Source organism: Anopheles ziemanni, chromosome 3 (assembly GCF_943734765.1).
Source record: "Anopheles ziemanni chromosome 3, idAnoZiCoDA_A2_x.2, whole genome shotgun sequence".
NCBI lineage: Eukaryota > Metazoa > Arthropoda > Insecta > Diptera > Culicidae > Anopheles > Anopheles ziemanni.
Genome location: NC_080706.1, coordinates 82374886 through 82488188, shown reverse-complemented (window position 1 = coordinate 82488188; position 113303 = coordinate 82374886). Strand labels below are relative to the sequence as shown.

Genomic DNA, 113303 nt, shown 5'->3' with positions numbered 1-113303 from the left:
CAACTGGGGAGCCGACTCGGGCTTGCGGGTTCGTCACCTGCGCGTGCGTTTGGCGTGCGAATCACGGATCGTGACCGTTGTGGCCGGTGGTCAATCAAATACTGCCGCGATCGACGGAGCGCGCGGTGTCCGAATGTCGCGCGCGCGCGCTCGATCGCGAGCTTGTTGGTTTTTGGGCAGTACGTATGCACACCGGTTACGGGCCCGTGTCGTCGGTTCCATCGCGACTGTTTTGCGGATAGGTTTATTTGTTTATTTATTTCTCAGCCCTTCGGCACAGGGTTTTTGTTTTGTCAAGGAAGAGAAGTACAGGATACACACACAATCCTTCGAATGTTTAATGTGTGATTGCGCGATGCATCCTCTTGACTCGCGTCGACGCAGCATAAGGATTTCAAGTCATTCATTCATTATTTTATGTTATTTGTGATTGGAGCGGAGTATTAACATGTGTTATGCTCAAAAGCAAAAGCTTACAAGCATAGGCTTCTTTTAATGCTTAGTGTCCATGAAGCGCTAAAGACTGAAAATACACGCAAAAATATCAGTTTTGCTGTCACATTTTTCGTTTCCTGTAGACATTACTATTCGTGAGCCGATGCAAATGAAAGCGCTTTCAATAATCATTTGAGTGTTTGACTCAGTGTTTGAAAAAAAAACAAACAGTAAAGAGGTCATGTGTTCACCAAAATCTTATCAACAAACATTATACATCATAACAAACAACTATTTTCCGTACGCTCGCACTCAATACCAGGTGCACAATTGGTTACAAATTGGTTACAAACACATTTTCACACATTTTGACAGTTGACTGACCGAACTAAGTACTATAAAGCATAAGGGATGAAACACCGGATGTTAGATGTATGTTTAAAACCAATTTCGTTTTAATTTCCATTTGACTAAACCCATCCGACATGATTAGGCAGCGATTTTAACAAGAAAGACTTCAACAGCCAATCAAGTAACGAACCACCACATCAATATTCGTTCTATTTAATTTAGGGAGAATAATGACCAAATTAAGAAGTTGATTCAGCGAAAATTTCTTTAAAAATATATTTTTATTTTGTTGTATATCCAAGGATTCTGTTGCACAGGGAAAATCCGTTCACGGTAAACCCATCCCCACTGGCTCGAGGCACCGGAATATGGGCCAATATTTGCGCGTTGCTCTTTTAGTTTACAGGACGCACACGCCCCTTCAAAGCGAAAGCCATACACCGTGGTTGAAGACAACGTACGTTGTGCAGGACTTGCGCCTCGTGAGCGTGTGCCAGAGAAAAGACGAGGAGTGTGTGAAGTGTCCAGTTTACATCGGGCGAACGGTGAGCTGCGGTGTGATGGTGTGATATTTTATGTTGAATGGAAGCTGAGCTCGATCGATCGGACGGGAGAGCGCGTCGTAAGCGACCGTACGTATATGGGGACACTCGGGGCAGCTGGTACCGGTACCGAGCATAACGCAAGGGGAGCATCAACTGTTGTAGTTGCAGGCATACGACGCAGCCTCGCCAGGTCACGGGCTCAGCTGGACCATACTGGACTTATAATTTTGTTTTCTTATGTCCGCTTCACTCACTTCGCTTAATTTTTTTTCTTCTGAAGACTCTGATTCTCTGCTCACCCCACTTTAGGTCGGTATTCGGTATACCGGAGCCTATAGGCTCTCTCTCTCTCACCCGTGGGTTCATGTGAAGAGGGCACCTGAGGTTACATAATGTTTGTGCTAATGCGCGAACTGGTGCTTGTTGCTGGCGATATCGAGCAATGTTGGTAAGACATCTGCAAAAAAGACGAAGAACATTTTTTTATTGGGTCTTCACCGTTGGACAAAAAACTACCGCAAACTTTGCACAGGAATCACCCATAGAATGTGTTTGTTTCAATATTTCAACAGTTTTTAATTATTCATTTAATTAGTGTTTTTCATTAGTTTTGGGTTGTACTTTCTTTTCATTTTCCATTAGAATTCTATAGTAACGAAATGACTCTTCTTCATAATTGTACATTTCTGTCATCATCAGTAAGCGGTGGAACAAGAAAGCTAAAGTATGCTAAGAATATAAGTATATCTTTTCTATATTAATTTTGTAACATTTTTAAACTTATAATGAAGTAAAATTGGATAACAGTGCGCTTATATTATTTTTTAAACCGAATGATTGATAAAACGAAAATTAAAGTCGTACTTTATTATGCTTACTAAGGTGGAGACTTATACCCCGTATATAGGGTGCATGACGAACTTTTGCAGTAAATTATTTCTTAGTGTTTAGATGAATTCGACAGCACTGGAAAGGTTATTGTGTTAGGTATCAGAAAAAATAACCAAGAATTACTAAACGCAACGATATCGAGCTAAGAGAGCACCGTCATTTTATTTTCCACCGTATATTGAAACATCAGGGATATAGTAATGAACAGTTCGCAAAGCCCCGAAGGAACGTCCAGAATCTTCCTTTCTTTGCAAGCCCTGCACTTCTTTTTATATCGCCTTTTATGTACATCTTGCAATTGCATTTACCCTCACCAGTTCATTTATCCTTTCCGTTTTCGTTCAATTGATACGGCTTGTTCCTCTGAAGTTTTTATTTTGTTGATTACATTGGGCTGTGAGGGGGAAAACATTAACCCCTTAACGTTTACGAAAAAAATCTCTACGGTGTCATACGATCGCAGCATAGCCGTGTATGTTGTGTCATTGGACGGGTAGTTCAAGAATTCTGTCAACGGGAAAAACCCATAAAATGTAAAAAAAGTAGAAATATCCTTTAATGTAAAAATTTTGCACATACATTTTACACCAACAAACGGTTAATTTGCATTAATTCAAGCATACCCAATTGTTTTTCATATCGCAGGAACAGTTCACGTGTAGGAACTTAAGTTTTTTCTAGAAGCTGGGTCCTCTAGAAATCAAACATATTAATTTCAAAAGGTTACAAAACGTACGCGAGTATACGGTCGTATATATTTGGGGTTAAAACCGCACAAAACGGGTTGCATAAAAAACGAAAGCAAGGTCATATAGTGGACAAGTTCCTGATCGCCCAGATTCGGTTCGTTTTGTTTACGGGTACTGAGTACCTCTCACGTGGAAGACGATAAAGGGACCGATTCAAAGTGTTGTTTGAGTCATCGGATTTTCTTGACGGGAATTTCAAATTAAATAATCAAACAGTACGAATATTATTCAGAGCGATCGACAAACAGAAGGAAGTGGGTGGACACTTTTAATCCACCAACGTCTGCAGCTGGATCAATATTGATCGGCGCCAAATATTGGAGTTTGTGAGAATTTTGGGGTTCCCAGAACTGTACTGTTCCCGGGCTGTATTTGATTTCCTGGCGGGGACAATAACCGCGGACGAATCGTACGATCCCCGCCGTTGGACTCCCAATCTGTGCATATTAGCGCAGCTGTGCCAATTCAACTGAACACTTCGTGCGGGAAAGAACCTCACGGGACGTCCGGTACCTCGGAAGCACCGGACCAGCAAAAACCGCCATTGCATGCAACGGAGAAGTCACGGCCGGGTGGGATTACAAATAGAACGCTGCGTGAACGGTTTCAGGAAAAAGCAGACGTTTACAAATCTTTCAATGAATCTACAAGCAAATTGTAAAGGTCACGTGGTGGTATCGTTTAAAAATCAAACCATGTTTTCGTATCCGCGACACGCATTTCCTTGAGTTTGTTTTGCGCTACTGCCGCACTACCGTATCATTAAGCAGCATTCGCACAGCCAACGGTTTTGTAGACAATAGATTTGTAGATTATCTATTGGTTATGGGGGTGGTTGTAGAATGAACTGCACACCGTTTCATTCTTTGTAGCTGGGAATGATCAAATATGATCGCGAAATGCGTCGCTAGCCGTAACATTCAATCAAGCGGGGTGTGAATTAAACGTTAGGTCGTTACAAAATCAATCGATATTCATTGTTTAGCGCAAGTTGTTCCAGTAAAATTTACTTAACTTTATTACAAGAAAAAAATAAGCGGTCTTTGTATAAAATTACGTAATTTCAAGTAGGGTAAGTGCACCTATAGTGATGCTACTAGTACCAATAGTGGATGTAGTGGAATAAAATTCTAAATTGTTCTTTTATGAAATGTTCTTTGATCTTCTGCGCAGTGTTTAAAAGATAAACCTACCCATTCCGTAATCAATTAAGGCTCCAAAATTAATGTTATCCAAACAGATTGTACTAATATACTGGATTTCTTAAGAATTAATCAGGTATGCCATGATTTACTCAAGGGTATAAATAACTGAAAAATGCATTGGTTTGTAAGACGTCTATAAGGCCAATGCATTGGTTTATGACTAAGATAATGGATTGGCCTATGAATATTTTGGCTGGGAAGCATTCTGTTTTGCTTCAAAAATAAGTCACAGTCAAAATATAGTCAGTCATTACCAAGTACTACCACCACTATAGGAACACGATACCACAACTAGAACTACCTTCCACAAGAAAAGTGTTTCGATCATAATTGGTACAAATATGTAAAATATTGTGTTCTTAACACTTTTACATTACATCATATTGTTAGTTACATTACTAAGTGCACCACTATTGGTACCGTAACCCTATCTCTTGTTTACATTAATCTTTTTCGGGATTTTTTTCTTTTTTTCATTGTGTTAAATATTAATCTTTTTCGGGAGTCCAGTAAAAACATTTGGTAATAGTTGGATGGACTGTTCCATATTCTCTAAATAATTTTTTACGTATTGTGTACAAACTGGTATAGTTTTCATATGAAATAATATTAATAAATTTTCTTACAGTTTTTATATCTAACTTGTTTCAAATTCATAAGTTGTTAAATTTTATCTCTGCCCTGCCACATGACGAAAATGATGGAAAGAAACTGTTATTGAAATTCCTGAATTTGAAGCCCAATACCAACATTGGAACGCAACGCAAGCTATCCCAGCCAAAAATTGTCCGCTCGAACGGATGATGTTTGTTTGCCAGAAAATTACTCGAAACGAGCATTTAAAAGTCCACCACCTTCTGCTCCCCTGCAAGCGGCCACAAGAGTGTGCATTGGGTAATATTCAAACGCCATCGAAATCCGTACCGCTCACTGTCCGAGCTGCCTGCCTCGGGTTTCCCTTCCCCACCGCCGGAGAAAAGCGTTTCTTTGCGGTCCCGGGTGTCGCTGGTGCCGGTTTTTGAGCGATCGCAAACAATACGGTATCGAGAGGCGCGCACCAGGCAGGCAGGCGGCGCGTTGTTGGTTTTCGGAAAGACTGGATGGACGCCTGGGCCAGCGCAGGTGGGCGCGGGAACAGTCGGCAGCAACTGAACCGCAGAAGAAGGTCGCCAGTAATTAAAACATTACGGGATAAGTCCTGCACGTGCGGTGCGTGAAGGTTGTGAGGGGACGGATTTCGACGGGAAGGGACGACACACTGTGGGAGAAAATATGGATGCGCATCGGAAGGGAGGGAGGGATGAAATTTTGTACTACACCATTTCAGCTAGAAATCTTTGAAACACAAGTAGGGAACTATGTTAGATGGATGCATACGAAAGTTATATGATAAACAATATGGAAGCATAAGCGTTATTCATTAATTTAAAAATATAAATTATAAAAACTCATAAATAACTTTATACTCGATGTAACAACCTTAACACCACAAAATATTTCGAAAAATATCTATGCTGTCTCTAATTAAATTGTTCTTAAAACAGAACAAATCATAAACAGTAATTATGACATTGAAATCGTAAAAGTTTAAATCATTGGCTATACCTAAAAAGAATAGCATAGGCATAAACATGTGTCCACTGTTTTTCACTCGATGATGGTTGTTGCTCGCGATTGTTTGGGGTAATTTTTGTATTATTATACTTGTTTTTTTTTTTTTTTGTGGACGGACAGATGAATCTTCTCGATCGACGGTTAATTGCATGTGTGAAGCACGCGGGCCATGATCACAGCTCATTGCCTTCGCTGTAGCCATCGCCATCATTTTATCTCGCCCAACAACTCGCGCCACGTGTGAAACCGCCGCACAGACAAGCATCGAGAGGATAACTAGAGAAATGGTGCACACGGTTGAGGGGCGGAAGGGAGGGAGGCCTCGAGGAAAGTGAAGGTTGCAGCCATTGCTCACTCTCACTCACTGCAGAAGCGGAGAAGAAGCAATTCCACTTGATGACTATTGATTGTCGCTTACAATAGAGCACCTTCGCCGGGGGGATGTGTGCGTGTGCGTGCATCGTTTCGCTGGTGTATGCTGCGCCACCAACTGAATGTACGCCTTCGCGGCGCAACTGCCTTCGAGGCGCGCACAAAAGACTCCCGCGAATGTTCAGGAAGGTTTTCAATGCTAGCAACGTACGGTGGATAAGGTAAAGAGAGAAACATTGAAAGTACTTACCAGCTTGTTTGCTTGCTCGCCGTAAGTAAGGATCGAAATCGGTCTGTACCGGACAGAGTAACAGGTTCCATTACGCACTACTATCGCACGCAAAGTTTGCTATCAATGGATTTTTGTTTTGGTGTTTTGTTGGAAGTGCTACCCGTTTTCCCAAGATGCATCCTTTTCATGTATCTTTACGGGGTTCGGGAAAGATTGAATACGTCGTGCTGAACGAACACGCCGAACGGTATTCAAAAGTATTTTGTTCTAAATCTTAAAAGCAATAATTAACTGTTTTCAAATGATTCACCTGTTTTCACGATTATGAAAATTTAATTAAAACAACATTAAAACATCAAACAGTTGCAGTTGATGGTCGAAGGACGTTTTTACCCAAAAACTAAAGTGTGTTTCGTTTAGATGAAAAACACTTTCAGGATGATCCACGGTTGTAATATTACAAGATCAACGCGAATGATACAGTTCCATTTTGTTTTCCGACCTGAATTCGGTGCGATGTTATTTTACCCTGCAGGTATGCAACACGCAGTAAATGAGTTGTGTCTCGGATGGCTCGTTTTAAATATACAGTGTTTCTCATCTCAACGTGTTTCGTGTCTCAACGTTTACGTACATGTAGCAAGAACATGTGTTTTTTTTTAACAAAACTCAACGAAGCACAACATACAATACAATTCACCACACGTATTTATGTCCATATAAATTCTCAATTTCTGCACTGTTTACAATCTACAACGGTGATAAATAGAGTCGATATGCTGGCCAAATAATAGTATATTGGCTCTTGTGTTGAGAGGAGAAATGCTGTAAACAAGCAACGTTGACTGTTGTAGGGTTTTATCGAAGACACAAATACCATGCGCCTCCATCATCAGCGTGTGATACCAAGGTAAGCGTTTTGATTGAGACAAAAACATATAATAACATCATGTGAGAAAAAAGAACTAACTATTTCGAATTCCTAATTGTTTTTGTTTTTATTCAGATGCGCCTGTTTTTTTTTTTTTACAAAATATATAAACGAAATACATTCATCCTCTTCAGCATTGCGATTGCAATCATAATCATCGTCACATGCGCTCCCACTACTATTGATCGCTGTGATTTTGTCCTTTATCCTCAATTACATCGCAGTGTAAGGCACGTGCCTTAAAATAGAGCTGCCTATCAGTTAATTTCTAAATTCTAAATTATTCGCCCACATTCGCTTAGTTTACTCACTAAACACTAAACGTCTGTCGTGGAGGCCTACCCTAACCCTATTTGTCTGCAACGCAGTTTCGAATCAACGATGTCGCTTACAACGCGCTTGCAGCGCAAATCGGAATCAAGAAAAAAAATGAAGCTGCCGTCGGGCATTTACTGCATAACTTAGATCGAATAAATTAAAACTCTACTCAACGGTGCCTTGTGTGTGTGTGGCCCTACTTGGTCAACCCTTATTTTTAAAACCGGGCTTCCGGGTGTTCAACTACCTCTTCTGCTCGTATGCATTTGAGTTTTGTGTGTTTGTTTTGTAATGTTTTGTTTTCGTTCGCTACCTAAATCGTGGGGAATTATTGACTTACTGTTAACGTTTTACATCCAATTCAAGTACTCGTTAACTAACGAGGCAAACTAAGAAAAGAAAAGAAAAAAAAAAACAGAACATTCGCTCAACGATTTGTTTTCATCTGTTTTTTTTGTGTTTGTGTTTTGTTACGATCGCTTCCTAACCGGCATCACGCGAAAGTGACACTAATATAACGGTATGATGTGTACGTCGCGCCTTGCACTAAAACGAATAATAATAAACAGATCCTAGTGCTCTAACTATTTACATTGAACAGACAAGCAGTATTATGTCGTAGGGTATGTGTGTGGCTGTTGCATGAATGTCGGAAGATTGTTTTTGCTTGCTTCTTTTCTTCGCAGTCGCACCCCGCCGGGCTTGCAGTTTAAAGTAGGCTTAGCTAACGATTTTAACAACAGAAATGTCATCGTTGTCCATGCAGTTGATGAAAGATCAAACGATTGCCATGACGCTAAAGAAAGGATTACTATGATGGGCAGTTGTTTGTTGGTGTGATGTCCTAAACGAGCTTCCTTTTGGCAGCACATAAGTAATTTTCTTGAGGGAAATTCTACAATATGAACATATTTTGCGATGGCCAAAATGCTATTCGAACCTGACTGTTTGAAAACGAATTTCGAGTACATTACCCTTCGCAAGGGTTGTCTTTTTTCCGAAAGGAGTCGTTGCGTTGGAAGTGGTTTCGGGACGCACGAGAAAGTATTGCTTATCCTACGCGGCTTGCTCGTATCGCGGTGAGACCTTGTAGTGTAGTGAACTGTTTTGTTTTTCTCGTTGAGTTGACGATGGGTTTCGAACACATGGTAAGTACTAACAAAAATCCTTCCCTTAATGGCTACACAAAAATTGAACACACGCACACATAATAGTAGCGAAGGGTCGCCTTCGAACGGTTGTCCATCTCGGCCTCCTTCTCACCAGCAAAAGCACCGGCCATCATATGGTCTATGCCACTACTACTGCTACTGCTGGTTGGTGATGAGTTCTTGCTGCTGCTGCTGTAGCTGTAGCTGCTCCTTCAGATGTTGTAATCGCTTCCGTTTGATGGCATTCATAAAGTTTTTGTATCGCTTGTCCTCATCATCCAAAGCTGCACGATTGTTGTGCACGACGATTACGTGGCGTAAAATGAAGGAAAACAAAAATACGATTAGTAAAACGGCCCCGTTCGCGTCCGGTGTGTGGTGTTTAAAAGGGGGTGGTGGTGTTTTTTTTTTTAACTTTTCGCTGTCTGTTGGCTTCTTGGTTAGACTTCTAGAAGGCGCAATAATGCGTGTATCAGGCGAGCGTAAAATAATACATGAAATAAAGGCGATACTATGCTACTGCAGGTACATAAAGGGTGTCGAAGGTGTGATGTACAAGTGATGTGTATGAGATGACTGTCGGGTTGGCCGTTTTCAATAATGTTCGGGCGCTCAAAACATAAAACGCTCATTTTATACAGCAGCGTGGTGTATAAAACAGAGTAAAGGGTGAATAACATAATGCAAATGCGAGAAAACCATCACAAAAACGGGATGTACTGCTCGGTGTGTCCTAGAACATGCTCATGAGCATGTAGCTGTGTATGAAGTGTAGGTGATGTTGATATATGTTTGAAAAATGTTTGTATTAATCTTAGAGTTTTGAATTAAATTATGTAAAAAGATAATAAGGGTTTTGTTAAGTTTGTTTATCCCTGGTTGTGAACAGTTGAATAAATATAGCCTATACTACTGGGAACTTAAACATTACATGCTACGAACTATATAACTTTGTTACATTGGAGAAGCAAATCTACAACTTACAGCATATTGCCATTCGTGCTTTACAACGCATGCACTGTTCTTCAACATTTGCTTATCTTTCTAAGCTAAACATAAAAGTTATCTTCATGAATTTATTTTCGTGATAAATTTTGGCAATCGTTCATCATGCAATAGAATTTCTAACACCTGGGGATTCAAATTACGTGTAGTACAAGTGCTCATTGCTACCCGCTTGTCGGTAGTACGGTGCGGTGCAGGTTGTCTGTGCGTAAGGGAGAACACAGTACCTTGTCGGGGTGGCAGTGAGAGGCCATTTGGAATCCATCCGTTGCACCACGGGGGTTGAGAGATAAATATTTCTTTACAGCACTTAAGATATACGGCATAGCATAGGCGTAGCATAGGCGCAATGTGGTACGGGAATATACAGGCTAGGGCATAAATAGGCACTGGCGCCAGTGCGACCAGTAACACCACACCACCGATTAGAGAGCGGTATAATGGGGGCGAATTTTGTTACGTCCAACCATCAGATATAGCGACGGTTGCAGGTGCACCTTGCGGTACGAGGACTTAGGGAATCCGATAGTATCTGAAAGAGAACGGTAAGACGGTTCTTGTGAAGCTGAATATTTTACAGTGTCGGCTGTGGCCGTTTTGCCACCAGTGTGCTTCGAGCAGTAAAGAATGCGAGTGTGCGCTTAGTGCATTTTGTATTTTGTAAATTTTGTTTTCCAATTTTACGATGCATATTTAAAATCATCATATTAACTTTCAGCACTCTAAATTAGAGGTGTTTTTAATTTAATGATTACAAATTCGAATGCAATGCTTGCAATTATTCTATCTTCATGCACAGCTACACTGGGCGATACAAGAAACCTACTAATTTTGTTCTTACATCCTAATAAGCGCCTTTATTTGTACAATTTTGCTAGGCCTACTTTCTATTGTTTATAGCATGCATGTTCGACATTGGCATATTTAAATTTTCTTTTTACATACAACTGAGTGCAATATCGCTCCACAGGCTGTTCAATGCATACATTTCCTTACGTACTACGGGAATAAATATTCACAGCGTGAGCTTACCGTACTTATACTAGCTTATGCTACAACTAATACAACTGGTTAAGTGCAAGCCGGTGGGTAGATTGAATGGCATGCGGCTCCTTCGCTGGAGGAGTGTTTTGTTTTGGATTGGGTTCTAAACACTAGAGATTGATTGCATACGTGGAAAAAGGGTGAAGAAGGAAAGGAGAGCAGGGAGGGGAGGGGCGAGGGGGAGAAGCGCGGCTAAACCATACAGAGATAAAGCTTCCTATCCTAATGGAATGATGCTGATATGAGAGGACGATTGGGTGTCTTTTGGGGTTTGGTAATGGGTTCCAGTTGCACTACGTAGGCAGTAGGATAGTCGAAACAATTCATCAGCCTTAAGTAGTTGTAGTGGTAGTAGTAATAGTAGTAGTAGTAGTAGTATAGGTAGAGAAAGTAGACAGTCGACATCGTTTACATTTGGGTCCGTTGGCGATGTAGAGCAGTTTGTAGTAGACGTGTAAAGGTAGGTAGTGAAAAATAGATGAGTAGAAAAACAAAAACAAATAGTAGTAGAAACGTAAGTGTCCTGGTGTGCGCTATTCAGGGTAAGTTCAAGAAAGGTCAAGAAAGTTCGAAACATTATCAGATGGTGCTTTAGTTGGATAGACCAGAGAACATTGCCATGCCGAAGGTGGTAACAGGTACGCATAGGGGATAGTAGGAAAAGAAGTTGCCATATTGGAACAAAACACTCCGATGGCTACTGGGATTCCAGTAAGTTGGAGCGATCGTCTAGACGTTCAAACTTCCCGTGATCGGGTTCGATTAGGATTGAGGAAAGTTCAGTACCAGCCCAGATCCCAGAACGGGGCAGTATAAACCGGTGGGATTTTACATTGAGAAATTGTTCTGGTAGCCCGGGACGATAAATCACTACGATAAAGTGGAAATGTAATTACTGATAGTGGGTAGTGCTCGAAAGAAAAAACCCCTACGTTCAGAACGGAAAACCATCACAAACGGTGTGTAGAATATACAGTGGAAACTCAACTGGGCCAGGCTGTGTATGTGTGTGTGTGTGCAAATGTTTACATATGTATGACAAACGAGTTGTACAGGTGAAAGAAACCAGAGTAGAAACAGTAGTAGAGTCCCAAACACTATACTCGCTTGGTCCAACCGTTCGGACCGGAAGGACCCCGACGGCCGGAGCTACTCATGCACAATGAGAAGCGACAGGAAAGAGGGCAGGTGGTGGAGGTTTCAGAGTGTGGTACAATAAAAGCATTCTTACCGATTCGAAATTGGGTGCGATTGCAGACGTGTGCAGACACAACGAGAATAGTAATACTTTTTAACTCCTCCTGCTTCCTACAATCAGTGTACTTTTTTCGGTCATTTGTGACGTTCTACGTCCATCAAAACGGTGGTACGTTTTTCTTTAAAGCGGTTGATTTTTTTTCCGACAAAGCGAATTACTTTTTCTTCTGTCTTGTCGTCTTGTGTCAACACGTTGTGACGGGGTGGTTTTGTGGATTGAATAGGAAGTTCTGTGGTACTTCCAGAAGAGCTTGCGCAACGCTACCAAACGGTTAATGTTGTATCAGAGGCTTTGGCCAATTGCAATGGCCACACATTTTTCGAAATCCAGCGAAAAACGAACCTTTTGCAACGGATGTGCTCCGGTGATACTTCTTTTTTCTCTCTCTTTGAATACACTTTTTTTTTAAATTGATGTGTATGTTATTTAAAGAAAACAAACGTCGGCCAAATTTACTCACTTACAAATCTAGCTATCATTAGGTCGTTACTACGCGAAACAGTAGATGATATCAGTGAAAAAATGAACATCAAAATGGAACCACAGTCTAATTTGTGTGCGATTGGGCAGACTTTTGCGTTTACATCCTTAGCTTGTAACGAACTAACTTACCTTATGTATTAAATTTGATTATTAGTGCCTTTTTTTGAGCAAAACAAATACTAAACTATTCTCCTTGAAAGACGTTTAAAAAGTCAGGGGGGAATAAACATTGCTCAGTGCTTTTTTTCATTGATTGTGCTTCAAGAAGATCGGAAGGGAGCAATTGGATGAAGAAGTTGGAAAATTATGATAAAAAAGGGCAAACTATTGAAAGTAGCATCGTATTGTGTGCATACAAAAGGACATACAGTTTAAAATAGACACAAATAAAAATTAAAAAAAGTGGGGAGTTGTGCTGTATATGACAAAAAAATTCACAAGAGTTGTGGCATATTTACCACAAAAGCACAGATATTTATAATAGACATACACGAAAGTAGAAAAAAAAACATAAAGAAATAAAAGAGCAAAACACACGAATAAACAAACACGCACAGACCAAGAGAGAAGAAAAAGAAACACACAAGCTGAGAGGTATCGCATATAGAGGGAATAAACATAGAAAATTCAAACGACACAAAACCCTCCCAACAAGCACACCGAATATACAAGGTGCATACAAGCGTCATACACTCCTAAAACGGATGTTTACGCCCGCGGCGATGCGTTCGTTTGCGGTGAAACTGTTGATCAACTGTGGTGTGCTGTGTGTAGAGATAAAACAATTGCCACCACCGATGATGTGTAGTGGTGTTGTTGTAGTGCATATCCTGATCGGGAACGCCCACACACGGGAAGGCTCACCGAGAACGCATACACAAACCAGCCCAACAACCACAAACGGCACATGCATTCCAAAAAGGGGGGGAACACCATAAAAGAGACAAAAGTGCACCATTACTGTCGGTTTGCACCAAGCGTTCAGTAGTAGCGTCCTGTGCGGGCCGAGCTAGTGCCAGTACTACTACTACTACTGCTGATGCTACTGCTACTGCTAACAGCAGACTGGCTCGCCGGTCGGTTGGCAACATTGGCACTGAGGTGACTGTTCGCCCCGAGATAGTTCCCATTGAGTGCGTAGTTCGGCGGGCTCTTGGTGGTGGTGCGCTTGGCAAAGTAGGAAAAGTTGTACGGATTGCGTGTGGTCGCTTGTGCGATCCGGTTGAAGTACACATCGAACACCGGATGGTAGGTGGCTTTCGGTTTGCGTGTGGTGGTGGTGGTGGTCGGAGCGGCATTGTCATACCCGCCCGAGGGGTCAGCCCCACCGTCACCACCGTCGTACCCGTAACCGTACTGCTGGTGCTGTTGCTGTTGATGCTGCTGGTGCTGGTTGTGTTGGTGGTTGTTGTTGTTGTAGTGCAGTGCGTTACTATTGTCTTCCTCACGGTTGCCATTGTTGTTGCTCCAGGACGGTCGGTGCGTGGTAGTCGTTGGGCTTTTGGTCGTGCTGAAGGTGTATTTACTGAACACGTACGGTGTCTTGGTCGTGGTTTTCGTACTGTACGGTGTCGACTTGGTCGTCGGGTTGTAGTGATTGTAGTTATTGTTGTTGCCGTAGTTGTTGTTGTTGTTGTTGTTGTAGTGATATTGGTTGCCATTACCGTTACCATTATCGCTAGGGCTAGGGCTTTTAGCTGAATGGTATTCATTGGGATATGTACTCGTGGACTTGTGGTGGAAGTACTGGTAGTAGTTCCTCGTCGATGTCGCTGGCGGCGGTGATGGTGTTGTAGTGGTGGTGGTGGTGGTGGTGGTGCTGGCTGTCGTTGTCGTTGTGGTTGATGTCGTTGGCGTGCTAGACGGTTCATAATATTCTTCCTGCTGATCTGACTTGTCGTCGTAGTTATATCTAGAGAACGTTGATCCGTTAAATTTGCGTTTAAAAACTCAGTTTGCTTGGTTGTTTTTTTTTTGGGATTAACATATTGTTTGCTTAATTTGTTGCTTGTTCACATATTTTTGCTATATGTTGTTGTTGTTGTTTTTTACCCTTCGTGCAAATAGGATTAGCATGGAGAGACGGGGTTGTATGGTGAAGGTGAGTTCACTATTTACAATAGAATGGTTGTGGTGGTGGTGGTGGTGGTGGTGGTATTTGTAGTGCTGGACGACGGAATAAGTGTTGACCTCGGATACTTCGGGCTGAGAAGGAGCGCAATAACTGCCGACCTCCAGACTATCTTGTCCGTTCTCATCCATTTTCCACTGGCAACTGGGCGTCCCCATCGGGGTTTATATTCATCAATCCAGGATGAGGATGAGCTTTGACGTGTTCGTGTGTAAGGGATTCGCGTGTATGTGTGTGGTAGTGGTAGACTGACTTCGATGGTAGTAACTGAGTTATAATACTAGTGCACAACAGGGGTCGGGGGGATGTGCTTGTTAGGGAATGGATTGAGGTTATGAGGTGGATGAGGTGTAGATCCTAGTGGAACTGAACTGCATACATCTGTCGGTGATGAACGGTGGGATGTAGCAGACGATCGAGCACGAAAGCTCGCTTCGGACATTTTCTCTCAGTCAGGGGCGATTGGATTTCCGACTTGATCTTGCGTCACAAGACGATGGGCTGTACGCTACTTAGTGGTGTCGTTCCGCGGGGATGTGTTTGTGTTGTGTAAGGTGTACGGTTTGAGTATGAGAGAGACAGTGGTAGGAGAGACGGATGGCAAACGCATGCGAGACGCGATGGTCATTGGTTCATACGTACTTCACAGACTGTTGATTGTAGCGCGTGTACGATGGAGTATGTTGCGAATAGTCCGGAATAATGTTCTCGTGTTCGGCAACACATCTACCATCGAGACAGTGCTACGGAACCGGCAAGGGGGATTGCATGCATTGGGAAGTGTCGTGGGGTTGTTAATTGTTTGGTTTAGTTTGTATTTTTGTTTGTTTTTTTTTTTGTAGGTTCGACAACACAATCGTGATCGCAAGCAAACGAGAGTAACGCAACGTAATTATGAAGCACGGACACACGCAAAACGGACGTTCGGTGAAGGGAGAAGAATGTCAGCAGGAGAATTCGGTGAGAACCACGGAGAAAAAAACAGGGAAGAAAAGAAGAAAAGAAACATTCGATCGTTAGTATCCGCCCGGAACGTCTCGCCGAGGGTCGTTTGCGCCGAACACGGTGCGAGAAAAAGGAACTGCGTTTGTAATACTTGTCCGTCTCCGCAGGATGATCCCTCGGCTGCGGGCCGATAGGCGACGCAGTAGCCGCTGGCCGAGTCGAAGCAGAAGAGCTGCGCGCAGACACGCTCGTCCTTGAAGCAGGCGGACGTCCCGCGATCACGCCGACACTGCGCGTCCAGCGACAACAGCGTCCCGGGCAGCGCCCGTCCGAGGGCTTCGTCCTCGTGAGGAGGATTGTGCAGGCAGCTGGCGGTGTCACCGCTGAAAGGCGGAAAAACAAGACCGAATGTAAGAGCAGGACGACGAAAAGGTCAAGTTGACCGTACTCACTTTAGGAAATGATGGAAACTCTGCACACTGCATGGCGACCAGCGGAATCCTCGCTCGGTGTGTCGAAGATCGGACATAATGTAGCCATCCTCCCAGCGGCACTTCTCCGCTCCGGGACCTCCGAGGTAGCTGGGCGGCGGTGATCCGTCGTGCACGGCACCCAAACTGTGGACGTGGAAAAAGCGCATCAACATGACACCTTATTAATTCCCTTCCGGGCGCACGCGGCGAGTTCGACGACCTCCGCGCGATCGAGTACGTACAGATGGCCAACTTCATGGGCGGCCACAATGATGCCGCTGAAACCGCCGGTATCCTCGATGATGGCAACACTGTTGACCTTTTCCAGCCGCTTGTTCACGACGCACGCTCCACCGACGTAGGCGAATCCTGACGGCGTCCGCGAGGCGAGGGGTTGAGAAAAGGAGTAACGTATCAGTATACGGTTTCAGTTTACAAGCAACGACTGACTGCACTGTTTCTGAGCTACGGGTAGCTCCCCCATCGCGTTGGGGCCAACAGACCAAACCAGTTTTAAGAGAATTAAATGAAATGATCGCTACTGCCACCAAATGCGACAACAAATGACACCCAGAAAGCAATCCGGAAAGTTCACCACAGGTCAGGCCGGGGTGCAGAACCCCCCCCCCCCCCCCCCCCCCTTACCCACTTCGAACTACGTTAGTAGTCGCATCAGTAAAGTAAGCGGATTATAACGTATCGCATTGCAACCGGTAAGCCGAGATTAGGTTGATAAGCCTTCGATTTGGTTTTAGTAAGCATGCTTAAACGAAGAATTTTATGATTAGCTTTACACTTATGATACTTAAGTGAATCGGAAGGCACACCTTCCAGCAATATGTGATGCTTTTGAAAGTCTTAGCTAGAAGAAAGATTGGAGAGATAAACTTGAGTAGAGACTGTAACTACGAGATGTCATCGTGGAAACAAAAAAGTACAGAGTGAGATGGTTGGGTCGTTGCTGAGAGAGAAATTGTAGAAGAGTTCGAGCGACGGAAAATGAAATTGATAGAGCCGGATATCATACAGGTCTTGTCCGGGGGAAGAAGATTATGATTTGTGGTGCATCTGTGTACACACAATTGTTTTTAACGGTTGTGCGAAAAGTAATGAATAAAACATGGTTCTTTTTACACAAGAGCTAGCTTGAAATCGCTTTCAAGAAACCGATTACATAGATAGAGATGCGAAGTAAAAGAAGTATCGCACATCTAGGAATAACATTCGACGTGCAAAAATAAATACAGATGCGTGAGAGAATGGGGGAATGTTTTTGCTATCAAATTTACATCCACTTGTCCAACTTCATTGAATGCTGGCAAGTGCGCTATAGCTGCAACCGTGAACTGTACAAAGTGATGGCTGATGGTTCTGATAAACCAGGGAAGAAAATAAAAGCGAGCAACTCAGGAATTGCCTCAGAGAGGAAAGAGGCAAAACTTGATCTTACTAGTGAGTAAAATGTAACATGTGTAGTTTTTAAAATGACCAACAAAATATACATAGAGGGCAAGTAGGGGAAAGAATCACAGAAAAGAGATAGAAAGAAGGCGAAACACAGAATATGTGTGTATATGGATGCATGAAGGCACAAGAAAAATGCGAAAACTATACAAAGTGTGGAAAAATAATGTGTGAGAGAGAGAGAGAGCAGTGAACATCTTCAATGGGCGAAAGACGAAAACAAATGCAGGAAAAATTACAGGCAAAGTTTGTTCGAAAACAGGATACTGTTTAGCGGACAGGGCGGTTTGGTTTGTGTTTTTGCATGGGATTTCAGTAGCGCACCGCGTCGGTGGCTTATAATTACCTGCGGTACCGCGATTACACGCGTCATTTGCATATTGCCTTCTACACATATCTAGTCTGCAATGGTAATATAATTGATTGTTGTGGTTAACAAAACGGTGAAGATAAGTGCAAATATCATTGAGTAATACGGCATCATTGTCTGCAGCTGGAATTCAATTTCTCTCTTAGAGGACTCTTTCCAGTTGTCACGGTAGTCGCTTGTGATCATTTATAAAATCGAAGATGATGTCTTAGTACTCGCTATGCGACGGTTGTTGGTTGTTTGCTTATACGCTACGGTTGGCTACGTCTCAAGTCTAGGTAAAAAAAGTCTGTCGATTCGTTTCACTTCATCCACTACCGAACGACATACTTCCATTTTCGTACGCTGTTCGAAACGCTGCATATAAAATTAAATGGTTAAAACGCTATCAAATTTTAATTACTGTTTAACTCGACAAACCCGATTCCAATCGAAATCCAGAACAAAAGTTTGTGAGTGAAGAATAACTAAGGCGAACGTTACATGGTTCACGAGAAGCGTTATCCGTTTAATTAGCTACTAAATTAAGGTCAGTAGAAAAGTGAAAACTTTAAGAAATACGAAATAAATTGTTAAAAATAAATAAAAACCATACAAAGTAGGGTCAGTAGACGCAAAGTTAAAACTACGGGCAAAAGAGTTAAAGGAAAACAAATCAAGCGAGTGTAGGAAAAAGGAGTAGAGATAGAGAAAGAGAGAAGAAAATTTACCGGCTGTGCCCTTCGTACAGCGGCCTCCTTTTCTTCTTCGGCACATATCATACCTGCGAAAGAGCTCGATTAGTGCAAGGTTGTGTTCCGTTCTACTGTCTTTTTTATTTTGTTTTAGAGGGACTATGTGGGCTTTGAAGCACACAGATATTTGCTTACGATGTTGATTTCATTAACGGATTAGCAAAAAAGGAAAGGAGATTGAAAAGGAGTATGGTTTGGAAGTAATCCATAAAAAGAACAGAGAACAGATATGATATTGAAAATAAACTACGGTAGAGGCTTCTACGGAGTCTTTGCAAATGGGAAGCAGTAAATAGAAATCTGGAAGTACATTTGAAGACCTTAATAGAGAGGCTCATAAAGATCGTTGAGATTGCATCGACAGCTTGATTCCCTCGAGGCCTCTGGGCAGTGTAGGCCGAGAAAGTGTTGTCCAGCTACCCTACGTTCCCCTTTGCGGAGCAGTACAGTTGGTGTAGTCTCTTTCGTGGTCTGACCGAAATCGCCACCGACGCCTGTCGACACGTCTCCTGTCTTCTGTCGTTCTTGCTAGACTTCGGACCATGGTTAGGTCGATAGTGACGGGTTCCACTGTGCGTGTTTGTGGTAGGTGCGCGACATGGGCGCCCTTATACTTACTTCGTGATTGCGACGGCAATGTCGTACACCGGTAGCCTTCGTTCCCGGAACAGGTACTTGCCCATGTCGGTGAGAGCGGCCGCCGAATCGATCGCATCCCGACCGACGCGGTTTCGCTCCAGGTAGGGGGTTGCATCGCGTCCCTGGTGAAGATAGAATTTGAAAGATCATAAGAGAGAGGGTACTTTCAGGTGTAAATGTGTCCAAGAAGATACTGGAAGAACCACGGAAGTTATCACTGTTACGTAACCATGCGTGAAGGGAATCTTCTTCTGTTGCATAAGGTCCTCTCTATTACAAGGTGTGTTGTACAGACTGAAGGCCAAACCTTAGTATCTACCCTAACAACGCGACGTCACGCCATTACTCGTGACGACAATTGCCAATTGCTGAATCCATTACCGCGTCGTTTTCCTCAGCAGCGAGTGGCTATAAGCATTCCGTTCACAACTTTGCACCGGAATCGATGCCGAGCGCTCTGCCAATTGGCATGTATACTATTGGCATACACTAGCCCCATTTGCTCACGATATGCCATGCTCATGGCGCCATGTGATGTTTCGGGGCACCGTGGAGGAAGCGAAGTGAAAGTCATGCCATCCTCGCACTCGCACATTACACCATACCGTGCCGACGAACCCCCGGAGGGGAGTCTCAGGGCAGGGGTCGGGTTGTGTCATTTTCCGCAACGGGCTCGGGAATAGCGTAATCGAACTCGAAACCTCCACATTGGGTCGCCCAATGTCGGAAGCCGTGCACCGGGAAAACTAATGGAGCTCGGATGGTAATTTCTTTGCCCTTGGAAGGTCGTTTGGTTAACCAGTAACAGCAATGGAATTGGTCAAGCTACGGTTTGCTAGGTTCCTGGGAGCTCCGTGTGCCCGTTAATGGCGAGTACCTACTTTGTTGGTACTCTGGCATACACTCCGGATTGAGCAGGTCCAGGAAACCATTCGCCCGGGGTGATGTTGATGATTAAAGCGAGCTGATTATACTCTCGACTCTCGATCCTAACGTGTCGCTGGTTAACTGCGAAATCCGCGTAAGCCTCTCCCGTCCACTACTCGATCCACTTATCGCTTATAGCCTGTTTCCCCGACCTGAAATCGCCCGTCTCGCTCTCCGCCATAGGTTCTTCTTCGTGTCTACCGGCGATATGTGTGTTTCCTCCAACCGACCGGCTGTCGATCTGGCAGTGTTTTATGAATGGACTCATTTGCATACGAAACACCTTCTTTGGCGGGCCGAAAGCTAGCGGAGCTGAGCTAGCGGACCTCGCGAAAGGGTCGCCGCTTGTTCGGCCATCCTGCTAAAGGCGGAACAGGTGTGCACGGTGCGTGCGTGACACACGGCTGTTTTGGCGAGTAGAAGGTACTGGTGGGAAGATATTTTTGGGCCGCCTTGCCTCAGGTGGAATAGATAAAGCGTCACACATGTACGTTCTGAGCGGGTTTCGCGTGTGCGGCAGAATACATCCACTTTATACTCCTACCAATTCCGTATGAATATTGGTTTGTTTAGTGGAAAGTTTAGAAAAAGAAAACAAAACGAGACACACACACACACGCTTGACGTACAGATAAACCGCTTCCGAGCCGTCCCACGACGATCAGCTCTCGCCGGTCATGACCACGATGACGATGGTGATGATGATGGCCGGTTGACCTTCAGGTGATGGTTTCCGAAAGATGGTAATTTTTTATCTACACCAAAAAAAACGGTTAGCCGTTTTGAACGTGTGTATGTGTGTGTTCCCTCTTCCCCATAGGTGATGGTTCCGCCAGGAATGAGCGACGTGAATGAAACGTCCGCTAACAACGGAAATAGCCGCGGCCGACGCCCCAAAATAAAGGCAAAAATTTTTGAAAAAGAGAGAAAGAGAAAGAAGAAAAACCTGCACAAATAAAAAGGGCAATAAAAGTGATACAAAAACCGCACCGCGACCCACGTGTGCGGAGGTGGTCGGAGCTAGGCAAAGGGAGGGAAAATTCCAAACACGATTTCGAGAAATGATGAAAACGTTTGAGAACATTTGGTTCTATTAATCTTCCTATCAGCATCTTATAGAATAGATAAAATAGGTCTTAATCTCTTGTGCAAGTTTATTTTCTCACCCTGTAGTGTTATTTTTCATACAGGATTTGGTTCTATCATTGTTGTTTTACTTTTGAAAAATTCCATATTAAAACACACATTGAGATAAATTATATAATTTACCATGAACAAACTCCTGACTAAAACTGCTCACATAAATGCATAATATAAAATATTTTTCTGCTTTCCATTGTAAGTTAACGTGATACAATTTTTCTTATTTGAATTATGCTTTAATTATCTACAGCATCGCTAGGGGGAAAAGATGATTAAAGAACATCCCTTGTCGTCCTGATTGCGACGACGCACGCCAGAGATTCACGAAGGCATGCCATGTGCCGATGCACAAATTAGTTCCGAGAAAACTTTTACTCAAACTCCTTCCGAGCTGGCCAATTTGGGAATCGGTTCTACATTCGTTAGCGCAAGCAAACGAGAGAGGATGGTTGTTTTTTTCATCTCCATTGAATAATTACGATGCAGACTCTTTCGATGGTTCGCCATATTGTAATGGCCACGGTAAGATGTTCGATAAAGAGTGAAAGAACGAAAGAAAGCGTCGAAGTATAATGGCAAAAACTTTACATATGTAAAAAATTAAACAAAACTCACCCAAAAAGGGACACAAGTGTGTTTTGGGTGACACGCTACCCTGTTCGCGTTGTATACGTCAGCGACGGCTGACTGGCCAGCGCTGCCAGGTGTGTGAATCCGCCGGAAAGGCAGGGTCTTTTGGGTTTGCAGAAAAAATCTCAAACACACAGGCAAAAAACGAAAAAAAAAGTCAGACCAGCGGCAGACAAACGGGCACGGCCATTGACGACCAACGAAGACGACGACGACGACGACGATGAAGGCGATGGCGAAGAACGCGGAAATTTACGACCTATTCTCACGACATTTAGCGCTTATTGATAATTTATAGTTATCCGCTTATTTTGTCCTCCAATCGGGCCCCGGCCACATCGGGGTGGGACACTGGACATTGGCCGTCGGGTTCGTCGCTTATCGACGGGAGAGTTTTTGACTCCCGAGATTGGAAAGGCTGAGGCGACCCGAACGGCTGAGGTTTTCCGAATTCAAAAGTCTGTGTACTGAAGAAATCATAGTTGTTCTATTATTCAAAATTAATTCTGGAGTAAAGAAACTATATCAATACAACAGTCCTGGTTATCTTCCATTCTACATATCGATCGTTTAATCGCTTCCTATTGCTAGTATTCGAGATAACCCAGCAGATAATAGTCATTCACAAATTCTCCGCCTCGGCTCGGATCGAAAAGGCACATAACCTCTCTCTTCCTAACAGTTTGTGCGCGAGCTTCGCAGACCCAGAACGCTCGTTATGCTGCTTACGTGCCGCGACGCGTAGCGGACGTCTCGACTCTGGCCAGGACTGACATCATCAACGTTGTTTGCTGGAACGCTTCGTTTGTTTTCTTTTTTTTTCGATGGCTGGCCGAGTAACACCTGTGTAGCAGGGCCAACATCTTATAGCACGGAATGTTTGGGTCTTTGAAATTTAAGCCATCGAACTCCAGCTGAACCAAACCGCCCTTCCACCAATGAGCTTCTTTTGGTATAAGCTTTATTGATCAGCGAGTGAAATGTTGCGTTGAAAATTTGTCTAATTCCAGATTTTTATCCGTCGCAAGAAAGCATTTTGCAGAAAGAGAAACCAATTTTCTCAATGCTAATATAGTAGCGAAACGAATGCTCGATACCGAAACGAAATGAATCAGAATGAAACATTGCATCTAAGTAAGATGAATCAATGCAAAATGCGGCAAACAAACATCTTTCGCACCGATTGCGTTGCCGGTGCGTCTACGGTTGCGTTTTATTCGCTGAAAGAGATTTCAGGGAGGAAAGCTCCCTCGTTTTCCTTCTCACCACAGATTGTGACTTTTTTCCCTTCCAGTTTGTTGCTTTGTTTTTGCGCCACACAGCAGCCACCATCGGTGGGATGACGAAGTAGAACCTGAGAGCGCGTCAAACGACGGGGTGAATGATGGTGAATCAATTTGCATATTCACATTAATTATACAACTGGAAATCGATTAATGAAGCTGGATCATAAAAACGGATATTTCGTTATCATCATAAGCAGCGGGCGAGGAAGAAAAGCGGGACCTCGGAGAAGGAGCGCACGATGAGAAAGTGGAAAGTGAGGGCGAAAAGTTGCGGGAGAATGTTGGGCAAAGTTAAAAAGACAAAAAACGGGCAAGAATTTGCAAACGATCTCGCTACGCGACTGATTAACGGTCCCGAAAATATACATTTTTCTCATTCCGCGGGCAACTTACTTAAGCCTCTGGAGTTTGTCTCGCGAGCGGTGCACGAAATACAGTAATGTGGCAGTGAAAAAGAGAGGGAAGAAGCACGGCTAAACGAGCTGCATAAACAGATCCCTTTGGCGGCGCGACCAAATGCGCGAGGTGAATCAATGCAAACAAGATACCATAAATTGGTGAACATCAGATCGGGCGGAAACCAACGGCACTTGGGTGTTAAGATCAATTGAGTTCTGATCTAGCGGGCTCATGTCAATGAGCTTTGGGAGGGCTTAAACGAAACAATAATCACTGAACGTTAGCTTCGCCTGTTACAAGGATCATTCAGCGTGCAGGTACCTTTCGAGCGGCAACGCGTGTCGAAAAGACTTCACTTCCTCGCGAATAATCAACTTCCGCGAACTGCTTTTTTATTGGGAAGGGAGAGAAGAAAAAAAAAAACAAGTCCTCTCAAGCCATTCTACCGCACCATACCTTAAAAAGTAGTGTTAAATTGGCAAACATTAACTTTACGATCACATGACTCGCTCGAGGGTGTGAAGAATTATTGTTCCTTTCCGTAATGTACCTTTTTTTTCCTCTAACCCGTGTATGCACTTGATAAAGAGCGCTTGAGATTGTTTGATCTTGTAAAAGCGGTGTGAAACAAGAGGGAAACACATTCACCTGGCTGTGGAGGATCATTTCAGCCCGCCGTGCATTGAGCGTCCACAAAGCCACAAAGGAAGGTTATTGTCTTCTGAAGAAGCTGCTCGATGAGCAAGAATGACAAAATGTTCACCGGGGCCATTATTCTCCCGGCGCAATTACACCTTGAATCTGACAAGTTATTCAAACAGCGCACGTAGCCGTGAAGATTCCCCGGGGAAAAACACGGGAAGTGCTTAAAGCCACCGGTAACGTTGGAAAAGTGCGCGCTTGTTTATTGGTTCGCCGACTACAGGGTCAAACTCACAAGCCGTGGTTCTTTGCGTTCTCCCTTTGCCTAAATGAAGGGGCTGAGTGCTGTGAAACTAAGCGCGCAAGGCGAGCAAACAATAGCTCTTGATTCAATTGTGTCAATCCAACGCTATTAAGATGATTTAACAAATTCTAAAGGCGAGTCACTTTTGTCTAATTATTTCATCAAAACACTACGCAGATGGAGCGGATTGGAAGGGATATGATTTTTCGGGTGCGATTTTGTCACAAATTCTCATTAGCGACGAGTTAACGCGCGGCGAACGCTTGGCGTGAGTAAAACAAAAGACTTGCGCGAGCCCGGAAAAGCGACGAACCTTCAAACCGTGGAGGACAATTTGTTCGTACGCCTGTTTGGTTGCGGGAGGGGAAAAAAAACCGTGCTCGTCTTCGTGCCCGAGATCGTTAAAATAAAACATAACACTTCCGTCCATCAAACAACGCATAACAACAACGCACTCTAATGGGAAATGCCAACGTGAGGAAAAAGGTGATTTGTATCAGAAAACAAACATTTTATTTTTGGGTTGTCTGGTCGGGGATGTATGCCTTCGGTTCGGTGTATTCTTCCCCACGCTTGGTCTATTTTACGAGCGACGGAAGTCGCGGGCATCCATTCCGGCCGCTTCCTTGTTCTGTGCTTTAGTGGTATTTTATCAAAAAATGGTGACTGAAATCGTTTAGTTTCGCGATAACGACCTGCTGAAGCATCCATAACCAAATTCATTAATTTGCAACGCATATACTCAAGGTTCGCTGCTTTAGCAGGTTGCCGCGGATGGATGGGAACGGAGTCGGTTGTCGGTTATCGGGCCGCCAGCAGCTACCAACCGTGCAGTGCGTTGATAGCGATTGGAAGAAGATGCAGATTAGGAAGAAAAGCAGCAAAACGGAACGTTTCGATCGATATCCCCGTGCGATGGGTCAGATTAAATCAGCCTGACTTTTGAACCAGTGCAACGGCCGGTCAACCGTTGCTCGCTCGCGGTTGACAAGTAATCCAAATATGCTAATGCGTTCCGTCGTCGAGCCGCTCATAAAAATGTATCCTGCTTTACGATCGAACACGAAAATTAGTTCCAAATTGGCCACGCTGCACCGCTCGGTCATCGGCAAATCTTGATCGCACACCGAAAAGGATCGGTGCGAAATCGTTTTCGGAGCGTTTCCGATCCTGCGCAGGATATGGTGAGCGATAGGGCGAGAGACCATTTGGTGCACCGATCACGGGCTCCACCACAGCTTGGGTCGAAGTTGTGGCGCTAATTTCTAAATAAATCACACGTCAATAATGCCTTATACGACGCTCGTATCCGACCACTGGTTCTAAGGTCCTAAGAAGTGGTTTGTCAATAGGTAACCCGCAGCGTATACGAAGGAAGTGCATGCATTATTCAGACATTGAGTGGCACCGACTAAAAAAGAACTTTGCGATCGAAAGAAAGAGAGGAGGAGAGAGCTTGTGCTAACATTTATCTGGCGAACTAGATTTTTTCTGACCGTTTCAATCCAACGTTTTTATTTCAGGTATATTTTAAACGCATTCTCGTTCGAGCATAAAATATGACATTGATTGAACCACGTTGAATAGTTATGGTTCATTTGTTAAATGTCAGCTTGTCATCGGTCCAAGATCTCTGATCGGTCGGTGGAGAACCATAAAACCTAAATAAACTTGCTTCCTGACGGGTCAATAATGCTCGTGGTCATGTTCGTTCATATTGTCAAAGAAAGCTTTTTTTTAAATATCAATATAATAAATCAATTCGAACCGTTGTATATCGTTTCGTCTAATTTTCGGTGCAATAAAATGAGACTCGAGCGAAAAGCAAACATTTGTGTTCGTCCCGTGCAATAATTGTGTCGAAAAGACAATGGTAGCTGCTTTGAACTTTGCGAAACTGCTGTCCACATTGCATAAGCGAACCGACACCCATTTTATCATCCTGTCCGCACCGAACTGCAACATCCGCTTGACGACAGGAATGCAACCGGAACTTCAGTGTTGCTTGCTAAACGAACACAGTTTCTTTTGTTATAGATTGATCGGTTTATACTTTCAACAGTCTGCGCGCCGAGTCTTGCGGATGTGATAAAGCTTGCACTCAAGATAATGTTATGATTTTGTCTCGAGAGACTCCTCGAGTACGGATGGGGTGTGTTTTCCATTTCGCAAATGATGCAGCACTCTGTCCTTGCAATCGATCGATCGTGGCCAATCAGCGAACCGATTGTCGAGGTTGCACTTTCGCATGTCGGTGAAAGGGTGTCGTCGTGATTGTCTTCTGTAATAATTGTGTGCATAGAAAGAGGTTTGATGTTTGCATTCAATGAACTGAGAAAAGTTAGTTCACTCGAGGCGACTAATGGTTTCGCTTCCACTGTAAACCCAAACACCCTTCGGGGCCCTTTGAACAGAATACCCTGGAAAAACACTATCAAATATTTAGGCCTTCATCTGGAAAAACGAGTAACATTTAAAACGCATATTGAAATACTGCACAACAAAAGTGAAAAAATATTTAAAATTTTATACTGTTTTTTGAATAAAAATTCAAAATTAAATTTCAAAAACAAAATCTTAGTCTACAAAGCACTAGTTTGCCCAATCCTAACCTACGCCTCACCAGTATGGTCAAATTGCGCTTATTCTCATAAACTAAAATTGCAAAGAGCTCAAAACAAGTTCCTAAAGGCTATACTTAGAGTCCCTCCTTGGTACAGAACGTCTTCACTGCATCAGGACTGTGATATAAATACCCTATTCCAAATCTTAGCTAACCACAAAACCAAATTCTTTGATAGATGTGCAACCAGCACCTATCAAATGATAAGGGAACTTCAATCCATAGGTCATCACATCTAGATTATTAGTCAGTAAGTGTTAATTTAGTATGTAGAAATTATTGTATTATTTAGAAAAGATGTTAGCTTAGGTTTAGTTTTAATTTAACAATTACTCCACTCGAGGGTTTTTCATTCCATCAATTTCTTTTTCCCTCATACACATCAATCTTCTCATAACAGTTTCCCAAAAATGATACACAGCAAATAGCTAGTAAACCTCAACCACAATGCGGAAAGAATACTTCGAACCCATTATCTATAAAAAGCGAAAACCCACAAATGATGTACGAAATGTAAAGAATGGAAATAAATGTATACTACTACTACTACTACTACTCGGGGCCCTTTTCGGTGTGAAATGTTGCAACATTTAGCAGGATTTACAACCGCCACAACCTGTTGTACAACGACGACACGGCGATGAGACATCGAGCGTCCGTTCGAGCGCCTGTTTCGAAAACTCTTAATTGAATCAACAACCGACACCGGTGAGTATGTAGGTCGTCGATCCACCTCGCAGCCACGGCAGGTCCACTAATTAGTGCGCAGCCGGCCCCGGCATGAAAGGTCAACCTTAGTTTTACTAAGGCAACACGTTGACGCGCTTCCATCACGCGCGCGCAAGTGTTGCAATACTTAATGTTGTTCGACTGTTCGGCCGCTCATCGCGACGCGACGCCGGATGCCGTAGGGTCTTCGATCGATGTGCCCTTTTGCTCGGTAGGAGCAGAGGGGACGAGTGTCCGACGAGCCCCCGACGTGCGATGGTCAGATCGATTTTTTGTGCAACTTTGGATTGTTTTTATTTCATTCGAGATTCGCTGCGAAATTGGGTCACAACGATCAACTCGCAAACAATAATTTTCGATTATTTCGAATCAATTCCTCGAGTGAACCAATTCACCATGTTGTCCTTTGCCTGTAAACACCTTCGTCTTGCATCGACCGGAAGCAAGCGTTTATCGTCCCTGCCAATCTTCATCGCCATTCGCGCGGATCATTTGTCAATCAAACTGTTGTCGTCAAACCTTGTTTAACCAGAGCGCCGTTGCAGTAGGGTAAAATAATTGTGATAATTTATGTTAATTGCTGAGAAAACTTCCCATTACCCCACTCGCCTCACGCAGCACTTGATTGGTGTTCTTTTTCCTCCCTTCTGTAAGTCGCTTCATTTCTCACCGTGTTTTGTTGCTCGTTTTAATTGAGATACAAAACGCAAAGGGAACATGATGATGGCGTTTGCGCATGGTGTAGCAGGTTCAAATGCACGCGCTGGTAAGTGCGGTGGAATGTGATTGTTTGTTTGTTTACCTCCGCGACCGGAAGTGGGATTAGCCTGCGCCCTACACACGTGTTGATAATGAAAAAAACAATTCCAGTTGATACTTATTAGTTGGGTCTGTTATCAAATCCAATGAGCCGAATAGAAGAGAGAAGGTTAATTAGAGTCTCCTTAAATAAACCAAAACTTAAAGACTCTTCAAAGGACTGTCAATACCACTATTTAAATAAAATCATGTGCTCGTTATGGGCAATTTGATTTTTTGAACAGATTAAAATTAAATAAATAAAGTTTTTAAGCTTATTAAAGTACATTATAACGACAACTAGCTATAAGGATTGAAGTAATATAAATTAGGTTAAAAAAAATATTTCAAAACTTTTTTATACTTTCGTTGAATGTTAAGTATGCAATGGGTAAATCATTCAAAAATAACAAAATAAAATTAACAATAACAACACCGTGCATTCTCAAAACAGCGGTTGATCTTTAAAAGTAGTTTTTTTGTCGTAAAACCCACCGCCGCATTTCTTTGAACGCATCTCGCAACAACTGTTTGCTCATTTCAATGCCATCCTCGATCCCGAAACCTGCATCCAAGTGCATCGTTGGCCGTGTTGAGTTTGCACTTTAAATCGGCACACGATAAGTGATGGTCTTGCTGGCGTCGAGTTGTGCTTTTGCTTGTTTTCGCTGACCACGATGTCAATCAAACCGTCGCGTTTTCGAGTGACGACGACATCGTTATCCTACAAAACCCGTCGTCACTTCGAGGGAGCCTGTAACGGCATGTAGATCACACACCCATACACATCCTCCGATGCACCTGCCCTTTAGTGCTGCGCCGCGATGCAGCAAAATGTGTACAGTTTTCGTTGCACCTTGACATCGGAATCCACGTTCGGTGCGTTCGACGCTCGAGAGGGTTGGCCAGCGCGATGTTACCTTTTCGGAGCCGATGATGGAGGCTGCGCAAACACGTGCTCCGGACGGTGGTGTGCGTGTCGTTTCTTCGGTCCGGGGCCGGGGGGAGGCTCTCGAGCTCTGTTTGCTCATTACTGGCCGATGTTTGACAAGCTCTAAAGGTTACCATGGAACGCACCCGGTCAGTTTTCCGTTCCGCACACCGTCCCGTTTGGATGCGTCAGCTGACGGTAAACATATGATACTGGGCACTGGCTCACTGTTTAAGTCGAGCCGGACCCCGACACGAGGTACGGCACATCATATGGTGCTCTTCCCATGGTGGCGTGCAAGAAGGCCCCGAACGTGTGAACCCCGGCGATTTTTTGTTTCCATTTCGTTCGTTTGTGTTTGGTCAAATAAGTGGCTGGATTTTGGGGATTCTTTTCTCATTTTTGTGCCTCTGTTTGAAAATTACAAAAAAAAGCGCATGGAAACTGCATCCATGATTATCAATTCTAACAACTGTTTGAAACAAGTTTTTAGTAAGATTAACATAAAAGCTTCAAAACAGGTTGGCAAACAAGAAGAAAACTCTTCTTACACTGCTTCGCAGTCAAACTGCAAGAAATAGGGATGATGACATTCTTGGTGACCATTTTCCGTTGCGACCTGGCAACGGTGGAAGGGGGTTCGAATTTTCGAAATTTTGGCTACCCCAAACGCCACACAGACACCGAAAGGTCCAACGACATCGGCCACAATCCCCCCCGAACCGGTCAGATTTGGCGTGGTTTAGAAGAAGAAGAAAGAAAAAGAAAAACAAGCCAAAGTGCCGCGCGCCGGGTTTCAAATCAAACACACTCGCAATCTTCGCGGTGTTGAAACCTGGCCAAGAACTAGACAAGCGGGTATGCTAATTTGCACTTGGACGCGACCCAGCACCGGGCCCAGCCAACCGGTCGTCTTTGGTGCACGAAAAAAAAGGGAAGCAAGGAGGAACGGGCCGGAGGGTGGCGAAAGGAAAACCAGCCACACTCGAAGTCGAAGACGAAAGCCATAAAACTGTAGTTTATGTCGCGTAGCTTTGCCACCCGCGCGGTATCCTCCGCAGCATCTTCTCCGCTCCCTTCGGCCGTAGGCTTCGGATTTCGCATTCGCGTGAAACTTGGACCGCACCAGCCGTAAGTATGGGTGAAGTGATACGGGGGACAGAGAGAGAAAGAGAGAGAAACGAAGTGACTTAAAAAAGAAGATTGTTTGTGGATCAGGTGGATCATCATCACCGGCTGTTAGACCGGTCGTCGCGCATCACCAAAGAACCACCGAGGAAGGTAAAGAAGAACTAAACGGCACAGGGAAGAAACCAGAATGGAAATGATAATAAAACCACCGGCAAAGCCTCATTTTCTGAATCACAAACCGCACTTTTGGTGGAGCTAGTCGATGTCTCGCAGATGGCAAACACGAACCTCACTTCAGCAACCAAAGAACATCGCGTACCGCAGATGTTCGACGCAGAAAAGCACCACAATGTAACCTACTGCTCAACACCATCGTTGCTTCTGGCCTTGAATAGGATGTGCTGCGTGATCTAGATCATCAAGTCGGTGCAAGGATCGCCGGCGAAAGAGTGAAAGGTATGCAAGCGACACGTGACGCTGCTCGGTAGGACTCCATCGAAAAGGTTACGAACGTGCACAAATCACGAGTACGACCCGAGGATTGATGATGAAATTTCTGATTTTCTCGATGACATTTAGCTCTCACCCAGAGCGCACGATATAGGTCGAGAGGTATTATTTATGATCTCCATGTTTATAATCAAACAATACGTCGTAGCAATGTACACACCAGAGGTTAAAGAATTAAAAGTGCCCTAGGAAACAGTAGTGACCACTCATACTTTAGAGATCTCCATTATGGTTTGGTTGTAATACGAATTAACTTAAGTGAAACAATGGAAGATAACTATGAGATGCTTTGTAATCCAAAATTTGAAATCAAGTAAAAGAAAGTGGGTTACGATGTTTGAAGAAGAACAAACAAACGCCACAAAAGTCAGTAGACAGCAAGTAAAATCAGAAACAAATGCCATTTACAAAAGTAAAAATGAGAGATTGTTCTTTGAACTGTTCTCTAAATATTGTTCTTTCAAGAAAAATTTTCATCATTCTCGCAACAGTTGAGGCACTTATTGTAGGCCAAACCCAGTCTGCTATGACGATAAAATTACTGGTTCTTGATCAATTTTAAATACGGTTCTTGTTTTTTTTATTGTTCAATCGCTGGAGGAATAATTACCTCCCACAAAAATTTAATTCTGTTTTGAGCTGTTGTGCACTGACTTTTAGGGTGTAGTGCATTAAACAAACTATTTTTTCGCAAAAATATATCTTACGTTTGTTGCATTTTACCATGTGTGATTCGTAGTTTTTTTCTGTATATACAATTCAAAAGAGAAAAGAAATTTAAAACAAAAGTAACCATTTCGTAATTAATTTGTCACAGTGGATGCGTTCATCGCCATATGCTGTTTTTATTTAATTAAGAGGAAGGAGAAACATTTATTGTTCAACTTAGCTTTGCTATAAAAATTACACGCTGTTAACCCTTTGACTTATGACTCATTCTATTCTGACACGTGCCTGCGACGGATACGACACGTATGTGACCCTACTGGCGAACTCCACTGGGTAGCAAAGGGCGGTAGCCCTTTTTACATTGCGTAAACTGTGAGGTGAAAAAGAAACTGACCACTGCTGTGTCAATTAACGCGTGTGGTCCGTTGGATGAGGTTGAAGACACTAACCATAGCGCAAAACCTCCTTAACCTTCACATGGGATCACTACCATCACCGTCGTCATCGTCATCATCATCATCGGCCGTACCATCTGACCGGCTTGAATCAGACAACTGTCATCGCATGTCACACGGTGTTTGCGGGTGTTGATTAATTGTAAACGGTTGCCATTAGTGTCAGATTCTGGCCTGGTCCGGTGCCAATGACACAGATATTGTACGCGTTTGCCATCTGCGTGGGCCCAAGCGCAGCCGCCACAAAGTAGAGCGACGTTTTCCATTGCGAAGTGAGTATAGAAATAAATACAAAATTATTCAATTCCGAAGTCCTTCGATGCGTGCGGAATAGGACCTAACGCCACACTCTCACCTCTGCTGGTGGTGACAGGTGGGCACTGCAATAGATCATACTATCCGGTGACCAGTCCACAGTTTGGAGCTAGTTTTTCCATTAGCCGATACATATGCAACGACATGTAAACGGCACACACAGTCAGCTTGCCCCTGAATTGATGAATCTGTGTGTTGCCGATTCCCCGTCCTGGCGGGGGTGCAAGGTTAATGCGATTATGCGAGCCCATGTAGGCCGCCGGGAGCATAAATTCTCCCCCTGGTTAGTTCACGTTCACAACGAGAAGGTGAAGCCAAATATCATCGGTCAGCTGGTGGTTGTGTTGCAAAAAGCAGGGAAGATGGGCCGTAGGGTAATAAGCCTTTCGCTTTTTGCCACTGGGACACTTTTGATCGGAATTGGGCTTGAAAAGGTTAAGGATGGTTTTCAGGGTTACTTATCCGTTCAATAAATTTAAGTTACCGAGGCTGCAATAGTTTGCCAAATTTTTATTTGGAGGTTCAAACGCAAAGGAACTTACGACACAACCGAATTTCCATATCGTTGATCTTACACCGGTTATTGCTGGCACGTCGGTCCATCTCCCCCGACAGCTTCTATGCAGTTTTCAATTCGCCCCGATTGATGCCCATTTTGAGTCAGCCAAACATGGCTTCTCGTCCACTTCACGCATCATCCAACGCCGGCAGCGGGTGTCGTTCCGCTCAGCGCTTGACCCAGTGCCGTCGGCAACGGATCTGCCAGACCGACGGATAGATTAATCGCACCGGTGCGATCTGTCTCCACACGCGCGTCGGGGTCGCTCTCAACGCTTAAATCACAGCTACATTTCGCCTCCTCCATCCCGTGGCGAGCCCATTAGACTGGCCGGGCCGGCTGGAGTTTGATGGATGGATCAACGTCATCTCAACGCTCATCTTCAGTATCGACAGACGGGGTGGGTTGCGCAAGGGTGTTTGCCTTCTGCTAAAATAAAAGCCCCAACTCGTTCCGGCGTTCCCGTGAAATGCTTTGTTTCGGTAACCGTTATTGGAGGCTATTTTTGGAGGAAAGAGAATGATCTCTCCAATCCGTCTGTGGCAAAATGTCGCAAATGGAAGGCAAAACGAGAGGCGGAGGAAAAAAGAATCCTCCGAACTGGCTTCGGTAGAGCGGTTCGTTTGAGGTTTAATTTGCTGAAGTTGGGATTTTTTTTCTACAATTCACTTTGTCAAGCAATTTAATGTTGCGATGTTTCGCGTTTTGTTAATTTGAGCGACGACCGATTGCGCACGTTCGTGGTGTCATCGATGACATAGCCACGTTTCGTGTCATATTCAGTTAATTAGAAACTTGCCCATGAACTGGAATTACCGTGCCGTGATTAGAAAAAACAAATAAAATTCGACACTAATAACAACAACTAAATATTTCGTGATGCGATGTTGAAAACAGAAGAACTAATCTGTCATTTAATGTGGAATAATTTGAACTAATAAGCTGTCGATATTTTTCACATCAGGCTTCTTCACGTTACCGTTAAGGTCAGCCTAGTTGATTCACGTTATTGATGTTTTCCCACGTTTCTGATGCCCTTAAATATTTAGTTTGTGTGCGTCCACAATGAAAGCATAAAACCGTACGTGTAAGGGCAACACGTAAAGCTAATGATGGGCAAATTGCTGTCCCCCCAATAAAGAAACAAAATCTCAATGTCCAATCGGGGGCAATCATTATCCGATCGTAAAATGGAAATTAAATTTAAACTACCTCATTTTCACACGCGCTGTTACAAATGTTTAATGAACATTCAGCGCAGGGCTTCGGGAGCGCTTTCGGTGTAAGTTTAGGGATCGTAAAACGTGTGCATAATTGTGTGTTGCTTCACGAACGGTTTAAACGAACACCCCTCGGAGTAATGATGAAGGACGAGCTCAAAGCAGGGCAATACTCACCCGCGAAATGATGATGCCGGCGATACTGATGCGAATCTTTGGCCCCTTCAGCAGCCGGTACCGCAGGTCGACGCCGTTCCAGAAGGACACGAAGTAGCGCTTGACCTGCACGTTGTCGCCACCGTGCAGCCGGTAGCCGTCGTAGTCGACGATGACCAGGATCTCCGGGTAGATGGTCCGATCGATGGCCCGCGAGCTCTTATAGTAGCCCTGTGGGCTGCGCTTGGCGCGAAACCGTTTCTGCAGCCGGTCCGGTTCCATGAATGCTAAAAATATAAATATTAATAAGTGAAGATGATCGCATGAATGTTCATGTGATTAAATTTTAAGGGAAAGCATAACCTTCTCTTGTCCTAGTACTTGAATATTAACTCACCATAATCACTTAGCTGATCGTTGTGCTCCTCGGGAGTCTTGCGCTTATAAATAACGTGATGAACACTTCCATCCTCCTCCTGGGAGACTTCGGTTGGCACTGGCTTTATCACTAGTTCATGACCTATACTACCCTCCTGCAAGTAGAAAGAAAAGCGGAGAAGAAAACATGTTAACTAAAATCAAACACTTGTCGGCGTCCTTCAACCAATAAACATGGGCTTTTACAGCAAGAGGGAAAACATTCGAAGAAAATCACCCAACGTCGTTTTAAAGCACATCTTCAATACACGAACAAACGCACAACTGTTTCCATCGCTAGTGCTAGTCAATGGGTTTCCAAATAAAAACAGATTTGGAATCGTCCCATTGCTTTGGACGTAAGTATTAACATCACGAGCAGTTGGAGATTTTTGGGGTACCCAAAAGGTTAATGGACGCAAGGGCATTCGTTGCCGAGGCAAGTCGCCTCCTAAAGTGGCTTTTGGCCTTTTGACACCGAAGTCCCACACGTGTTTGGCCAAGGCACAAAACGGTAATGGGTTTATGTGCAACGTAAAATTAAACGAGCGGACTGTTGTTGCTTCGTTTGTCTTATTAAACTGTCAACCTGTCGCAACCAGTGGTTCATCGGAGGGTGCATTGTTTATTGCCTGCTTCGAAGGGATGCAAGAGTAAATGGCTGATGAAGATGCGCTGGTGGTTTTAGGGGGTAGAATGATGGTGTACGTGGTAAGTAACGCTGTTTGTGATTTTCGTTTAAATAATTAAGAGTATAATGAGTCGCCCTCCCTTTTCTTCACGCACACGGTAAGTTTGGTTTTAATTAAAACAATAATGGCAACATACTGATCATCAGTTGAGCATTTTAATTGAGTGTATAAGCGATATACGCCAAAAAATAACCGATTAATGTTAATCAAAGCGCATTAATTTACCTTTTTTAAAGGCCCATCGTTGCTCCCGATACGATCAGGGTTAGTCAATACAAAACCAACCGCATGTTGTGACGCTTGGAAAAAAATTTGAAGGTCGCTCCAGATGCATCTCATCCGGAGGCGTGCGCCTTTCACATGGCTATGTTTGTTTTCAAACCCCCTTTTAAAGGCTTCGATCGAGGATCATAATCCATTCGCCTTGACCGAAATCACCGAAACCGCCATAAAGCACTGGATCGAACTCAAATTCCCAATCCTACCCATCCTCACGCTGACCTTCGGATGAGCATGCGCTTCACCCGGGAGAAGTAGTTTTTCTCGATGGCGATCTCTATCGAACCGGATCGTAGACCGATTTGGTAAGTCCCGGTCGATCGTTCGGGCAATGCCGAACCCGTGGGCAGGGCGCAAGAGTTCGATGGTTCCACAATCCCCCACAATCTCCTTGGTCAGCCACACTCCCGCTCGCAGAGAAGGATTTCGAAAACGTTCGGTCAAATTAAAAATTCGTGCAAGAAACGGCAAGCGCATCCAGAACTTATATAACATCTTGTCGGGCTGGGGCTCGGTCACTGGGTCACCGGAGCGATTGCGGGACCGAACCGGTAGCCGGCAGAGCAACGAGCGAACGCTGTCCTTGTGGGTCCATTTGGGCGACCTGAATTGACCGGACCCGATCGCCAGACCGGACTGGATTGGATCGGGCAATCGATTTATGGAAGATGGAGGTGTGAAAATGTGCACCTCCCTGTGGGACGGATCAAGTCGAGGAGATACGCGGCGTGTCCGCTGGGATTAGCTAACGCGGTCAACAGATGGGAGTAAGCTTTAATGCAGCAACAACGCATGAATGCGCTTTGCCGAAGGTCTGAGCACGATATTTGATGCAATCTATGAGTATTGGCTGGAGAATAGTCGTCCTTAGCCCATCCCTGTGTGCATGAAGGTGCTGTATTGTGAAACAGAGACATATAGGTATATAAAAAGAAAATAAAAAGAAGTTCTCGAAACGAGCAATTTCATGAAATGAGCTTCTCATCTTAGAGTGCAACATTCTACGCTTAGTAAAGAAACCACAAACCATTGAAACCCTCCTGAAACCTTTAGAACAATCTATACATTGGTTTAGGATAAGTGCTTTCGGCTTTACTAAATGTTAAAAGCTACTTAAGATCCTAACTTCTGAATCTCTTCTGAACATAAAAAAACTGATAGATCTGTTAAACAAATGTTCGTATTTGTATTACAAACTCGAATGTGAATGAGGGCCAAATTTGTGAGTGTATATTTTTTATCCTAGTTCCATCGGCTGGACAAAACCAAGACGATGTCGAATATCTGAAGAGCCCATCAAACGGCCATAGACAGATGACAAATGGTTCCACCTGCATTGCAATGGTGAAATGCAATTTTTGCGGTTATGTCCTTATTCGTGCGGCGCTTGTTTTCGGTCCAGCGTTATGTCCCCAAGGCTTTAACGGTCCCGTAGATAGTTATCTGAGGCCCAAGCGAGGTGGGAAAATTGCGCAAAGAGTTTTCATCCAGCTCCAGCCGCAGACCACGCTTGACGCGATTGATTGATGCGTCCGTACGGGCTTGCGTAACATCGGTTCGAGATGTTAGATTCTTCGCTTGACACAGGTTGACCGTTGAAGATTTCTTACCCCCTCTTCGGTAACGCTTCTCGTGGCTGACCCTTAAGCGTTTTCCCGGGGGCATAGCCATGATGATGGATTATTGGTAGCCCATACGGTGGAGTGAAATCAAAAGTTCAAAGGGAAGCACGTCAAAACCCGGCAAAGGGTATCGGAGGTTCACTGGATGTTTTCATTCAAAGAAACAATCCTTTACAAAACGGACGACCCGATACTCTTTGCCAGTTTAATTAATGAGCTTCAATATGGAATCTCCTTAAGCTCATTACGCTGCCACACTCAATCAGGAATGAGGAAGATGTTCTGACGCGATATAAACGCTGACTGATCATTCGATTTAATCATCGATAAAATCTCCCAGACGGCACGGAATCGGATCTTTGCATTTACTTAACGAACTGAAGTAATCGATAGTTCTTGACTCACGCGGAGGTTTGCTCTGCCTACAATCCAAGGGATAGATCTGTAAACCACCTGTTTGCACGTGCTAAATGGCAGACCGCAAACGTTCGTGCGATAGTAAATCGTAAAACGGTACGACACCACTGCCGGCCCAGACGATCGTATCCTGACCAACTCGATGAGACTTCCCACCGTAAAAGGTGCCCAATCAACAGTTGATTAGTGACTTCATCCTGCGGCTCTGTAGCAGATCGACACAACGAAATTGTCCGTGTTCCCACAATGGTTGGATCGTTCTGCACCGATGGGAGCTGGTGAGGCAGGTCAGGTCTCTAGTCTCATCAGACCCCGATGGACTGATGAACACCCCGTCGACGGTGCTTGGTCACGATCGTGGATCCTTCTTTGGATACACATATTTATTATACTGCCGATAGCTTCCTTATGGCAGTGTACAACAGGTGTGTTCCGGAACAAAGAGGATCTTTAGTAAATTGTTAGAAAACATCATCAATTGTAATGGCATACGCTGATGATTCAAAAACGAAACTTCCGAACGATTTTATTACCTTAAAATGATGAAATCCGTAAAATTGTTCGCAAAACTATAATGACCAGCAGCGGAAGGTCGCGGATACGTGCGAAACGATGGAAACGTTTCAAAAATTACCTTTAATCGTTGGAACGTTGCCGAAGTTCCTCTGGGTATCGTTGAAATACTCAGCGCACCGCGGGTCATGTGCATCGTGATCTTCTTCCAAAAATTAACTTCTTTGACTGAAAGTGAAACCCATCAGCAGCACCTCGGGCAATTCACGAGGACGATGCATTATAAACAGAAAAAAAACATCCATACAACGCACGCTGTTGGTAAATCACGAACGAAAAAAAAGGGAGAGAAATGCCATCGGTGCTCTAGCATCTTCCCGGGACCGGTCGCATCCACCGGCGAAACCGCAAACCCGATCGGACGCCGGCGCGCAAGAGAAAGGAAAGTGCTCCGTGTCTGGACAAAACGGGCACAGCATGGTGGCGTCACGACACGAAGACCTTGAACCTTGCGCTCGGGAGCAACCCGTAAAGGTTGCCGTGCCAGTTTGAAGAAGCGCTGCGGCGTGCGTGCGACAAGCCGTTCAGACGACTCCGTTTGGTACGCAAGCGACGAACCTTTCTTTCGCTAGGCGAAAGCAGGATTGATTGTTTCTTGGACATTTCTTGCGAGAGAAACAGGGACTGGACGTGTTGATAGTTTAATGCTGATAACACGTTGCTTCATTGTTTTTATCTAGGGCAGTGAAGCATAAAAGTTTAGGTATTGTTTTTGAGTTTATTAGTTACACAGACGTAGTGGAACCCTATGTTTGTCTGTGACGCTCTAATGCCGCAATCTTCGTTTTCTGACATATTTTTAGAGCCAAACAAAAGGTTGATGGCCGGCTGAGAAGCGACTAACTGGAAACGTCACAGCTCAGACGTGTGTTGGCTTTATTTTGCCTGGGGGCATCCAAAAACGGACTATCGGAGGTCGCTATCACGTCCACGAGTTCGGAACCCTGCGGTGGGGACTCCCAATTCTACAGACGCTCGCAAAGTCATCCACCGTAGCGACAGTTCCAAAAATTTGGAAATTATGTAACACTCGTCGCCGATCAAAACACACCCTCCTTTCCTCCACCAGCCTTAGACACCGCGGGACACTGTGTGGAATGAGTTTTTCAGATATTTAACCGACATGTAGACGCCGACTTCAGTTTGGTGACCGCCGGAATGCACCTCCGCGCCGGTGTCGGTGTGTGGTCCACTGCTACTGTCTCCGTCGTCAAAACGCCACCAGATTGTCCCGCAGCATGGGGGAAATTTCGCTTTGACGAAACGCGAATGATTATGTATCGATTTCTGGGCCCACTCGGTCGAACTCGGAACTGGGTCAAACATTGTTTGGGTGCCTCCGGCTGTGGCGTTCGCCCATGTTATCGGCCCAGAAAAAGCAGCCTGGAATGCAGCTCCCGACCCCTGGGCACGAAAAGCGATTGAAACACATTCGGTGGACGGTGGGGGACTAGGTCAGGTTGAGGTTTTCGACCTTCGGTGCGATCTCCGGAGCGTGGCCAACTTATCGCGGTACGTTACGCAAATTGTCCGATAAAGATAAATGTGTGTAAACAAATTCGCTCGGGGGAACAGTTGCGCACCGAAGCGTAATTGAAAGGAGCATATTAAATCAAAGTAGCCGAATAGATTAATGCCCAGATTACAGCCCGATAGAAACCACACCTTTAATGCATGGTTATCTCACCTTTGAAAGTCAACCGAATGGAACGCTTGTTAAATAATCGTTTTTCACGTATTGTGTAGCTTATTCAATAGTTTAAGAGATATCTGATAATCCGTAGAAGTAAATGAGCCGCCGTGACAGAATTTGATCTCAAATTAATTAATACCAACGTAAACCACGATCGTCGTTTATTAAAAATAACAGACCAACCCCGTTGTTGACAAGTAAATTAAACGGTAACCTTTTTAGCGAAAGCTCCAAAGAGCACAATGTTCAACGGTAGCGAACAGTAGCGAAAGGTTAGACCCGATTAATCATTCATCTATCGGTCGAACGGGTAGCGAGTGTTCCGCGATACTGATCTCTGTTCGACGTATGCAACTTCAATGCACTTTGCACGTTTTTTTTATTCAGTTGCCGCCCACTATCTCTCATCAGGTGTGTTCAAAGCCTTCCCAAAGGCAGCAACCGCTAAGTTCTGACAGCTCAAAAGGCTCTGTTGCCTCCTTGCTTTACGATGTTGATGAATGGAACCGAGATTAAAAAGCAAATCGACGTTAGTTTGACGCATTCAAAGAGGAAGAAGAGTAGCGAAACATGCAATTTGATCAGCGTGTAAACATCGCCAATACAATCTGTTATCCGTTACTCACTCCGCAAGCCTGAGTAGTCCGTTTCGCAAACCATATCCTAGCCGGCAAAGCACCGAAGAATCCTCTGGCGGAACTTTGAGGTTTAGCGACGGGTGTAGAAATAGACTCAGAAACCCACATCCAATCCTCCGCTCGGCGGAATGCAATTGAAAAGCATCGATGATGGGTAATTAATTAAACATTAGGCATCGTGCTAGAGCAAACTGTACACAGGGTAAACATAATCATCATCAGCAACAGCACGGTTCGGTGCGACTTGCTCGTCGTGTGTACTCCAAAGGGCAGACACATCTCGGCGGCATTCCGAGGACCTCGAGGACAACCGGTGTCTGGAATTGGAGTGGACGTGCGAGTCGTGTGATGCAATCGAAATCTTCTTACGATAGATTACAAAAAGGGTTTGATGGAAGCTGACAATTTTCTTTGTTCGGTATCCATTTTCTCGCCTTTTTGTCAGGCTTAAGTGAGCCACTTGTTTGGAAGCTTCTTGAGAAGATGAAAAACATGTGTTATTCTTTGTGTGACAAAATCGACTACTTAAGTTGCTGATCGTGAAGGTTGCAAACAAACTGGATACAAAAATATCTGTTCTTACAATACCGTGGCTTCTATCTCATCTCGCTACATTTAAAATACAAAGAAATGTAATTTGTGCGATTTATAGTGCCTCACCATCTCATAATGCGCCACGAGGGGTTCTCTTACCCATCGCCCGTAGCATCAACCATACCTAACGGCTCGTGTAATTTGCCTGCGTATACGTGGCCGTTGTAGGAGTTGACCTTTCCCACGATGCATCCATAAAGAGGTTCGAGAGCAAACCCTTCGGTTGGTAGCAGGCGCCGCACGCGAGCATCACAAGTGCGTGAGAATCACTTTCGAGCGGATCCTGGCGCCATTTTAACTTCACCGCATGTGAATTTGCAAATCCGTTGCGATTTCGACACTCGCACGATGAAATATGGAGCTTCGCCGTCACGTGGAGTCGATCGTTCTCGCCGGGGTAGATATCGGGGAGGATTAGACCGATGAGATGTGGAGATTTGCAACACAAGACGCTCCATCGAAGTTCACCGAAGCGTGGAGAAAAGAAGACACTTTGCCATGGAGTCCCTTGAAGAGGGGGTAAGGGCAGCCGGGAGAGGTGTCTCGTGACATGATTCATTAGGCGCAATGTGATTGAGTTCAAACCTCGTGATCAGAATATTATAATTGGCACGCTGGGAATAATTTGCACAAGGATAATGCTGAGGAGGCTCGCTGGAGCTCAAGAGTAGCGACACGGGAGTCAACAATCACGGCACATCGGTGTCGCGTTGATGAAGATTACGATCAGCGCCAACTGGTGAGTAAACGTCCACACGGTCCTTTCCCATGCCAATTGGTAGATATCGATCGTGATCAGGATATTACAATCTACTCGAGCAGCATTCGTTTGCCTTTTACTTTGTAATAAATTTCATAAAGCACCATATTAGGTTCAGAAAGTGATGGTTTGCGTGATGAATTAAATCCACAGCATGTTTTAGTGATCAGTTAGGCCAGATTTCATAATCACTCGATGATCACCTTTTTGTAACATAGTTCTTGTGTTGATTACTCAGTAAATAATGGAAGTCTGATGTTTGAAGATCTCTGTATATTGTCGGATCTAACTTGTTTCTTTTTTGACTCAATCGTAGCAGTAGTACGATTTGGTTCCTTGCCGCGACTCCCACGATCTAAGCGCACATTTATCCAATGAAAGCATGCAGAATCTGTGTCAGGTAAAATAATTTACCGATTAAAATAATCAGCATTTCAAGCGTTTTGCGTAACGGTAGAACAAGCCCGCGGCAAGTAGCGCTCTCGCCGACGACGAGTACTCTCGCAAGCCGTAACTGGACCACTTCCTTTCGCCCGCTCGATGAGGTAATATGACCACGGCGACATGGCGTAACGAGTCGCTGCCGGCGACCATTTTACTTTCGCCTCAAAACTCTCCTACACTGCGCCAATGCGTCGCGCACTGTTTCCTTCGCACGAGATTTTGTTTTTGTTGCTTTGTTGTCGTGCCGGAGAAATGGCGATTTACTGCAACATCATTAAAATGCTATTATTGCCGTTGCCCTGTGAAGGTGTATGTGGTATTTTGTTTTTGTTTTTTTTTTGCTCCGTGTTGTACTGTCTCAGTTTACCGCCGCAAGATTGATTCCGAAAGTATGTTAAGGGCTGTCGTCATTTGTCGCACGTACAGACCTACTGACTTTCGTGCATCCTCCCGCGGCGGACATTCTCCACTTAAGGCTCACTTGCCCTGGTTTGTTTTTATCCTCCATGTATTTTTTCCCTTTCATTGCTGTTTTTGCAACAAACTTTCAATGCCCCATTACGGATGACTTTTCTGTTGCGATTCTGCAGACGACGACGACCATCTCCTACGTTACCGAGGGTACCATCTCGACCTGACTTCCTGCTCGCGTCCATTCCATGCGGCCCCATCCAATTCTGTGTGCGTGTGTGTATGTTTGCGTCCAATTAAACGATGACATGCCGGCCAGTGGTCGAAAAAGGGGGTAATGTGACACTCGATTTGCAATACGACATTTCTTCCGAGGCGCAGACACGACAGGCGGTTGCGCAATTTTTGTGACGCGCGCGATTAAAATGGGCAAAACGTGAGTTCTCCCACTGACCCGGAATATGGGTTCGTCGAAGTTCCGCTTCGCAATTCGAAAGGACTTTTCGCAGCGTTTTGTGCTGTTGCGTTTTTTTGGTGACGATTTGTTACTTTATTTTGCGTCGCTTTCGCTCTCCGGCGCAGCCATCGTCTGGCATTCGGTGGATTGTTTTTCGGATTGTTTAATGCCATTTTGCATCAGCTCTGTGTTGCGCCGAACTGTTGACTTGTTCCACACGCAGCTCACTTAGCTGGCGAGTGGTTGCAAGTGTCGTGATCTTGATTTACCTACGCATCTCGCCGGCTCGCGCATGATGATGGTCATGATTGACAGCACCTTTGCAGTGGTGTTTTTTTTTCGGGCCAACCACTTGTGGATTGTGCAATCGGAGGATCAGCGTCATGCACAATTAACCTTTTAAAATGTAGCTAATTATGGACGAAACCATCTCTCGTTGCGAGAGAGTGGCGCTCATTTGCCTGCCGACCAGAAACCCGGGCTGAAACAAGTAAGAAACACCACTCGAGAGAACGCACTAGGGGTCAATGCTAAGGGGTCAGTTTGGGGGGGTACTTTTTATTTCCCCTCGCCGGCGGCCGAGGTTGCTGCATTTCCATTTGTGAAAACGCTCCAAATCGCTCTAACGCTTTGCCCGCTTCCAACGGTTCGGTTAATTGTTTCGAAACTGCCGATGCGTCGATACGCCAACCGATGCCGGGAAACGTGGTTACGGCGCGCGGGATGATCGAATCTAATCATCAACACCAGACGAAGGGGCAGTCCGAGAGGTTAAGGCCAACTGGGGCCGGAGGTCGCTTGCATTCATTAGCGGCCCGGGGATGGTCGGTTCGCAGCACAACAATGCTTCAAACCAGGCTAGAGGTGGTGTTGAGTGCGAGTTAATCTGCCGTCGATAATCAGCACCTCCTGGGCGATACGCACAGGTTGGAGGGTGGATAGCTGTGGGAACTCTCAAGCCGAACCTGGCCACGTTCGACAATCAGCCGCGCCATGAAATGCGTTCGAAAGATGGTTGGAGCAATAGTAAATCTTTGAAAGAAATCGATTTGGCTGATAAGTATTTCATCCATTTTTGTATGTAATTTAACAGCTAACACATTTTTTTAATCCTCTGTAAACGGGGAGTGCACAGGTGATTTTAGTTTTATAAAATTTGATCAATTCCTTTTTTCAAAAACCACTTAAGAAATTTGCTGTGATGCTCTTGCATGTTTTGTTATGTAGTTATACTCGATTGAACTAGTGTTATCCCTTTGCGAAACGGTCTACTCTAGATTCAACCCATTATAGGCCAACACCTAATCAGCCCGCCAAAGGTAGCACAATAAATCTCCGTCGCGTTCCGTAGACTCGTAAATCTTACGAAATCGATCATTACAGCCAATTACAGCTCAATCGATTGGGTTGGAGTTGTGATTTATCTTCCTGGTTCCGTCGCTGCCGATGCCGAGTCGAGCAGCAGGTGAGTTATGTTCAGGTGCACTTCGGGCGGAATCGAGTGAACCAGAAGGCTGTGGTTAACCCGCTTTGGCCAGTGAAAGCTATCGGCGGCAGATCGACGTGCCCGACTGCGGTGAGAAGAAATTGTTGTAAAACAACTTGCTACGGGCGAGCGATATGAGCGTCCGAGAAGTCGGGCGGCGAAACGGTCGGATCGCTATCCATAACCTGTCCGTCGACGGGGCGTTGCGTCATCATTCTACACCCGGGGTAGTCCCGTAACGCCTGAGCTCGAATCGATTCGATTGGCCCAGACCAAGGGGCCCGGGTCAGTTTATCTCCGGTCATGGGGAACGAGTTCCCGTGCCTGCGGTACAGGAGCCTGGTTGCGAAAGCCACCGTTGCTCCAGTTCCAGTTTTTGTTTTCGTTTGCACTCCAGGACCAGTTTATTTTTACCATCATGGTGCGGATTCGTCTCAAGGTGACTCCAGAATGTGCACAACCCGTCAGATAAGGGTCCGATGGTGTGGTGGCTGTTGCCTTTACCTTTCGGGAACTAGGGCGTGTGCTGTAGGTATGGCTTGCGGCATCAAACCCAACATCCTTGTGACCCACCGACTTTGGTCCAATACTCTGTCAGACTGCCGTTGATATCTTGTTTTATTCATCGGCGCTCCCTTTTCCATCTTTTTTTTTCTCTTTCGATTCATACTACATCTTCAAGCGTAATAATCCATTTCACTTCGCTTCACTTTTGCTTTTCACACATCTTTTCTCCTTCACTGCACAGCCACACAACTCCAAAGAAAGTGAAATGCTGCTGAACCACAACAAACAGGTGTTAATTAGCTTCGGACTATTTCTCGCTTTGGCCTGCAAACTCCGAGTGATCTCGGGATGGGAGTGTGCGCTCCAACCATCTTAGATGCTGTTTGCGGAATTCACCGTTTGCCAAAATTATTTTGTAACCTGGGATATGCAGCTTTTTTCACGAAGATAAAAACAGGAGTTATCTAATGGGCCTATGAGATAAGTCTGTTGGGTGCAGCATTGTATCCCGTTGATGCAGCTATTTTTCATCCGTTTTTCTGACTCAGAGAAACTCATTACCAAAAGGTGTTAAGAGTATTTTTGTTTCCTTTTTGCAATATAAATTGGTATACGTAAGGATACTTTTGCAGTAATTTTTAACAGTGCAAGTTGAATTTAAACCAAAACATCATCTAAAATAAGTTGATAGTATGTTTATTGTTAGAACGAATGTTCGTATTAGACTCCAACGGAGCTATCATACGAAAAACATCGTCGTACCGAAGAATGTGCTTTCACAGCCTTTTTGGTAGATAACAATGAGGAAAGTCAGACTATTTTTTTTGACGTTTTAAGTTCGTGGGAAATAAGCTTCATATTACGTGAATAAATATATACGTTTCAGGCAAAAGACACTAACTTTCCACTCAATGGCAAAAGGAGTAAAGTTAGGGGCCATTTATCTCTTAGAGTTATAATATAATTTTATCCGAAACCGTGTATAATGTACTACATAATTTTTAGAAAATTGACACTGACCTTGACCAGCGTGCAATTTCATGTGTTCCATGCTTGTTGTTGGAATATCATGTAACTGCCTTCAAGGATTCAAGATCGATTTGACAAAAGAGAGTTATCACTGCCGATTAGCAATGTGGCGTGAAATGATGTCCCATAACGTTGTCTGGGTTTTTCGAGTCAATCTATACTGCCTCCGCAATGCCATCATTACTTGGCCAACATATTTCATCAACCATTTACACTCCCTGGCTTGCTTGGGGTGTAGTAACACAGAAAGCCACACGCCAGCGAGATCAATCGCCAACGTCTCCTTCAGCAAGCACTCACCTTCGATTAGCACCTCGCGCGGTACGGTTTGCAATTGAGCAGCATGTTCGTGACAGTATGCGGCCTGAACTTGAACTACTTCTGTACGCGCTGCGTGCGGGAGAAAACCGACGAGGGTTTCCCGTGGTGTCAGTCCCGTGATCAACCGGCCGGCCATGCAGACCGAGGGCTCTAGCTTTGGCTCAAATGTTGCATATTTAATAACGACCACGTAGTCAGGTAAAAATGGAAACCAACGTTCGCGATCCGATTATCTTCGAGCTGGCTCGAGTGTCAGTTGATATGGTTTGGTGCGAGATATAAATCGTCATCTGCCAACGTTGTGATAAATTGTATCCACCAAAGCATCTTTCGCGCGCCAAAAGGATCAAGGCTGCAAGGATCGGGTGTAAAATGTCGATTTAGTTGCGCAACGCTGGATATCGATGCATTTGTAATTTACATCCATCGATTATTGCGATAGATACCTCATGAGTGCGCTTGCAATAGTCAGCTTAATAGTCCCTGTCTATCCAACAACTTTTATACTTCGATTATGCAATAAAGGTGTTGTTTCTCATTTATTGCGCTGGTCTTCTCTTTAAAATCCGCTAAACAAAAAGCAAATATCAACTTATACAATGATGAAGAAAACGTGCACCCGAGAAGAGCATCGACGATGCATTTGATTAACGGTACAAACTTGGTCTTTACCGTGATGGTGGTCATTTCGATTCCACTACCACTAGTTATAAATATTTATACACCTCACAAACAGTTGTATCATCTATGTATGGTTATGAGTATGTTTTTATAGCAATACAACGCTTAAAAAAAGCTTCATTCAATATCCCCTGCACAAATTTTCTTGATGGTACGCCCAGGAAATGAAAATAATACATTTGAATTCAATTACATTACATTTGCTAGGGCGTTCGTAAGTGGTTTGTTTTAAAAATCGACCGAATCAGGGTAAATCGTTCGTGCGTCATCCGTTGCTTTTCTTCCTTCGATGGAAAATAAATAAAACTAAGCCCCGAAACGCGCCCAGCAATCACGTAAACGAAATGCCCGCACACTCAACGCGATGCTGGCGCCTGGTCGAAAGTGTGGGTTTTGGAGTGCCATTTGCCGAAGTAGCAACAAACAAATAAAAAAAATAACACTCCTCTTCTGCGCGCCCACATCGTTAATTAGAAACGGCCACCGAGCGGGTGCATAAATATTCATCCGAAAGGCCACCGCGATGTTGCACGCGATGGAGCATTGGTTTGCTTTCGCTTTCGTTGAAAACCCTCAACTTTCAAGTTCAGCTCACGGTCAGCCTCCGTCATGGGGAAAGGGAGGGTAGAGGAGGAAGGTTCGGACCAACGGGACTAAGCCGGACAGCCAGAGATAGGCTCGAAGGCGATTGATATGTTCTATGTTCGGTGAACTTGAAGCGTCCCGGACCAAGGTTCGGTCGCGCCAAAAACCCATTCGGACAACACCGAAAGACAGCCACTCGTCAGAGAATTACCATAAATGCCACACCTTAACCATCCGCAACACGTATCCGTACGGTTTGGATGTGTGTCTTCCTCTTCTTTTGGTATGTCACAGCCAGCCAGCCAGCCAGGGAGGCTAGTCTCAGAGAGCGGATCACCATTCCCATCCATCACACACTTTTGCTTTGGCCGCGGCTTTTCATCGACGAACAGGATGGGTGGGAGTGCTCATTTTTATCTGCACGATTCTCCGATTCTAGCCTATTAGTTATGCGCAACGATTGATGGTGGAAAACGAAAACGCGTAGGAATGCATGTGGTTTAAGTTGGGACAACCCTGTTGAGGACGTTGCCCCTTCCGAATGAATATGCAGTTGGTGACGGAAAGATGATGAAGATGAAGATAGAATATTTGCTTCAGCACAGATCAGAACGTGCCATTAGATAGATTGATTTAGTCCAGGGGTCGACAAAGTGCGATTCGCCAGCAGATTTTATCCGGCCCGATTCCTCGTATACTTTTATTAGACTTTGTTGGTCTCATTTTTTCTAACGATCGTTCTTATATTTCCCAGTTTTGTAATGTCGTCCAGAATCTAGCGCCAAACTATCATGTTTACTTTGCATTAACTATGTGCAAGGTTAACGATTTTCGACATTTTTACGTAATTTTAGTTACAGTTCAAAATGTTCAAAAAAATACTAATCTTATGTGTTATTATAATGATGTACATTTAAATATAAAATTTGAAGTATTTTATGATACTCTCCAGATTAGAAAAGGATACTTCTTTTAAAAATCGATTTAATATAATCGATTAACAATCGGTTCGATATTGCCTTACAAACATTACAAAAAGAGCATCGTAAAACATCGTTTGTGGTATCTGTTCCGCGGTTTTGGGCTCTTTTCCATCAAATAACCCCACACTGGACACATTTGCCGACCCCTGGTTTAGGCTGTACAAATTTAAAACTAAAGATTAAACACAAAGATATGTGAGGGTATTATTTCTGTAATACAATGGTAAACAAAATACTTCAGTTAAAATTTTTTTTTTTGTATTTTGTTTTAATTCGCATGTCAACAAGTCTTCCAGTCTCCCAGACTTGTTGAGGATTGGTTAACACATGGACAAATGAATTATGACATGATCTCTTCAGGTCAAGAATCATCTCGTCAATATGTAAAAGTAGATGATGTAAAACACAACGTTCAAATCATCGGTTTCCGAAATTCTGTGCTAATGAACAGCACCATTGACTCGTTAGGTCGTGACAGTAGTTCACCTGGGAATAATCAGATAGGTCTTGATCTTGAGACAACGCTCCATGAGGGTACTTGAACCTTGTTTTAAATTGCCGTCACGCCGACATACTATTTTCAAAAGGTTATTTAAATTAGCTGCTGTTGAGACTAACTGGTGAGTGCAATCCAATAGTTTCCGTTTGAGAATAAAAGATTGATGATTAAGTATTTCAAAAGCGTTGCTCTCGAAAACAGAACAAACAAAAAGGTGTGAATCTTATGCAAAAGTGATGAATGTGCCTAAGTTATGTTGAAATACCTGTCGATTTATGATAAGGTACGGAGCACACTTATTCTCCCACGCTCGCCAGCAAATTCTTGGCGAAGAATGCAAACAAAGGTGATGTTTTAATTAAGATCTGTGTTGTGTATGGGAAACGATTGTACTGTGAGGCAATGAGTAGGCAGTGCTGTTATATTTGTTTTTTCCACAGGCCTTTCTGTTTTTTTTAAATATCCTCCATCATCACTCGTTAAACGTTTATTGACCTTCGATTTCGTTCGTTTGTGCGAGCGCTTTCGTTGCGTTTGGTGTCAATTCAATTTTCCAACGCCAGTGACTTTGCAAAAAATTTTTGAAAAGCTGCATACCAGATTCACGTCAACGCACAAAATCGTGACGCCGAGCTTCCGAAAATGATTGATTGGCTTTTGGGCATGAATGGAAGGGTGGCCGGCAAAGGACGAAGACGTGTCCATCGGAAGCGGCCCAAAGACCGACTGCCCGACATTGACCTCCATCCGTCGTCGCAAGCCGCGATTTTATGTAGTGTCGCGCGTTTGCGTAGGAATGGAATCGATTTCACTCTCTTTTCGACATTGTCATGCGGACGAACCTGGACAGACCAGTGTGTAAAGGACTGGACCATAGTCCTTCGCACATCAAAAGGTACCGGTCGTCGGATTGGAGGTGAAGAAAGCGAGCATGAATAAAGAAGACCACCGAAACCGGTTGTTCTGGTGGCTAGAGGTGGAAGGCTTGAAGGATGACCCACTCCAGGGCTTCCTTGAAATCGATTATTTTGCGCTGCGCTACTGCCTCCACGGGCAGCACCCTTCCGTTCCTTCGTCGGTTCATTTTATTTTAATGATTTATTAATGGGCTTAAAATAATCTTACATACACGTGTGCGCAGAACACAACCTACCGCAATGCATTTAAAGGGCATAGTGCGGGGAGCAAAAAAAAGGACGAGAAGAAGATGGCGAACCATTAAAGGATCGGATGGCTTTTTATGTGCATGATCACTTTGATTGCACATCGAGTTGACTCCGACGGTCTCGGCAGCGATAGTCGTACACCACGAAGGTTCTCCCCGGAGGTCCTTGAAGGGTGCTTATGTACTTGGCGAGCCACGGGATTGGGTCGGTGGGAAGCAACGCAACCGGATACCCGGTTAATCCCCAGATCTTAAGCGACCTCCACAAGGATTCTGCGCAGGGAATCAAACCGGAGTGTCTTAGTCTCTACAACGAACGCAGTCGAAGGCAAACGTTGCACGCGGCAAAACACAACAATTGATCATAATTGGCACGTCGAAAACGTCCAACCGAAGGTGAACCGGGTGTGGAGATGTTCGTTGCGCACAAGAATATCCCGCCGGCGGCATCCGACTGGTTAAAAAGAATCGTTTCAGCACTTTTTTCGTCTTCGCCTTTTTGCAGCCCGCCGCCGCCGGAGGACACGCGTCGGCTTCCACGGCTCAATGTCGGAGGAAGCGGCTGCTCTTGAAATAGGTTATGGGCCATCCGGCGGGTCAGCAGGTCACGGAAGTGCTTCGGTACGAGCTTCCGCGTTGCTTCTTCGATTTTCGGTTGTTATTATTATTATCGTTAACTATTTCGTTCTTTTGTTCCTTACTGTCGAAAGGGCCAACCCTGCCGGCCCCCTTTGCTGCTTCCTACCCCTTTCTTTCTCCCCTACTTGAGACCACACACTTAACACACTCTCAACCCTGAGAAGAGCTTCGGCAGGGGACGGGGGACTGCCGTACTTGAAGCGGCAGCTAAGAAGCATTATTATTTTTTCTTGATTCGATTTCCATTATTATTTCAGCCACGCACAAAAGGATGATCTTAAGATTGTTTACATGCGCTACTGCCAGCAATTATTCGGCTTCCATTGGTGACCGACGGGCAACACTTCCTACTCAGGACCAGGAGTAGGTTCTTCTGAAGCCCAATGTCCAGCAATGGTGCAGCTCTCGCCCGCCAAAGTGCCCTTCGTTGAATAATTTGTCCAACACGTACAACAATGTAGCAAACACAAAGCGAAGGGTCCTCGCTCGGGGGGTAATTCGATTCAGTTCTATTTTTACGTCCACGTTCGGAAGGTCAGCTATTTTCGGAAAGGGTCATGGCTGCAGCCGAACGACTCCGGGGCGAATGGAGTGACGACGGTAGTTGTTTAACATCGTTGTCGATTTTGGTGAGTGGAGCAAAAACTGATCTCTTGGGGGTAATAATAAGTGTTACTCTTCCGTAATGATGGTGTGCACTCGGCGTGTTTGAGACCCGATTGCAGGATTGAATTCTCTTTAACCGTCTGTTTAACATACAATGATGGATTTCATCAGTTTCTATTCCATTTGCAATCCATCACGGATGATTCACCAGTTTGCGGTTATCGATCGGTTGCATTAAACCGGACCTTCAAGCCCCTCGTTCGGGCCAGGAAATGGGGTCAAAGACTCGCGGATGGCAACACCCTTGCAGGCCGAAAGCCGGAGGGCGTGTACGTCAAGCGATCGATTGTCAAATTTGTTGCCAAATCGGTCCGATACAACGGTACGCAGTTGCAGCAAATTGACCGCCAATCGGTATAACCATACACAAAATACACCACTCGTGCACAATGTCCAACAGCTCTCACCCTCCACCGGGGACCTTGACCACTCCTTTGAATGTTGGGTTTTCTTTTCTTTTGGGGATGGTTTGTTTTGGTGTGGCCCGGTCCGGGGGTTGGGTACCGTCCGTTTTCAGTGGCCGATAATTGCAAGCAATGAACAAATGTGTGTCCGTTGCCCAATTAGCATACCGAAGGCGTCGCTGATGCAGCCAACATGGATGACAACATTCCACCAGCATGAAGCAATTTCGGAGAAAAAATGAAGAAAATGAGCTATGTCTGAAGAACCAGCTTGAGCTGCCTGACGAGTTCGTTTGGTGTTCTTGAATTGAACAACGGAGGAGGAAACGGTACTGCCTGATTGAGCATTAACCTTCAAACGAAAGTGAAGTAACCAGCAAACCGTAGCTTATGGAAGCTTCGAAACGCGTTTGCTACAAACAGTTTGATTATTTACCTCCACAAGCCTACCTTTCATCATATCCAACGACGATCGACGTAAAGGTAATCATCCGTATCCAGTACCGAAGTGATTCACACATGCTCCGATGATGAAGATATTTCCAATCCGAGTGCTTCTACTCGCAGCAATCAAAGTAACCCGCACACTGTTCTTTAAATATTCATCACGTTTCGATGGCGCACGTCGCTGCCTAACGCCGCGCTAAACGCATTTAAAAGCATCAGGAATCGGCATGTAATTTATTGCACATGCGTCGATTGAAGCTAACGATTTAGCCGTGTTAATGCGAATTGTGGCAAACGGTATTTATTTCCTGTTCCACAGGCGAACCGGTGTTACCCTGAGGAACATTACAAAAAGTAAGCGACGTAAAGGGCAACTAGCAAAGATACCTGCTTTGTAATTTTCTTTTGCAATTTATTTTATACGCCTTTGAAAATTAAAAAAAACGGACATTATTGACAAGCCCTTTCTTCTACAAATGTATTTTATGTACCCTATGTTCAGCATTTCAAGGCATATGTTATCATAGAGCACATGAATGAGCCTCTTGAACATGCGTTGTTGTTAGATAAATTCGGTTAACTAGCTTAATATGTATAAGGATCAAACATAACAGATGGTGAAAGTGCACCCAAAGCCACGCGACGGTCACTCGTGCGCATCTATAAATAATTCATTGCGCCACAACTCTTACGTGCCTTTGCCAGATCGACTATCGCTTCGGGCGTAATCATTGCGCACGGTTTGATTTTTAATCTGTTTGTTTTACCGAGCAAGAAATGCTATCTTAGCTACGCTTATCGATCACCTCCAGAAAATCCTCCACGATTGCATCCGATCGCGTGTACGACCCCGAAGTAACCGAGCGTTTCGTGCCGGAGATGTCAAGTGGGAGAGATAAATTAATTTATTATCGACACGCAGAAACGGCCATTGATTGAAGGCGCATGGCGAAGGAGAAAGACGCTTCCCCATTAATCAGCGGCTCCGCAATGAAAGGAAAATGAGCACGAGTGTGGCTACGAGAGACCCTGAGGGGTCACTCGAACTGGGGATGAAGAAAAATCGACGAAGAAAGGCACGACCTCTAGGATGGGGACAATTAATCATCCATTTCGCGAATCCATGCAGAGGATACAGTGTGACGGTGCGAAATGTGAGACATCCCTATTTTTATTATATGCCTCCCAAGTCACGTCATTTTTGCCCGCGACATAATCGAGACGGTTGCAGAGAAATGTGCAGCACCGCCGTGGTGGAGTTACGGTGCAGTCGGAAGGTTCTTAACGCATCGTTCCGCGAGGCCAAAGGTCAGATGCAGTCCGAGGTACCAGGTCCATTAGTCTTCCGTTTCGAAGGTTCACATCAATGCATGCCGACCGCAGAACTTGAAGAAGTGCTAAATGGTTCGCCCCTTGCACTCGGCACGATTAATTGCTTCATCAAAGCACCAACATCCAGTCTCGAGGATCTAGCCTTGAGATCGTAGCTCGAGCCCGCCATTATCGGGCTATTTAGGGAAAGATGAAGATCTTGTAAGATCGATATCCGGCCAAGCAGTCCGAGCGCGCCGGTCCACGCGGGTTAATTTGTAGTTCCGCACGCCTTTAATTTCCATGATGGACTGAAAAGTGATGATAAAGTACGGCCCAAGGGTGCCGCGTCTAAGAAGGGTTGTGTGTTTCCTTCTGCCTTCGCTTTAGGTCAAGGATGCTTTCGGAACTCGGTGAGAGAACAGGGTTTGGGCAAGAGGTTAGACGGGGTTTCACGTAGTTTCACGTCTACTACGGAGGTCGCGGGTCGCTCGGGTTATTTGGGGTACGATTCCCCATGAGTCAGCCGTTCGTTGGCGCCCTCGTTTGATTGCGATCGGACCAGCGCAACCGCACTCTGCGTCGCGGCTGGATGGGATTTTGTTTCACGCCGGATAAACCGAGCCCCGGAGCGAAACCTTTGGCGCTGCATGCTGCGGTTATGATACAACAATGGTACACTCAAACCAGCCGTGAATTATGGTGTGTCTCTCCGACTGGCAAACAGCTCCCTCATCTGACTTGGCAATGAGTTACCTCAAATTGTAGGCTCGTATCTCCGTCCGCCGCCCGCCCGTTTACGATGGCACAATCAGCTGCGCGACAAATATCATAACGCAGTTGGCGTGGTTTGCCTAACGCTGCCCATTGCTTGGCAGTGAGGGTGTTCAACCGAAAATACCCCAAACTTATGGCGGTAAATAAATGCTATTTGTTTGACTCACTCATTGTAAACGGTTTCTCTCAGGCGCAGAAATTACAACACGGTTGTACGATCATGTGTTCAACTTCTGTCGCTGAACTCTGCCAAAGGAGGAGGGACCACTACTTACCATCATAAGATCTCCACTTTCCAAATGCTTTCGCATCAGGACGGCCGCCATATTGTCCTCATCCTGATAGATGTCACCGAACGAGTCGGCTGGTTCTGGATCCTGTAAGACAAGATAAAGAAACAGAAATTTATTATCTTAATCAAACAATATTTCAGCAAAATGCCGACTTAATTGGTAAACCGCAAGAGATCAACGTAATCTCTCAACTTCATTTCCATCTGTCATCAAATTGATTCGGCTGGACGGAGCCAACTTGGATTGGATGTGCTCCCATCTGTGATAGTTAGCTATGAAGACGGTTGTCGAACGTTCTGCAAGCGCAGTCATGGCACACTTTTGTGATTCCTCTGTCGTAACATCTATCGACCTTCGTCGTCACCGCGGCAAACCCTTCAGAGAAAGTCGGTATCTGTGTTCTGGCGTATTGGCCATCTAAATGTCATTCCTGAGCCATCTTTGCGTAACGCCATCGGCGATCCGTCGTGACTTATGCGCCTCGAGGGCATAGATATCCATCTTACATTTATGATGTCCTCGCCACATAAAGAAGCGGGTCTCGGACGAGATCACGTTCCGGCCCAACTCGAATTGCATCGGAAATACTGTATCTTGACCTGGTAGACCAAAGGAAACTCTACCTTGTCGTGTAATTTGAAACGGGTGACTGACTGACTGACTGCCTGACTAACTAACTGACCGTCCTATCGTACGATGAACCAAACGACGACAAGATAGATCGTCAATTCTTACCACCTCGCAAATGTGACTTTGACGGGACGCCGCAGTTTGACGTCAAAGACGGGCAAGTAGCCCGAGCTCTCGTCCGTCCTTCCATCCGTGGCGTGATGTGCAACGGATTAAATGATTTAGTAACATTATGGGTCATTCCGGTGTGAGGCCAACGACACGTTGCGCAAGACGGCACTTCCCATCAAGGAAACATCGTTTCAAAACAGTGGCCTGTCTAGGACGCTTCCTGTGCGCTAAACGGAGCTTAGAACTTAGCTTTGAACCAGTTGACATTATCTTGATGACTCCAGTCCATCACGTGTAATTAAGAACGTTGGTTATAATTTTAGATTCATCAAATGTCTCTGTCCAGCTACCCGATGCCCAGTGACGTCTGCAGACTGGCTTCAGTTTTTCCGGCTGGATGAATGCGCGTCATGAATTTCGGATACACGTCAAGCAAATATGTTCGACGGTTGCTTAACCACTAAGAGTCGCTACATTAAAACCAACTCAACAAGCAGTATTGGAATGGATATTGTACTACAAAACAGTACAACCGAATGAGTCGCCCTTTCCAGCATCACGATCGAAGAAAAATTGACTGACAGCACCAGAAGTCGATTCGATTGTATGGACCCGGATCTGGAGGTAATGCAGAAATTTGCCGGTTCAAGGAACGTTTTGTAGCCGAGGGGCTACCAATTACGAATCCCTTCAAGTGAAGTCCTCTCGTCGTCTCTGATCGAAACATTTCACTTTACTCAAACTCCTGATCGCAAGCTCTTTCACTTCCAATGTTTGACTATGTTTCGCCTATGAATGAAATTTGCTGTTTCACGAACCGTTTCCCTTAAAACCCCACTGATGAAGCTATAGAGTAGTACCCCCAGTGTAAGAAAGCCTCCTAACAACGTAAGACCTCCGCCTTGAGACCTCACAAAGCGCTACGGCCAATCGCTCCACAAAAAGATCTGCCAGCCACATCCGGTACGTCAACGTCACAAAGCAGCTGTGAACTTGACATTTTGCCCCCACGACTCGCGGTCCCTGCCGCCCCTCGCGCTTCATCTGGATCATTTTCCCCAACCCGACGGATTGTGTCGGTGGTCTCTAAAGGCTCGGGTCCGGCCAATATGTCCGCCGTGGAGACTTCCTAGCAAACAATTGCGAGTTGAAGCGAGCCTGGCCCATGGTAATTATCCGCTTCGCTTTTCCGTTAGATGGAGCCGCACCGGGTTCGAGCTACATTCGTCGCCACAATTGAAACACTCTTCCTTCGTCGTGCAACCGGCTGTGGGTCGTGCAATAAATCGTGACCGTAGCGCCGGAGAACGAAGAGTACATCTCGTTAGCCAACGTTCCAATCCGCCCGCCTATCGAGTTGAATTCTCCTTCGTTTATTTTCTTGGTATCCAACTTCCCGTGTTCCCAGCTATTTCCGTCCTGCCAGAAAACGGTTCCGAGCAGAAAAATATCTTAAAAGCAAAACGGTGCATTGCATTGTGCACGCACCGGTCTGGGATGTCTCGCACGAAAAAATGCGATCTGATGCCGTAACACACTCTAGCTGCCACAGATGCCTTCTTCTGAACTGATGGGATTTTTTCTTTGCACCACGCAAAGCTTGCATTTTAAGTTGGCTTTTTCCCCGAAACCGAAAAGTCTATGAGAAAATGTCACGCCAACGTTCGCCGCGGCACCTGATGCGGGCCTCCGAAGGCCCGTTTGCTTTTACTTTCTTTCCCAGCTGAGCCGCCACAAACCAGTAGGGGCACCCACTCCAGGTCACACGCCGGCATCAGCTTCCTTTTCTCACTTCCGCAAATACAACGCCAAGGCCCGCGAAGGGGCACTCCGTGGGACGCAATGGGCACAGAATATGGTTATGGTTATGGTTCACTTTCGTTTTCACGAACCGTTCGCCGAGGCCATGGCGGGAAAATGAAGCCGTAAGGCAGCGGCGTCGGCGGCGGCGGCGGTAGTGGTGCTGCACATTGAAGTCGTCAACATGGTGTCGCTTCCGGTTGCAATGGCGCAGAGCAATCCGCATGGTCTCGATATGGGTCCGGTTTTTCCTTGCCTTCTTCATATCGTCTTCTGCTTCCAACTGCTGCCATTTTCCAGCCCGGAGAAGGAAGCGCTGGCACCTGTTACCGCACACGGCGTGAGAGGTTCCCATCGTGAATGGCCTTTTCCCGCTGGCTGGCTCCATTCACAGCCCCTTTCCCCCCCACCCTTTGTCCTCCCAAACGGCGTCGAGCCGGTGTTGTGTAAAACAAATCCGATAGACCGAGCGACTAATTTGCGGGAAGGCAATCATGGTGGCGCGTGTCGGAACCGGAAAAAAATGTCAAACTTTTCTCAGCCGCACGCTGCAGCTGAGGGTCGGCGTCACGGACGCTGGTGGTTGAGCGTGTCTTTTGGGAGGGCTTCGATGTTTGGTATTGTTTCGTGATGGGACGGTGTGGTGGTATATGGATTGATTTTCTCTTTTTATTCATCCGATGCAACGTGGATCTCGTAGTAAACAATTTCATGACTGTATAGTCTTCTAATTAATTCTGTCTTCTAAATAGTGGCAATCGACTCACTGCATACTGCTTAGATGCTTATCAGCAAACACTTTATCGGGTAACAATTAACACATTCTTATCGGACTGATGATCGCTTTAGTTAAATTGCGCCATTGACACGCGTCTCAAATTACATCTCGATGGAAAACGAGTACCGCGACATTTACATATGATTTTGTTGCAAAACACTGTTTGTCCATTGTGTCCGGCATTCTTCGGTTGCGTGTTTCATTGACACTAGCGTAAGGAAACACTTGTTTAACGAGCCGTCAACAGCTGTTCTTGACGGTTCCACCCAACCCATGGTGACTCTATGGTTCCTTATAATTAACACAAAGCTTCGCAAAAGCCATAAATAGGCCAGCAAGCGTCCGGTTCTTGGCTGCAACCTAATGGAACGCACTAAGAACTGTACGTGGCGTGTGCATTGTCTTTATCCACGGGCATGTAATTGACATTGACCAACTTGACCAGAGTTGGAGAATAAATTGGTTCACTAATAACACAATTCTGCTCAATGTCGACCATATTAAAGTAGTCCACGTCACACTTTGATGTTTAAGTTACACTTACCAGGATGCCGTGGGGTGATGGGGGGGAAGGGAGGGGGGGGGGTTACATTATGTAACAGCAACTGAACGCTGCATATCCTTCACATTCTAATCTCAAGTCAACGTCAAGGTCGAACGTGCCAGACGATCCTCAGGGCAGTTTGTTGGCGAACTTCAGTCGACATACGATGAACGATCAATCATATTTCATGCTAATTCCGGAACGCCCGGGGAAGTAAAAATGTAACAGTTTCCAGTAACCCAAGGTACCCACGCGCCATTCGATAAACTCCAGTTGGTTTCCGATTAAGCAAAAGCGCAAGTGCTGGAACGATTTTGCGACAAAATGCCGGATCGTTAACAAATCTCTAGGCGCCTCGTTTGTTTGGGGGATCACCACGAAAGGGGGCCCGCTGTATGACGGGTAGGTTGTCACCTTGGCCGCTAGTGTTCTATCTAACTTTACTGTTAGCGCCTCTCAAGGACAACTCTGCAAACCTTCTGCTGTCCCTTCTCCGCGCTAAGGTACAGATATCCTTTCGCACCTGCCTGGATGGATGGATGCCGCTTGGCTCCGGGACTGGTTTGGGTGACCACCACGCAAACGATGCAGACGATTGATTTATGAGTAATTCTATTCAATTCTACACGAGCGAGCACTTGACCAACTTGACGAGCCGAAAGCCGGCTGGATGGTCAAGAACGGTGGCGGAAACCCGTTCTAACGGGCGTTTCCTAGTAGAGGGCGAGGTGCCACAGGGCGGGGTAAATCGTACTGGCACATTCTACACCGGAGTATTTCAAGAGTTAAGGTCACCAGCGTGCGGCGGTGGCCGCTTCGTCAGCAACGTCGAGCTACTGAGTCAAGTGTTTTACAATGAGTACTAACGCGCGCGGGCCCGTTTGAGGTTTTGAGGTTGTGTTTCTTGCTGCCGCCGCTGCATCAAGACACCGGACACTGGTCGCAAGGACGCATGTGGGAACCGTGCATTATTTATGGATGCATTCCCCCGCCAGCGTACCACCCACCGATCATTGGATCGGGTCGACATTAAAGAGCTGCACTGACGCTAGGAATGCCGTTCGCTTGCAAGCCGTAATGGGCAGATGGAAGAGTTGGTCGGCAGGGGTTTCTTGTACACCGGACACCGTCATTCGAGACCTTAGGTAGAGGGGGAAAAAATAAACATGCATTCAACCAACACCGGATCCACCCGAGTTCGCGCATGTGACACATGCTTCGCTATCTGAATATATCATTTTTGCCAACGGTTTCAGTTTGTCACACAAAGTAAACTGCACGAGTTGCTTTTCTTTTCTTTAGGCCATCTCTGCCGCAACTGTTCAACAATGAGTTGCGCGAATGCCCAATAGGCGAAGGTACAAACTCACACACACACACACACAACACACATGCCGTCAAGATAAACAGGCGCCAATCGACAACGAAACGAAACGGAACCGTTCCGGTGCTCAATCAACCGCGGAACGTTTGTCGATTTCGCTTCGACGGCTGGTCGCCTTGTGCAACCTTCAGCTGCTGCCTTGCCTAAGAGTCGACGGTGCAGCCTTTCGAGGCCACCGGGAGCAGCGCGCGGCTGCGTTGTCGTTAGCTAGGTAGCTGCATAACCGTCAGCTGAAATTTACAATATGACCAACCGAGCTCGGGCGAGTGGTTTGACATAATGCGTTTCCGTAGAGGAGGTAAGCGGTGGGGCCAACACCATTCCCCACATAGGCGTGTGTGAGGAAAGTAGCGAACGAGAAGTCGATACAGCTATTTGCTTTATAAGCTTTCCGGCGAATGCGCATGAGAAGGGATTTCTTGTCCAATCCACACACGTATAAAACAGATCCATTTTTCGAGTTAATATATTTCTCACCGTTCGGTTTTGACACCTGTAAGATTTAATGGACCATGGAAAGTGTGCCAAAATAGCACTCAGAAGTGTTGACCACTTCCCGCACACCGTGGCGTGTCTCAAAAATATAAATAAACAAACGATCGTTTCTGACCTTAATTTATATTTCGAAGGAAATAAAAAGGAAATGGATTTATGCGGAATATCTCGCGAGCGGAAGAACCCCACAACACACGCGTCATGCGAAACCTTCGCCGGCACGTCACAAACCATCGGGTGGCTTAAAAATAACTCTCGCCAGCGATGACAACGCGTCTCCGCTGATGTCATCGAGATGCAAGGCCGCGACCGGGTCGGCCTCATAATATGATTCGACGACGCAGCGGGAATGCCGGCCGTTCGCAGGTGTCGGTCCGTTGGCGGAAGGTTGCGATCAATCATCGAAAGTTTCGGGGTGTCAGTGTCGGTCCACAACCGTCCATTCATGCGCGTCCATAGTTCCTACTCCATCGAACCCCGGGGGAGGCCCGAGTCCTCGCACTATAAACAAACTCTAATGACATGCGACATGCGTGATGCGTAGACGTCCAAGCTGACCGTGCCAGTCCTTGGCATTAGACCACCTGATCTGATCCGCTGGAACTGATGAAGATTGATGTTGCGCAGATCGTCCCGGAAAGAAAAGCTAAGTTCGCTGGCCAACCTTCCCAAGCTTCCGCCGCCCTCGGTATCTTCATTTCGCTGCCCCATTCCTGGTGTGGGCATGCTTCGGGGGAGGGAATGTCGACAATCTCCCGGCCGAGCCTCGAAACCGGAATCGAGCGACATTCGTCGCCCTTCTTCCTCGTCGGTCGGCGTCCGCAAAGCTTCCGCAGCGAAATTGGACCACTCTTCAGCGCGTTACCGGTTGGACATCGCCGCTCTTTTCCACTTTTGCTTTCCATCGTGGTGGGAAGATGGATGCAACACGATCGCCGTTACGATGGCGCGTTCGGCTGTTATGAAACTGAGCTTCTGGTGCTTGGATTGCCCTTTTCTTTTTGGTTTTTCCTCCATCGACCGGGCGCCGCTTCCTCGTTCCGCTTCCATACGAGATGGTTGAGCCCATAAGGGAAGTGGTCACTAGCTTCCGTCCTTCCTTACTGACATACTAGCGCAAGCGGGTGACTGCTTTCGGTTTCCTAGTTTGAAGCAACCGAGAAGCTGCCATGCTTTGCTACTCTATTTCATCTCTTTGAACAAGAGAACAGGTTCAGTATGTCATGTACGTGGTACATCTAGATATACTGAAGTACATTTAGGCGAATGTTTGGTCGGTTTTTCAGGTGGTCCTCAATAAGAACTTGCTTTTACTTATACCTTCCAAATCGTTCAGTTTAGCATCACCACGGTTTTTGCATCACATCACAAAACCGGCTTTATGTTTCCCAATATCGACCCGTGCACCACCTCGCGCCACAGTCCCTACGCCAGATTATCCATCCATCGAAACCCGCACGGGTTACGTAACGCTGGAACGGGCAAATAATCGCCGGTCCGCTCGGAACCGACACCGAAATTGGTCGGCGTGTTCGGAAACGCTTCCGCAGCGAGCGTGTCAACCGCGTGTTCGATGACGCCGCTCCGTTTTGTTTCTTTCGGTCTTCATCGGGTTTCAATCGACCATAAAACTACTGTAAAATGGTAACAGACATGGTGCCTTTCGGATGCGGTTGAAGCTAATAGCGGTTTGTTTCAACGGTGGACCAATAATTCATTAGCAAAGGAAATGGAAGAAGTAACAAGAGAGGGTTAGTGTTTCGCCCCGTTTGGGAAGGGAAGAAAATAAGCGATGCCGAAGAAAAAACGATATTATACCACCTTATTAACGAGGTACCTCAATATCCACTTGATGGGATGTTCGACCGCCTATTGATTTTCTCCTGCGGGGACGTACCACGCGAAAGAGGAACGGCTTATGCGACGGAAATGGTGCTGCAAGCGCAGAGAAAATCGTTTGCCACGCGGAAAATTCAAGCCTGGGTATCTACAAGGTGCTATACATAAATATATACCAGCCGCGAACGATCAACGTGGGAGTCTTGGAACTCCATGTCAACCTATCGACATTAGCAAGCGCAGGTTGTCGATGGAATTGCTCTTAACATCCTTTACTGGAGGTTTTTGAACAGACTCCCACACCAAACTAACCTGCGCGAAGTTTCGGTAGCGCAGTTAGCAATAGCTATTCTATCTTTTCTCTCCTTGTCAAGATGGCGTAAAAGATAACGGGCTTCAGACGGGTACCAAATCAGGAGAGCCAAGCGCATACCCGAACCCCGTCACGGAACTTCAAGGAGAAAAGTGGCCACGTTGAGCCGTGCTACCGATCGATTGTTTCCGGGGTGGAAAGGGTACGAAATCACACCGTCGCATGACTAACTAGGGTTACGTGTTTGGAAAGCCGCTCCGGTGGCCTACTGCCGTGTGCGCAAGCGCGATCGTTACTGACAAGAGGGCACCCGCTGAGATGTGGTTTCAAAATCTTGTTAACCGGGGTTTGGCTTATCTTGATCAGGAAGCAACAACAAAGCACCGAGTTTGGTTGTGGCAGTGCCGGCAACCGATCTATAACAACTCTCGGTACGGGGGTTTGGTATGAGCCATGATTTATGATACCTTTTATATGAATACACAATGAAAGTACAAAGAGTTTTCACCAAGAATAAAAATTGAAAACGCTAAAAATAGTTTGGATCATAAAATTTCAATGCAAACCGATGTAGCGATGGTGTGCATATACATTGCGTTTCAAAATGATAGCTTCACGTAATTGTTTCACTCATATGCTAATTTAAATAACAACAAGCAAAAATGAACAACAGAAACTTATTTCTTAACAGGATAGAGATGTGTTTCAGTTCTGGTTTTTCAGAAAATTAGTTTATAGTATCATTAGGGTCAAAACTAAAAAAAAACAGGAATATTCCATAATGATAGCCTCACTACAAAATTTATTGAAATTAATACAACAACCCAGTTCCTAGCTATGAAACCAGTTGGTAACAGTAATTAGTGAGTTCGCTAGTAAGATCCGAAATGCTTGGCGTTTCTTATTACTAAAAATGTTGGAAAAATTATATGATAGTATGCCATCAAGAATTTTTCAGGTGTTATATCGTAATGGAGGACTCACTGATTACTAAATCATTACTTTGCAACTCATTTATGCTATTTCCGTTGGTTATTCAAACCCTAAATGAGGCTATCATTTTTGGACACTACTGTTTTCAGTTTATTGGTGCAAAAGGGAATGTTCATTCGTTTTACCTTAAAATATGAATAAAAAGTATTCATATACAAAAGTATAATAACTGTGTATTTTTTGAAAAAAAAAGTCTATGCTCGGTATAAGATCTGCACAGAAAAGAATTAGGTTTTTTATATTAAAACTTTCGATAAAGTAGAGAGATAGATATATAGTCTTGACTGGTATTGGGACTGCTAGTGTTTTAATGCTTGTTGTTTAAAATAATCCTTTCATTTTCACTCGACAACACATCACTATACGTCCCGGGTTCCATTCGGTTAAACCTTCCGGCTGTAATAAATCTTATCACACCCTAGTTCTTCGTCGAATTCTTACCCGAAAGAAAAAAAAAATAGCCAAGTCGCAATAAATATTAAACGACGCTTTGCTCATCAGATGACCGCTCAAAACGGTGCTGAAATCTGCACTCATATGTGCCTCGGCCATTGTCCACGGGTTGATGACGGTTCTCATCTCCATCGATAACTTCCGCATGCATTAGTTTCCCTCTCTATCGTTCCCGCCCCGAAGAGCGATTGCTTTGTAAGTAACTAAGATTGATACCGAGATAAGCCGAAGCCACGCCGAAGGCCATAACGGCCATAAAACAAATATATTTGGACACCCGCGTGCGCGTCATCGATCGGCAGCAGGCAGGCTGTTGGGTGTTGTTATTTTATATTTGCGGGCTGGGTTTTTGATTTGTGATTCATTGGAAATTTTCGCCCCAAAATCGATCAGCCGAACCGAAGTGGCAACCGGTATTAGCATAACACAAATCCCACATCAAGTGTGAAGCGGCCCTAAACCTCCGAACTTAACGACGCTCAAGGTTCGGGTATCGGGTTGAGCTTGTGCCTTCCGAATAGGGGAGGTTTGGTGTCAGGATATGGCCTCGAGAAGCTGCCGTTTTGCCTGGCTTGTGGATCAAAACATGTAATTTATATCTTTCCGCGCCGTGCGACCGGCTGCGGTACGATACGTTGCACGTCCAGTTGCCTCCATATGAGTCAAACTGGATATAAATCTTTGTCCTCCGCCGAACCTGGTCGGGCAGTGTTGAAACAATGCGATCTTAACTAATGAATTAGATTTTTTCTAACTTTGTTCATGCTTCTCTTCATCCGGAGCTGTTGGGAAATCGACGGGCGGACACTTGAATCAACACCTCACCCGGGGTGGCGAACCTTGCCAGAGGTGATGATCACGAGACACCCTCGAGATTGGTCTGTTACTTCATTCACCAGACCACGACCCTGATTCGCGAGACTGGACTGCCTACCTTATGGTGCTACCCTAAATATATTCATTCACCAAAGATAATCTCCCGTCCCTTCAGCCAGGTGCCGATGGTTAGGAGATAAATCTCTCAAGTCCTTAACTGAAATCAGACCTCCGGGGGACCTGCTGAGTTTTAATTCTAGGCTGCAAACGCCTCCATTTGCGTGTTTTTTTTTGCTTTGTTCTTTCATTTCGACTCAGCTGTGTGCAAACAGCGCGCCACGCTGGACATGAGCCTCAAGCCATGATTACCATCATCATGAACCACCCTTGAACACGCGGGATAACCACAGCACCGTGACGTTCTCGACAGGCGCATGCCCAAGTTCTTAAGGGCGCAAGAGTTCTCGTTCTCTCATGTCCTCCTCAGGCAGGTGTTCTTGCCCCAAAGGATATAGTACACCACGTGGTGTTAGACAGAAGTGCATAGGAGTTGCCTTTCTTGGAGGGGAGGCAACATTCTTGTCGGATGGAATAGAACGGTATTTGAACAGCAACTAATGAATGCAAATCAAGAAGAACAAGCTTTAATAAATCGTCCGGTACGATGTGTTAACTTCAACGTCATCTAATTTTAGCAGCACGAGGTCAACCGGGGTTGCTCCGGATTCTGAACCAGAAGCATCCATTTCATTAAAATCAGCTCGTTTGAGAACTATCATTAGAACAGCGGCCAATGGAACTCGATTTACATCGATCTGGTGGAGCACCAGAAGAGAAAAAAAATAGCAACGGCCACCTTTTTCCAAGCAATCAAAACATTCCACGGACCTCCTGAAGCAGGGAGGCGACAGTTGACCACCCAACGCAGTCGGTTGATCGGTGGACCAGTGCCCAAGTGGTTAGTGTGCTTCTGTTTTTAGTATTGTCAAACGGTTTGGTCAGAAGTTCCACAACCGGCCGGTTTGCGGTCTTGAGAACGAAGAGAACACACACAGCACCGGTAATTTAGAGCACGTTCAAGTTCGAAGAGGAGGCGAGCTGAATTATTTAAATTATAAATTAAATCAAACTCCCGCGCTACCCACACGGTAGCCACCCGTCGCTGGCGCCGAAGTGCACCAGAAGGCGACCGGGCGTTATGTTTTGCATCTCCATTTGCTTGCAAAACCGTCCGTTTTGTCCGGATCGTGTGAAAATGGCATTGCGGGCTCGATATTTAGAGCAAAACCCCCCCCCCCCTTCCTTCCGCCGGTCCGGTTGTCGACGATGGTGTTGTCGTTGACGCGAATGGCCCGGGTTTTTGTTGTCGCTGTTGCCACAAGTGGGGTTGACCTTCAAACTAATTACACATGAGTATGCCACCGACTGGTGCACTTGGGACCTACTTGAGCGATGCCAAGTGTCGGCCAAGTGTGCAATCGATCTCCCTGCCACCGTGGGCTACCGTTGTAACCATACCAGTCTGTCCTCCGAAGAATGGCAGCTGGATTCGTAAATCAATCGGGGACGGCACCTGACCCGGGCGATAGTGCTAAGCGCTGATAGTGACGAAACGCTGCTAATTAGTATGCATGAAAGCCTGAGAGCTCCGCAAACGGCAGCGAGTGGAGCCTTCTAGACTAAGAAAAGGCTTCGGAGCGCGGGGAAAACAATTCACTTCCATCAAGGGAGGGCTTTCGACATCGCCGCAACTCCACGGCCGGAAGCGTTGTGATCTGCGTGTGCCGCAATCGGTTCTTAACGACCTGACCTGACCACCACCTGAGATACGTTGCGAGATGTAAGATGAGAGGAATCACAATGGCGTGCAAGAGGTGTTAGTTTATCGACCGGAGATTCGACCAATCGACTACAAACAATTCCTTCGATGGTGTATCATCACCTCTCGCGAGCGCTAGAGTTGCTTCATTCTATGTAAGATCTGATGAAATATTTCACAGACATTGCAACATTTCGACTACGGGTACGTACCTCATCGTGAATCTCTTCGTAGACCAGCCCCTGCGTGGAGTTGGGATCCGAGCGGACGTTCCACATCCGCAGCGAGTGTGCACCGCCCCGCAGAAGACCTTCCGTCTTCCGTAGCGTTAGGTTGACGTTTTCGCCGAACGCAGCGAACGACACCCGGTGCTCGGCCATGTCGGCTATGCTGATGCCCGCCGACTCCACCAGCGGTTCGATGGTGATCACGTCGTCCTGTTCGCTGTTCACCAGCGGACCAGCCTCCAGCGGGACCTGTTGCCGCACTGCTGGCACCGGTTTCCTCTGCTGGCCCGGTTTGACCGGCAGCTCGCTCACCTTTTCGGTGAAGCGCACCTTGCTGAGGTCCTTCTTGACGTGGTGGCTGTAGCTGTTGCTACCGGCGTCATTGAGACCGTTCGATTTGGAGCCCACTGCTGTGCCCGAGGAGGAAGCGCTTTCTATGCTGCGTTTCCGCCGGGCGCTCGCCAACACCGGCGTGTTTGTGTGATGTGTTAGCTTGACGAGCTCATAGTGCGGGACCAGGTCTGCGTGGTCCACGTGAAACACTTCCTGTAGCTGAGCGGAGGACATATGACGATGAATCTGTGGAAAAAACAACAAACATAATTAGTTTGTCTTGTATAAGAAATAGAACCTAACCTAGTACATATTTGGGAAAAGAAGCTGACTCATATTCTTTTAATTAACCTTTAAAGGTAAATCTTAATGAAAAAGTGGAAAATATAAATAAAAAATCATAATTTGAAGCTTTTCTTTAAATAGTTTATAAGTATTCCTTGAAAATATTGTAGATAGTTTCACAGAGAATGTGCTTTAAATAACAACGTTGTTATAAAATAAACTTCTGTTGTTCCCGAAATAATTATATCTTTTGTAATTATCCAAGGTCTGTAAAAAGAGAGGTTGGTGTGAAATTATTTTCTGCTTCGCCATTTTTTGGACAGTCAGTTCAAAACTTGATTACAAACATACTTGTTTTACGTCGGAGATCTTTGTAAAAATCTCTTAAAGGAAATATAATCACGTTTCAGTTGCGATTGTATTAAAATAATATCCCGAGTAGTCGAAAGTGCTCTTCTGAGCGAAGTTATTTTGTTTGTTGTCATTATATGGCTAAAATCTAGTGTGATGGTCTTCTTCACGTGCAACGTTTCTCCAGAACACATACTGTATCCTTCAGTTGTTTCTTTAGTTAGTAAAACATACTAATTTTTTTGTTGAACACAAACATTTCAGGACGCTCACAAAAGGTAAACAAAATTCAAACTAACTGTCAAAAATATTCCCACGGCTGTTGGCTCGGTTGTGGAGGTTTTCAAAACAACTCCAGAAAGTAGGAATGAAAATATAGAAATAAGATCGCTTAAATAAGCTGCATCATGTCGTTAAGGGTTTAAAACTATCGATTGCCAAGCCTAAGTCAGATCTATTTAGTTCAGCTGCGTGTTAATTCAAACATGTTTGCTTACACGATACATCAGTTTCGTACGCAACCAAGATAGTCTATCTTGAAGGTACTATGCAGCATTCCAGCTGAATGCTGAAAGTAGGTCTGAATCTGAGCTTCGAAATCCCCTTTTGCTGCTCGGATAAACTCCAACGTACATTAGAATTCGAAACAATCTCCCGATTTGTCCGACCTTCAGGTCCAAGTTGTCACTTTGGCCCGCCGGTAGGTACTTGCATAAATTATGCCCTTCGTGCGTCTGGTCAAACCAGATCCGGGGCCGTCGGGCCCTGTCGCTGGCGGCTTTTGTTCGAAGGTGTTGTTCGAATGTAATCGAAAAAATATGTATCCCAACCTATCGGCCACTGTAACGTGCGCTGAAACACCGGTTCCACCAGCGCTGGAGCAATCGTGGAGTGCTAATGGACCATTTGTTACTCATTCAAACGATTCATCTGACAGAGCGCGCGTACCGGCCCTCCCTCCCTCGGAGTATGTGTGATTGATTCCGCCCAGCTATCGTACAATTGTTTCACAGTCCACACCACGCGCAGACTCCGCCGAGGTTCGACCTTGCCGTTCGCTATCGCACAACCTCGCGGTGGCACAACCTGACCACGGTCTAAGGCTGGAACAGGGGGGTTCCGTGGTTTCACTTCACCCTGGACGCATGTTTGCACGCAACGCGATACGCAAAACAAAGGCGAAACGAAACGGCATGTGCTTGAACAACAACGCCACAAAGCATTCCCCACATGTGCATACATCAACGTGTTAGGCGACTTCCCCACAGCGTAATGGTGCTAGTTTGTCAAGGAAGGTTTTCATATGTGGTTTGCTTGCTGGACATGTTTAACAAAAACTCAGCGTAGCGTCGGCAGCAATCGAAGAAAATCCAATCAAAGATACTTTGTCTTTAAAATAGATACAATCGCCAAATTTGTTTCAACCTCAACGAGCTCCGAGCACGTACATTAGGAATATTACAGTTTGTCTTCCTTTTAACCCCGGAAGAATACTTCCATGCATCCCTCTTGGTAGGCAGCAACATGGCAGCAGGTGAAACTGGTGGCGGATGCTTTACTCTGGTGGCAAACAAACAAGCAAACGCAACGCCGTTCCCAGATTGCGCTCGGGCGCGATCGTAGTACAAACTATTTGTCTTTATCAGCGTTGCGTGCACGTAACCTTCGGTGCGCATTATATGCTACACCCCACCTGCGCGTGGCGAGACTCCAATGCAGCTGGAAGCCCCTCAGATGGAGTCGGAAAAACAAAAACAAAACCGAAGCTTCAACGGAACGTCACACCGCCTCCGCGCTTGGCAACGAAGTGTGTGTTATCGATGCAAATTTGCGGATTGCGCGTTTGGGGTGCGGAACACAAAAATGCGGCAGGCGCAAAAATCGGAAAAATCGTAACACGAAAACAGGCCCACAGTGCACGCATCTCTCCCCTCCACATCTCTTCGACGTACGCCTCCACCAAGCGCATCGGGGTCAATTAGCGCCGATCGGTGGATTATGTAAACACGAGAAATACGCGATCTGCTGCTGCTACGATTAAGCGAGAGCGGGCAAGCGAGTTTGCGGCCCGGTTGCCACGGAGACTAGCCGATTTACGTCGATTTACGCACTGAAATGTGGTTCCAACGGGATAAAGGCGGATAACGAAACAAGTGATTTCAACCAGCGTGCAAGCGACGAACCTCTGAGTCTTTTGCTGAGGAAGAAAGCTGTGCATATCTCAACCAGTAGAATGCTAACAAAAAGAAAGAGAAGCATTTAATTTATAAATCTGGTTGTAAACAAGCCTTATAAGTCTGCATCTTCATGTTAAACTCAAAACATCAAACAAATGGTGCAAACCTGCTTGACACAAATCTGTCCATTTGAAATTTGCAACAGTTTGCTACAATGTGAACACCCGATCGATCCCTGCATACGCTGCGATAATGGGACCTCGTTTCGAGACGTGTCTCATGACATAATAACGATCCCAAGTGCGGCTGTGGAACTGATTCTTTGTAATTGAATTCGCTAACGAGAGCATGCGTGCCATCAACGGGACCGTTGCCGTCACCGTTGCCGCTCGTGATGTTTGTCCTTGTACGAAGCCGAAGCAACAAGCGTGGACGGTTTTTCCGTTTGAAGGATAAAGCTGCTCTTCCTTGGTGAGACACCCGGTGCAAAATGCGGCTGTGACTTGGGAGGGCAAAATTGACGTTCCGCTTGGTGGCCCGTTTTCCAGTTGTCGTCGAATGATTTACGTGAATCCTATAACGGGCGCATAATCGGCGCACCGGCTCGCATCGTTATGTGCGCACGAGAGGAGGTCGAAAAAAAGGAGTTCATTAAATATTTCATGTAAGGTAAGGACAACTGCGTATCGAGGTTGATTGCGAACGTTGGGTTACGTGGCGAAAAATTGACATAATTTTCACTCCAAAGGTGATCGAAAAGTACATGTGAGCTAAGGATTACGTCGGATCATTCACTAGAAAATAAAACTGGATCACTAGTTCAGCTTTAATCTTGTGATGCACAGGAAATTGAACATTTGACGAAATGAAACAATTCTCATTGCTTTCTACTTGAACCAATTTGAGGCGGTATTACTTTCGGTTCCTATGCCATCGATGTAATGTTTAAATTGTACTATTTTTAACTTGCCAACCAGTTGGTAGGCAGTCGATTGTCCTTGCATGAATCAAAACTATAACGTCTTAACAAAAAACCTTCTCGAGAGTTGGAATACTCGTTGCAGTAACCTAGACCCAGACCTAGCCACTGACGGAACCATCGTGGTACCGGTTTGTCGATGTCCTTCACTCCGTCCAAGCCCGTCGATATCCTTCAGATAGGCCCAAATTCGGCTCCAGTCTCGTGTGTACCAGTACATGCACTTCCAAGTACACGGTCCACCCAAGGAGTACTTGTTCTAGACGCCATGGAGGTGGCCCACTGTATTGCAATAATATTCACAATGTAAAAATGAAACAGCCAAGCGATGATGGTAAAATGACAAAGGTTGTTTGTGTTAACTTATCAGGATTATTTTGATTCCCAGATAAAATTAATTTACTACCGAATATGGCAGAACTTGGAACTTCTTGATCGATCAATCACTTTTATAGCTTATTCTTTGTCGATTGTTCTCGAAAGGGTTGTTCATCATTTGTTGTCACTATCGTAAACCATCTTATCTGCAAATAAGATGCTAATCTGACTGGAAATGTTTCATTTTGTCACTAATGTCTAGCTGGATAATAACACTTCGGCTGGTAACACACCGTTCGAACATCGCACCACGTCATGGACGCCGTCGTGACTAGCGCATCAACAACATCATCATCGTTTTCGTCGTCCGGAAGGCGAGCTGTGCCATGACGTAAGACTTCCGTCGCAGCGGTGCGTGAAGAGCATGCAGCACCAGCAGCAAGCCGCAGACAAGAAGAAGCAATTAATTACGCACGGAGCACCGGCATCGGCCATAATCCGCTGACTCGGCCCCGGCAAATGAAGGTGTCTGTGTCAGGCCGTGCGCGTCGCGTTGATAACAACTAGCTGGAGTCTTTCGCTCTCCTTCTCTATCTCCCCACCAAATCCATGACAAGAACACGTGACAAACGTCTCAAGAATCGTGTGACATCTTAATCCGCCAGACTCAGGGTTCGGAGAGGGGGAGAGGCGAGACCGGCCGCATCGCTCGGAAGCCGAGAGGATGGGTTGACGTTTTTGGGCAGCGAGAAAACAACCACGACGTCCTCGAGTAGGCGCACCGAAAGGGAAAGGGAACCGGAGACAACGTTGGCCGACATTGGGCAACGATGGGAAAAAAACGGGAAACCCTATCATCAACTCGGTTGCGGTTAGGCTGGCGATGGCCGCGATTCTCACCGGCGACCACCAACGGATTACTCAATCGGAAAGGACGTTTGAAGGGAAACAAAACGAAAACGGGCATGCCTATATAAAAACGAGTAAAACAAAATAAAACCCGGCAATTATTCGTTGCCGCCGGTGGACGGATGACAACGGTGACGTATTTATCGTCGAAATAGAACCATAAATTGGTTACCCCGTTACGAGATGATTGCCACTGCGGTACGCTGTTATTTACGATTTGGTAAGACTTCCGAAAAAGGTCAATAATTTGGGAAAAATGAGTTGGAGGTCCCAAACTATTCGGAATGAGCTACATTTTATCACATAACTATTGAACAAGAAAACACAAGTAAGTTTTCGGGCAGTGAGATTGTCGTTAAGTTGTGCGCTAAGTTCGAAATCGCTATCAAACGGTAAAGTCTAATATTGCTGAACATTTCGCCAAAAGTGCAAAATATGACTTCAATTTCCATTCGAACTATTAAAGCTTGTCTCATACATTATCGAATGAATGAAACGTATGACAGTTAAGAAAATTGACGGTTGTTCACTCGCTTTTTCGTGTGGCGTGCATTTTTTTTTTTTTGCGTTAGGATCCAATTTCAGCATCAAAAATATAAAGTTCTCACATTTTTAGAACTGGTATTAGATCAGACTCTATGCTGTCGAATGTTATGTTCAAAAATGTTTCAAACGGTCCTCAGATCTAGTTCCTAATTTATTGCTTGTTATTTATTATTACTAAACTTTTCCAAAAACTTGCTCCCAACGGTTGACGGACAACTTGAAAACCATAGTCCGCCAATTCGAATCACGGACCACAAAGATCGAAAAACCAGTCTCACTGCTGTTGATGATGACGAATAAGGTGGCGGATTTCATCGCCAACCTGTATGGAATGGCGATAAAAATTCATCGATGACATTTGATCTTCAGTCCAGCGGCGTCCACGGGCTCATTCCGGGCGGTATAGTTCATCTTTTTCTCTATCATTTTTCCCCTCCCCTACCCGCTTGCTCTCCCGCGGACCGATATTTCTGTCCGGTTGATTGTGGACGCGACTGGGGTGTAAAATAATACTTTGTCGGTGATGACAATTATCATAAAATTTAGCATTTGTAATACAGGCGGCTTAAATGGCCAGCTTGCTTACTTCGTCTCGTAGTTCCCAGTTGAACCGGTTGAAGATGGCTGTTATTGGTTACTAGCAGCAGTCCGAGAGAATAAAGAAGAAGTAGCATCCTTCCAGATATAACCTATAGGCATGAATAGTTTATTGCAAAAATTTTTCATTCTTGTAGACATATTTTATTCAATTCCTATTAGTATATGCCATGTATAAATCAGGTTATGAGTCTATGTATTTGTGAACCAATTGCACCGAATCGGTGGAATAGTTTCCACGGCCCATTCCCGGCAGAGCGGATGTGAAAGGGAACCATTTGCGCAAAAACCTTCCTCTCTCGTGTAGGAAGTAGCAATGCCGGGTGAAACGAAACGAAATGGTACAAATCCTCGAGCGCGAAACAATGGGCGAAACGATGGAGTGTGTGTGTTGTAGCCCTTCCACTTGAGAGACGTCCCTAAGAAACGTTGCCGTCGAGGGAAACATGGAAAACTGCACACTAGTGCTAGTGTGCCGTGGCATAGCTGTTCACTAGACTCTATTGACTAAAGAGCTCTCATAGAGGAACCGGTAGGCTGTTGCGAGTGTTTGTGATACTTTGCACAAACCTTCAAACTTCCAGTGGAAACTTAACGTTGTAACAATACCTGCCGGTGCGACTAGCGCAGCCTAGCATTGCGCAATTCAAATTGGTACTAGCTTAAAGTGCACCAAACCCTCGACTTGATTTTCTTTTCGCATAGAAACACATGGCGTTCACAAGAGTTGAAAACTCCATAAAAACGGCTATTTCTCTAGAAATAGTCTGACTATCTCAAAGAACTCTAAATCACACTTCGAGTGCCACAGTTCATCCTTTTTCCGAAAATTAACACGTACGCATAGCCGATCGTGCCTCATACGAACACTTTGCGATGATATTAAAACCGACCACGAACGAACGGCTTCCGTCATGGCGTTAGACTAAACTTCAACTTTTGTTTCCCTCCTGGGAACTTTTATACTTACATCTGGCATTGCTGCACCATAGGTGCATAGTATCGTCCATGACGCTGCAAGGTAGAGCCCTAGCCGTATCATTTTGGAACCTGAACGGCTATCTGCAAAAGAGAGGGACAGGAGAAAGCATTTAGTTAATTTCAGATTTAGAAATCTAGCTACAAACACATAACACTGAAAGACGTGATTGTGATTCCAACGAAATAGCCTGCACTTTAGGCTCCATCGACTGCAACATCTCTGTTTATGTGTTGTATTGTGGCGTTCAATACCCTCTTGTTGGTTTGATCTACTCGTTCCGGTGAAGCTGCCATAGCATTCCATGCTGGTTCAAAAATGTTAATGAATGAAACCGAAGGCCTACAGATGTCTTCCGAGCGATCATTATTTAACATTCAGATCAGCCCACTATGATAAAATCGCAAATTACGGGCGCAGTCGGCCAGCCAGCAAATTCTTCCGGCATTCCTTACCTACCAAAATTCAACAGAAAATAATCGGTAGGCAGTGACTTTGAGAAAAATACCGATACCTCGAAAACGCTCTACACAGCAATAGCCGGAGCAGATCGTAAGCAGACGAATGGAAAAACCTGCCTTTGGATTGAATCATAAATTCCATATGACAGTTTCAAAGCGTCTGCAAAGACCGGTTCCACTCTGAAGGGATTGTCCATTCTGGCCGTACTTTGTTGTCAAGGCGCACTTTTCAGGCCACGATGCAGATCCAGTACCTCAGGGAGACACAGGTTGGCTGGCTCGGGGCCCGTCTTTCGACGCCCAAAATTCAGCGCGTGAGTCATCGTTACTAGACAGGGTGATCGCACGATGAGCAAACCGGTCTTCCCGAGGACCAATCCAATACGAATAGAGGTTACTCCAGTGGATGGTCGGGAGAAGATGGTGTTTTCATTTCACAATCATCCCAAAACCTGCGCGTGGACGTGCCTTCACCCTTGTAGACGGCGGAAGAGGACTATCTGGTCGAGTCAATCGAAATCTGGCAAAGATCCACATTAACTCATTAGGGAATCTTCAGTTTCCCAAACGGACCACCAGTCGATGCAAATGTCGGACGTTGTAGGACCGGTGCGGAAGCGGAGGATGGGAAATTTAACCATGTGGACAACGATCACGGGCGTTCTCCGTGCAACGGATCGGCTGACTCCGAGCAGCTCCGTACAGGCTGTGGAAGTAAACTAACACGCGAAGCGGCTCGGCCATAAAGGAGCCATAAAATTTTGCATATTCTTTCCGCAAAACGTCGCTCCCCTTCCCGTCACCTGGTTCCTGCCCTGGTCCAACTCTTGTCACCTAGTGCCGACGGCTGGAAGAAGCGGTCGGTGCGGCTCCCAACCGGCTACATGATAGGCTTGTGACCAGCTGGACCCGGCTGGACGCCGGGTTGTGGACTTTCGGGGTGCCGAAAAACTTGTTTTAATTTATCCTCTTAGATATCCTCTTGTATATGCAAACTGTCGTACGACGACTTTCGGCTCAACTGGCAGCGCTCCGGAGGATCGGAGGATCGCACATCTCTTTTTTCTCTGTTTCCCATTTGTCTTTCGGTCCACCATCCCCCCACCTTCTGCTCCCTCCCAAAACTGGCTCATTTTCTTTTCTTGTTTTCAATATCTTCTCCGAAGCGTTTTGTTGTTTCCGCCGGGCGGTGGACTCGACCCCCTCGGCCTTTCTATGTTGGCCATCGGTTTTTGCTTAATTTCATTCATTTCGTCCCCTGGGCGGGATCGGTCTACAAACATCGGGACTCCAGGCAACAGGTTTGCCCGAAACCGGGAGGTTGATTGTGAAGAAACCTGTCCCTTGAAAAGGGGATCCACCAAGCCCCACGGGGAGAGTCAAGGGAAGAAGGGAAGATCACAACACCAACCTCCTCTATTCACTTAGTTGTGGTAGTTCGCTGCCCCCCGCGGCGTGTATATTACCAACCGGGTCCGAAGTCACACTGCTTCGGTCAGAAGTTATGATTCTTCAAGTGCCAATTGGCCGCGTGGTTCGGAATGGCATGAGACAGTCGGGCACCCCAAATGAAGCCCAATTAAAGGGGTACCTGGATGGCCGTCCCGGGGAACACCTGTCCATGAAACGCGTATTTATTAGGCCGCGGGAGTGTAAACTGTTAAATATATTGCCGCAGAAGACAATCGCGCAATTTATGGACATCCTTGGATTTTATGTTATTGCTTGATCTTCATTCTTCATTCGGTAGAAATCGGTAACGATGATATTTAATTACACGCTCTGGCGTAAGTTGCTGCTGCAAATACCTGTTTTATTTTACTCTTACCTGTGGCATGAAAAAACACTGAATATAATATGTCCAAGTGTAAGTTCGCTGGTGTATAATTAGAACATCAAGCTTCGACAAATTGACCCATTGTGTCCTGCTACACGCATCGGGTATCGCAGTCTCATTTTTATCGCAATCAGGGATCTACCCCGCGGCAAAATCGATCAATATCAATCTTCCTCCAAAATTATCGAACATAAATGTCCACTACCAGCCATAAAACAGGCTCTACTGATTTTTACATCACTCGTGAGGCTGCTTAAAACCTGTTAATTAATAGCTTTCAACGTGATATAAATGGTGTTGCGCAAAAAACCTAACCAGATTCCTCTTCACATCAATTTTGTCCATCTGCTGCTCGAGTTCACACGAACTCCGCTTTTGAGTACACGACCTTCCCCTAGGGATACACCAGTGCTGCGACTTGCATCACCGTGTCATCGAAGACGAATCACATCATTTTACCATGCGCCTGACGTATGACGTGTGAAGGTTTAAGTGATCCGCCGAAGTCTGAACACGATTGGTAGGAAGAGAACGACCCGCTATAAGACGGTTGGAGACATTGCCCGACCGGAACGCTACATCCTAATTATGTCCAACGCGCGATGTTGATTTGCATTTCGCGGGTTCTTCGGATAGCCTCGGGTCATTCTAACTGGGGCATAAATTAGACTACGACGTTTAATTAAGTCCATCTAGAGAGCTTTTACGGAATTCTTGACTGTTTTCTGGTAGATCAGTTCTTCTACCCCAACTGGATCATGGTTTGGCTTCTATACCGCGAAGAAATACACGCGCCTCCCAAGTGCTGACACCCGACGACAGCAACATCTGGCCACCGCCGAAGGTAATTAATAGTGAGTGATTTTACGACACATCTCGTCGTCGGTGAGCTTCGGTTGTTTGGCATGCATCATTCACATTACCGTGATTCATGGTGGTCACCTTCGAGAACTGGCTCTGCACCACAGGATGGGAAGTACTGTGTGGACTTTGTTTGACTTAAGTAGACGAAAACAAAAACATTTAGTTTCTAAATACAAATGGGTTCTTATAGTTTTTTGATCGATCGTGACGTGTACCGGTAGATATGGTGTATACCACTAAGGCGTGTTGAAGTTCCATTGCCCCTTCGGCGAACCGGTGAACTTCAACGGACTCGTTTTGTGAAGGAGGCTAGAAAAAAGGCGTACCAGACCAGACTCACACGACGACAGCGATGACTTTCCCTTTCGAAATAACTGTACCTCGTAACGTAACGTAAGATCTTGGATATCCGATCGTGGACTCCACACCCAGATCGAGCTTCTAGGGGGCCCTCCCCCAGTGTAGCGGCTGAAAGTGAAGTTGATCTAGTTTATTGACTCTCGTTCAACTTTGTTTCTTGTGTTTCTTGCCGCGTTGTTCTGCCACACACACGCACACATTATTAACCACGTGCGGCCTCACTTGCATGGCTTTGTAGACCGTTTCCGTTGTTTTTTCTTCTGGCACGTACGCGAGCCCGCGACTTTGACGCTACTCAGGTTGGACAACGAGAGAAGAAGAAAATGAAACATGCTGCCAGCTGAACTGCTTGGAAAGGAAGAACCTTGACGTCTGCCGGTCTGACACGTTGACAGGAATGAGCGCGAGTGTCCGGCAACACGATCGCGGAAGGGAAAAAAGCCCGACTCCGCTGGAACGTTAAGTAACGCCGCGTTAAGGGTGAGTAATTACTGTAGAATTTCATTCTTCCCTGAAACCCGTCGGTGATCGTTCGCTGTCCGCACCTTGTTTTTCCATTGGGCTCGGCGACCGTAGAAAGGAGTCTTTATGATTCGCTTCGTCCTACGGAGAACCACCAAACACAGCACGGAAACACAATGTACAGCAAGTAGACCAGGATGGAACTTGCTGTCAGCAATCCGGTTTCAATATTTGGAACCAAAATCTAGCATCAAAAGAACGCAAGAAACAAACATTGTCACACGCGGCCAATTCCGAAGCGGACCAGCTGTGGGAGTGCGGACGATAAAGGTACTGGGCCGATAAAGAAAGACTAATGTACCTCGTAAGCGGATTAGCGTTCTTTTATGGCCATTCGTCGTTAAAATACGGCACCAAACATCGCGTCCCGAATACCGCAGACTTGATACAATCAACTCGCCGTAACGGCTGAGTTGTAGAACGAAAGAAGTGAATTATGCTTTATAACTTCTTTAGGGACAAACGCCCGATATTTTATTTCTTCGCTTTGAAGAGCATGGATTTAAGGCATGAAACCACAAAGGGAAACGAGGTGCCGCGACGCTTGCGGTGGTAGCTTATTTGCGTCTGAATGCGTCGTCCCCGAGGCCGAGGTGAAGACAGCAGCACGAAAGGTGTGGTTCTTTTGTGGTTGTTCCAAAAACAGACAAACCACTTCCGACAACCGCGAGCTGTTCGCGAGGAAAATAGGTTGAGCTTTACGCAACCGCGACCCGCTTGTTATCACCTTACGGGGTTTTCCGTCCACTGACACCTGTCGGGGTGGCCATGAATTTTGATTCGCTTGTTTCGGAGCCTACCGGACGGAGGCACCGAGCGAGGTGGTGGTGGACTCATAAAATTCGCGGATCACTGAGACGCTCCCAACAACTACCGCGGATCTACCGGTCCAAACTGGCGTACATCACGTCGTAAACGTGTTCTAGTTTTTATGATCCCGTCGCCATCGATCCGTCTTCCATACGTTGCATATTCGATGAGCAACAGTCCATGGCGCCATGGTGGTTTTCGGATCGTTTGGCAGGATTAGAACAACCAGGGCACGCAAGCCAGGATGGTGTCCATTAATCGACATTGTAGTGTCGATGGTGATCTGGGCTCAGTCGCGCTCGGTTTCGAGCACCAGCATTGCAGAGTTAAACCAAACATTGGTTTTGAGCTGACGGCAAGTTAAAGCTGCTAAGCTGGTTTTCGGAAGGCTGCTGTTGCGACACGTTTGTTGATCGAATTGTCGAGACCACTCCTGGCCCGCAGTTAATTCAAATCGGCTTCTATCTCTCTGCGCGTTCGGTTTATCTGACGAAAACGCCCCACGCTATAGTGGCAGCACCAATTTCGCCATCACCTAGCACTAGGCGCCATTGCCAATATTTTCCCGTGTCGCTATCGGCCCCCGAAAGAGGGCGCCCACCAGTTGCCTTCCCTCTGCATGGATTTCAGGACGAGATCGACTGACCCGCTTCGGGTGCACGGCACACATCTCTCACTCTCCGGCGCGATGTTGGTGCGGAATTAGGTTAGGCAAAATTTATGAACCTGCAAACCGGGCCCGGTCCTAAACTCCCGGTAGCCACCCGGTGGCGCAATAGAAAGGAGGCGAATAATATCGTACGCATGTGTCAACATTTTGGGCCTGCATGGCATGCCATGCATACGCGACCTGGGATCACTTTTCCTTCTACTTCTTCTTTTTCTTCTTCAACCAGTACTTACGCAACCGTATGCGATCTTGTTCGCGTGCTGGGCTTGTGAAATTGATTGGTGTTTGGGCGTTTGGGACGTTGAAATGCGATATCAGTTACCACGGAGTAAACCACTTTCTATAGGGGCAACAATGTTTCGGGCCACTCCCTCCCGCGATACCTTAGATTCCCGGATTTACGTGGTGGTCCTTGACTATTGTCGGGGTTTTCTGAGACTTGCCAAACCCATTCTAATTAAACCCGTGCAAATGCTCGGACAGATAGGATTAACTGATGACAAGTATATTAAAGCATTTTATATAAGAACTTTTCAAAGCAAATACTTACACCTTACTAGGATTGTTCCTTCTAGTTATAACCTCTATTCCACACCCAATAAGCAAAGAGGAAACTTCTTGAACTCTACCACCGTCCTAGTAGGTGCATCTTCCTCCGTTGGCGTACGCTGACGATGGAAAGCGAGATCGCGTTTTCACCTTCATCTGCAGAGCGCACCGAAACCGGCTAGGAACCAGCTGTTGACCGCTCATCTTCTGCCATCGACCGGATGCAGTGTTGCGCAGTCGAAGCTGATGTTGGACTTACATTTGCACTTGTAAGACGACGCTGGTTATTGCGACGATCCAACATTCGTTGCCCCGTTTCGAAGTTTTCAACCTTTACAGCCCATGAAAGGGATAGTGTTATGTTTTCTTTTTCCACTGAGGAACGTTTATTTTACGTCCACTTCACGACCCGGCGTTGATTTACGAGTATTTTATCGCGTGAGATTTCATCCGTGTTAACAACGTGTGGAAGACATGCGTTCGCAGTGTCGTATGCTACTTTAAGCCTACTTGATGGAAAACTGTGAATGGCTCACCATTCTTTCTGGACTGGTGAAAATGTAAATAATGGAGAACCCCCATTTTGGACCAACTGTTTCAAATTATCGACTCTTTTTTGGCAGATTCTTTGTCCCTCAGAACCATAAAAGATTTTGATAATTTGAATTTTGAAACGGTTTTCAAATAAGGGATCACATAACTACCTAAACAGTTTTAAAACATGATGCAAATTAAAAGTGGCCTAAAGTTCGAACATGTGAAACTAGCAAATATCTTGATCTTTTGTACAACATAAATATACGGATCAAGGATGTGTTGGGGTGAGAAATAAAATAATGCATAACAATAAATAACATCATTATTTGCTCATCAACAAACCAACGTTCATATTTTGAGACCAATTGCTTCAAATTTTAAGCAATTAGTTGTTACTAATGACATCGTATTTTATTGATGATTGTTATCTAAATCGAAAAAAAATCGCTGAAGTGGGATATAAATGACCATCCTTGCTAGGAATATTTTTCATTACCTTGAAGTTAACTAATCTAGTTTGGTTGACCTTTTCAATGTGTATTAAAACATATATATTTTATTCGGAATGAAATATGTTTTCATATTTCTATGCTTTGCGTCAAAAGTTGGTCGAATTATTATGCATACAGTTTAAATGACTGCTCATTCGTCACCGCCGAACGCCGAAACAAATGGTTCTATTCGAAAAGCAATTTTCCTCGCTATAGATAGCAACGAAAAGCCGCTTATAGGTAACTCGTTTCCAAATTGGACGCAGTGGAGCTACTAGGACCGTGAAGCCAATAAATCTCGCCTAGCTGCAATCCGACCTTCATCCGTCGCCGTCATACATCATCGTTTCCCATTTCACCCGCCGGCCGGATGTCGCGAACATAAAACAGCGTGTAATATTCGGCTGGTTTTTGGCAAAGACCCACCATTCGAATTCTGCACGCCAGCGGCGAGGATAATTCTCGTTCACACATCCGTACGGCATCTGGCCGCGCGTTAGCGTCGGCGGCTCGCTATATTAATGGGGTCCGCATTTTTAATGACAAATAACACGAGCTAATGAGCAGGAAAACATTTTGTGAAATTGATTTCCGTTTAGTTTCGCGCGTTGGGGGTGAGCAGACGATTTCATGAATTATTAAAGTGCGGCTAGCTGCGTCCTTAAAAACGAAACCGAAGGAAATTATTTAATTCTATGTCGGTTCTAATGACACCTTAATGAAATAATGGTTATGCGGTGATTTTGATTCAATGCTTCCTTTTAAAAATGTCAACAAATATTGAGCTGTGGCAAGGGTCATAAGAAAAGCAAAAGTAGGACCTTTTCACTTTCCACCGGCGTTCCAAATTCAGTGAGGTGGAAACAAGCCACGCTGTTGATCACCTGATTGTGGCCGAATTTCAACTCTCAGCCCGCCCCGATGACAACAACTGGCCAAATGGTGGACCTTCCTGTCTTCAACTGGCCCTCCGTACCGCAACCCCATTCTCCCTGCACACCCCGTCATCGAAATCAATAAGTTGAAAACTTTATTCGATTTTTATTCATATTTATTCTATCGGTTTCTTCTCACATTTAAATATTTGCCAAGGAACTGGTTTCCCGTGCCTCCATAGCTCACCGATTACCGTTCCACGCTTGAAGTGGAGTGGAAAAGAACAAAACCGGCCGAACTGAAGATCCCCGGAGAAAAGCGGAGATGTGCGCTTGTGAAAGAGAGACAGAAGTCTGGGCTGGGAGCCACACATGGCTCGATCAGCCTTTTTCCCTTCCCGACTGAGCGGTGTCCGATTCCAGAGATTGGATTTTTTTTCTATAACGAATTACTGATTGTTATGTTTTTTTTTCTAGAAATAAAATCTCCTTTACAGATTTTTCCTTTCCCCCCTTCCTCTCCAAACCGGGTCTTTTATGACACCGTCAACATTCTTCAATTTTGTCGCGACTTTGCCACTCGGTGGGTCAATCTCTACGCCGAGCTACCAGGGCTGCACGATCGGTCCCAGCCCCGGGAACGGCCCCCCGCTTCGCCCCCTCCGTCTGGTGTGTTCAGCCCTGCGGGAGGTAGCTCTCCGGAGCCGCGTCGTGAAGATGTTCCCCCTGTCGGTGGACAGATGAACAACCTGTTTCGACTTTAGGCCTTTTGGTCTCTTGCTCTCTTCCACCGCGCGTCTGCGCCCATGTTTCCTCTCGCTCGCACACTAGCCTTTTTTATTTGATCATTTTCTTAAATATTCAAACATATGGTTCTCTATCTGCTGCCCATGGTGGGCGGGCCGTGTGAAGCGGTTCCGGATCGTTTTAGCGGCAGGGTAGCGTGTGGTGCGTGGGGAGAAGTTTGCAGAGATGATTTGTGAATTTAATTTTATTTGATTTGTTGGTTGTTCTTCTTTTTATAGGCCCCCACCGGCGGTGGTTCGGTTGTGTCCGGCGGACTCCGTGGACCAAAGCAAATTTCGCGAACTACACGAATCCGGCGAAGGGATCGCTGTTTTTTCGCTGCGTGTTCCCATGCCTAGTTTCCTCCAGGTCACAACGATCCTTTCAGAGCCGTGCACCATCCGAGTGCGGCTTCCGAGATCGATATCGCTGCATTCGCTGAAGCCATTAGAGTGGCATCATTTGGACGGGATGTTGGAAAATGTGTGTTTTTGTTTGCTCATCTTCCTCCTCCATCGGGGTTGATTGAAAAAAGGAACCCACTAAACACTAAAACACACACTTTCCGAAAGATGGGATATCTTTCGGCATAAGTTCTCCCATTTTATCACAAGCTGTCAGAAGGTAGAGAACACTTGTCGGTTCTTTGTCGATGCCGGTGGCAGGCCACTAAACTGAACAGGTGTAGGTCGATTATCATTGATTGGTTCTACAACGTGTTTGTAAAGTTATCAGAGATCGCGTTTGTAGGCATTTTCAACTTTTATTATGGGATCATTTTTTTTCTTATTTATTCCTGACGATCCGTGAATAGCTGCAAACCAGGAGTGGCAAGCTATTATTAATAGAAACCGACTATTGGGAAGAATTTGTTGAGGAAGAAACTATCATAATTTAAGAACAAAAAGGTTTGCACGGGTTTGATTTGAAAGTTTGATAAAAAAGATTTTTAAATTATGGTAGCTCGATGACGAAAGAAAGCTTATAATTTATTGTGATGAAAATTGTGATTAGCGAAAAAGTAGACAGCAATTCTAGAACTAGCAAAAAATGTACATTTTATTGTAAAGAAAACAAATGTTACTACATTTGTATAACTGTAAAAAACAGTATAAATCATGAACTACCGACAAACATTCAAGGAAAAGAATAAATGAAACAATAATTCAAGTTTTTAGCTGGTACCAGTTGGAAATAATCGGGCAACGTTTTACGAAGGTGGTTTAATACACGCAAAAATACTACCAATTTCAAATTTGAAGTAATATTAATGACTTTCTTTAATTGTGATAACTAGTTCAATTATTTTGATAGTATTTTTGGTCGGGATTATGATAGATTTGATAGAAGAAAACTTTTTGAAACATGAAAAAAATTAAGTTTCCAAATTTCGTTTCATGAAATATGAAATAAGCAGATTGTTATCAAGAATATTTGGTGTTCTACGTAAAAAAATAGATACTCCATTTAAAAATTACCATTTTTAGTTTTATCTATAAAAAGCGATAGTAAATTTAAGATTAATAATGTGTTTTTCTATTTTTTTATTACTTTTCGCTGTCGGAAATGTAGACGCGAGCTAGCTGAAGCCTGCATAAAGTTGTTTTACGATGAATCTATTAACTTGAAAGTAATCATCAACAGCGAATGTCTACGCTTCATTACAAAAGCAATGAAGAAGTATTTCTACAATTGATGAGTAATGTAACATTGCAGTGCGAGACAAGCAGTATTAATCTGCCCAAGATTACCATTAATCATCTTCGCGCTGGAAAACGAGACGCTAGAACTTATTAGTTGCCACATAAATTCCACACATTAGCGAATCGCGTGTGCTCATCGCCGCCCGTCCCCTCCCTTCGGAAGCCGAACCTCCGAAGGACTCTGCCAATTCACCCGATCGCCTGCTCGCCAGCGGAAGACCCTGCACGGGCTGGGTAGGTGCGGGGAGGGTGTAAATATTCAGCTATAAATATTCATCGAATTGCAAATTTCACCAAGCCGATGCCTTTCGTCGTGGCCGGCGGCCGTTCTGAGAAACCGTGAATCTTCGCGCAGTGAAAACTGAGTTCATTTCAATAACCGTCAACCAGAGACCTGCTGTCGGTGTTGCGTGCATTTTAAGCCGCCTCCCAGGCGGCGGGTGAAATAATGTTGGTATGACGACAGCATCACCAACAACAACAATAACAGCCTGCTCATTTCGCCTCGTGGTCGTCAAACAAAGAGTGTAGCCAATTGATCGCGTCCAAGACGCGCCATGACAGGACGGTGTTGGGTAAACAGACTCGCGCGCCTAACGCGCCTCTCTGTCACGTCCTTTTGATACGGCGTGAATGAAGGTGCCTCACAGTGCCCCCTTCGGCAAAACCCTTCCGGTTGGAGCTGACAAATGAAGCGCTCCTTTAATCGATCGTTTGCGCGCGTTGCTCGAGCAACACCTCATATCTCAGCTTCATCGGGACACATCATTTGTCCCGCGCAGTGGCAGCCGAGGAATTTCTTCCCTTTTGTAATGAGAAGAGTTCACAAATTGCCCGAACGTTGGACCCCACCAAAAAGGGCTCCTCTTCGGGTCCTTCCTTCCCCTTAACCCCACGGTAGCGTACATTAGATGTTCAAACACATGACCAATCGACGGCAGCAATCATCACAGTCCGGGGGGATCTATTAATTTTCCTTGTCACAACACCTCCAAAAGATGACAACATTCCAATGGGAGTGTTTTTTTCCCATTGCGTTCCTATGTTGGCTTTATGTGTCCATTTATTTTTCTTCCCCTACTTCTACTAACCACTCTGTTTTTGACAACAAACCTCACCACTCTTGCTGCCCATAATTTGTCCGTCGCTTCGATTGGCGCCATTCTCGCGCGCGCTGTCAAAACGCGCACATTTCATCAGCATTCATCAGGTTCGAAAGACGAGAAAGAAAGAAAGAAAAAACCAAAGAATGGACACACCCCCACGTCCCGCGAAGAAGGCTCGGTCCCGTCGCGCCATCGCGGCGAATCGTACTCGTATTGTGTAGCACATTGCGAGACACCTCCATCGGCATCGCGAGCGTGCCATTCGATTGTTTCGCCAAGCTTCAGGGCCCGGCTTGGTTGTAGTACATCTTCGTAGCGATGTTAACATCAGCCTGAAGGTGTCGAAGTGGGGATGGAAAAAAAGAACGGAGAAAAAACCAACAAGAAAGCCATCCACCAACGATGGTCCGCCGCATTCTTGCCACAATTGATGTGCCGTTTGCTAGCATCGGCGTGTACTGGTTTTTGTCGGTATTGTACAAGGCGATGGTTCTTTCTATTTGCCAACTTTCATTTTCTATCCATTCGTCGTGAAGCAGCATAATTTTCTTCGAGCACGCATGTGGCAAACATGAAAGCCTATTGAAAATGTTACACAGCAACACAAAAAATCTTCAATAAAATGTTAAACTGAAAAATACCAAATTCGTACATTAGTTCTACAATATCGTCGTTATGCAGAATTGTTCGAGTTTATCTTGTACTGCCCCAACTATTCCATGTATTGATTCCATAGTTATTTGATTTAATCTCTACCTCAACCTCAAGTAACAGACATCGTGTCAAAACGGAAAGTCACGGGGAAAAAATTGCAAAATGTTTGAGAATAAAAACACAATGATCCAATAACGACCGGTTTGGACAGAGGTCGACAAATTACAACGATTACGATTAGTTTTATTAATGTTCGGATTATAGCACCAATTTTTATGGTGGACGTGCATTCGCAGGAACAAACCCGCACTCCTTAGCTGCTTGTACTGTGGATTTGCCACTTGGTCGTGTCAAAGAAACAAATCTACAACAAAAAAAATCAGATAAGACGCCAACAAATCCATCGAGATATATGGACTCAAAACGATGGAACTCCGTTTGATGGTTTCGTCGGATTGATTTCCAAGTGCGGCTCATCGCAGGGGATTTCGTCTTATTCGTCTATCCCGCCAGCCATCTTCAATCTTAATCCGACAACTTGAGCCAAAGCGGTTTGGTCCTCTTGACTCACGCGCACCGAAGATTGAGTTGTTGGGCGATTTCGAAGACTAACTACTGGCAAATAAATTTGTTTCCTTCGCTGGTGGATGGTTTATTAAATTAAAACAAAATATTGAAATAAACTTCCATAAACTTCCTCGCATGCACACACTGAAGCATGGATGACTGCGAATATATGAATTCCCCGTGTCCCTCTAACGGGACAGGCTTGCGAAGTGGGAACTACAAGATGAGGCTCACTTTGGTTCGTTTAGGGTCCCGCGCGCCAAAGTGCGATAAATATGTTATCTTTCTTTACGATCCTAATCCGCTCTTGGGGAAGCCTTAGGCCTGTTTTTGTGTTGCGCCTCTCGCCCCTTCTTCACCCTTATTTCATTTAATTCTCCTGTAGCCGTCTCAAGGCACGGGTCGCTAATTGCCCCCAAATTATTCGTAAGTTCGTAAAACTGTGTGCAGGGTGCGAATGAATCATCGGTTTTCTGGGCAGCAAAAATACAGAAACATAAAAAAAACATCGAAAGCACGCGAGTGACCATAAGTCTTGATTTGGCGAGCGGTCGTCTAGCATTGATTGCGAATCTGATAGCACAAGAATGTAGCTAACGGCGTAAAGAAAGCAGTTTATTGGGCACAACTCATCGGCTTTAGCGAGCGTTGAAACGTTTTACAGCCCGTGGCCAATAAATATACTTTCGTGTCAGCAATCGCACCACAGCAGAGGGTTCTTTATTCCTGCAGCAAATGAGAGTTTTATCTTACTTTCTTAGTCGTTCTCTAGTTGCTATTGTTTCACGCCACGCGCGAATGCCCTCTTAAAAACATTTAATCCGAAGCGAGCGATCAATAATCTAGTTTAGTACTCGTTTGTCCATTCTGACTTCACTCATTAAAAACCATTTTTAATTCAGCAAGTTATGTTCCAGGCGCACATTCCTATGCAAATGTCAGTGTTGGAAAAACTAACCACGTAGTAAACGCCGAATGCCATCGATTGAAGTTCGCCGGTGGGAGTCAATTTCGACCAAAGCAACACTTTTTTGCCAGTCCCGCCAAAACAAAAATTTCGATCAACAAATAAAAATTGCCGTCATTGGCAGAAACTGGAGCACCCCACGGTCATGCGTGTTGGCAATTTTTCTGTCACCTACATCGAGAAAGAGACCCGCAAATATAGCGAGGAAAATGAAACACACTGGCATGTTACACACAATTAAAACACGCTGTAATGTGAAACCGACGCTCTTTTTTACGCCACGAGTCTCGATTTTTATTTCGTTGTTTTTAAGAGACCAACGCGCCACAAAATGGGGCGCCATTTTTTGGGGTAGGTTTGCGCCGGTAGATTCAAACGGTTTACTCGCGCCAGCCTTCGCGCAACCAGCCAGCCATATTGCGCACGTTGCTCGTGTTGTTGCTCGCTTGATGCTGACGAAAGCAGAACTGAACGTTGTTCAAAAGCTCGTTTTTGGTCGTCGTGTGCAGTGGGACCCGCTTATGAAATTCACCAGCTCTTGTTCGAGTGGATTTTTCGGTTGTCGGCGTTGTTCTGCAGCCCATGCACCATACTACGAACCAATGCTGCAGCCCCCTCTGCCACCCCACGCCCCCTCAATGAGACGAATGAATGCAATTGTCTTCATGTAAATAGGCACAAGCCTATTTCGTGGCCATTTGAATGCATTTGGTGGTCGTGCATTGTTTCTATTTTTCACTTTCGGCACTTACGCCCACCAGTGCACGCGACCATACCAACACCAGCTAGCCACGGAAATCAGCTGTGGTTAATTTGAAGCATGTACAGCAGAAAAACTATGCCCCAAACAAAGCGGCCACAATTGTTGCCTAAATAATAATTATAATGTTACATTTGGCAAACGAAATGCTCTAGCGTAGCGTTGAGCTCTTCGTGCTCTGGCAAAACTTACCTTAACCGAAAAAAAATGAACGGATAAGTTTCGGGACAACACGGTTAACATTGATGCCGCGAGAAGGCGTAACGAAAAGCTGACGAATTAATTAACAGCAAACAAGAAAACGACAAAACAAACACTACTTGGTACATATTTCGTATTGTCTTTGCAATTTCGCGGTGCAATAGATTGATTGCACACGGGATTGCAACAGACTTGAGCTGTCGATTGGCGTGAAAGTTAATGGTCGGCGAAATCGGCGAAATTAACTTTGGTTTTATTTGGATCGTAACGCATGTTTCCTTCTCTGAATCGGCAAGGTCATCTCCGGCGTGCGTTTAGAAAATCAACCGTTGAGGAATACACGGACAATCATTAACATTGTACTGACCGTACAAGAACTTGTAAACATTAAACGTTCCCGTACCTTACAACTGCAGCCTCGAATTAGCCTCTCATTGGCCCCGGATCGTCGAGCAAAGCGTGAAAAGGTAAATGGCACCGAAAGGTTGTACTGTTTGTTTTTCAAAGTTCGCGCATCAACGAATGTAATCAAATCCGCGCGAGTGGCTCGTTAAGGCACACAGGACGGGCCGAAAGGCAGATGAAGAAAAGAAGATGACATCGCACCGAATGCCGGATCGGCTCGCGGATAAACATTGATCGTCACACTTGACCTATTGCGATCGCGGCTGGGCGCAAAAACTTCAAACGAACATTCGGCGTACATCAATATTCCTACACGCCTCGCGCAGCGGAGAACATGATCTTGCACCGGCGAACGTTCGGGCAAGGCTCATATTACATGAAGGAAGGGACTTCTTCGGTTGGTTTCGCACGCAAAATAAAGCTCCCGCCTGGGATGCGCGCTCTTTTGCCACCATTCGAGAACGAGGAAGCAAACGAATCCCGTACAGACCCTCTTCAGACGGTGAACAATTAAAACATCAATAAAAACCCTCCCTCGAGTGCCGGGAGGGTTGCCTTTACGAATCGACGGCAGCAGAATCGGGTTGGAATTGCGATTGAAATAACGATTTTTAACGTCCATGTCTACCTTCTGTTCGACCTGCGACCTGCCTGGCCAGCGGGCCAGATTGCGAAAATTATGAGCACTTTTAATGAGGAACTCCAGGAAGTGTTTAGTTTATGCAAAAAAAAAGAAGCACATTCGTCAAACTGTGGAATGAGTATTTTTAAATCGCCACCAACCCGATAAGGAAACGCGCGTGTGCGATTTTGCGAATTCACGTACGGAAAACTATCGTGGCTAAGAGAGCGCCGACAAGAACGGCTTGAAAGGCGAAGAGGTTGAAAAAGTTCACCCCAATCTCGTGGCAAGGGTTTGGCGTGAGAATTCGAGGGTATGCAAAAAGATTCCGCACCGTGGTGGTGCTGGTGGTGGTGGCAGTGCAGTGTTTGAAGCCGTCGAATGAATGAAAAAGAAACAGAACGAAACTCCAACGCCATCGAAAGCCGTGAATAAATCTACGGCCAGCCTGGACCTGGCGCGCAACGGGTTGGCGGCGAGAAGTGGGATGGCTGGGAGAAGGATCACCATTTGTTTGCCCACCCTGGGTTTGTCGTTGTTTGGTTACGGAGACCCACCTTCGCGGTTTGCAAACGGGAAGGGAAGCTGGGAGATGAAGTCTAGCGAACCCCGGCCGGTGCGGGGTGAGTCTTGCAAATGCCAACATGCCGAAACCGACCGACGAGACACGAGACCCCATATACCACACCTTTAATTTGAAAACTCGTTAACTTGCCCCTTTCTCGGTTACGGGCGCTGCCTGGGCGAGAAGTTGGAGTCCTTTTTTCTTCGGTTCTTTCTTGCCGTCTTTGCGTCGCGGTGGCACGAAGATCCGGCGAGAACGAGTTCGGACGCCGACGCCGGTGTCCGCTGAGACTATATAAATATTCAGTCGACGATCGATGGAGGGATGAGTCCAGATCCAACATTTCGAACCAAAACAGCTGGATCGAAGTGATCGACGTGTTTCGATGCTCAGGGTTTTAGCAAGCAACAGCAAAGTAAATCTTCAGACATGTTTATGCATCTTCTTGAAGGTGCCTCGTTGCGTTGTTTATCAGGCTGGCAACTGTTTGCTCTATTCTTGCGTGATTTGTCAATCCAATCTGCAATTTTGATTTCGTTTCGTCCGAGTTTAGATTTAAATATTGCATCTCATTCGATTTCTTTGCGCTACCTTAAAGTCACTAACATTTGTTTTAATTTCAACGATTTTTTTTAATAGAAATTTGTAATTTATTCAGCCAAAAAGGTAATTGTTGTCACAGTTTTTTTATTTTGATGATTTTAACTTCTTTTTCCAGAAGTACAGTGTAAGTATGTTGAAGTTTTAAGCTTAGTTTGAGTCTTTCCCATCAAATCCAACTCAACTTAGCTAAACGTCGTAATCGTAATCAATTACAGTCGGTTGCTTTGATTGAGCGAAAAACCCTTTGTTTGTATTTTCTACTGTTTCTGTGCACCTTTTTTCCCCCTCTTTCCCCCCAACCCCAGAACCGTACCAGTACCGTGAAAGAAATCGTGAAGAAAGAAAAATAATACTATCACGATCGGTTGCACAAATTGCAGTTGCAGTTGCGGACAAAATCGGGTAGGAAAGCGGGGGGAACGCAAGTGTAAATACAGCTAGGCAGAAAAACTGCACTTTACACTGCACTATGATTTACCGATCGATGATTCCTCGGCCACGCAGCGCCGAAGGGAAGGGGTCGGCCAGTTTGGTTCTGGCTGATTGCGGGAGACTGCTCAATTAGCTCGTCTCGGAGGGAAAACTCCACTGTTGGTGGTTTGTGTGCACTGCTGGGATGTTAAAGAATATCATGGAATGCCAGTATATAGTATTTGGAAAAATATTGTTTATACATAGACTGTATCAACTTCATCAATATAAAATAAATTCCCTTACAATTTAATTTAAAGTATATTAAAATCATTGAATCTCTCAGTAGAAGACACCCTTGAGGGTTTAGTAAATGATCCAGTCAGCTTACCGGCCGGCCACCAACCGAACGCACCAGACTGGTAACGATCGCCGTTTTTTTTTTTTCGCAAATGCGAATTTTCAATTTCATTCACGCTCGAGCGCAAACTGCACCACGCGCTCATCCTTCATTTCCACGCCAATTTTCTGCCTCCACTTTTCCGACCACACGGGGGGCATCGATTCCGTTCGAACGGATCTGTGTCGTGTGAAGTGAAGGGAACTGATGCCGTGTGGCCAATGCCATCATCACGCAGCGCCACCGATGGATCATCTTCACCACGAGCTGTATCAACAGCCTGAAGTCGGAGCCGGGCCAAAGGTAGAAAGTGTAATTGGCAGCCCCGGTGAGCGTCGTGTTTGGTCCGGTCCGATCCGTTAACGGTTTAAAAAAGCGACAAAGGCCTTGCTTAAGAGAAAAAAAAGAAGAAGGCAGAGAGTCATTGAGGTATTTGCCTTTACTTCTGTAACCTTCCTTGCGCTCCATGATCGGCTCGAAGCCGACGCTTTGCACTAATTGGAAAATGAATTGATCTCTCCGTTTCGATGGTTTAATTCGTTCTGGCATTGTCTCAAGATGAGACTGCTGCACAAACTGGACCGGATTAGCTGGACGAAGGCCTCTCACCACCACTTGGAGGCAGTCCAAGCCGTTGGCGTTTGCGAAACACACGACCCGATCATTGTGCATGGAAACAATCGCGGAACCTGTCTGCCCCATTCGGCGATCGGCGCGATGCTGTACGAACCCGCGGGCCCCGAGATGACGTCAGATGACCGGCAGCAACCTCCACCAACACCAATGGGCGTGCGTCCGCGCGAATAGCTGTACTTTCATTTTCACTCGATTTCAATTCGATCGATCCGAATGGGGTGGGTTTTTCTTCCAAGATGTAGCTCCAAGTATCATCCGAGAGGGCCCGTTTCTTCGTCTTCTTCGGGCTTTATTCGGCCAAAAAAAAACCACCCCGCCAACGAGAGTGAAACATGCTGGTCGGCCGTTTCTTCTGGCCACGCGCAGCAGATTTGTTTGGCCGGTTTTTTTTTCCACAACGAGCTTTTTCGAACTCGCGCTGCTGCTGATGGGATTTTCTTGGTTGGGACGCGCGTGCAGCACGAGGGGAGCGAAGAAAAACCAGCACACATTTATTGCCGTTCCGATTCGCGTGTTACCGCATGGCGTGGAGGCTCTCTCGGACCCATTGGCACTCACATTCGCAACGAGTTTGTGTGTGTGTGTGTCGGTATTGCAAGTCCTGAGTTTGCCGAGAAGGAAGGTGTTGGGGTGAGCTGAATATTTTGCAACCGTCGAGCATCGAAAACCAAGACTCCGAACCGAGAGCCAGGCCTTTCCATCCAGCGGGTGAATATCTGACATTTCCGATGGCTGATGACCAGACCCCGCTGCCCCCCAAGTCCTAGCGAACCGGTCAGTCCGGTGCTCGATCGGTCGGCTCAAGGGTCGAGGGAAAACGCGGCCGGGGCGGAAGCACGCGGCAGCAAAACGAAGGTACTTTCACGGTCGCCGTTTCGCCCAGATCCGGCTAGCAAAGCTCGCGAGCTACGGGTGCTCACAAAGGACTCACACTTCCTAGTTTGCTGCTGTCTAGACGTACGAGCGGGCAAGGAAAATGGCGCGGAGGGAAAGGCGCGAGCGTTCGACGGGGGCGCCTTCCCGAAAACCCATTTTCGATACCGTTCCGGTTCTACGCCGGACACGCGGTTTGCATAAAATTAGCGTTCGCCGGAGAGAACGGAGCAGAAGAAAACAAATCAAGTTTCTTCGGCACAAAATTCAACTCCGATTCGAGTCCAGAATTTTTATTTATTTATTTTTCCTTCCCAACCTTTAGTCCGGCAGCTTTTTCGAGCCCCACCACCGGTATCGAACCGGTCGAGAAAATGGACTCGATCTCACGGTTATCGGGTGAAGAAAATTCTTCGTCCGAGTGTTTTAAAAATACAATCACGGCATTTGATGTTGTGCTCACACTTCCTCACTTTTTTTGCAACTCATCGGCCACCTGTTTTATACTCTTCCAAGTCAGAGGTGGGAGTTCTAGGTGTTACCAACGAGAATATGTTAGTCATTTTCTGGACAACTTTTCGTCTGTCTAATTCTGAACGGCTTCTTTTTGTAGAACAAACTTATCTCGAATAGTTAAAGTAAACCTATTCTGTATAAAATTCTAGCGTTAGACTTTAGATTGTCATAATGAAGAAGGATTGCTTATGAGAACCATAGGTTTCACCAAACAGCTTTACTTCAAAATTCACGCCCCAGAATGGTTGAATGGTTTAAATCATTTGCGTAATCTAAAGTGTTTGCCGCTATCAAGAATCTAAAGTCGAGTCCGTCGTTTCACACTTTCAATTTCCTGCTGCCCGCACTTTCGTTCAGGTTGGAATTTTAAATACCTGTTTTTGAGTTCAGATGTTAGCGTCGAGTGTCCTCAAGGTGAGGGTTGTTTGTTGGGAAAGTTCTCCCGAAGCCTACACAGTCATAATGATAATGCCAACGATTAAAATTGTACAAGCGTAGCTTAATGTGGATCAACCTGCTCCTCCACTCCAGCCCCAAATGCCGGTTGCTTTCCCTTCAGATCGGAATCGAATGATTTATGGGTAAGTCGGCGTAGGCTGCACGGTTGGGTTGAAAAGTCGCCGTAGATCGTCGTTGTACCACGGCTTACCCACCATTAGGGGTGTTAATCCCGGAAAGCGCGCTTGGATTACAACGGCATTTTTTTCGGGGGAGCGGAAAAGTTGCCGACGGTGAAACCCCGCTTGCTTGGTTTAAACGTGCCGTTGTATTTTTATCGTCGAAGAGATTGATCTATTGGTAACACTGGAGCATAATCCCTCGACAACAGCGTTGCTGCGGTGTTCTTGAACGTGGAGCTTAGTTCGGTGCGTGACTTTCCAAAGTGTGGAACATTTAATCTCATCAGCAGGCGGGAAATCTCCAGCGAGATAATTATTTATCAACCTCTCTTTACGCAACGTTTATGATTGCTCAACTCTCACTCTGTGGTACTACCAGATAGATTTCATTAAAAAAATACCCAAACACATGTCACCTTCCATGCCCATGTGATAACCAGCCAACCCTTACCACCTCCACGCTCCGAAAATTCGGACAAAAATATCACAACGTACCGCTGTTTTCCACCAACTTTATACGACACGATGCACATCGATTGTTATTCAAATTGTCCTCACACCTAGCAGCGTAACGCCGCGTCAACCTGACCGAGCGGGCATTCATCACCACATCGACTTTTAAGTCAGAGTCAAAGTCGTTGATATTTTTTTTTCACTTTTCCGTTTTCTTCACTGCATCTTTCACATCTCCGCTCATTTAGGTAACGCCGCTGCCGCCGCGACATGGACTTTGTTACTCAACGTGTTTTTTTTCGTTTTCCTTCTGCAACAGGCAGGAGAAAGACAAGTAACAAAAACCGAAAAAGAGCCACACACCAGCGACCTCTCAGTGACGGTGGCGGCGCTTAAATTCAAGTTTACGAACTTTCACCTTGTTACTTAAGCGCTCCCGTAATGCCGGCACGCAGTCGCCAATTCGAGCGTGTGGAGTTTCATAATATTTCCCGATTTAATTAAATCATAAATTCAACCCCCTCCCGCGCACAGCAGCGGAAAATTAACGACGTTAAACGAACCCTTCAATTTCGGAATCACTTATCTTCCGTATCATCCATCGAGTATCGGTCCAATTCAATCAAACATTTATTTTAATCCCCGGCTATCGGTTTGTTTTCGGCCAACAGCTGGATTACAAATTCAACACCGTGGTTTAACGTTCCGTGACGGAGAGAACTATTTTCATGCCCACAGCAGACGAGACGAGACCGTGAAAATCTATTTCCAACGGCACCTTGTTCGAAACCAACCGACCCTAAATAACCAGCACAATAAACTAAAACCAACAATCATCGCCGAGCGGCGTTGTATTGAAAACAACTTTCACTCTCATCCACCCCTCGGACGCTCGGAGGCGCTTGGAGGTCGCCCGGCCAAGACCAATAGACCCGGCACCAGGGAGATTCCTTTGGCTGAAGTGCGTTTTAGTGTTTGGCTGCGAGATTCGCCGTGTCATCTAATTGTATGCTCAACTTCGGCTTCGATCGACAGTACTTTTTCTCGACCGTTAACGGAGGCACTAAATTTCCCCCCCAGCAACAATTGCGGCAGACAGCAGCGAACTCTTTTACGTCCCACCAACAGTGAACGGGAATATATATTCTTCTTATCACTAGTCATATAAGCAGCAAGGCATAAACTTACATTTATCTCCTGTTAATCGCTCAATAAACTACACATCGGTAGCCGGGGAACCGTGGACGACGACGAAACGACGTGCAGGACACTGTTGAACCGAACAACCGAGCAGGGGTTGCTTTTCTTTCTTTAACTTTTTTTCCCCTTTTTATTTGCTTTTTGTTTGCAATTTCTTTCGCAACAGGACACCGATTCCTGTCCCGGGTGTGCTATCACCGCACACACACGACGTCGTAGGCACGAACCACCGACGAACCGGCACACATTTGGGGCACGAGATGTAGCAAAAAACAAAACAATCAAAATTATATCTGCCTCACAGCACACTCACAGCGTTGTCGAATATTTATAGTGCGCTTTTCGTTGAATCGGGAATCACTTCTGGAACACCAAAAGCCGCGCCGAAAAACCCGTACGCCAACACTCGGTAGGAAACGAAACACTTCAATTCGTCGTCGTCGTCTCACAATTCACTATCGAATATCGGAAACCGGAACGCCCGAAACGCGACACCAAATGCCAACCGGGACACCGTACCGTATGCAATGGGAGATTTGCGCGAGTTCGTCGCTTGCGGACGCGTTGTATTCTTTCCTTGCAACCGCGCTTTTTTCCACTTGTAAATTGTTTTTTTTTTCTAATGGATGCTTTTAACAAAAATTATGCTTAATGTTTTTCAGAACTGCTTTGAACGGAACAATTTTTATTTTAGATTTTCCATCTGCTGTTACGATTGCTGTCTTTTTATGTTGGTATTAATTTTCTTCTTTTCGGTAACGAACACTTTTCTCTGAAACATTTGGAAACTCACACACTAATGCATTCGCCAAATCGTCGCACACATAAAAGCGAACCGCCAATCGTTCCGTTCGCGTAAGGATCGCGTCTCCGAACCCTCGAGCGCGCGCGCAGCTGTCTGTTTGTCTTCGCCGGTCGTTTCTCTTGGATCTACCAAAGGGGAGCTATTAGATAATACAAATTTACATTAGCATTAACGGAAGGAGAATGCGCACAGCCGCGCAGCGGTGGTTTAAAACCCCTCTTCCCGCGAAGGTACAATTAAGCTTTACAGATGTAATTGAATCCGAGGAGCGGCAGCGCAATGGATGCTTGCTATTATTTCCTGGAAACGGAATTTGCCATCCCTCCCGCTAACCAAACTCTTCCACACCGAACCCACGTTTTGCTCGGGTCTGTGAATGTTTTTCTTTAATTTTTCAAGTGTATCTTCACGTAGATTTCTTCTTCCTCTTTCCTTCGGTTAGCCACGACACAAGTGTACGTTGCGTGCCATCGAAATTTAACAAAATCGAACTCTGCACGTCTCTCTTATCGTTCGCCTGCATCTTGGAGAGCCTCCAGACTCTCGTCTAAGGTACAAGTGCAATCTCAATCCCAAGGCATCATCTGCATCCCCCGCTGTTCAGACAACGGCGAGGGCTACTTTTCCTTGTTGGATAATTTCAATTTCGTTTTCTATCGACCGTCTCTGCAAGCCACCCACCCGCCACATACCACACCTTCGTGCGTTTACTTGCACTTTTATTAACTCTTTCGCCGATCATTTTTCTTTTTCTCCCCCATAACACAGTCACCCTGTCTCTCTCTCTCTTTCTATTTCTCTTTCTCCCTCGATCTTTGTCCGATTTTCCCTCTTGGTCGCTTATCTATCTCCTCCCTTTTCTCACTCCATTATTTTCTTTTCTTGAGATGTTTTAGTTTTTCACTTTCGTTCGGCCATGGGCGCGCGCATCTTCACTGTCCACTGGCTCGCGCTTCTTCCGTGCGTTGCGCTTCCATTGGTAACGAAAGTAAACTTTACGATTTACTTAACGCATGCCGGGCGCAATAACCAGCGGCGTGTGGGTGAAATTTTGCCAAGTTGTTTGCCCCCTCCATCTTACCACAAGTGTTGGTCCAATTTCCTTTGATTTATTTTCGTAGGTTTTGATCGGCTCAACGTATGCCAATGTTTGTTTTTACTTCCATGTGCAAATACAAAGGACGCACAAACATATTTTTCACATACTCGTTAGCTTTTGGAGCATTGGGATAATCTGCATTACGCCTGTTGAAGCGTAATAAAAACTTCTTTATTAAAACACGCTGATGCTTATGTTTCTCAGGCAGATCTGCGAAGCTGGTGTCTTTCTGAAGTGACAAGCAACACTGCTGTAATTCAACCAAACAAACCACAGATTGATTTTTCATTGCATCGGGTTATAATTTATTTTTCATACATATTGCCGACTGACAGAAGCTAAATGAAGCTTTCGATCTGAAAATTGAAACTCATCTTCAAATATCATGCCATAAGTTTCGCTTCAAGGTTTTTTTTTCGTAGCCATTCATGTTTTGCTTTCATTCATTTTTTGCACACTTTCGGCCTTGCCTGACTATCCGGTGGAGAAAAAAATAACACTAGCGATGTTACACTGGCCCCGCTGGCCATTACAGTGAAAACGTCACGAACCCAGCTACAACAAATTCACTTTCCGCTTTAAAATCGCCATTTTTCCAAGGAAAAGAAACGTTAACGCTTGCTAGCGTGCGCACAGTGTAACAATAGCAAGAAACAAATACAAATAAAAAAAATCTCCGGCACAAACTGTATGAAGAAAAATACAACATAAGCGGAAAAGTGAAGAAAAGTCGTATACGACAATCGTGCTGCCAAAGACCGGATTTTGTATAATAGATTTAACTTTTTTTCACCGCAAGATCGTAGCTTAGATTTTGGCATTTATTCGCCCTAAAAAACTAAACATTAAAAAATTCTAATCAGTAAACCTTCGCAAAACGTTACTTCGGTAGATCTAATCGTATGTTTTTAAAAACATTATTAAAAAAAGGCGTGTCTTCAATTATTTTGATTTTAGTCTATTGAATTGTAATCGATTATTCAAGATGCTTTTATACGGCACGGGATTTTTAGATTTTCTAAACCGAATGACTTGGTTAAGAAAATAGATCTAAACCACATTCATAGTCACAGAAAAATATTGATTAAAAATATTCAACTGGAATTTAAAAATCATAAAATTTTACACTAGCAACAGAAACTACTCCATGCCACAAAAGTTTACATTCCGCCTTAATTCCGATGAAAAGTCCTTAGTAGAACACTTGGGCACGTTGAACACTCACGGGGATCGAGGCTCAGAACAGAACGGCTCACTGAAAGCTTCCAGAACGAACGGTTCGCGCGAGCCAAACGACACGACGGCTAAACATAAACTGATCCGTGAAGATCGTACAAACAGCAGCACATCTGAGCCAACAGCACCACCAGCAGCAGCACGCTCCGAGAACCCCGACTCGTGGTGTCCGAAGCGAGAGCGAGAGACGACGAGTGGCAAGAATGGGAGCGAAAGAGAAAGAAAGAGCTCGAGGTAGGGGATCTTGAATGTTTGAGCGAGGTAGCGGCAAGGTGACGAAGGTAAGAAGCAAGATCGTGAGCATAATCCTCGCGAGAGCACACGCTGATGCTGTGTTGATACATAGGCTCTCTCTCAATGAGATAGGTGTGCACTTAGAGGGACTACTAAGCACCGCAGTCGGGCACTACTAAACCCGCTGGCACTACTACCACTATCTACACTGATCGTTGATGCTGTCTGGTACAAGGAAGCAGACGGGAAAGCTTCACGTATACTTTGACAGCGCACCGTGGCTCGTTTCACTCGATGTGAAAAAGCACACAACACTTACGATAGTTACACTACAAAAGTTACATTCACATGGTATGGAGCCACGTTCACCACGAATAAAATTTACACGAACCTACAAATACACTCATATAAACACCAACATTCACCTGCCAACACGTCCACACACAGTTTGGTTCGTTTTATAATCCTCGCATCAGGATTTCATTGACCATTTCTTTTAATTTTCGTGCGATTTCTTTTGCGTTTATAACAAAGTTTTTATCGGAAAACCCCACTAGGCTATTTGATAACTTTATAATAGAAGCGTTTTCTTACATTCACGACGACGATAACGACAGAAACGACGGCGGCTACGGCAGCGAAGACGAAGACGGCGACAGCGACTACGAATGGCCGGTTGCGCCTGGGAGCGTGTCTACTCGGAGACTGACTGGGCTTGGCGCCTTTAGCTTTTGCACAACACCCTTCACGCCACGCCACGCTCGCTCCAACCACTGCCCCTTGCCACCACCACCTGAAAATGTTTCCAAGAGGTTGAGGCACAAAAAAAACAAGACACTATTCGGCCGCGAGCGAGTTGAGTATCGTTGAAAAACATTACATTTCCACGGGGAAAGGTAGTGAAAGAAGGGAGGGCACAGTAAAAAAGAGATAGATTGAACGAGGGAAGAGTAAAAACAGCTAAGGGTTTTCAAAGAAAGAAAGAGATTAGCAATAGCCTAAAAGATGCAAGTGATCACTCTCGATCGTCGATCGCGTGGACGGAGAGTGAGAGTGTGCGTTACCAGGATAGAGAGAAGGGCTGGCCCTTTACGACGGAGGAAGACAGTATGCCCCTGCGCGAAATGCTGCCCTACGTGGGCAAAGTGCCAGCCACGGGAAAGAAAAGGCGAGCGCCGAACCAGCAAAAGCTCCCCAAAAGTATGGCTCCAAAGAGAAAAAGAGAAAAAGTGAGTGAAATAGGAACTGTTGTGCGGCAAACGATGCAAGAGAAAGCTTTGGCAAGACAGAGCGAGGTGCTTCGGGTCCTCCGCTCCACAAGGTAGCGCGCCAACGACTCGCCAATGCAGCAGGAACGCATTCGACTTCGGTATTACGACAGCGATGCCGTTTCGATCTGTGCTCCGTGCAGTTTTTTTGTCTCCAATCTTTTTTTCGTCATTTTGTAGCTATCTTTTTGTTCCTTTCGCGGTGTGAACTACACGGATCAGCTAATACTGGCCTCCATCCACCTAGAGGGTGGCGGGCAAATTTCTTATTGCGTTAAACATTTATAAAATAAAAAGTGTGAAAATTTATGCAATTGTTGCATGTTTGTAAAACAATTAAACTTCTCTGATCGGAGGAAAAAAATAATTTGTTGCAATTTTTTTAAATTACATTATATACAAAAGAATATCTTACCAAAAATGAGAAATACATATTATTTGACGTGATGATTATAAATAAGTTACATAAATTTTATTTTGAAAATGTATTCTTATTTCACTTTATCTCGGTTCATTTTCCTTATAAAAATTAAAAAAAATTGAGGTTATTTCATTACAGTTGCAGCGGGTCAGCAGTACCGACTGTTTGCTAAGCCCCTTTCTTACTGAATCACAACATGCACTTGCTAAAACTGCATGCTAACTGCACGCGCGCAGAGAAAGTAAAAGCTCGCGCGTCGAAAGAAAACGTAACGAAATGGAATAGCATAACGGATAGCCTAGTAGCACATTTCAAGCACACCACTCCCCATCCCACCCCCAGCGAACCCTCTCGCTAAATCCACGTAAGTCGCATGGGGTCGCGCATGAAAATGCAAGTGGCCCTGCACGCGAGATGCATGGTCCGGTGCAACGCTTCGCGGCACTCTTTGCCGCATTTCGGAGAGCGAAATGTTTTTAGAAGCGCGAGAAAAGGGCTTGGAGCTACGATCGCGATGCAAACTCACCACAATTGATCGAGGTGGGCTTAACCAAATTCACCACTAGAAAGGAGAGATAGAGAGTGCGCGAGAGAGTAGCAAAGCTTGCTCTCCGAAAACTTTGAAAGCTGAAAGGTGAATGAGAAAGACGATAAAAAAACACTCGATCGAGGGGTCTTTCGGTGTGAATGTTTTTACTTGAACTTTATAGAAGTACTCCTAGCATAATAAAGTAAAAGTATTTATAAAGTAAAAAATCAAAAAGTAAATCGTTGAGTTGTGTGATTGGTAAACTAATTAAATTTGTTTATTTCAACATTTTGTTAATTTAAAAAAATTATCAATGTTCAATTTTATTTCACTGTGAGTCGATGAAAACTTTTAAGTTTGTCTTTTTTATTCTGATTTAACATTTGTGTTTTTATTTTAATGTCGTTTCTAGTAGAATGTTGCTTTTAAGGCGTAATTCGCAGACTTACGACATTAATGTTTGCCTCTATGTAACAAGTTTTCAAAATAGCCCGAGTATTTGCGAATGTAGCCCATCTTTTTGTGATTTACAAATGTCCAGTAAATTTTTGCCTACAAGACAACTAGTTAGTACCTTGTAGAGTCATATTAAAATCATACTCTATAACCATTGCCAAAAACTACTTTTACTTCTTCTCCTTCTTCTTCTTTTTCTTCTTCTTTTATTCTGAATGAAATAAATGTAAATTATTTCATTTGACTATCTTTTGTTGCGCACAGAACGTTTACTGGCAATGACTGAAAAAACTTGAACATTTCTTTCTTCAGTTGTTGAAAAGGGGAAGTGTTGAATAAAATTACAAAGAAGGATTAAATTTCAATTTAAAAAGTTTATCGGATCAAGATCGTTAACAACAACACATAAATCACATTCCAACACACCTTAAATCAATGTTTGCAAAAAAACTTCCTGAATCTATGATAGATCGCTAGTAATTAGGATCTTTTCATTCGCTAACGATCTTGGAGGGATTACTGTTCTCCTAACTACTTTATTTCTCATATTAATAACCGGCGCCAACCAGGGCTTTCCTCCCGGGGCGTGCACTATTGGCAATTACTGCAATATGACATGATTGATGCAACAATCGACAATCGACGTTCCGACTGGTCGATGGTGCATGAACACACGTGTGCAATACGCGAAAGAAAATTACTTCACCACCTCCGTTCATTCTTGACCTCATCCTGCGAGTACGTATCGGAAGAAAACAAAACACAGCACAAACAAAACAAAACCGACCCGTTCCTCCTTCGCGACTTGCGGAGTTAGAGGGTAGATGGCTCAATGCCGAACGATTTATCACGTTCGGCTGCTGCCGCTTCTTCGCCAACGCGGCTGCGCCCAGGTCATGACCGTTCGATGACGGCGCTTTGGTCGGGCCATCTCGTGCCTGCATGCGAACCGATAGTCATAATTAATCGGCACCAAGCCGTGCGAGCATTTCCGCCGGTTTGCAAGAACTGCACGCGCAACGCTTCGCTGACGGACGCAAAATAGAGATGTTTAGGTGATGTCCGTCTGGAGGTTGCATGTGCAACTGGCTCCATCGCGATAAAGATGGGCATTCTCCTGGACCCCGCCAAGGGCTAGCTGAGGGATGCTCCGATCCCTCGTGCTCGAGCGTGTGTAATTTTATCGACACCATTCAATCGTTTGATCGATTGATTGATGCGACTTTGATCGTCGAGTTTCGAAGGCATCCTTCGCGTACCGCCCGGTCAGTTAAACGAGTTAACATTAGCGCAATGTTTTATCCCCATGTTGACATTCTAAACGACGATCGACGCTTCCTGGTTCAGGTTCAAGCTCGACACAGTTCTAAATGGTTCGAAAGGGCTCGCTTTTATGACGAATTCATTACATCAACCTGTTCTATTGAAATGCACTAAAAGTTGCTGGTGTAACGTTAACTTATGACTCATTATTTTGACCATTTGATGCCTGCAACAATAAAAGAGTCAGGGTATAACCTCGAGAAAAGGTACACGTCAATGCCACGACTATAGACATTTTTCTCATTAAACTGATAAACAAAATAGAAAAAAAGCATGTTCTGAAATTTTAGAAAAGTTTCAGAAAATGTTTTTGTCAATATCGCACGATAATTAAAGCACAGTTTTGAGGTTCAAATAGATAAAAATTCTATTTCATTATCCTCTTCTACAGCAATTGGCAACGAAATAAGAAAAGTTTGTTTCGTTATGTTTCAATCAAATCGACTGTATGAGAAATAGTAATACTAGAAGTAAAACATTGTCAATCGAATATTTGACACAGATGTGCTGAAGACAACGTTGAAATGTTTTCAATTTAAGCCTTCGAGCGTCACAGTTTGTTCCCTCCCTTGCACCATATGCCCCATTTTACGCTCGGTGATCGATGGACGCGAGCCTATTAAATCACCCCGCGAATCAATCACGGCGAATTTATGTTTTTCTCCTTCTCCTCCCTGCCGTACCCGTGCGCGGTCAGGGAGGAAATTGAATACATATTGTTTCCCACATTCACTTTCACACCACGGCCCTCCGACATACTGACCTTTGCGGGATGGTTTCGGATGGGTCGGTTCAACAAAAACAGAAACGCCGGAATATTACCAACCGCAAATACCACCACTTCGCGAGATGAGCATTGAGTTTTGGGGCATCTTGTTTTTTTCCTCTCTTAGTTGCATCATTCCACATTAGGCAGCACACGCAAGAAAAGCCTTCTAACAAAGACTGCTGTCCACTAATGCGCCGTGTTCTTGCCCGCTAACTGGAAGGCTTTTTTATGTTGCGAAAGCATCGAACGAGTTTCAATTTGGAGCGGTATGACCTTTCCGAAGTTTTAATGTCGTTCGTATGCAATACAGATGTTTGGATGGGGAAATTCCGATCATAATCAGCTTGTCGGACATTGTTTATTAGTTAATAAGCTTCTCCAACGGAATGATTACGAGTTAAAATTAAAACTTGAAAACGTTCGTAGAAAAATTCTAAGAAACCGACTCCAATCTGCCGTACAACAGGCGTTGACCAGTCGCATCCCCCCAACGGCACGCAGAACGGACATGCTAAACATCAACCCAGCTTCTGGCACCGGAGAATAGTGTCTGCAGGCGAAAGAGGAGCGAAAACGAACACGGCGAAAATCCCGTCCGGATCGATGCTGGATCAATTTGCACATCAAATTAAGCAAATGTTTATTCTAAAACCTATCCATTCCTAGCCGTGCTGCGGCTCTGGCCACGGATGCGCATCGTCGCAGCGGCGTTGCGAGCTTTGCACGATCACTTTGAAATGTAAATGGCCCGTCCGCGCTTGTCCGTGGGCTGTTGCTGTTTGCTATTTAAATAATTACCAAAAACAACCGTCCGCAAGCCGAAGCCGTCAGCGGCGCAACGGGATGTGCCGAGGTGGGTATGGGATGATGGGCCCGTAGGATAACAGGTTCGCAATAGGATAGCGATCGTCTCTACGCCGGGTTGACTGATTGACAGCCTTTCGTTAATCACCGAAGCCGTGGATCGTGTGTACTGATTCGGCTTTTCGGAAGAATGTGATACTTGTCGATAAAATATGAAATATTGTAACTGCAAATAATTATTCCCATTATTTAGATTCTATTGCAAGTGATTAAAATAATGACAGCCAACAGTATCATAAATTTAGATTCTCTTCAATAACGTTAATTATATCGAACTGTATTATAAATTACACCAATCTAACATTAAGCTCGTTTACTGCTTTTCTCTGTTCTAATCTATTATATTCAATTTCTTGTGCAACGGTATCATAAAAATAATCACACGATATTTTTAAGTTGTTAATTTCTATTGCTGATTGTTTCTTTTCGAAATTACTGAAATCGAATCGTTTTCTTCTTGGTGGGCAAATTTCTCAATGAATATTCCATGAATGAATTCATTCGAGTGCTGTGAAAAAACACTGCCACCCACAGAACATCCGGCACCAGATATCCAAACGGACGAGAAACCGTCAGAAAGTCTACCGTGTCACAGTTTCGACCACCACCTCGCTCCATCCCTACCCCAGGGGCAGTGGAGATCTCAAATTGGGAAAAACAAACGAGAAACCCAGCGTTCCGGCTCCAGCGACTGCGGTGGAGCTTGCGCGCGGGAAAGAAAGAACGAGATTTATGGTTCCTTGGGGCCCCGGCGAGAGAATGGAACCGGGGGCCGGGCTGCTGGGCGCGTTCTGTACGCTGTGAAGCAAAAACATGTTAATTTTAAGAGTTCTTTGCAAATGGAGATTTATGGAGATGCTTTCGCGTGTTCAAACACCCCAGCCCCGGTCGGCATCCCGCAAACGGGGTCAGCTGCAGTGGAGCTGCTTCCCGAGCGCTCGTCCTCGACGCTCGTCGTGGCTCCCGTTGGCGATCCATCATCGAACGACGCGTCCCGAGTGCGGTGCGGACCATAAATCACTCCTTCAAAAGGCACGAAAAAGCACGCATGCGAACCGGAGATGTGTTCTGGATCGGTGAATGGATAGAGGCACAAACAAAACAATCGAAACAAAAAATCACAAAAAAAAAGAATTTTAGCAACAACACAAGTACAACGGACTTGAAACCAATCCGTGTGCCAAAAATCAACGAAATCGCACGGATAAGGTATTGCATGGCTGGTACCATTTGCCCGCTGGAAAAAAAACACACACACACTCGGTCGAAATACGGACAAGACATCCATCACACGAGGCGGATATGAAATTTTTACTCAATCAATCGAAAGACTTCAACGCAGCGCACCTGACGCGCGCGAACAAAATTAAGCGACGAACCCTGCCGGTCGCTCGTTATTTGCCCACCAAACCGCCTACCGTGCGCATCGGTATAGATGGCACGCGCTAATTGGCCACTTCCCGAGCGCTCCTTCCTGCGATGCACACTCCTCCCGGGTTCGCTCCGGTACTTAGAGCGACTGATTAGCGATTATTATCGTACAGCGCTCATAAGTTGAATGATTTATGAACGCTTCACGTCACCGGCCAAGGCCGGTACCCGAAATCGATCGCATTGATGGCCGGGATTTCCTGTTCCGTCTGGATCGGGGGAGAAAAAACTGTGACTGATTAGCGGCGACAGTGGGTCTCACTTGACACCGTATGGCATTAACGCTGACAAACTACAAATGTGATGCAATCAAGTGTTATAAGCCACGATTTATGCTCTTAATTTTGATTTTGGCGGGTTTATTTTTATTTTTAACGGTATCTGATTGCTTTGGTGTTTTCAATTGATCTTTTGATGTGTGCGCCTGGAATTTCCTTTTAAGAAATTCTTGATGAATGTGTAATTAAAGAGTTATTCCACTGAACCAACTCTTCGGCGCTGAGCCTTTTCCCAAACATTATTCGGGATTCCCATCACCTGGCTAACATGTCTGCAAAACACATTTGTCACCTTCGTTCGACTCGAAAATTCCTAGAACTTTGTTAGGAAACACTCCCAAACAATGTCCGGCAGCTTCATCCGTCATAATATTTATTTTAATTTTCCGCGAACCCTGCCCCCGCAATAAAATCCATTTACATTCGACCGTTACTTTAAAATAAACATCGGACTTATCACGTACGGCGCTGTGAAATTTCATCGGAAGAACTCTTTATTATGGAATTCCGAATTTACGTCACACAATACTTCGCTTTGTTGTTGTCTCGCGGCGGGATGATACACATATGGTCCATCGTGAAGCCGCCCCAAGTGCGTCATTGTGACAAACCTGGCACTCTACAGCCAGAGTCTTCTTCTCCTCGAGCGAGAAGTCAAGTACAATTGCGTTTACCAACGGCGCCGGTTGCGCATCGGAACGACTCAACTGCGCAGTGACCGCAAGCAAACAGCCATCCGTCGACACCACCCCCTGTGGTGGGTGGTTGGCTGGAGAAGAAGCTACTTCCGCCAAGTGGTTTCGGTAGATTCCAGCGCGTGCGAACCCATGATCGATGGGCGGCCGGTGCGAAGGTTTTGCGTAAAGCGCAATTCTTTATTGACAGATGTGGGTAATACAGGGCTGTCTGTTGGTTCCCGCCGACATGTGTTGAGGCGTTCGGTGTAGGGTTGGATTGTTGATTAACATGCGGCGATAATTGAAGCCACCAGTGAAACTTACTTTATTCCCAAGAAACAATCACAAATAAATTCACTCAAATAAGAACAATAAACAAAGATAAAGTTTATATCTAACAAACAAACCACAACCCCTTACACCCGAAGGGTAATCGATAGTTCCATTCTCCGACGAACCAATGAAACCGGAAACTAAACGTTCATCGCAGTCATCTTCACAATGGTGACCCTTCGAGTGATTCATGAACCGCCGAAGGGGTGCTAGACTCCCAGGCTGACGAGATGTTGTCGTTGACACTTTGAAATAGGTGACAAGAAAATCGCTTGTTTAGTCAGTTGAGCAAACCGGTTAAGGTGAGGCTCGATGGAGGGAAATGTAAACAGGCATAAATACGAATTTACTGGACGGAAGTTGATGCGGGTAAGAAATCCTTGCGGGGAACGTATGTTCAGTGACAATTTCTTCTTCTGTAATTTACTGTTTGTAGCCACAAGTTCTGACATTGCTGGTTGACGTTATTGCCACTGTCTATATTATTGCAAATTAAGTGGCTTTTGTATTCCTCTTTGAGTTTTGAATGCCCATTTTAATTTCTTTGTTTCCTTGCAGGTATAATGTTTGTATGCCTGAATGAAAGGAGAAATAACAAGACAGTATTTCTGTACGACAAAGGGTTTTTATCAATAATATTTATACAATGAAGAGGTCCTTTTTAAAGCTGTTTTTTTATTTTAATTTGAAACATTAAAAAAACGAAACATGTTTTCATTTTTATTAAAACATCAATTGCTTTGGCAATTTTTACAATGCACAGGGAAAAATTGTTATAAATTTATTTATTTTACCCAACCATCAAATTATGTATCGGTGAAGAAGTAATTTATAAAATAGAATTAAATCTTGAAGCTCGATCAAAACAGATCTAAAAATTTAGATAGGATTCATCTCCTTAAAAAGTGTTTTTCAACACGACTGCCTCTGATTTAATTGTTGGTACCACATTGTTTTCGACATTTTTTGGCACAAAAAATAACACGAATATCAAAACGCCTGAGCATCGGCACAGTTGTTGATTAGTTAGTTTCGGAATAATGATTTATTTGAGAATAATTTTATCATCCTACCCTTGGTTCGCTACAAGGGTGAGAACTTTGAGTGAGGCATTTCGATTAATAAAGCTTTCATCTCCTTACACACGCACACAACGAACAATAAAATGTTCAAGCCCGCGCCTTTGCCGCTCGCTTGTCATTGTGGTCGGCAGGTCATCAAATTTATCGCGAAATGCAATAAACCGCAACCTCATCGTTCGCATAATTGACCTTAGCAAATCGAGTGGGGTGTGAAAAGCCCTGACAAAATCGTTGCCGGCGAAGAGAGGAAAAACTAAGATTAGAAGAAGTTGGTCCTCAAGCAACGAGAGCCCTTCTGAGCCACATAAGGCCGTCTTTCACGGACGACCCGTCAAGGATTCGCCTGTATCACATTTTAAAATGGCCTCGTGGCCCGCTCAAGCTCGGGCAGAAGCAAACAATATGTTTCATTTGAGCTGGCGAATGCCATTTTCGCCCATTTCTGCCACAATCGTGCCGATAATGATGACATTTCATCCTGGAGCTGCCTTAATCACAGCCATTCCTAGTGCGTGATGAAAGATTTATGACGTTTTGTATCTTTTATGGAGACGCTCCTAGCCACCGAATGCCATCAATCTCAAAATCCCGCTCATAGAACCGCTCTTTAACGACCCAATCGGATCGACCATTTTTGTGCACCTTTTTCGTCTAGGCGTTTTGCAAAGACGAACATTGGTAAAACGTTTAGGAATTGAAGAAAAAAAAAGCTCTAGCATCTATTCTCACTCAACCTGTTCCCACCGGACAATCCGTTTTAATTTTCGCCCATTGGCATTGGAATCAAGATCAAATTACTGCCCACCGCGTGCGATCAAACGAAACGGACGATGCATGATAGTTTTGATGGTTGTACGATTGCCTGTGTATGGGTGTGTGCGTTTTTTTTTTTTTCTATTGAATTCGCTTTGGCTCGTGTCAACAACGAGGTGGAGCCAAATGCTAAGGTCGCCCCGGACATTATCGTTAATCGTCGCGATTAGACGCGGGAAGGATACGCCACACTCGGGCTCGGGTTTGGGCTATCGGTGGAAAACACCGGCACGGAATGATTGTGCGGGCGCAACACCGTTACAGAAAAGCTCGACCATTAAACCGTTTTCGGACGTAGCGGGTTGTGGATTGTTTTGTAGAAAAAAACCGTACTCAGAAAGGTCACCAAAAAACTTCTTCCTCGATTCGCAACAGAACAGTTGTTGGAGTTAGAACTGGCAAAGTAGTAGAATGTGGGCCATAGAAATGAAGACTTTATTGGTGCACAACCGTTACCGCGAAGTGATCTCGAATTACAGGTAAAGGTTAATGTTTGTTTCCAACACTTTAATTAGCTCTATGTTTAGCAAAATAGTCAAATGAACGGAAAAGTTATAACAAGCGCACCTCCTTAAAATCAAATGTGTTTCCTGAATATCATTAATATCAAAATTTAAAGTGCGGATTTGTTTATTTTCCTTTGTTTTGTGTTTGTTTTGTGTGGGTTTGGGCCGACTTTAAATATGTGCAAAATAACAGTTATTTTCGTACAAATAAATTCTGCAGCAAAAAATCACCTAACACCTTCCGCAAAAAAAAGTTCAACCAAGTTCAATCTTCTCTCGCCGGTCAACGACATCTTTTGGAGGGGTCGACATATTTACCCGTTTGTGACAAGCATACGCAAGTCTCGCGCGAAGCTGGTTCGAGGCGCACCAAAGCGGAACACAAACGTAATCAAAGGCGCAACCTCGAACGCCTTGTCCCGTTCGAGCGGGAGGCGAAGATAAGGGTTCGAGCTCCCGCGAAACCCCCTGCGAAAGGAGTCACCCCCGTGGGCCCACCAATGAATTCGACGGTGTGAACGCCTTTCGCCAAACCCTAGCTGCTGGCCAGAATGCGAAATTATGCTTCAAAAGAACCGTACCGGCACCGTAAATCAATTACGACCCGCTGGAAGGCCAACAAACGTCGTATGTTCTTTGTTTTTCTTTGTTTTGGAGCAAACCGTAGACATGAAAGAGAAGGATCCGACCACAAACCGGGTGTTGGGACGAGAAAACGGGGAAAAATCGGGATCGCTTCTTTCGGGCGAAGACGGTCCTCCGGGTCCCGTGCAGCATCCTTTATGTGCGTGTGGCCTACAGCATCGTCACAGGAACATAAACGGTTCAACATTCGCAAAACATGATGCTCCTTTCCCCCCTATCCAGTAGGAACATCTGTTTCTACCCCGTTTGCCATCGTTGAATATGTGTTGTCCAAGATTGTGCGGATACATAAATTACGCACGGGGATTGCAAGATGAAAATAAAATAAACCAAAACCATCTCCCCGAATCGGGAGAATATGTTCAACGAGGCGGGGCAGCAACTGATGGGCTCATCCCTTTTGAACTCTGCGCAAACCCGGGTTTTTGCCGCAGCAGTTCGTAGGATTTATGAATTAAAGTCACGTAACGAAACGTGTTCTTGTTTCGTTCATTAATTCGTATAAAAAACAGTTCTCGAAACGATTCACTCAACGTTGCAAACGAATGAAACATGAAGAGAGAACAATTTTTCACAAGAAAGTATTTTATTTAAAATGACCCCTTTTTAACGAGTTAATCTAATTAATACACCGGTCGATAAATGGTGATCGAAATTAATTTAAACAGTGGCAAAACATGGCGTACATTGATTTGATAAGACCAACAATGCGTACTTCCCATTATCACGAAATGAATCACGTTTCGATCGGTGAAACGCTTCCAAAACCGTCCTGTGTCATCGCTGTTAGCGTTCTCCTCGCCATAAACATATCAATTTCATACCGTTCGTAAATATAAAAAAGTAGAAAAAGAAACGCCTTGCTGCCAAACCACGAAAATAATTTATCTATTCCGCCCGAAAAGCCTCATTTCAATTTCGCCCCGGCATAACATTATCATAAATTGAAACTGTATTATTATTTAAATTAAAATGTCAACCCGACGCCACCCACCCAGCCTCTTCGTCCATACCACAGAATTGTGTTCAAAGCACAGAAAAAAGGAAACACCCCAGAGAAGGCAGAGTGTGACTCATTGGTGAGATTTCTTTCGGATCCCATGACCACAAACTAGTAACTCCAGCTTGTTGGAGTACGAAAGGGTCTTCAACGACGCGACCGGCCGTACTGATCCGGAAGCGAGCTCGTGCTCTAGTACAGGACGTAAAAGTTCATGGCGCAAAGGGGCACCCAACACGTAGGTGACCTCCCTTCGGACAGGGGCGCTATTTAAAAG

The 113303-nt window shown here is 45.1% G+C and overlaps 1 protein-coding gene across 1 annotated transcript; it reads right to left on the bottom strand.

The window, feature by feature from the left end:
- Positions 1-8349: 8349 nt before the first annotated feature.
- Positions 8350-97383, bottom strand: LOC131286224 (A disintegrin and metalloproteinase with thrombospondin motifs like). The gene is made up of 14 exons (XM_058315151.1): positions 97246-97383; positions 75225-75316; positions 67745-68338; positions 55540-55641; positions 35165-35300; positions 34789-35054; positions 19320-19462; positions 17944-17999; positions 16376-16502; positions 16113-16277; positions 15812-16043; positions 15358-15458; positions 14309-14496; positions 8350-9078 (listed from the first exon to the last, which is right to left on the bottom strand). Exons 2-14 carry the CDS (start codon positions 75294-75296, stop codon positions 8951-8953), a joined length of 2310 nt encoding a protein of 769 aa, XP_058171134.1. The 5' UTR covers positions 75297-75316; positions 97246-97383; the 3' UTR covers positions 8350-8950.
- Positions 97384-113303: the final 15920 nt, after the last annotated feature.

Bases quoted from the DNA above. Each gene is read 5' to 3' on its own strand.
- LOC131286224 (XM_058315151.1), bottom strand. From the start codon at position 75,296: ATGATACGGCTAGGGCTCTACCTTGCAGCGTCATGGACGATACTATGC. The intron at 16,044-16,112 runs GTGAGTACGGTC...TCCGCCTTTCAG, and splicing joins AGTTTCCATCATTTCCTAAA to CGGTGACACCGCCAGCTGCC. The intron at 15,459-15,811 runs GTATTACAAACG...CCGGTTCCGTAG, and splicing joins CATCCTGCGGAGACGGACAA to CACTGTCTCGATGGTAGATG.